General features: G+C 34.2%; 6 protein-coding genes across 7 annotated transcripts; 3 read left to right on the top strand and 3 right to left on the bottom strand.

The window, feature by feature from the left end:
* The first annotated feature begins 44,975 nt into the window (after window positions 1–44,975).
* Window positions 44,976–75,774, top strand: LOC123656426 (venom carboxylesterase-6-like). The gene is made up of 10 exons (XM_045592113.1): window positions 44,976–45,206; window positions 58,797–58,893; window positions 67,194–67,379; window positions 67,727–67,912; window positions 69,513–69,703; window positions 70,178–70,346; window positions 70,842–71,026; window positions 71,820–71,970; window positions 72,791–72,914; window positions 75,541–75,774. Exons 1-10 carry the CDS (start codon window positions 45,015–45,017, stop codon window positions 75,734–75,736), a joined length of 1,677 nt encoding a protein of 558 aa, XP_045448069.1. The 5' UTR covers window positions 44,976–45,014; the 3' UTR covers window positions 75,737–75,774.
* Window positions 75,775–76,428: 654 nt separating this feature from the next.
* LOC123656762 (B-cell receptor-associated protein 31) lies at window positions 76,429–78,067 on the bottom strand. Its single transcript, XM_045592422.1, has one exon. The coding sequence runs from the start codon at window positions 77,920–77,922 to the stop codon at window positions 77,254–77,256; it is 669 nt and encodes a 222-aa protein (XP_045448378.1). The 5' UTR covers window positions 77,923–78,067; the 3' UTR covers window positions 76,429–77,253.
* Window positions 78,068–78,304: 237 nt separating this feature from the next.
* Window positions 78,305–83,237, top strand: LOC123656432 (dynactin subunit 2). Its single transcript, XM_045592119.1, has 9 exons — window positions 78,305–78,446; window positions 78,520–78,722; window positions 78,914–79,049; window positions 79,479–79,585; window positions 80,148–80,264; window positions 81,249–81,324; window positions 81,943–82,101; window positions 82,370–82,466; window positions 82,776–83,237. Exons 1-9 carry the CDS (start codon window positions 78,411–78,413, stop codon window positions 82,955–82,957), a joined length of 1,113 nt encoding a protein of 370 aa, XP_045448075.1. The 5' UTR covers window positions 78,305–78,410; the 3' UTR covers window positions 82,958–83,237.
* A 6,136-nt stretch (window positions 83,238–89,373) lies between these two features.
* LOC123656230 (60S ribosomal protein L27) lies at window positions 89,374–91,639 on the bottom strand. 2 transcript variants are annotated; one of them, XM_045591931.1, is made up of 3 exons: window positions 91,533–91,639; window positions 90,961–91,187; window positions 89,374–89,594 (listed from the first exon to the last, which is right to left on the bottom strand). In XM_045591931.1, exons 2-3 carry the CDS (start codon window positions 91,177–91,179, stop codon window positions 89,409–89,411), a joined length of 405 nt encoding a protein of 134 aa, XP_045447887.1. In that variant the 5' UTR covers window positions 91,180–91,187; window positions 91,533–91,639; the 3' UTR covers window positions 89,374–89,408. The 2 variants fall into 2 exon arrangements, with proteins under 2 accessions (XP_045447887.1, XP_045447888.1); XM_045591932.1 differs by having other exon boundaries at window positions 91,490–91,586.
* Window positions 91,640–93,346: 1,707 nt separating this feature from the next.
* Window positions 93,347–125,171, bottom strand: LOC123656719 (palmitoyltransferase ZDHHC8). The gene is made up of 9 exons (XM_045592379.1): window positions 125,005–125,171; window positions 124,029–124,147; window positions 113,230–113,387; window positions 111,087–111,259; window positions 107,262–107,456; window positions 105,617–105,797; window positions 102,049–102,245; window positions 101,545–101,703; window positions 93,347–97,396 (listed from the first exon to the last, which is right to left on the bottom strand). Exons 1-9 carry the CDS (start codon window positions 125,094–125,096, stop codon window positions 97,051–97,053), a joined length of 1,620 nt encoding a protein of 539 aa, XP_045448335.1. The 5' UTR covers window positions 125,097–125,171; the 3' UTR covers window positions 93,347–97,050.
* Window positions 125,172–126,910: 1,739 nt separating this feature from the next.
* LOC123656509 (SWI/SNF-related matrix-associated actin-dependent regulator of chromatin subfamily A containing DEAD/H box 1 homolog) lies at window positions 126,911–143,643 on the top strand. The gene is made up of 15 exons (XM_045592178.1): window positions 126,911–127,028; window positions 133,075–133,271; window positions 134,316–134,620; window positions 135,228–135,396; window positions 135,933–136,117; window positions 137,097–137,290; window positions 138,227–138,362; window positions 138,708–138,843; window positions 139,134–139,271; window positions 139,658–139,900; window positions 140,521–140,748; window positions 140,917–141,128; window positions 141,537–141,692; window positions 142,470–142,600; window positions 143,179–143,643. The coding sequence occupies exons 1-15, from the start codon at window positions 126,911–126,913 to the stop codon at window positions 143,253–143,255; spliced, it is 2,625 nt and encodes an 874-aa protein (XP_045448134.1). The 3' UTR covers window positions 143,256–143,643.
* Window positions 143,644–144,179: the final 536 nt, after the last annotated feature.

Below are 144,179 nucleotides of genomic sequence, written 5' to 3'. Positions count from 1 at the left end.
TTTCATAACCAAAAATTCTTCTTTGATCTTAACTTCATAAATATCGTAGGCTGTTTTTTTATGTCTACCATTTTTGTTCAAATTACATATTATAAGCATGCTGACTGCGGATTATGTCCACTATTGATTATTCTGTTCTCAATAAACGCACTCGGCATACTAAACTCCTTCACGTACCAGGACTTAGTACTAATTACGCTGAGCGCTTTATTATATTAGGCCGGGAAAAGAGTTTCTTCGTACTTTATATACAAATTCCAAGTAAAATTTCACAAAATTCATTTACACTAACTATAATATATACCTTTGTACTATTTTATTCTATAACTTGCCGCTATCTCGTAGGTAGTGTAGAACACGACTGAAGACACTCAACGAAACACTTATTTCTCACTTCAAACCTATAGTTATTCATCCACAATACACACTTTTAACTACATTGGATACGTTATAACACTAATCACTTATATGCGATATATCGGGTAGCAACGTTAGCCCTACAATAATTAAGCAATAACTGCCTCTTTACCTACAAATTATCCTATTATTATAGGGCAGAAATTCCGCCAATAGATTACAAAAATAATTGTGTTTGCAGGCAAACGAAAAAAACCGACTTCAATTATATCGACAAGTAATACAACGTTATTCATATCGTTATCGTTACTCATAGTAGGGAATATATCCGCCAACCCGCATTGGAGCAGCGTGGTGGGTTAAGCTCTGATCCTTCTCCTACATGGGGAAAGAGGCCTAAGCCCAGTAGTGGGATATTACAGGCTAAAGCGTAAGCGTATTACAACGTAGGTAGACGAAAAATCTGTCATGTAAATACGCATTATCAAAGATTACTCCAAAATTTGTAATTAGATCTCGATGAAATTTAATCGTGACTCATGTAGTCAAATAATATGTGGCTTGGCCGTTTCGTTACTACCGGCTGCCGATGTTATAGATGACATATATTTTGATGATATATATTTTCTCTTTTTATTTTTATTTGTATTATATATCAATTATTCTTCTTCTTTTTATTTTTTCTTTAATAGAACTATTGTATAACAGAAAAGTAATAAACAGTGAATAAATTTTTCACCTTACTACGCCTTAATTACGCCCACGTGACGGTAGCGAAACGGCCAAGCCACATATTTTGACTAAGGTGTAGGGTTTGTGAAGTTAGGGCTTGTAGAGTTAGGGCGTGTAGAGTTAGAAGCTTGGCTCTACATGAGATCTGATAACTTTTTGACAGTGCGAGCCATATGATCTCGTCTTGGCAACATTTTACATGAAAATGTTTTTGTTGGGATAAATTTTTAATGAATCAGTTAATTGAATTAAATCATAATTTCTGAATGTAACGAAGGGAAAAAATAGAAATGCTTTATTTATTGGAAAATGTATATTATGAAATACATAGCTTTAAGCCTTAAACAATGAAGACTGTGTCAAACAATTTAATCTTCCAATTTGCTTGAGGAGCCGCTGTCATCTTCACTAACGTGTATAATCAAATTATTGTCAGTCATAGTATCTAATTATCGATACGGATATCGCGGTCAAAGTCATGAAATATAATCTTTTTAGTTTTTTCAACCACCTTCATCCAGTAATCTCTGTTGCCTTTTTCGCATGCTTCTTTTAAAAACATCTACATCTTTTTCAAGATCAAAGTTGTAAGTAATTTTATTTTTAATGTTTTTTTTTTAAATTCATCTGACTGATATGAGATGCTTGGGCGTGCTTTTATTATTAACTATCTCACGTCAGCCTTTCGCTGTCCACTACTGGACATAGGCCTCCACAAGTTCGCGCTAAAAATGGCGTGAACTCATGTGTTTTTCCCATAGTCACCACGCTGGACAGGCGGGTTGGTGAGCGCAGGGCTGGCTTTGTTGTACCGAAAACGCTGCTGCCCGTCTTCGGCCTGTGTATTTCAAAGCCAGCAGTTAGATGGTTATCCCGCCATCGGTCGACTTTATAAGTTCCAAGGTGGTAGTGGAACTATGTTTGTAGTAAGTCACCTCATACGGCACCCACGGTTTTTTGACATTTTTTGGTGCGAACTTGTGGAGGCTTATGTCCAACAGTGGACTGCGATAGGCTGACGTGTGTGTGTGTCATCAATATATTAGTTTGGTAATGAAGTTTCATGGTACTGAAAGTAAACCTAAACGTCTTGTGCATCTGAAAATGGAAACGAACCGCAAAAACCATCGAAATCGATACATGCACTAGAAAGTTATGAGACAACACATAAAAAAAGAAACGTACAGTTAAATTGATAAAAACTCACTCCTCCTTTTCTTAAGGCCGGCAAAAAATATTCTGTAATTTTAGACGGAAAAAACACATCCTTAAAAACGAGATTACGTATTCATCTTACTGCCTTTTTCATTTCCACGGCAAACTTCGAATTTCAATATAACGCCAATCAATCAATTTATGTACTGACATATGTGTACGAATGTATTTATTTATTTACAAATAAATTATTTGGAATGTAACAAAAATCCAAGTATCTTGTAACACTTATTCTATTCAGTCACATACATACATTCAAATCATTCAAGTCATCAGTCAATCGTTTTTCATTCCTATGTTACAGTATCGTAATTTATTTTCACACAATAAATTACAATGACAAACAGTAGTGACGTATTTTTTATTACCTTTGGGATCCATATTATTCCCACATGAACCTACCCGTTCTTATAATTCTAAGTTTGGCTGAGAGATAGGACTGCAGAGCTTTAATTCTGTCTTTGTGACACTGTATTTCATGCAAAATATTACTAATTTTGTACTCAACCACAGATTATATATTATTTTCAAGAGTAACTGCGGAGTTTCTTGCCGATTCTTCTCTGCAGAATCTACATCTCGCTGATAGCTTCATGTTAAAAAATAATAATCACTTTTAAAAAATATTTGGATAAAGTTATTTTGATTTTGATTTTAATTTTTTTTTAACTTTTCAATTAAGTCAATCATAACACTTTTTTGCAATTTTCTATCCGTTTTTATTTTCTATACTAATAACTATCTTAAAGTTGAAGAATTTATTTATTGATTTGTTTATATAAACGCGCTATTCATAGGAACTTTTTGTTCGGATTAAAAACTCATTTTATGTTGAATTGATGTTAAATGGACTACCATTATCATCATAACGGGAAAAAAATATTTTTGCGAGTTTCCGTAAACTGCGTGCGCTACGTAAATGGTTAAAGTTACCCAAAAATTGATCGCCATTAAAAGTTTTAAAAAAATCCGTGATTATAACTTCTTTTGTGGAAATCAAGTTTTTTTTTATATAATGCATTATTTGCGAAGGTAATTTCATGGAAATCCAACTAAATGCGTTCTTTATCACAAGTATTTCTTCTTGAGCAAAATTGCCCTTGACATCATTTGATTTCAATGAATACCTTGCTGTGTGGGTACGACAGTAAAGAATTTAGCCACCCCCTCTCTTCCCGTGGGTCTCTTAAGAGGCGACTAAGGGATAACACATTTCCACTACCACCTTGGAACTTAAAAAGCCGGCCGATGGCAAGATAACCATCCATCCATCTGCTGGCTTTGAAATACACAGGATGAAGACGGGCAGCAACGTTTTCGGTGCGACAAAGCCAGCCCTGCGGTAGCCAACCCGCCTGCCCAGCATGGTGACTATGGGCAAAACACATGAGTTCACGCCATTTTTGGCGCGTACTGAACTGCGAACTGCGATAGGCTGAAGTGGGTGAGTGATGAATACCTTAGAAGATACTTTTAAAATAACTCCGCGAGAAAATTAATGATCTCAAAAAATGAAACGATAATTTCCTACGAATGAAATGAATTCTTTATCAACAAGGAAAGTTTACGAAGATAAACTTTGTCTTGCACAGCATTAAATTTGGACGCATGATTTGAGATAATGTAAAATTAATCGAAACGACGCCGCTTTATGCAAAAAGATTCTCACGGTAATAGTTTAAAAATATTTTAATTTAATATATTTTTTATTACGGCTGACTAAGACTATCATACAGACAATTACTGCTCAATACCGCTAGTTCTAGTTCCGCTTTCACAAATGAAATAAACAGAAAAAAACATGTTTATTGATTAAAGATTGATTTATAACAAAGAAACTGTTAAACATAAATAAAAAAAGCTAAATATTCTTATTAATTAATTAATTAATTAATTAATAATTATTAATTAGTTAATTAATAATTATTCTTTATAATAATAATTCTTAAGTTAACAGAAAGTTCTGGTAGTAGTGCTCCGAGTTAAGAAATTGTTTGTTGGGTTAGAGAGTCACCCACAATCCCTAACACGCGACTACAAGAGAGAGAGTAAAAAAATCCTACCGAAACTTAGATTAATTATCACTACAGCTTATACAGTCCACTGCTGGACATAGGCCTCCACAAGTTTACGCCAAAAATAACGTGAACTCATGTGTTTTGCCCATAGTCACCACGCTGGGCAGGCGGGTTGGTGACCGGTTGGTTATTTATTTATTTATTTATTTACATAGGAAGCCAACGTAGTATACAGTGGTTTCTATCATAATTATATAGTTAAACAGAATATGTTACACTATACACCACACTTATAGGCTAACTCAGCATGCAATACACTTTAAACAGTTGCTTCGAAACTTATACTAACAATAAATATCTATCTTATGAAAAATTAACTCATCAATAAAAGAATAAAACCAACTATCAAAAAAAAAAAATTACAACAATTAAAACCCGTGCTAAAACAGTAAAAAATATTTAAAAGAAAAAAGTTAAAATATGTAGGTATATGTAAAAAAAAAACAACGAAATACAACAATTAATATGATAATACATCGGGAATTCTATGAATAAATATAAAAATTATAAATATAATATATCTATAGGTAAACGGTTTGAGGTACAAGAAATCAGCTAATTTAAAGTATAATGTGGAAAGAATGTTCATAACTTCATACAGTAGGTAACTAATTTGAGTTCAAATGTAAAAAAAGCATCTTAACTTTTCTCTTGAATGCTTTCCCAGAATATCTAAAAATATCAATATCTGCATCCTCTTTTAAAATTGAATTATACAAGTTTATGATTCTATTTAAGCATGTATTCATGCCCAAATTGGTTCTAGCAAATCTGCTCACGAATGTTTGTTTTGATCTGGTAGTCCTCATAGGTTTTCTAGGGATTGCCAGTTTTAATCTTCGGACCAAATCAGGACAGTCAATATCTCCTCTAATAATTTTATTTAAAAAGCAAAGATCCAAAACATCTCTTCGTGTAGACAATGACAATACTTTATAGTGTTTCAACATTTTATTGTAGTTATATTCTAAATTGTCTATTTAAGATAATGCACGTAATAATTTTTTTTGTATTCTTTCTAATCTATTTTTGTGAATTTGGTAGTATGGGTTCCAGACAATTGAACAATATTCGATTTTGCTCCTGATGTATGAATTAAAAAGTACTATTTTTGTATATGATTTTTTGAAATCCTTTGTATTTCTAAAGATAAATCCCAGCATTTTAAGGGACTTTTTAACAATATCTTCTATATGTGGGATAAAACTTAGCTTCGAATCCATTAAGATTCCCAGATCATATATTTCATTAACACATACCAAGTTATTACCCCCAATATTATAATCATAATAAAAATTTCGAATTTTTCGACTATATGTAATTTTATAACACTTTTGGTGATTTAATGTTAAGTGATTCCGTTCACACCACGATACAAGTCTTTCTAAATCTGCTTGCATTTTTATGGAATCATCTGCTGTTGATATTTGTTTAAACATTTTTAGATCATCCGCATATAAATATATTTTAGAATGCTCGAAACACGTTAGCACGTCGTTTATAAAAATTCCAAAGAGTATTGGACCAAGATGCGATCCCTGCGGTACACCGGATGCAGCAATAAAAGTATCAGATTGATTTCCACTAATTACAACGTTCATTTCTCGATTATGCAAATACGACGTAATCCAATCAATAAATTTTCCACAGATACCGTAATTCATTAACTTTTGTAGTAAAATATTGTGGTCAACCACGTCAAAAGCCTTGGCCAAATTTGTGTAGATACAGTCTATTTGCCCGTTACTGTCCAGTACTTCAGATATATTGGTCAGATATAGTGGTATCGATGGTTAGATTAATTATGGATAAAGAGAAATAAAAAAAATAACAAGTTTAATAATTTATTTTGAATTTAATCTACAGTTACCCCGGGGAGAATAAAATAAATAAAGAACATAATTTGCCTATTTCCTGGACAAGTGGCTGGAGAATGGGTTAACAAAAAAAAAAAACGTCTCGCCGTTGGTAGCCCAGCTTCCCGAAGCAGTTTAATGTATTCCGGGTTGAAGAGAATTCGGAATGTGGGTAATTCGAGTTAGAGGTGATTCGGGTTGCAAGAGAACTCGGAATGTGGGGTCCTCGGACCTTCAGAAGGACGCCACGAGGTCACTTTCCATCCACAAGCGCCGCCGCAAACGCCACACCAAGGACCCTGGAAGGACACACCAAAACGGTGAGCCTTTCCGAAGCCAACCCTCCACTATCTCCGGGTTGACAAAGAAAACGGCCCACCAGAGACAAAGCACACCCTACCATTACACAGCAATAAGCAAACAAGAAGTCAATACAAAAATTACACAGCCAAGACATTATAACAAATTTCAAAACTAACAAAATCAATTTACACTAATGCAAAGCCTAAACCATAAGGAACTACAATGACTCACCCACAATAAATTGCCCCAGATCTTAAGTCGGCGAGCGAATCCAACAAAGAGACCGCAAACCTTCGCCCTGAGGCTTATATACAGTATACCCAGCGCGTCGCGACACTACTACCCCCTAAGGTGAACCACGACGTAATCCAATACGAGGGTATTCCAAAAATTAAATCAGTCGCCTAGAAAAAGATTAAATAGCAACGCTAATGCAAAACTGTGCTATTATACATCAGCAGGAACGAAACTACGTGCTATTAAAAATATATGCTACAATAGGATATTGATTGATTATATTGATTCAGCCTGTAATATCCCATTGCTTGAGATAGGCCTCCGGGCCTCTTCTACTGGAAGAAGGCGGGCCATATTTTTTTTTTTTTTTTATTTATAAATTTTGATCCACGGGCTCAAAATGCCCGTGCCTTTGTTTATCATGCATGCATTATAATACTACAGGCGATTTTTCTACTTATTATACTACAGATCGACAGTCCTGTGACTGCCTAGTAAAACTAGGACGTGGTCCGACGGTGGTTTTTTTTTTTTTTTTTTTTTTTTTTTTTTCCTTACTAAATGCTGTTTATGCAGAAGTATACACATAATTGCTTTCTAATTTCTAACATTATTATCTTTCTTATCTATGTCTATATTTACACTTATTTGCCTAGTTATCATATATGTACACTTATTTCCTAGTTACCATATATGTACACTTATGTTCTACTTACAATGTACACTTAACCTATGTTACTGTTAGTAAGGTTTTTTTTTTTTTTTTTTTTTTTTTTTTTTTTTTTTTTTTTTTTTTTTTTTTTCTTATATATATATTATTTTTTTATATAGTTATTATTTGTTTATCTATGTATAAGTTATCTATTTCTGTTATTTACTTAAATTTCATAATTTAATAAAGTGTAAAGTTGAGATAATATTAATAATCAAACTTAGCTTAACTAAAATTAAAATAAATATATCAACATGCAAAATAACTGCTATTTGTAACTATTTGATAAACCAAAAGGATATAAGAATTTATATATTTATATATCTACTTTCTTATTACTATATCATGAGCCACGCCTGATCCCAGCATCTTGAGCAGAGCCCTTGCCAACGACATATCCCGCTTGTGGATGGTTCTTTTCAGGTTGTGCTCCAAGATTGTTTTTGTCGAGGCACCCAGCGCTCGGCTAACGAACCTGCCGATTGCGTCATCACCGTCGTCAGTGTAGTAGACACAGGTGTTAGTGTGTCTTGTTAACGCTACTACCGCATGAGGCACACTATCGTGGATTTGTAGCCTCTCGGTCTTTGTCTGGACGATGATGACCTCGCTGTAGGTTTGCCCTTGTGCTTCATGAATGGTCATGACGCGCGATCCCTCTCCAGCACCGTATCCCTGGTCCATCAGGAATTTTTTCTCTTCCTGCGTATAGACCAAGTATAGGGTGGCCTTTTGAAGTTTTGGTATTGGCGCGCCAGTGTATCCATTCATTCTGAGGGAGTGGATGGTGGGATTTGCCGAGTACATGTTTATATATACCTCGCAGATGGCATATACAAGGCGGGCCATATTAATAAGATTACAAATGGTTAATTCTTTCATAGATAAAGTGATAGTTTTATAGTTATATGTAGTTCCTAAAAGGGACATGTTGTTAGTTGAAATATTTAAAAACAAAAATCGGTCTAAAAAACTTGTTAACTAAGGACACTAGCTTAATAAAAGTTACTGCAGTAGTAACGTGGATATGGTAATTTGCCTATTTGATGAAACGTGTAGGCAAGATTTGAAGCATTATTAGTGCCACTATTGTACATACATTGCTGTATAAAATAGCATTCGATCAATAGCATTTACCAAATAAACCGTTTTAGTAAAAATTTAACAGAGCGTGCCAAGATTTATATCGATAGGTACAAATGTGTTTGCTCGAAAACAAAACAAAAACGACTTCAACATACGTCGGTAACTAACGCAACGTAAGTGTTCAAAAAGTTGTTAATTGAATAATCAGTATTAGAGATAACTCATAAAGTACTTGTCAGATCTCGATTAAAATGTAACCACACAATAAGAATCAGCTTTCGATTAAAAAAGAACCATCAAAATCGGTACACCCACTAAAAAGTTATTTTGTAAAACACAAAAATACAGTCGAAGACAACTTCCCCCTTTTTTTGAAGTCGTTTAAGAAATAAAAACGATATTTGTATGATTTAAAGTGTGATGGGGATAGTTACGCTTTAGCCTGTAATATCCCACTACTGGGCATAGACCTCTTTCCCCATGTAGGAGAAGCATTAGACCTTAATCCACCATGCTGCTCCAATGCGGGTTGGCGGATATATTCCCTACTATGAGTAACAATCGCTATCCGGTGTACATGATAACAACCGGGACCGACAGCTTAACGTGCTCTCCCAGGCACGGTGGGGAGACCTACAAGGACTGCACAAACACCCAGTGACCCAGACCACGGCAAACACCTGTATGGCCAATACAAATGTTTGTCATGTGCGGGGAACGAACCCGCAACCGCCAGCGCAACAGGTCAATCCATGGCTGTGACCGTTGCGCCAACGCGACGTCAGCCAACGGGGGTAGTTAACTATAGTATAATCATATATTTTCAGTCCACAGTCATAATAATAATTAAGTAGTTAATAACTATAAATAGAAATAAACTGTCTTACATGCCTTATTGGCGCCACAGTTTGTTGTAACTAGACTGACTTATATAAACTACACTTGTTAAAGTCATAAATATTTAAAATATGAATATACGTAATCTATATATATGAAGTGTATATGTATGTATTTATATAGATGCAGTGTATATATAGAATCTTTTGTTCACATGACAAAAATATATACGATTTTATGTAGGATAATATAACGATATCCTAAATAAAATCGTCAACCCTTTTAATACTTGGTTTTTACAGTGTATTTTTAATTGACATAAAACAGTAAACTTTTACAACCCATTTTTTTTTTCAAATTTCACTTCAATCGAAGAAATATTCCTTGCAATAAACTAAGTCAACGTCCTTAAATTAATATAGTATTTACTGACTATTATTATGAAATTATTTTTATAAAAAAGAGCTACTTCAATTTCTAAACTCAAAACCAAAAAATACACCGTATATATATTTACGTATGTATTATACTTTACCATAACTTTTAAAGTGAATCGAACAACTGACAGGTAAAAATGACAAGATAAATGATGTAAGTGACATAAAAAAAGACAGATCGCAAACCACTTTACAATTCATAATTCATGATTCTGCTAGCAGTAATAAAAGTTAGCTGTACTAACTTTTATAGGGTAGAAAACAATTTTCTAAAAGCAGCGATAAAATATATATCGTTTAACTATTGATCGTAAAATAATATTGCCCATTAGAAATCACTGTAGTGATATTACGAGTACTTAGGTATAAAGTAATAAATATGGATTTGACCACAGTTCGTACCTAACTCGCTGACTTCAGGAGACCAAAGGATGAACGACGTAAAACGAGTCGACACGATGCGTAGCGAACATCAAGCTATATATACTTAATAATGATCAACCGAAATTATCGCGTCATTTTTTGAGATCATTAATTCCTCGCGGGGTTATTTTAAAAGTATCTTCTAAGGTATTCATCACTCACCCACTTCAGCCTGTCGCAGTCCACAGCTAGACAGACATAGGGCTCCATTAGCTCGTGCCAAAAATGGCGTAAACTCATGTGTTTCGCCCATAGTCACCTCGCTGGGCAGGCGGGTAATGCAAATATTTATCGTTTTCTGGGCGTTTGTGTATTTATTGTATGTGCTTCCGGACCCATGACATGCTTATTACTAATTACAATATGTCTTAGGTAAATCCTTGTGACCTTAAATTAACGCACCTCGCGGCGCACTTCTTTATAAGCTTTTTGTAATTTATCAAAGAACGGCCAAGTTATAAGTGGAATGTCAATCCATAATTTAGCTATAATTTCATAGAAGACCTTTAACTTAGTAACTATTATAAACGAATTTTACATATTTTTTTATTTATATAACTAGGTCGGCAAACAAGCGTACGGCTCACTTGATTATAAGCGATTGCCGTAGCTTAAAGACGTCTGCAACACCAGAATCGCGTTGCCGACCCAATCCCCAATCCCCCCCCCCCCCTTTTTTTCTATTGATAACTTTTCTGAGTAAAATCATAACAAATTTTTAATATATAAACAAAAAGGCCAGGTCAAGAGTACCCTAAACCGAAGAGCATGTATGAAGGGAATAATGAAAGTGGACGAAGCGAAAGTAGTATGTAAGGATCGTAGCAAGTCGTAAGAAGTGGTCTCTGCCTACCCCTACGGGAAAGAAGCGTGATTATATGTATGTATGTAATCTGGATGTGCCAAAGATTTAATTATATAGCTTCAAACATTTGATTTTAAATTTAAACAAAATTTTCGTTACAATCAATCTTATAAAAATCCCAAATAATTTAAGCATGCCGAAAAATTATAAATAAAAATAAATTTGTGAAATTCTCTATTTCATGTTTGGTTACGCTGCAAGCATTATAATAACGATGTCTAGTATTACTGATCATTACATTTAAATAATACGGGTCGGTGCAGTAAGTAATGTGATCCACATAAATATAATACATAATGTTGTCCTAGTTTGATGCGATACGTGGATATAACATTTTAATAGGATATAGTGATCGATGTTTTGGAATTTCGCATTGTTTTGGACATCCTTAATAGAATCCTAAAAACTATAATTAATATAATTTATAATTAATAAAATTAAAATAATAATAATATCTTTTTTTTTATTTAATAACAAAATATATATCAATAATGTTTTGAATACTGACATAAATCGAAGTCAAGCGAACCGCCCGAGAGAAACAGAATATATCGGAAAACGGTTCGCTAATGAAATTCTTTACACTCCTCATATTAAATTTTAAGTTCAGATCTGTATTCATACGATATACTTGTAAAATTTAATAGTTTTTTTATGACTTTTAAAAAACCAACTTATTAAAGAGTGTTATAAATTTATAAAAAATCAAGCAAACTTTTAACACCACTAGAGTTAGGTAAACAAACGTATGGTACACCTGATGGTAACCGTAGATTATTGACACCAGAAACATCACAAGCGTGGTGCCGACCCTAGTCCTAACCCTCTTCAGGAACTCTGACCACCTCACTCAGCACAGAGCAAAACAACATAAAATATTGCCCTAGTTGGACTGTTCCATTATTTATCTCAGGACTTGAGCTGTAAATATTATCTAGTATGATCGAAATTAGTCGTGACTGGAAAGCAAATGGACTTTTTGTGACAAGTTAACCCTTTTATAGTTCCTAAATTATATATATATTATATTTTTATTTTTTGCTTCCAAAGTCCCTACTAAATGTTAGGCACTGTACGGTTTTACCATTACCTTCATAACCAAATTAAAAAATTGAGGAGTTTCTCAATACGGCTGTTTTTAAGTGTGCGACCTCATTACTTTTTTACTGGGTATACATATTTTGACGATTATTTATTCAAAAGTATGTCCTTATTATGTGGGTCCATTTACAATTGTACATTTGACATTCAACTCGGGAATTATAAGTTCGCGTGCGGTTAGTAACAAGTCTATCAATCTATAACTGTATGAATTAACTTTCTCAGATTATTATTTATAACTTGTTGGTATATAATATTAACTTGTTAGAATTTATTCATCGTTTTATTTCTCAACGAAGCCTTATGAGCCAACCTGATATTGCGTAAAAGGAGGAAAGCACGTTAAAATTTTGATATTTAATTGTATATTCACGTTTCTTTCAACTTCAGCTGACGTTCATTGTTCACGTGTTAATTTACTGGCTAGCGTTTTTACAGCAATCAACAAAGAAACCTTATGGTTTCGTCATTTGTTTCTGTCTTCCCTTTTTAACTAGAACGCTTTAATTTTGGCACATTAACTACGCCGGTTAAATAGAAGACTCAAACAGATAGAAAAAAAAAATTATGCACTGACTTATTAATAATGGTCATAAATTAGGGATGAAGTTTTTTTTTAATTTTTGCTCCATTTCGTAATCTTCATTTGTTTATTTGACAATGAATTGACAATTGAACTCTAGTTTATTTTTCATTTTTTTTTTAAATAAAATGTTTGTAATATTAAAATAACAGCTTTTTACTAAATGCATATGGATGATAGACACGGTACATATACCAAAATAACATTTTTTACAATTTTTGTCTGTCTGTCTGTTTGTTTCAGCTAATGTCTGAAACGGCTGGGCCGATTTTGACGGAACTTTCACTGGCAGATAGCTATTAAAATAAGGAGTGACTTAGGCTACTTTTATTTTACAAATTTATTTATTTTGTAACTCTGCTAATTGAACAATTACTTTTTTGTTAAATTTCACGCGAACGAAGTCGCGAGCGCAGCTAGTTAAATATAAATTTACAACCATATTTTATACAAATATTACCGAGATGAAGATGTTATTTATAGCGTGTTTCTTAGTTTATATCTACTCTTTAATCAAGGGTTTCCTAAAAACGTGAGAAACGCTATTAACAAAATCATATCTAAGTAGAGTACACGTGCCTTACATTTAAAGGCCAATTTCAGAAAATAATTAACCCTAAATTCAATTTGCCAATAACCGCTCACGATTTTGTAACAAATTTAGCTGAACTAAGCCACGTGCGTGTTAAAACATCTCGTCATAATAAGATATATTGAAAACAATTCAATCAAAACTAATCAATTACTTCTAAATATTTCCATTTTATCCGACCTATATAGATTTTTAAGTTATCTTGATTATATCTTCTATGCATACAATGGCAATTACAAACAGTTCAATAAAGTTCAGTGACAACGCGTCGGCGCAACGGCCACAGCACTGGTTTCTAGCTGTTGTGCTGGCGGTTGCGGGTTCCTGCACATGACAAACATTTGTGTTGGCCATACAGATGTTTGGCGTGGCCTGCGTGTTTGTGCAAAACTTATGGGTTTCACCACGGTGCCTCGAAGAGCACGTTAAACCGTCAGTCCCGGTTGTTATCATGTACACCTGATAGCGATCGTTACTCATAGTAGAGGGTTAAGCTTTGATCCCACCTACATGGGGATAAAAGCATATGCCCCGCTGTGGGATATCACAGGCTAAAACATACAAACAGTTCAGCCGTTCATGCCTAGAGATCTATTTAGTCAAGTACCATAAGATCAAACGATCATTTTTTTTTTTTAAAGTTGTAACAAATGTCTAACAATTTTTGCAAACAAATTCCATCCTTTTTAAAATACGTGTTGAGATCCACACGTATAAGTTTTCACAGAAGTAAATCTCTCTATGTCAAACAAATCTTACTTCTAAACTTTAAAATAGAATTCAGCTCACAAGGTGCAAACTTAGTTTATCAGGACTTCTAAAAACTCTTATAAGAGCTTGTTACCATCACTGAATTAACTTTCAGGCTATTTTCGACATATACTCAAAAAATATATATTTTCAACTACGGATCATCACCCGGTGAACTTCGTATCACGATATATGTGTGAAAAATATGGACCAAAAAATATAGACCAAAGACTTTCTGAACGCACCAATAAATATTTGACAACTATGAGACATTTTTTTGTTTGACAAGTACATCAAATATTTAACAGCTATGAACATTTTGTATTGGAAAATTACTGTTTTACTGTTTTCCGTTACTTATTATTTATGTTTCTCACCTTTTAAAACTTCCCTGAACTCGCACAAATATTTCAAGATCAATAAATGCCAAGTCGGTTCAGCCATTCTCGAGTTTTAGCGAGACAAACAAACAGCAATTGATATAGATAAATCAATAAAATTGCTGTTTGTTTATATATACGTATACGTATATATATATATATATATATATATATATATATATATATATATATATATATATATATATATATATATACATATATATATATATATAAATTAGTATCTAGCTAAAGGGCATAGTGCTTCATACTAGAAGGCACACAGTATGTAAAGGCACACACATACACTTATCTTGCATATACATCAAGGCTTATATTAAACAATAGACAGAAAAGCTAATAAATGCCAGCTGCAATAACATTCTATCCCGCGATACACATTCATTTCGAACAAACGTTGAAGAAATAAAGCAAATCGAATATCATTTCAATCTGTCTATTGATCCTCATTGATTTAATATAAACACCGGCTTGTTGAAAAAAGAATTTTTCAATTATCTTCTGGTACCTAAGATAAACCAATATTTTTTATTAAATATGAGATTATTCAACATTTAGGCTTATACACAAATAATATGATATATAAACCTAAATGTTGAATAATCGTTATATGTATAAGTCTTATAATCATCGTGTTTGCTCGCAAATGAAAAAATACTGACTTCAATTTAGATTGACAAGTAACAAAATGTGAACATTTGTGACGTAGGTACGTAGTCAGCCGTAAAAATAGTCGATTATATATAAATACGTTACTAGATATAACTCAAAAAAATCTCATCAGATCTCAATCAAATTTAAATGGGACAACGTGAATTGAGAATCTCCTACTTTGCTAATTGGTTAGTAAGGAGTGAACAAAAGAATTGAAAAGAACTTTCTTTGCATCTATCTTATACTATTAAACGAGCAATTCTTGTATATATATATATATATATATATATATATATAATTTCGGAAATGGCTCCAACCATTTTCCTGAAATTTTCCGTTTTATCCCTGTTTTTAGGGAGTGAAAAAATATCGTTAGAATACGAAGGTAAATTTCACACTTGTCAATAAAGTTGTGATAGCTCAGGTGGAAAATCGGCCTGTCGCGATCGACCGAAAAGACCACGGTTTAAATCCTCGAATTTCTAGATCGATTACTATTTTTTCTTTTTTTTTTCTAATTGCATTCGTTATTTTTTTTTTTTTTTTTTTTTGAAATAGCCAGTTTTTTTTTTATTATTATGTCAGTAAAATCGAAAAATATTATTCATATTTTATCATTATTATTTCTTAATTATGTTTTTATTTTAGATTTTTTATATTTATTTATATTTTTTATTATTGTCGGTAACGTATACATATTAACGAATTACATATTTAAAAAATATTATTCATCTATAATATAAAAATGAGTCGCTGAATGTGTTGCTAAGAGCAAAACTCGAGAACGGTTGGACCGATTTGGCTAATTCTTTTTTTTAAATATTCCTTGAAGTACGAAGATGGTTCTTACGAAGAGAAAAATTCTAAAAAAAAAATTAAATTTCCTGAAAAAGTCTAAAAACAACACTTTTCTATACTCCCATACAAAAGATTTTTGTGCTGTGTGGCTACGGCACTAAAGAATTTAGCCACTCCCTCTCTTCCCGTGGGTGTCGTAAGAGGCGACTAAGGGATAACAAGGTTCCACAACCACCTTGGAACTTAAGAAGCCGACCGATGGCGGGATAACCATCCAACTGCTGGCTTTGAAGTACACAGGCCGAAGACGGGCAGCAGCGTCTTCGGTGCGACAAAGCCAGTACTGCGGTCACCAACCCGCCTGCCCAGCGTGGTGACTATGGGCAAAACACATGAGTTCACGTTATTTTTGGCGTAAACTTGTGGAGGCCTATGTCCAGCAGTGGACTGTATAGGCTGTAATGATGATACAAAAGATTTGTGATAATACTTAAAAGTCAATTTGAACTTTAATACCATACGATAAAGTTTGTGTTAGGCGATACGAAGTTCGCCGGGTCAGCTAGTATTTTATAAATATGTAATTCGTATTTAAATGTGATTTCCAAAAAATACAATTTACATTCAGCTAAATTAATTAGTTCTATCATTGATGACCTCGCTCCGTACATAGCTTTAATTTTTAACAATACTAATAGTGGGGGAAATCCTTTCCAGATTTGCTAAAATGTAGTAAAGTTTTACCACTTTTTAAAAAGGGAAGTCGAAGAGATCCCAGTAATTATAGACCGATTTCAATCCTACCGTCCTTAAGTAAAACCTTTGAAAAAATTAGGCTAAATCAACTTCTTTTCCATTTAAAGTTAATGGAATTTTTCACAGTGAACAATATGGTTTCACTAGAGGTCGCTCTACGACAGATGCTGGTGTGGCACTTCTCAAACATATATATGACGCTTGGGAGAGATCACAAAATGCTATTGGTATATTTTGTGACCTATCAAAGGCATTCGATTGCGTGGACCACGGGATCTTATTAAGTAAACTTGAGTATTACGGCGTTAATGATAAAGCTCTTAATCTAATTGCTTCATATCTATCTAATAGAATCAACACGTATCAATAAACGGAATGAAGTCGTCTAGATCTGTGCTAAAAAATGGGCGTTCCACAAGGGTCGATTCTGGATCCATTTCTTTCTTTAATATATATAAATGATCTGCCTGCTATTTGCCGATGACACTTCTCTAATATTTAAAGTTGATAGGAAAAAAGTAAATTATGATGACGTGAACGCTTCTTTGTCGCGAATTCAAGATTGGTTTAAAATAAACAACTTGGTTTTGAACGCCAAAAATACCAAGTGCGTTGTGTTTTCGTTACCTAATGTTAAGCATCCAAATTATAATTTTATAATAAATAACGAGAGGCTTATTGTCAATGATACTACAGTTTTCTTACGGATACATTTGGCATCAAAACTTCAGTGGAATTCCCATTTGTCATCCTTGAATGGTAGACTCAGCTCCGCGGCATTCGCAGTTAGAAAAGTACGACAACCGACCGACGTTGCAACTACACGCTTAATATATTTTAACTATTTCCATAGTGTTATATCTTACGGCCTGCTACTGTGGGGTAATGCTGCAGATATTGAGACTATATTTATCTTGCAAAAAAGGGCTATTCGCGGCATTTACGATCTTGGAGCTCGAGTCTCCCTACGGGATGTTTTCCAAAAGGTGGACATATTAACGATCGCGTCGCAGTATATTTATAACAATATTATGTATATCCACCAAAATATTCATTGTTTTGAAATAAATAGTAATAATCGCATTGTAAACACGAGAAGGAATAACAAAATTGTAACTCCAAGTTTCCGACTGCGCAAAGTAAACATTTCCTTTCTGGGTTATGATATTCGTATGTATAATAAAATACCACAAACGATTTTGGAATTGTCTCAACATAAATTTAAAGTTTTTTTAAAAAAATAATAATAGATAAAGCTTATTACTCGGTGCAGGATTACATAGTTAATAAAGATGTGTGGACTTAGTGACGCTGTATTTCATGCAACGTGTTTCTAATTTTGTACTAAAACACGGTTTATATATTATTTTCAAAAGAGTAACTGCGGAGTTTATTGCCGATTCTTCTCTGCAGAATCTACATTCCGAAATGGTGGTAGCTTCACTTTTACAAAAATAATAATTTATTTTTAAAGTTTTAATTTGTAAAATGACGATTCGAAAATGCTCGTGGAGCCTATTTGAATAAAGCTATTTTTGATTTTGATTTTGACTAGAAATACCGAGCTAAGCTCGATCACCCAGGTACTATTATTTTATTTGTGTATAATCCCATAATAAACAAACAGACTTTAGCCTAGTATTTTCTTTTTAAGACATTTGGAGAACTTATTTCTCTTTGATAAAAGGATATGAACTACAATAGGTCTTTCCGAAGTTTTAAAAAGTTTACTAGAACGTACATAACCTAAACTCGGACTGGCACTCCGACACAAATCTAGATAAAATGAATTCCTTTATTTTTATAAAAGAATTCATTTTGTCTATTTTGACATAAGATACTAGGTTTTATCAAATAACCAAAGAGAGAGACCTGAGCTCAGCTCGGTATTTTTAGTAAATCGTGAAGGATTAGTAGAAGAGAGACTTAAAATGATTCGCTGCCGGTTTGGATGAAGTCTTTCTTAACCGACTTCAAAAAAGAAGGAGGTTGCTCAATTCGACCGTATATATAATGTATGTTCGGGGATAACTTCGTCGTTTATGAAAAGTTTTTGATAATCCTTTTTTTTTTTGTTGGAAATGAGATATCCCTGGTGTGATACCATGATAAGAGAACCAGGATCTGATGATGGGATCCCAGAGAAATCGAGGGAAACTCTCGAAAATCCGCATAACTTTTTACTGGGTGTACCGATTTTGATGATATTTAACTTAATCGAAAGCCGATGTTTATCATGTGCTCACATTTCATCGAGATCTGATTACAACTTTTGGAGTAAACTTTGATGATGCGTATTTCTTGACTATTTTTTCGTATACCTGCGTTGTATTACTAGTCGATATAATTGAAGTCGGTTTTTTTTTTCGTTTGCCTGCAAATACAATTATTAATAATGAATTAACGCACGATGTGTAACAAAGGCAATGTATAAAATAAAAATAAAAAATGACGATAAATTAAAAATTGATACAAAATAGACAATTACAAGATTGAGAGTAATTGCTTCTCAAAAACTGATAGGCGCTCCAACAAATCGAGTTTTTTTTTGAAAATCATATTTCAATACGAATTACATATTTATAAAGTATGAATAATATTTTTTTACCGACATCAAAAATAAAAAATAATTATAAAATAATAATGATAAAATATGAATAATATTTTTCGATTTTACCGACACAATAATAAAAAATGAGAACTGCCTATTTAAATAAAAAATAACGAGTGCAATTAGAAAAAAAAAGGAAAAAATAATTGATCAGGGACATGGGAATTTGAACCATGATCTTCTCGGTTGATCCCGATCGGCCGATTTCCCACCGAGCTATTGCAACTAAATTGACAGATGCAAAATTTACCTTCGTATTCTAACGATATTTTTTCACTCCCTAAAAACAGGGATAAAACGACATTTTCTAAAAATGAATCCTAGCTAGATTTATCTCCCTCGAAACCTCCTACATACTAAATTTTATGAAAATCGTTGGAGCCGTTTCCGAGATTCAGACATATATATACAAGAATTGCTCGTTTAATAGTATTAGATAGATAGATAATGTGTTAATAAATAACAAAAATGCTAATTACACCAAGTATATTTATAATGGAAATATATAAATGGAACATATATTTTGTGTATTTTCATATTTGTAACCAATTTTTAACACAAAATTTATTGCCTCCAAAAAACATCACAATGGTTTTTAATATAAATGGTTTTAATTAAATACAAGAAAATCTTCCATAATTATATAAACCTGGAATACATTTCTACGGCTAATTTTTATACCCTTTGGGCTTATATTAAAAAAAAATTCGCGCTTTGGACTTTTGCCAGTTGGGTACAGAACCCAAGTAAAACTATTCAAACTTGAATTTACGTTCGTAATTGGAAACCAATAACATTGTCTCTAAGTGTTATCTGGTTAACAACTTCGATTATTGTTACAAAACCGCTTTGTCTCAGGATAATAGGAATCCTATTGTTATTAGTAAAAGTCAGTTTTAGGTGAACAATGACAGTTCGACGGCTAAACATCGATACTTTTGATATAAAAATTACTATTGACATAAAAAGAATAGCATTATATTACCAGCAACACACTTTCAAAAGAAGCTTAAAAATAAACACGTAACATACTCTGTTACAGTACACGGACAAATTACTGACACGTAATTAATCTCGTCCTATTTCAAAATAACCACGGGGGACCAATCATTACTCTCTCAAAGGTTACAAGACTTTCCACACAACTTCACCCGAGTTAAATTACAATACTTTCCAATATTTTTTTTAACATTAGAGTGAAAACAAGCGAACGGTTAGCCTGATCAGAGTCAGTTCTAAGTGCTTAGGACGACGCAAGCAAGCAACAGACGCATTGCAAGCGAGTAATAATCTCTAATCACCCTGTCAACACCGCACATACCTAGGGATTCTTCTAGGCTATCTTCTGGAACCCAACACAAATTGAGCAGTATTAGCAGAATACTCCAGATTTTAATAGTATTATTTCGCTGTGATTTGTATATGTAATCCGTCAACCCGAATTACGTGGAACAGTGTGGTGGATTAAGCTCTGATCCTTCTCCTATATCGGGAAAGAGCCTATGCCCAGCAGTAGGATATTATAGGCTGAAGCATTGTATATGTAAGGTTCACGTTCTTCCCTATTTAAATTTTTTTCCTCTGCACCCTACTTCATAAGATTGTCTCGCATTTATGATAATATCTTTACTACTCTAGGTTAACAGGACATTTGGCTTTCCTCGAGGAGCAAGAGGCCTATAACCAGCAGTGGAATGTCACAGGCTAAATCAACCAAACAACAGGCTAATTATAATAATCGTATAACAGACAGACGTTAAAAAACAAAGCTAGTTTTTAAAATCGGATTATAGCTCGTACTTTCAAATCGAACTCCTGAAATTACCACGTTTGATCAAACAAACTAACTATCCAACTTTATACTATTAGATTTCATTATACCTTTCATTATCATAGATTAAACATCGTCCTACACAGTCGCTTGAAATAAAATGCCATTTAAATAAATCTGGAGCTCTCTTTTTAATCCTAGTTCTTTTATTGCGAGAACGTTCGAGAATAATATTTTAATAAGGTTATTTATTCTAAAGGCTTTAAAATTAAACTATTTTACTTATTTGTACAATGCTACTACATTTTGTCTTAAATCTGTGGCTTACTTTTTTCTGCAACAATATTGCGATTACCCGAATAACTAGTGACCAAACAGTGCCACTACACGGAAAGTAGATACCGTATAGAAGATTTCTTATAAAAACTCAGTTTTGGAATAAAATAAGAATTTATCTCAGCATTATTTTATATAGCCTTAGTCATAGTGTAATATCTCAAAAACCCGGATATGTCTCGGCTTAATCTTTATAAAACTATAGTACACATAATCGGGCCTGGGATATCATCTTTCAAGCAAAGCCAATTTTGATTTCCTTAACCAATGATTAACCAACCATGTTTAGGTTGTTCAGCCAAATTAACATTCGGCAAGACAACGAACTGTTTACTCATCATTTTTGCTGTACATTTCTTTCTTACAATATCTTAAACTTACGTTTTAATTGAATCTCATAAGGTTTTCGTAACTATTAAAAAAAATTATAGGTTTCAAAATTTTAGCATTTGAAGTAGTGATTCCACAGGTAACACGATCACGTCTTATTAAATATATTTGGACACATCCAACATGTTGGAGCGTCATTTGTAGCTTCAATACGCACTATTGAACGATCAGAAATGATCAGTAGACCAGAAATACAAAGTCAAATTAAAAATGGTGTTTAAGTAACCTTAAAAAAAATTAAAACCCAAATATCATCCCTAAATAATTCAATTATGTTTCTTATAAAATTACGATTCCAATGCTGCAGAAAAGAAATATGAATATTGTATTTATAGCGTCAATTCTTCATTTAAAAATTCTAGCAATTTATTTTCTCAAGGAAAACCAACTAGTGGTTTTAAGGAATAAATTTTCCTACAACGTTTTATAGCTCTTAGAAGGCTGTATTAACGACATAGAAACGTCGCTGTTAAAATAATTAATAGTTATGGCTACTGTTCTGCAGTAGTGGGACACAGTGCGATAATTTATAGCCTAAGCAAGTTATTAGAATTTTAGTAATGAAGGAGTTAATAAAAAGGGGTATAGTTTCAATGTTGATATTAATTATGGTTGCTCGCAAACAAAAATAACCGGCATTTTACATCGACAGGTAGACAGCGTAGGCAGTCGAAAAAATATTCAGTTAATATACAATGTGTATTATTATTTGGCATAACACAAATAGTACTTGTCAGATCTCGATCAAATTTAAATGGGACCACACGATAAGAACCAACATTCGATTCAAAAATTCATCAATATTGATTACCCTGTAAAATTTCTTAGGTAATACACGTACAAAAGTATTCGAATTGAGAACCTTTTTTGAAATCGGTTAAAAAAATTAAATTCATTCTTCCTTCTATGTGCGTAAATTAGTTGTATTTCAGTTAATAAATTTTATTTCGTAGTATCTTATTAGCATCACAAATAAAGCCGGTTTTTAACCGACTTCCAAAAAAGGAGGAGGTTCTCAATTCGACTGTATTTTTTTTATGTTACATGAGAACTTTTGACCGTGTCACCGATTTCGACAATTTTTTTTTAATCGAAAGGTGGTGTGTGTCAAATGGTCCCATTTAAATTTATTTGAGATCTAACAACTACTTTTCGAGCTATATCTAATAATGCGTTTTTACTTGACGTTTTTTTCGTCGACCTACGTTGTATTATACCGCATAACTTATTACTGGATGTACCGATTTTGATAATTCTTTGTTGTTGGAAAGGAGATATCCCTAGCTTAGTACCGTGATAAGGAAACCAGGATCTGATGATGGGATCCCAGAGAAATCGAGGGAAACTCTTGAAAATCCGCAATAACTTTTTACTGGGTGTACCGATTTTAATAATTTTTAATTTAATCGAAAGCTGATGTTTATCATGTGGTCACATATAAATTTTATCGAGATCTGATAACTACTTTTTAAGTAATCGATTAATAGATTTGACAACATTTGTATGTAGCTAACTCAGAGATAGACAGAATATTGAAACTGGCTGGAAATCGCTATCTCTCTAATATATTACTCTTGAGCTGCCGTAACTGAGATCCAGCAAGCTGTGAATAGCAATCGTTGTACCATTACAAAATGCAGTAAACAAAATACCGGTTTCAGTGGCGTAGCGATGGGTGGGCAAGGTAATCATGCCCCAGGCGCTACTCACAAAGGGGTGCCAAAAGGTCTGCAAAATAAAAAATTGCTGGACATATTATATGGTTTTCGAATGGAGGGGCGCTAAAAAGGTATATGCCCCGGGCGCAAGTAAAGCTCGCTACGTCACTGAGTGGTTCTAGTTGTTGCTTTGTTCTCTCTTACATGTGCGTGAAAAACATATGAAACCCTTGTTCCTTATACTTATGGATTTTAATAAGATTCCTCTTTTTATTTTATTTTATATTGTTTTTTTTTTTTTTGGCTGATTAAATGACTATAGCAATTGAACGCTTTCAAGTGTGTTTCACACTTAGTTATTATCAACCAAAACACTTTAGAAAGTTTTCTTAAAAAGAAATTTCAAAACCTCTGATTCAAATTATAATTAAGCATCTTATTCAGGAGTAACATTTTTTGTTCATAAAAAACTTTCTTATTACAAAACAGAAATCAACTCAAATAACACATTATTTTGCAAACAAAAACTAAATTCAATGGTTATTAAATTTCACGTGATTGATGTTACAGAAATAAGTACAGATACTTGTTAATCATTAAATAGAATTGAAACAATGAAACACACGTACGAGTATAATATACAGAAGACAGCATTGTCAAATAAATTCAAGATAATTTCGCTAGAAACAACACATGTTATCTTACTTCGTTTAGCTTTCACCCAGTTTTGTGACCTCTGCAGACCTAACCGTTTGTTCTGATTTGTTTTATCTATTATTACATATTTTACTTAATTATAATAACAAATATAAATTTACACCAGTAGGTAATAAGAATCAATTGTATATGTAAACGGTATTATCAATTGACAACTCTAGACAAATCTAGTTGGCGCAGTGAAATGAAAAAAAAAAAACACTCAGACCATAACATCTGTTTGGCCAATACAAATGATTATGATGTGCGGGGATCGAACCCGCAACCACCAGAGCAACAGCCACAAACCAGTGCTGTAACCGTTGCGCCAACGCGTAATACTATGAGTAATAATATTTAAAATTTGTTTATCAAAGTTAACTTAAATAAGGATAATTATTATATTAATATGACATTAGTTTAAAGTGTTGTTTGTCCGTTTTACAAACACACGATAAACTTCCTTTTATGTCAACAAATGACATGAACAAACACTCAGAAAAGGTGCGCAATACTCGACCTGTACTAGGTTGCTCTTTGCTCGCCCTGGAAAAATCAAGAGAGTCGAAGAGGCACTAGATCGCCTTAGTAGACTTTCAATCTTAACAAGGTATTAAAACACAGCAGTATTGAAGATGAGCAAACAAATGAACTGCGTTATTATTTGTCGTTATGAGTAATTTATTTTTCGAGTTTACTCCTAACGAATCGAAAAAAAAAAAAAATATAAAAAAATATGGGTAGTAAAATCTACTGAACGAATGGCCTCTTTACGTTTTTGCTAACGTACTCACGTTTTTGGGGCGTTATTTGATTCATTTATTTACCATTTCTTATAGTATTAATCTTTTTCTTAGATATACAAGAATGGATATCCTAAGTGTGGTACCATGATAAGGAAACCAGGATCTGATGATGGAATTTCAGAGAAATCGAGGAAAACCCTTACTACTAGGCTTACTAGTGTAAGCCTTTTTTATTATAACAGTCGATCTGAACGAAGTAAACTCCAGCGTCGGAGCTGACACACACAATTTTTTGTTACTTTTGGTTTGGTTTTGGTAGCCGAGTACTTCTTACGAACGAATTAATTGGATTGTTGGATGATAATTAAATCACTGAGTGTTTTTTTAGTTTTTTAAAGTGAATTTCATATTGATAAAGTGATGCTAGTATCCATTCTTAGCGCCGGCGGTTACAAATCCGATTCTAGCTCGGAGCAGATACACATATTTATTTGTAGGAAAATATCGTCTGGTCTGAATGTATGTGGCACTTTAAAGTAGCTTACAATAGTATATAAAAACAAAAATATTTCACTCAACGACTAAAACAGTTGTAACAGAAAATGGGTTTTGCGCTAGTTGTGAGTTTGTTTTCCGCTAATGATAAATATGGGCGTTAGTGTATTTAATATTTTGTCCCACTGCGTGTGTGAAGCGTTTTTTTATTTATATATTCTAAGACCATAGAAAATGTAATAGCACACATAAATATAGCTTTTACTATGGGTCCTAGTTTCGTCAATAACAAAGGCCTATTAAATTGCTAATGTTATTACATAGACTATTACACGTAATGTCTGTCTACCGTCCTATAATAATAAAAAATTATAAAGAAAGAAAGATATTTATTTGGGTCATGACACAAACTGCAGCCATATTAGCTCGCATGAAACTAAAAATAAAAAGTACAGTTCAATAAAAAATAATAATTAACGCATAAAATATAATAAAGCCATCACTAACATAATTGTTTTTGGTTGCAAACGAAAAAAACTGATTTCAATTACAAATCACTTATAGCAGCGAATATATCCACCAACCCGCATTGGAGCAGCGTGGTTGACTAACTTTAATTACAATATATACATTGACAATTAATACAGCGTAAGTAGACGAAAATAATTAACAAAGCCACTAGTGGTCACTACGATTTTTGAGGGTTTCCCTCGATTTCTCTGAAATTCCATCATCAGATCCTGGTTTCCTTATCATGGATTACACTTGGGATATCCATCCTTGTATATCTCCTTTCCAACAGAAAAAGAATCAGCAAAACAGTTCTTAAGCGACGAAGTTATACGCGAACATACATTAAATATAATTAATATAATAAATAACGTATATACTGTAATTAAGTTTAATATTAATAAATAAATTTTGTTATACACACGTATGTCAGTCGGCTGTTATCTAAAACACAGGCCACAACGATTTTTTTCAATTCGAATCAGCAGTTCCTGAAATTAGCGCTTCCAAACAAACAAACAAATCTTTACTTTATAATATTAGTAAATATTACCAAATTTCCTTGTCATCTCTAATTATCACAGCTCAGTTAAGACGTACGTCCGGTAATGAGAAGATAACCCAAAGCATAATCAAATTTGACAAACTTCATTATGTAAAAGCTGTTGTTTGTTGAAATTGCGATCTTTGGCCCTCAGAGTCATAAAACTTTAATCGTTAACAAGACTCACACACAAGTTTTTGTGGTAAGTATACAGAAGGCAGTTATGTATTGGGATTGTTTTAATTCCTTTTAAGCAAGTGATATTATAATTTTAATTCTTTAACATATTTATATCTTTGTTCCTATTTAAAATTATGCTTGTTACAACCACTTTTTTTTCAATGTAACTACAACACTAAGTGGAGTTGTGGAAAAATGGTGCCACCATTTTAAAAATTACTACTTTTAAAATACACTTACTGTAATTACCTCCTGACTATCTGAACACATTTGTTTTATTGTAAGTTTACCATAAAATAAATATGTTTTAAATATTTATTGGGTTGTCATCAATTATAAAAAATTTTCATTTCTTAATTGAAGCAAAGCAGTTGGCTATGCTGCCTCCTGCTGTTAAAATCTATTCGTAGCTTATGTGAATGATAAAATTTGTCTACGATCGATCAAACTGACCCCTACGCAACCATGCGTACTGGTCACGACGATAAGTAGGTAGGTAGGTGATAAGTAAGCGCTTAGTAGCCATGAATGTTCTTGACCAATGTATATATTGGTTATACAGATATCCGGATCCAAATTTCCTGTAGTAGTCAGTAGATGAGGAAGACTTCATGTTTTAAAACACATATAATCTTTAACTGATAATAAAGTGTGTGTTTGTAACCATCACACAAATTTCGGACTCCGACTAAAACACATGTCGAGACTTATCACACGACTTTCATTTTCCTTACCTTCTTATTACCACTTTGAAATATCCTGCTCAAAATTTGGAGCAGCCCAGCTGGGGAAGTACCTCGACCTTACAGAAGCTCACAGCTAAATACTGCTTTCAAGCAGTGTTGTGTTCTTGTGGTGATGGAGCTCCTGAAACGTACTGGAGGTAGGCTCGGCAACGCGTTTGTGATGCTTTTGTGTTACAGCGAGGTGTTGCAGGTGAGCAATACGCCTGTTTGCTATCCTAGTTGTATAGAAAAAAGAATAATAGCCAAAGTATTATCCTTATTAAGTTATGTGATAATTGTTCATTCCTGTTTATTTCATTATTTTAGTCGTTATTGCTATGAAATCTTTTCATTAGAACAAAAAATGACAGATGAAAATAGTTTAATTTGTATAACTTTTCTTCTAAGCTTTCATCGTCACTATTAATTCTTTCATTTAAACTAGACTTAATCCGATTATCACTTTGAGATTTCCGAAAAGTTTAAATTGACGCTTAATAATTTCAAGTCACTCCATAAATCTTCAGAACACTTCTGATCCTTGACAAGATGGATTTATTCATTTCTAAATTGGAAAACTTTTGTATTTGTAGTTAGTTTGTTACAAGTTTTTCTCTTAGGTAACATAAGTATCACCACATTATCCATAAATAATCAATGCTATTGCGTGCCTCGGAGAGCACGTTAAGCTGTCAATCCCAGTTGTTATCATGTACACCTAATAGCGATTGTTACTCATAGTAGCGAATATATCCGCAAACCCGCATTGGAGTAGCTTGGTGGGTTAAGCTCTGATCCTTCTCCTACATGGGGAAAGTGGCCTATGCCCAGCTGTGGGTTATTACAGGCTGAAGCATAGCGTAATCAATGCTACATATGCCTTCTTTATACTCACTAATTAACTAAATATTAGGATTAGCAGTAACCCTGCTTTCTGTTCCGAGTGCTGTAAGATAGCTGCTAAGATATGTATTTATTTATGTGTATGTTTAGCGAAAAAAATACAAGCATTAGTTACTATTCTTAGCAACAGACAACTGTGTGTGTATGTTAATTTTTTTTTTATTTATTGTTTATTTCTCAGTAATTATTTGTATGTAGTTCACCCATATTTATCTGTGATTCTGTGTCTATATTGCCTGTACTCGTATTTATAAGAACACAGCTAAATTCTGTGTCAATGATGCAGTAGCCTTCGTTCAAGCAACACGTGTCATAAAATTTTAATTTATTTGTTATAATTCAAACAAGCGTACGGCTTACCTGGTGGTAAGCGATTATCGTAGCTTATAGACGTCTGCAACAACAACCTCCCAATCCTCCCTGGGAGCCTCGCTCTGGTCACTTTACTCACTGCAACACAACACTGCTTGAAAACATTATTAATGTATTTGGCTGTAATTTCAAATTGTACGAATATTGGCAATATAACGATATTTGTTTCTCTTTCAGGCAAAAAGTACTTAACCGATTGTAATTAAACTTATTACATAGGTATCTAGAGATTCAGAATTAAGTATAGGGTATATTTTATTCCGAAATTTTCACAGAATCGGAAGCTACGCTAAATCGTAGTATATACATTCTAAGCAATACATTGTCAAAATAATGTTACGTGTTAGGGTTCGAAGGATTTGGAGAGAAAGACCTGCTGACTCTTTTCAAGACTTTATTCACAAGCACTAGGTCCAACACAAAGCACTAGGTTCAAACACTAAGCACTAACAATGTCCTAAGTCGTAGCCAATGTCGTAGGTTCCGCTGGTATTACTCTTGATCACTAATTTTCACTCTTGTAGTCGCCTCGAAGATCGCTCAAACTGAACTGCACTCGCTCGCCTCGCTGCGGCTATTTATATCGGCTGAGACGAGGCCCAGACCATTCTGGAAAGTTCGCGCATGTACCCGGTTTTCGAGACTATACTTCTATATAGTTCCACAGTTGCTCCTCTAACGCCATCTAGTATTGAGTAGAGAGTTTCATGCGGTCTCCTGTCTTTGCGTGGTTTCAATGGTTGCCGCTAGATGGCGCTAGTTTCTTTGTGTGTCCTTAACACTGCTCCCCTCTTAGAGATGCTCGTCCCGAGCATCGTTGTTACTGCCATGGTAACGCGCCAGACGGTCTATGTGTACCACTTTGAATGTCCCTCTTGGTTGCTTTTGAATCCTGTAAGTCACATCATTCAGTCGGGTAACCGCTTTGTATGGACCGTCCCACTTGGTCTGCAACTTTGGCGATTTGCCTTTCCGGCGGGTTGGGCTATGCAGCCACACCAGTGACCCTTCCTTGAAGCCGCTCGTGTTCGATTTCCGGTCGTATCTGGTTTTCATGTTCTCGCTTGAATGTAACCCATTTTCCCGAACCAAGGCGTGTATATAGCGCATTTTTTCCCTTAAATTGCTGACATAGTCTTGTACGGTATTTGGTCCCTCCGGTGCTCCTCCAGTCAATAGGTCTACTGGTATTCGTAATTCTCTACCGTAATTGACATACGCCGGGGTAGCTTTTATGCTCTCATGCTCGGCGGTTCGGTACGACAGAAGGAAGAGTGGTATATACTTGTCCCAATCTTATTTTTTGTCGTCTACCAATTTCGCCAAATGCCTCTCCAGGGTCTGGTTAAATCTCTCAACCATTCCATCAGACTGATGGTACGCGGTGGTCCTCGTCTTATGCATGCCCAAAATTCTGCACACTTCCTGGAATACTTGCGATTCGAAGTTCCTGCCCTGATCGGAATGGATTTCTAGAGGCACGCCAAAGCGACATATCACTTCTTCGACTAACTTAGAAGCGACTGTTGTAGCTTCTTGGTTTGGTATGGCGAACACTTCGGGCCATTTGGTGAAGTAGTCCATGACGACCATAAAATACTTGTTTCCCGATTCCGTTACAGGAAATGGCCCCGCTACGTCAACTGCAATTCGTTCCCATGGTGCACCGACGTTATACAACCGCAGATTCCCACGGCTCCTGGTCTGTGGTCCTTTTACAGCAGCGCAAGTAGTACATTTGCGGCACCAATCCTGTACATAATCTCGACAATGCAACCAGTAGAATCGTTCTCGCACTTTTGTTAACGTCCTCTTGACACCTAGATGACCTCCTGATACGCCATCATGTATTTCACGGAGAACATCTGGTACTCTCGTTCTTGGGACAATTATCTGAAGGTGGAACTCTCTGCCGTTAGTCTTCTCCCATTTCCGGTAGAGTATTCCGTTTTGAAGTATCAGACTGTCCCATTGAGCCCAGTACGCCTTAGTGACAGCGCCAGTGGGTGCAACCTCACTCCAGATTGGTTTTACGTCACCCCGTTTCTTCCATGTGATGATGTGCCGAAGGTCGTCATCTCTTTCTTGAGCTTCCCTCATAGCATCACTCTCCCAGATACCCAAAGGACATGTTCTTGTTAGCTTTAATGTTACTTCATTAGAATCCTGCTTAACACAATGTTTGCAGACTTCCGAACACTGCCTTCGTGAGAATGCGTCGGCATTCCCATGCATCTTTTCGCTGCGGTGTTTCGTCTTGAAGTCATACTCCTGATCCCGGGCAGGGGGCGAAGCCCCTTGCTTCTTCAGCTCCTCTATTTGTTCCTCTATCCTTTTCATCCGTGCTATCTGGGTCTTCTTCTGCGGACAGTTGAGCTGAAGATGGCCCCACTCGCCACACTTGTAACACATGACTCCAGAGCTTTTCTTCGTAGGAGCCTTAACTACCTTGACTTCCTCAGAAACCTCGCGGATCTTATGCCGTATGTCATGGCGAACAGTCTCGACCTCCAAGGCATGCGCCAATGCTTCCTTTAACGATGTATGGTGACGAAGCCTCACTGCAGCTCTGACCTCCAGGTCTTTGATTCCGTCGACAAATGCTTGAACAATATTCGTGTCTACCATCTTGGTGTCTGCTCCTGGGTGTGACTTCCTAACGAGTTTTTCGATTTCCAACGCCCATTGCTGTAGTCCTTCTCCTGGGCGTTGAACTCTGTCACGCAGTTGGGCACGGAACACGTGCTCCAGGTGTCAATCCCCGTATCGGGATTCAAGTGCCTCCATCAAGTCTTGGAACCCATTTTCCATATGTGGCAGTGCTTCCAGAACCGACAAAGCTTGCCCCCTGAGCGCAACAGTGAGAGCGGTCAGGCATTGTTCTTCCGTCCATCCGTTGGCAGTAGCAACAGTCTGGAATTGTTGACGATAAGCGTTCCACGAAGTAGTGCCGTCGTATGGAGGCACTTTCACTTTTGCTCCTTGCCCCACGGCAACGCACGGCACGGTAGTTCCACTAGACATCGCGATTCTCATGGTTTCAAGGCGTACTACTCTCTTCTGTAGTTCAATGAGGCCGGTTTTCACATTTTCAAGATCCAATCCTAACCCGGTAACTCGTTCTTCCACTACGTCGACATCTTTTCGAAGCTTGGTCACCGCGTCACTAACATCTTTTACAGCCCCAAGCGTTTTTTCTTGGAGCTCTTTTTGTTGCTCTTGTAATTCTTGCAAAGCACCACGAATTTCAGCCTTTTGTTGCTCTTGTGATTTTTGCAAAGCACCACGAATTTCAGCCTTTTGTTGCTCTTGTGATTCTTGCAAAGCACGAATTTCAGCCTTTTGTTGCTCTTGTGATTTTTGCAAAGCACAACGAATTTCAGCCTTTTGTTGCTCTTGTGATTCTTGCAAAGCACCACGAATTTCAGCCTTTTGCAGCTCCATTAATTTAATTAAACTTGCTAATTGAAGAGCTACTTGAGAGTCTGTAGAAGCTACGGTGTCGCTTGTGGGCGTGGTAAGGTGGGTGTGGCGGGTCCGGTGGGTGGAGCTTGAGACAAAGTGGGCGGGGCCTGAGCCTGAGTGGGCGGGGCCTGTGGGCGTGGTCAGTGGGCGGGGCATGATAGGTGGGGTCAGTGGGCGGAGCTTGGTCCATGGTGGGCGGGGCTTGGTCCACAGTGGGCGGAGCTTCGTCCCCAGTGGGTGTGGCCTCCGCAGCTCGTTGTGCCCTTGTCCTGACGCCCTTGAAGTCCTTGAAGTCTTCTCTCGGAGTCAATGGCATCTCCAAATCTCACTTCCGACACCAGTTGTTACGTGTTAGGGTTCGAAGGATTTGGAGAGAAAGACCTGCTGACTCTTTTCAAGACTTTATTCACAAGCACTAGGTCCAACACAAAGCATTAGGTTCAAACACTAAGCACTAACAATGTCCTAAGTCGTAGCCAATGTCGTAGGTTCCGCTGGTATTACTCTTGATCACTAATTTTCACTCTTGAAGTCGCCTCGAAGATCGCTCAAACTGAACTGCACTCGCTCGCCTCGCTGCGGCTATTTATATCGGCTGAGACGAGGCCCAGACCATTCTGGAAAGTTCGCGCATGTACCCGGTTTTCGAGACTATACTTCTATATAGTTCCACAGTTGCTCCTCTAACGCCATCTAGTATTGAGTAGAGAGTTTCATGCGGTCTCCTGTCTTTGCGTGGTTTCAATGGTTGCCGCTAGATGGCGCTAGTTTCTTTGTGTGTCCTTAACAATAATAATAGTATGTATCTATACTTCTACATTTATATCTTAACGAATTTCGTTTATCTGTAACTACTAATTGGAATGATTTTTACACAATTAAAAAATAAAATTATCTACAAGAATTTTCTATTGGTACACACGTGTATATCCTATAATATAAATGTGTTATACAGTTGACAGGAGTGCCTCTTTAAGGCCTGAACACTTGCTATAACGACTTATGGTCAAAAATGCATGTACGAAAATAATAAAATCGTTTGTTTAATTAAATGAAATTTTGTATTAGCTAAATACGTGCTGTGTGGCTACGGCACTAAAGAATTTAGCCACCCCCTCTCTTCCCGTGGGTGTCGTAAGAGGCGACTAAGGGATAACAAGGTTCCACAACCACCTTGGAACTCAAGAAGCCGACCGATGGCGGGATAACCATCTAACTGCTGGCTTTGAAATACTCAGGCCGAAGACGGGCAGCAGCGTCTTCGGTGCGACAAAGCCAGTACTGCGGTCACCAACCCGCCTGCCCAGCGTGGTGACTATGGGCAAAACACATGAGTTCACGTTTTATTTTGGCGTAAACTTGTGGAGGCCTATGTCCAGCAGTGGACTGTATAGGCTGTAATGATGAAATACAGCTACTTAACCATCTTCTAAAATAGAGCGTGTAAACTTAATTAGTATGTAAATTGTCCCATTATTCGCAAATGTCAAATTCACGCTATTATGAAACTAACATTAATTAAGCACTCCGTACATTTGTGTATTTGATGTACATCAAATGCAACTGTCTGTGTGATTTTATAGCCGAAACAAAGTCGTCAAACACACGAAATTAAATGCGCAAATTGTATTTCATTTATCATGAAAGTGCTTAGCTTGAAAGCTTTCGATTAAGTTTTCTTTAGTTGAAAGCTTTCGATTAAATTAAAAATTATCAAAATCGGTACACCCAGTAAAAAGTTATTACGGATTTTCGAGAGTGTCCTTCGATTTCTCTAGGATCCCATCATCATATCCTGGTTTCTTTATCATGGTACCAAACTAGTGATATGCCCTTTCCAACAAAAAAAGAATTATCAAAATCGGTACACCCTGTAAAAATTTATTACGGATTTTCGAGAGTTTCCCTCAATTTCTCTAGGATCCCATCATCAGATCCTGGTTTCCTTATCATGGTACCAAACTAGGGGTATCCCCTTTCCAACAAAAAAGGATTATCAAAATCAGTACATCCAGTAGAAAGTTATGCGGTATAAAACAACGGAGATCGACGAAAAAAGCGTCAAGTCAAAACGCATTATTAGATATAACTCGAAAAGTTATTGTTAGATCTCAAATAAATTTAAATGGGACCAAATGACACACACTACCTTTCGATTAAAAGAAAATTCGTCGAAATCGCTCCACCCAGTTAAAAGTTCTGAAGTAACATACATAAAAAAAATACAGTCGAATTGTGAACCTCCTCTTTTTTTGGAAGTCGGTTAAAAAAAACTACAATTTAACGGCAAAAACTACGCAGACATGCGTTGTGCAGTTATTAAATAAATAACTGATTATAGTTTTAAGTGATATGTATAAAAAAATTACTTAAATTTTTATAATAAAGAAAATAAAGTATATCGAAAGGTTTAATCGCTTCCAAGTTTGATAAAAAATGTTGAACTAAAAATAAATAGCACTTCGGACTCGATAACTTATCGAAATTGAGATAAATAGCAATGATTTATTTGTTTGTTTGTAACGTATGTACTGTTATTATTATTATTTTGATGTAATACTTTCACAATCACATATATCAGGGGTAAGCAACCCGCGGCCCGAATATCAATTATTCAATATTTTGCGGCCATCTAGAAAAAAGGTTGCTCACCCTTGACATAGATGCATTATCTAGCAGTAACATAAGTTGTCACATATCATACAACAGTTTATAAATTTGTACAATTTATTTTTGTGTTACCCACACATGAGGGAATTCTAAACAATTTTTAATATCATATCAACAATCGACCGTTCCAACGGGGTCGAACCTGCATCTCCGACTGACCGTGTCGGTGCTTTAGCCAGTTAAGCTATGGAACGATGTACCCACTAGATCGAAATTTTTTATATGATGATTTTATATTCGGCTCTAAGCGACCGCGGCGCCGTCTATAGTGAGTTCTTTATAGAACTCGTAATTATTCAAAGTTTCATATTACAGTGAAAAGCAGGTGAGTTTATAAATTAAATATAAATGTAAAAATTGTGAATCTATGTCTAATCTAAACTAATATTATAAAGAAGAAATGATTGTATTTTTGTATGATTAAACTCAAAAACTGATCGATTGATTATAAAATTCTTTCACCATTAGAATAATACGCTGTCACTGAGTGACATAGGCTATTTTTCATCAGGAGTAAATGGAAAAGCCAAAAGCCCACGCGGGCTAAGTCGCGACCGGAAAGTTATTGTTTAATAACTTAAGACCTTGTATCACATTTTATGATAAGTTATGACACTAATTTTTTTTTATAAATATTCAAACTGAATTAAGCCTTTTTAAATCTATCTATAAAAATAAATAAAATTGGAGTGTCGTTTGTAATATTAAAATAACTGCTTTTTAGTAAATGCATTTGAATGTATACTCGGTACATATAGCAAAATATTCTTTTTTACAATTTTTGTCTATCTGTCTGATTGTTCTGGATAATCTCTGAAACGGGTGGACTGATTTTGACAGGGCTTTCACTGGCAGATAGCTGATGCAATAAGGAGTAACTTAGGCTACTTTTATTTTAGAAATTTATTTTATGAGTCTGCGACCTAAACAATAACTTTTTTGTTAGATTCCACGTGGACGAAGTCGCGGGCAAAGCTAGTCTATAAATATATAAATATACTCAATGTTTGTCTGCTGATAATCTCGACTCACAGAAATAAATTAGAAAGTTAAGGCAATTTCACAAACTAACTTTAAATTCGGTAACATTTTGCGACAAACAGACGCATAAAATCGTCAAATTTATTGTTTGCCGTCGTTTTGCAATTTTCAAAGTTGCGAGTATCTCAAACAATCATTTATAAAGGTATACGAAAAACGAAGTTGTAAAAGTATAATACTAGCTTTTACTGTGGCTTCACTCGAATTAATAATTAAAATTTTATATGAAATCAGGTCACTCTAACTTATAAATAATTTATTCGTTTAGCTACGAGTTGGCGCATCGGTCACAGCTTTGATAGTTACGCTGGTGGTCGCGGGTACAATCTGCGCACACGACCAATTACTGTATCTATACAAATGCTGTACAAATATTTGTCATGGTTTTATGTTACCAAAGCTTTAATATAGGATATCTTTCTGTCCCAAATCCCCGAGAGTGTGGCTTTGTGATTAAAGACAAAACATGAAATTGGAACTATTCATTTGGAAATGATAACACGGATAACAGGGAGGAAAGTCTTGTTAAGATTAAAGCAAATCCTACACAAGCACTAGCACAGAAGAACGAAACTGTAAATGTAATGCGTATACTTTGTGACGTCTCTCAAGACCGTTGATTTAGCTTTTGTTTCAATTTAAGCTAAGTGCTTCTGCTTTTGTTGTTACACTTTGCGTCACAAAAGCGCTATTTTTAGTATCTATTTCCGTAACGTTTTGTTATGATCATAAAAAGCTTTGGTAATAAATATAATTTGGAAATATATATTTTAGCGACAAGAGAATTCGTTCAGCTACTTTAGTGTGTTTTAGTAAAGAACGAGCAGCGAAGTAAATTGAGCTCCAATCTCTCTCCTTAAAAGTACTCTGAATATTTTAGTATACGCTTTTAAAGATGTATTTTTTAAACATTTTTTTTTATAGTGATCACGTGAACTGATTAATACGCAGGCGTTCTTTTTTTAATTTGCTGCATTTGAAAGTTAAACATCTATGCTTACAACATTTTTGAATTCATATTATCGGTAGGAAAATTAATACAACTATTTACGTTTAAAAAATAAATCCTATTAATTTGAAATAATAATATTTACATGATGCATCATAACATAATATTAGAAAAGTACCTTCTACGAAGAAAGTATGCAGCTGAAATGAACTGAAGCTGTAACACCAACTACAAAACTGTCACGTGATATATTCAACGAATATAAATCATTCATTCGATACCGTTCAGTCCAGTTATTCCTTCACATCACTCACTGGAACGACATGACCAACGGCAGTTGGCTCACAGCGTTCAAATTCCATTTAATTTTCTGTTGTGTTTTCTGAAGTAAAATTTCTTTACGAACGCTTGACTTTTTTTTTGTTTACGATAAATATGTGTATTACATAAGAAAAAAAATACAAAGCCAGCCCTGCGGTCACTAAGCCCGTCTAGCGTGGTGAAATAGAGCAACACGGAAGAGAGTAGCCATACACAGCGTTCCTTTCTGTCAAGTTATAAGTCCAAATGGTCCTACGTGTACAATAAAACTACTTACAGCAGCACTGATCACTAGACTAAATCTAGTTGAGCGATTGAATCAAATTCATTCAAAAAAATCCGAATTGTTCTGGTTTTTGCTGCAAAAAGAGAGCTGCCACGTCAAATTTACTAAAAAATGGCGTTAATATATAAGTATTTTTTAATCAAATTATTACTGTATACTTCTTTTAAACCTTTTTTAAACTTAAAAATTACAAATGTCATCGGTTGTGTTGTTTCGGATTTGTTTACCAACAAAAGCCGCTCGCACTCATACAATATGCGGATCGGTCGAGCGATTGATCTGAGTCTATTTCCGAGAAGTTGCTGTCGCCGAGCGATAGTGTTGTTACCGGTTTGTTTGTAGATCATCATTATCATCATTACAGCCTATACAGTCCACTGCTGGACATAGGCCTCCACAAGTTGACGCCAAAAATAACGTGAACTCATGTGTTTTGCCCATAGTCACCACGCTGGGCAGGCGGGTTGGTGACCGCAGTACTGGCTTTATCGCACCGAAGACGCTGCTGCCCGTCTTCGGCCTGTGTATTTCAAAGCCAGCAGTTGGATGGTTATCCCGCCATCGGTCGGCTTCTTAAGTTCCAAGGTGGTTGTGGAACCTTGTTATCCCTTAGTCGCCTCTTACGACACCCACGGGAAGAGAGGGGGTGGCTAAATTCTTTAGTGCCGTAGCCACACAGCATTGTTTGTAGATAGTTATCGGTAAAAACGGCAAAGGCAAAGGAGGAGACAGACATTTGAGATTCTGATTTATTTATAATATAATATTGCGAACTTAATTTTAATATACATAGTCTACACATATAATAAAATGGTAGGAAAGTCAAAACTGTACATTGAATATTTTTTTAAAAGAATACTTGGGATGTGATCTCCAATCGATACCGAAGCCAAAAATATAATTTTTAGAGTTTTTGTCTGTCTGTCTTTTTGTCTGTATATATGTCCGGGATAAACTCAAAAAGTACTGCATGGATTTACTTCAAATTTGGCACGAATATTATTAAGAAGTCGGGTCAACATTATAGGCTACATATTATCACGCTATCGCCTACGGGGAACAAGCAGTAAACCTTTATTTCTTCAACGCATTCTATAAAAACGTCTAATCTAACAACGCATATTTGAATGTTGTTGTTATTATGTTAATAACCATGCTATAAACTAGCTTCACACTATAAAAATGACGCAGTACACTTACTTATAAACATAATTAAATGAATATAAGTAGTATCAAGACAATTTTAAGCCATCTATGAGATTTCCATACCATCAAGAAGGTCGGTGTCCCGATTATGCTTCTTCGGAACCTATCTCCTCCGCAGTTTCGTAACGAGATCCGCCTTAATGTCATCTAGATTCACAGACACACCATTGAGGCGGAAATTCTTACGGGTTGTGACGTCGGTGAGGCAGTATTTATAAACGCATTCCCCTCGTACCTCATAACTTCCCGTTCCAGTTCAAGCGCGCACAGTTCCCCGTGAGTGTTTGCTTCGCGATGACCGTCAATAAGTGACAGGTGCAGTCACTGAGGGCAGCGGGTGTCGACCTCAGGACGAGCTGCTACTCACACGGACAGCTGTACGTCGCTTGCTCCCGCGTCACCAGTCCTAACTCTCTTTGCATTTTGGCTGCGGAGAGCCAAACCACTAATGTTGTTTATCGAGAAGTCCTATAAGTATGTATTTTTACCCTATTCTGTATTCCTTATTCATTATTTTCTCCATCTGCTTCAGTCACAACTTATGACTTAATTAAGCAGAAACTTTTTAAAGGACCATTTTAGAAAAGACAGTCTCTCCGTGTTACTGCACTTTCTGTAGAAAAGAAACGAGTAAATGAATGTTAATGACGATGCAATTGGTCGCTTTGTGGCGAACGCAGGTGAAACTTCTAAAAAAGACATCCTCAAGCACAGCCTCAGGATAGCGATTCACCACAGGGATGCCGCCGTCATTGAGGGTGTGCTCGAAATTTTAAAACGTGTTGGGGTGTGAAGACAACACTACATAATTAATATATTGCACATGTATTGGTATGAGTAAATTGTAATTTAATGTACTTAAAGAAAAAAATAGGACTAAAGAAAAAAACAACTTACTAATAATAACATAGGTTAAGTGTATATTGTAAGTAGGCCAAGTAGGTCATAAGTATACATATACGTTAACTAGAAAATAAGTGTACATATATTATAGATAGCAAGTAAGTGTATACGAGTATATAAACATAGATAATAATGACAATAATAATTAAATAATAAAAATAAAAAATAAAAAAAAAGAAGCCAATGTCTTTTTGCATGTAAGTTAACAATTAAGTTAGCATAATTTTGGTCGGTGGACTCACGTCTGCATTAGGGATACTAAGATAGAATAATTAGTTTTCTTAATGTAAGCTGCAGTATGTAACAAGCTAGTTTTATAATAAAATTGCATTAAATTAAATATAATACAATACTTACGAGTATTAACACATTTTACTAGAATTACTTAGTGTGAACATCGACCATAATGTTTTATATAAATTTTTGCAGGTTTCCTAAAGATCCAAATTTAACGCATACATGGATTTTTTTTGTAAAAACAGAATAACCTGGACGCCCACAAGAAATAGTGTCATTTGCTCAAATCATTACAATACCTCTGAATTTCAAGTGTGGAACTGGCAAAATTAATAATGGAAAAATTTACTGGCACAGCATTTCTTTCTTAATGAAAAAAGAAAACCCACAAAAATGTATCCGTCACATTTATAGAAAACTAATCCATTTTAAAAATCAGTAATAGATACAACTGTCACTGGTTTTTAAAATGATATAAACATTTAGTATATTTTTGACATGATAATTATTTATTTATTTATTTGTACAAAAATCAACAGCTACATTTTATCTTTCTTAAACCAATACAGAACATCCAAACAAAAGTCAATTTCGGATTGTACATTATTTAAATTACACAGTTAAGATAGACAAAGTTGAGTTGAGGTAGTAAAATACAGTTACAATAAAATGAGAAATATATAAAATGTAAAATATCTATGATCAATAATGTCTGGATGTGTATGTGTAATTTTCTGAGTGTGTATGCCTGTGTATTTGTATGTAAGTGGGTGTGTGTATAGATAAGTGACTGGTAGATTATTCATACGTGCTAGTAAGTTTCTCTATTAGAGTAGTGTGCATAATAAATAAAGTCCATCTTTATAATAACACCTTACCTTTGTATCACTTTAAAAACCTAATTTCCCTAACCGACTACTTGAATTTATCGATAATGCGTATCGACAGTTGTTACAACCAGTTGTAAGCAACTTGTCAGAGTAGTTGCAGCATTCGATTATACTGTAATGACACAGAATCTATCTATGTGTGTGTGTAAACTGTAAGTGTGTTTTTAATTTAGTATGTGTTTCGTAGTGACAGACGATTATTTTTGTGTGGGAATTAAATAAAGTGTGTGTGTATGTGGATTTCCCCTCGCAAAAAATGACAGACAGTTTTGTATCGGTAAAAAACGCTATAGCTACTCCCCTCCGTGTTGCTCTTTGCGTGGTAACTATGGGCAAAAGAATTGAAGTAGCAGTGGGCTGGTAATCTGTGTCGTAGGATCGATGGCCGTTGAAACAGATGGGTCCTAGAGTGGAGACCGCGTCTTGACAAACGCAGTGTGGGACGTCCTTCGGTTCGTTGGACCGATGATCTACATAAGATTGCCGGTGTAGGCTGGATGAGGATTGCAGAAAACCGGGATGTCTGACACAAACTTGGAGAGGCCTATGTCCAGCAGTGGACTGCGATACTGTTTGTTTGTTTTTATCTTAAAAGCCGTCGCAAATTAATAATAGTACCTGGGTGACCGAGCCCAGCTCGGTATTTTTAGTAAATCGCGAAGGATTAGTAGTAGAAGAGAGAGTTAAAATGATTCGCTGCCGGTTTGGATGAAGTCTTTTTTAACTGACTTCAAAAAAGGAGGAGGTTACTCAATTCGGCTGAAGGAAACTCGATATATATATATCCCACCTTCGGTGCAACAAAGTCACAATTCAGGACACTTTTTTGTTGCCTTTTATTATGACTTTTTGATAATTTAATATAAGATTTTTAAACTATAGCAAACAAAGTAAACTATTAATTTTATAAAGATTTCAAACCTACTATAAATAGTAATCCAGAAATGAGGACGTAACAGCGAAAAAAATTATTAAAAATCCTCTCCTGTATAATTAAGAAACGAGCTGTTTTGACTTTGTTGCACCGAAGGTGCAATATATATATATCACTACATAGTATAAAACAAAGTCGCTTTCTCTGTCCCTATGTCCCTATGTATGGTAAATCTTTAAAACTACGCAACGGATTTTGATGCGTTTTTTTTAATAGATAGAGTGATTAAAGAGAAAAGTTTATATGTACAAAATAATGGAGAAATACTGTTATTTTTGAGGTTTCTAATGTGATGTCGTAAATAATTACATTTTTTCCGCTTACGTTGCAAACGCAGCCTGAACCCTACGAGATTTAACAAAATAATGTACTAAGTATTATACACATTGAAAAGTTCTACAGAAAACTCCGCTATGGTATATGCCTATCTCTTATGGATATCCCACAATAACATTTTTTTGTCATTTACTTTTTACGACAAATGATGGCTAATTTCCAAAGCAATTTTAACCAATACAGCATTAATCCTTATCTAATTAAATACCTTAAATACATTATTGATTTAATATAGATCTATATGGCCCTTTACAGATTGAAAAATTGCGATACGTAGCGTTTGCGGCACTTCCGGCCGGCTTTTACTCTAAAGTTAACGCGTGCGGGCCACGGGCAGTAATGAATAAATCAAAACTACTGGATCGATTTTAATCATTTTTCAGTGAATGACATAGGCTATAATTATATTTTATACCCGTGCGAAGTCGGAGCGGGTCGCTAGTATACATATATTTTAATGTACGTTTGGGGATAACTTCGTCGTTTATGAAAAGATTTTGATAATTCATTTTTTGGTGGAAAGGAGATATCCTTGGTGTGGTAGCATGCTAGCTAGAGAAATCGAGGGAAACTCTCGAAAATCCGCAATAACTTTTTACTGCGTGTACCGATTTTGATAATTTTTAATTTAATCGAAAGCTGATGTTTGTCATGTGGTCACATATAAATTTTATTGAGATCTGATCACTGCTTTTTGAGTAATCTTTGATAACGCGTAGTTACTTGACTATTTTTTCGTCGATCTACGTTGTATTACTTGTCGATGTAATTGAAGTCGGTTTTTTTTTCGTTTGCGAGCAAACACAATTATAACTTAATCGAAAGTCGATGTTTATCATGTGGTCATATTTCATCGAGATCTGATTACAACTTTTGGAGTGATCTTTGATAATGCGTATTTCTTGACTATTTTTTCGTGTACCTACATTGTATTACTTGTCGATGTAATTGAAGTCGATTTTTTTTTTTTTCGTTTGCCTGCAAACACAATTATTAATAATGAATTAATTAACGCAAAATAAAAATAAAAAATAACGATAAATTAAAAATTGATACAAAATACACAATTACAACGCTTCAGTCTGTAATATTCTACTACTGGGCATAGGCCTCTTTCTACATGTAGGAGAAGGACCAGAGCTTAATCCACCACGATGCTCCAATGCGGGTTGGCGGATATTAAGCGAGTAACGATCGCTATCAGGTGTACATGATAACAACCGGGACCGACGGCTTAACGTGCTCTCCGAGGCACGGTGGGGAGACCCACAAGGACTGCACAAACACTCAGACCACAGCAAACACCTGTATGGCCAATACAAATGTTTGTCACGTGCGGGGATCGAACCCGCAACCGCCAACGCAACAGGTACAATCCATGGCGTAACCGTTGCCCTAACGCGTGTCACACACAATTACAAGATTGAGAGTAATTGCGTCTCAAAAACTGACAGGCGCTCCAACAAATCGTGTTTTTTTTTTGAAAATCACATTTAAATACGAATTACATATTTATAAAATATGAATAATATTTTTTTACCGACAATAATAAAAAATACAAATAAATAAAAAGTCAAAAATAAAAAATAATAATGATAAAATATGAATAATATTTATATATATCGATTTTACGGACATAATAAATAAAAAAATAGGAACAGCCTATTTAAATAAAAAATAACCAGTGCAATTAGAAAAAGAAAAAGAAAAAATAATTGATCAGGGACATGGGGATTTGAACCATGATCTTCTCGGTTGATTCCGACCGACTGATTTCCCACCGAGCTATTGTAACAGAATTGACAAATGCGAAATTTACCTTCGCATTCTAACGATATTTTTTTCACTCCCTAAAAACAGGGATAAAACGACATTTTCTGAAAATGAATCCTAGCTAGATAGATTTATCTCCCCCGAAACCCCCTATATACTAAATTTTATGAAAATCGTTGGAGCCGTTTCCGAGATCCAGATTCTATATATATATATATATATATATATATATATATATATATATATATATATATATATATATAAGAATTGCTCGTTTAATAGTATAAGATCTTGCATGACATACAGCGTCACAAAGTGCATAAAATTTACACATCGTGTGCAGATTGATCCACCTTGAAAGGTTTTGGATTGATCCAACTTGAAAGGGTTGATAGGCTATATTTTATTTTGATGTATGTAAATATTATATTTAAGGAAAAAATAAGGCAATACGAACTTCGCCAGGTCAGCTAGTAAAGTATAAATAAAATGCACTGAACTAGATGAACCAGTGTATTACACGCCTATAGTTCACGAATGTTACGTTTTTGTCAGGAGAAGATTATTTTGTATAAAACAAAATTTATAAAATCAATAAATAGACCAAAAATGAATTTAGCGACACGAAGTGCCCTGGTTCATCTAATTACAATTTGGTGATGTTTTTATTTATACAGACTAAAACACAGAGCGTATTTAAACAAAATATATAAAAAAAAAATTGGCAAGTATGGGGACTGTCGGAAAAAAAACTTCGAACTTTTAGTATTAAAATTTGAAATTTCATGTCTGAATTAAAATTATATGTATAATGTTGCACTATACGTCAGCTGTATAGCTAAAGATATACTGCTATAAGCATGTCGGTGACGAGAACGAACGAGCATCCAAAAAGTGTCTAACGCGCTCAGCACATGTCCGCTGCGCAGGAATCATACGCACATCGGTGACGCAAATCGCCATAAGATTTTCCCTTTCCAAGTAGTGCCCAAGGCGGCTAGAGAAGTTCTCACTTCAACAACAGTCTCAAATTTAACTCAGAACATTATTATCTAAATAAACGAATTCATATTTAATAATCATTTCTCAATTAAAATTAAATTAAACAACAAATATTCCAATCTCTGTTTACATAAATATCCGGTTTTCTAAAATACTGGTTAAGCGACAAACAAGAGTTTAAGGTCGGTTAATGTTCAAATATTTTTCTTTAAATTATATACAGATTACAGTTACACCGTTCGATACCTCAGTAGGATACAAGGGCTCGTCGCGTGCGCACGGTCCTCTGACAATATGGCGTGCGTGAAATTATTATTGTTTATTTCATTGGCAGTTTTGGTCACGAGCCAGAAACCAAGCCCCGTAGTCAGAGTTGCCAATGGTATCTTACAAGGGACTTGGAGTCAGTCCACAAATGGAAGGGAGTACGCCAGCTTCCTCGGCATACCGTACGCTCGGCCGCCGGTTGGTAAATATAGGTTTAGGGTGAGTATTGTACCTTGATTTATATCTTTACTGATGATACTGATATTAATAATAAATATTCAAGGTTTATTCGTAAATAAAAAAACTCTGAAAGTAGTTAATCAATTTAGTAATAATTTTACTATTAGATAACTAACTAAGACAGCCAAGCAAGCTATTACAGATAACAGTAGTAAAACAGATGTAACAACAGCAGAAAATAAAGATGCAATTAAAAACTCTATTATTATTATCTCAATTAGTTGCGCCATTAATATCAATTGGGCATAAAGTAGTAGAAAATCTTAAAAGTTTAAACAGATACTTATCAAGTTAAAAATGATTAATTTTTATTTAATTAGTTTTGCCATTAAAGGGAATTCATTTGAGCACAAATATAGATTGTATGATAATGCTTTTGTATTGTCTTAATTGTTCTTATCGCTTGTTAGGTAATCAGTAAAAATATATAAAACACACATTGAACAATTGAAAAACACAAACATAGCCACATTGAAAACATTCTGACCTGCATTAAAGTTTCATATTTCAATTTCAAATATAACGGAATTTCATTGAATCCATAACACCTTACTTCAACGACACTTTTTTAAAAAAATCCGAGAATTATTACTCTTTATCTTTAAAAGTTTCTTCGTAGCCAAATTTAATGTATGTTAACTTTTCAGAACTTTTTTTCTCAGCGATGATGAATCAGTTCAATCAGTGGTCGGTCACTATTTAACATCTTATTTATGTCTGACTAGCTTATACCCGTGACTTCTATCGTATGCCAATGTTTACGTTATCCCATATTATATTAAGATATCAAATAGCGAATAGGAACCATACTTTTTTTTATCATAACATTAATAATAAAAACACCAAATTTTCTTCTTTATTAATTGTTTGATTCAGCCTTAACATCCTACTACTGGGCATAGGCCTCTTTCTCCATGTGGAAGAAGGCTCAGAACTTAATCCACCACGCTACTCCACTGTTGACGGTTCCTTCTTGTACCCATTTCGAAATGTTAACTCTTTTACAACTCTAAAAGTTTTAAATTTACAAACCCTTAAATACGTATGCTGTGTGGTTACGGCATCAAAGAATATAGCCACCTCCTCTATTCCCGTAGGTGTCGTTAGAGGCGACTAAGGAATAACACAGTTCCGCTACCACCTTGGAACTTAAAAAGCCGACCGATGGCGTGATAACCATCTAACTGCCGGCTTTGAAATACACAGGCCGAAGACGGGCAGCTGCGTCTTCGGTGTGACAAAGCCAGCCCTTCGGTCATCAACCCGCCTGCCCAGCGTGGTTACTATGGGCAAAACACCACCGTTGACGCCATTTTTGGCGTGAACTTGTGGAGGCCTATGTCCAGTAGTGGACTGCGTAAGGCTGCTGTGATGATGTGAGTGTGATGAAATACGTATATCATGAATGGTATTGAAATGCATAAGACCTAAATTTCAGAGAATTTTGGTAACAAGGATGTCATATTTCATAGAAAATTAAATTCCTTGTTAACGCATGAGAAAAATACAAAGAAAAAAAGCAGCTTTATCATATTGATAATACTGGTTGCAATTTGCGGTTTCCACAGCGTGACATTCCATTTTTTTTTTTGAACCTCTTATCTACAAACTTTTTTTTAGCAATTCGTTCAGTATTTTTTCTGTGAATTTGAAATGAAACTTAATTCTATTTTTACAAAGTTACGCTTTTTAACATTAGAAGCAGAAGATAAAGAAAAGATAATTTATGATATAATATAATATATATATGATATAATAATATTTAATAATACATTTAGACAACGCATTGACGCATCGATCACAGCCTCTAGCCATTGCGTTGGTGGTCGCGTGCTCCATCCCCGCTCATAGCAAACATTTTATACTCGCCTTACAGAAGTTGCCATAGTCTGGGCGATTGTGTTTATGTATTGTGTGTATTTTAACACCCCTGACACAGAAGTAAATCCTAAATTGAGGTGCTCAGTCCAAGGTTTATTTATGAATAGAATAATTTTCCTATGGCAATCTTTTAATAATATAATTATATGTTTCATACACGTATATAGACATTCATATATAATTATCGTAAATTAGTAAATAATCATATTTAAATGATTATAGCTATTAATATTTATATCGTTTGTTGCTTTTTTTTCAATCGATATACATTTACTGATAGCTAACCTGACAGACGTTGGTCCAAAAAATAGAAAATTTCGAAAAACGTAACTATTATTCAAACAGCACGCATTTGAGTGTTCAGAACGCAAATAGGACAACTTTACGATTAACAAAACAGACTAACGTCTTTCGGAAATCTGGAAACATAAAGAATCAACCCACTACCAGTAACTCGCTACAGCTTATAATATCCCACCGCTGGGCAAAGGCATCTTTCTCCATATAGGAGAAGGATCAGAGATTAATCTACCACGCTACATTCCGTATATGTGTACATGATAACAACTAGGACCGACAGCTTAACGTGCTCTCCGAGGCACGGTGGGGAAACCCACATGGATTAAAAACCATAACGGAAATAATTATTTGTATAAATATAAATATCCTCTCCGAGCGGGAATGGAAAACGCGAACGTCGGCGTTGGTCGGTGGGGAGACCCACAAGGACTGCACAAACACCCAGACCACGGCAAACATCTGTATGGCCGTTTTTTTTGTGTATCTACTCAGAAACTTTTGTGGGGCTCATGTACAACACTTTGCTGAACATGATCAAATGTATAGTTTACGATTCTACAAAGAACATACAGATAAATATTAATTTTTATATATATAGAATAGATATATGTATTTATTGCATTGTGTAATATTTGTATTTCAAATATTTACTAACATAACAAGTTGGCATTATATAGGAAAATATTTATTTTTTCATCAAGTTGCTTTTTAACAATAGTACACAAACAATTTTAATCACCACTCATCATCATCATTTTAGTCTATTGCAGTCCACTGCTGGACATAGGCCTCTACAAGTTCGCGCCAAAAATGGCGTGAATTCATGTCTGAAAGTCACCACGCTTGCTAGGTTGGTGAACGATTTAATAATAGTATAGTATAACAACAATGTAGTAATACCAGGATTCATAATCTACTTTATCAAGATCGATTTAATTATCTTTTAAAATATTATCGAAACGATATTATAAAAATCGAACCTATTATTTTTAAAATAATTTTAAAAATCTTGAACTTAACGTGACTACACCCAGTTCAGTGGCCTCTGTTTACTTGGTCGATCTCATTAATTTTTTTAACCACCCCTTTACTTCTGATTTCTCAGACGTAACATACAATTACAATTAAACTCGTGAAAAGAACCTTATAATTAAAAAATAGAAACATAGTTTCAGCCGGTTTTATGAAGTAAGTTCCAGTTTCTTTATACAGTATCAAATTAGTCTATTTTAGGATTCGACTTGTAAATAATAACGTAAAACAAAATCACGTTCAATTAAACGTACAAACAATTTCATGATAATGATTTCACTGTGAAATACATTTCTGTTGCAATTAAAATGATACATCCAAGCGAAATGGCGATACAAAGTGGCACTCCAATTGCTTACGGCTAGTTTGCTTCGGACACCAAACAATTTCACCTCAAAAGCAAATTTACACACAGTTTAGTTCAATTTACGCATCACTGTACTCAATTAAGAGGAGTGTTGTGCCTCAATTGCTAAAATATCATTTTCAACTGAATAAAATTAACAATGATTACCTGCAAATACATTTCTGTAACTGTAAACAATTTCTGCAGATATTTTCTATCTTCATAAAAAAATATCGCTAAATTTGATGGTAAGCACAAAGCTCGAGAACGGCTTGAGTGATTTTATTTAGTTTCCTAATACCTAACGGTGGTTATTCGGAATGAAAAAGGGAGAACGTCAAAATTCGAATAATATCAGTTAGAGTTCAATGATAGTTTTCGTGCAAAAATAAACAATTAGGTGTTGCAAGAAAAGATCTACGAGATTAAATAAGGTTAAAGATACGCAGACTAGAAATAGGTACTATCTGCCCTTAGAGAACTCACTACAATGGACGTTAATATGTCTTCTCTTGATACTACAACAAAACACAATTATAGGTACACCATACTATTATATATAAATGTCAAAAAATAAATAAATATTGTTAACAAATAACGTAACCTAAGATAATCTACTGCCTGTGTTATGAGAAAGAAAGAAAATTAATTGAGATGAAGTATTTTTCATTCGCAAAGATTCATATTAATGCAATAAAATCACCTTTTTATTATGTGTGATCATTATTTTGTTGCGAGGCTATTTTAAAACTATGATATATCGAAGACATTCGTTGAAATCAAATGATGTCGAGGACCATTGTTGACCAATGCTGTAAGCAATAATGTGATGTCTATGAAAGAGCCTTTTCAAATATATTTTTGAATATACTTGATTAACATTAAAAGAGTGTTTAATGAGTTAATCTTAAGAGATAGACATGTGCTGTTGCTGACTTTTTTTAAGATCTTTTTAGAATACCTTCATACATAATTTTTGGATAGCTGACCGTTGGGTAGCTTGACCGATTGTTTAAGCAACGCACGTAATGGTAGTCCTCAAAAAGAATATTTTTCCCATTTTTGTAACATTTCTTAGTTATGCTCAGTTCTTCAGTTTCCTCAGTTTCCTCGATATATGGAACATCTAAGAGAAAAAGATTTTTTCACTTCCAACGAGTAGTTCTAGAGATTAGCGAGTCAAAACAAACTCTTCAGTTTTATAATATCAATATGGATACGTGTATAAAGCAGGGTCAATACACTGCACTAAGGAGCTAGTCATTGTTTATTCAAATTATATTTATATAGGCGTTATTTATGCAAAGCGTAGAAATATAACATTCAACATTTGACACTTTGACACTTTGACTTGAGTTACCACGCCGTAACACAAGAATCCAGCTTACTAAGGAAGAATGGATGGAACATGGGAACAATAGAATAAGCGATTCAGCATTTTGATTGTTTTACAATTTAATTATTAAAATATATTTTAAATCAGTCTTGTATCAACTATCTCAAAGAACAGTTACTTTTATTTTTAATATAATTGTAATTTCATTTTATATTTTTGAATTAATAAATATTGTGAATTTAAATAAAATTGTTTTTAAAAAGACTTTCATCGGTCGCCATATCATAACTGGCGCAGTCGGTAGTTGTTGCGGCAATTGAGTGAATAAAATCTTCGGTCAATTGAACGATTTTGATCGTTAAAACCGCGACCTTCTCTACAACGAATCTACAACGGCGGCATCGGTGAAGTCTTCAAGAGAAGATACAAGACCCGGAGAGGAGATGCAGAAGGCGCTTTGGTGAGTACTCTCTCAATTCCAAGTTCCTTTGCTATATTTCCTTCCGTATATATTTTAATTATACTTTTAAGGGTGTTTTTGTCTAAAGGCTAAAATCGCTGTAGGCATTTACTTCCTATTAAAATAAAATAAGTATTAATATTAGTTGAAATAAATAAACACTATATTTTTAGGGTGTATATCTTAAATGCTAAAATCGCTATAGAGATTTACGTCCTAGTATATGTAATAACGATTAATTAAAATAATTATATAATTAATAATTTCTTTTTATTTAATTTGAAATAATTAAATAAATACTTTAACTTAAAACTATTGTCTTTTTAAATTTTATAAAGTTAAGTATAAAGAATAACAATGTCGTTTGAAACGTGTGATGCCTCAAGTTTCAAGCTTATCTCGGAATTCATGCCGCGATACGATGGTAATCCGAAACTGTTGAATTATTATATTAGAGAAGTAGAAAACATTTTAAATCTTTTAGATGGTTCAGTTAGAGCTCATCCAGCTATATTATGTTTAATTAAAAGCCGATTAAGTGGATTAGCCACAGAAGCTATCGCGTATGAGGAAACTCTTACCTCTTGGGAAGTCATTAAGGCTGCCCTCATACAACGATTGCGGGAACCGCGTAATGAAATACAATTAATGCAGGAATTAAGTCGTATGAGACGTCATAAAAATGAAGACGCAGAATCGTTTGGCAAACGCTTACGAGATATATTGGATGCACTTTTCTCAGTAGGCGCGCATTCTGATAAATCATATTATGAAAAGATGGTAATAGAACAATATACCAATAATTTAGATTTCCAAGTTTCAATAGGAGTGAGAATAGCTCAGCCGCTTAATTTAGAATCAGCTATAGTTATAGCCAGACAGGAGGAGGCTAGACTTGCATATAGCAAGACATTTAATAATATTCAGGTTAATACACCAACATCATCTCCAGCCAAGGTTAGAGAACCAATTAAAAACGCCATTCAGTTTCCCAATTATACACCATTCGTAAATAACCCAGTCCAAAGACAAAATAACAATTTTGTACCACAAAAAAATAATTTGTCACCTGAGCAACGCCAGCAATGGGTTCAGTCCATGTTACCATGGAAGAATCGCCCTACATCAAGCAACTATAGACCACCAGCGGGAGGTTTTCAAAGAAACTTTCCCCAACAGCAGGTAAGTCAGCCTAAGCAACAAAAAGTTTCAGACGTGACCATGAGATCGGTCAATAGACCTCAAAAGCCACAGTTTGCAGTGGAAGAGTTATACTACACAGGTTCACCCGAAGAACAGCCATACGAAAACGAACAAGGTATGTACCATGAAAATTATCCGTACGATAGCGTATTGAATGAACAATCATATTTAAATGAAGAGGTAAGTGACCAGCAGGTTTTTACGATAAGCCCAGACCCAGGAGAAGAGAAGTAATAAAATTAAACAATCAAGATAAAGACCATCTGCCTTATATAGAATTACCAGAATTTAAAGGTAAGTTCCTAATAGATACTGGTGCTTCTAGATCATTGATATCCCCCGAGGTAATTATTAATTCTATCTTTCAATATTGTGTAGAATTTGAACCGTTCGAAATAAAGACAGCACATGCAACCACACAGCATAATTATGTAGCCTATTTACCATTACCTCCAGCTTTTAACACAGATATAGTTCATAAATTTCTAATATTTGACTTTGACCCGAAGTACAAAGGACTGATAGGTTTAGACCTACTTAAAACATTATGTAGTAATATCGACTTAAAAAATAAGATTTTACATACATCGACAGCAGACTTACCTATTCATTTTGACCATCCCAGTAAAAAATTAACCATCGAACCCAGATGTGAAAAACTTATAGCTTTAAAAACTAATTATTCTGACGGTGAATATATTCATGACGAGTACATTTGGTCTAATGGTTTAAAATCACCCGCGGCAATAGTGCAGGTTAGTAGAGGAAAATTCAAAACTTCCATTATTAATTTTAATACAATTAAGAAAGTAATACGTAATACGGAGAATATTCCTTTAGAATTCTATAACAGTAACTCGAATATAACTCAATGTAGCTTAAATTCTCATACAGTGAACCCGGACTTAGACAAAGAGTTGTGTAATAATTTACGAAAAATACGTACAGACCACATGAATGACGAAGAGCGTCGCGAAATCACAAAGATTTGCTATCGGTACAGAGACATCTTCTACTCTGAAAATATTCCACTTTCTTTCACGCACGATGTTAAGCATAAACTTAGACTGACTGACCAAACCCCAATATTTGTTAGAAATTACCGACAGGCCCCACAACAGTGTAAGGAAATACAACAACAAGTAGATAACTTACTAAAACAGGGTATTATACGTGAAAGTATATCTCCATGGTCTTGTCCCGTCCATATTGTCCCGAAAAAAGCAGACTCATCCGGAAAGGTGAAGTGGAGGCTAGTTATCGACTATAGAAGACTTAATGACCGACTCATAGAGGACAAATACCCCTTACCTAACATTAATGACATCTTAGACAGACTAGGACGAGCACAATACTTCACGACGTTAGATCTTGCTAGTGGGTATCATCAAGTAGAAATGCATCCAGACGATATCGAAAAGACAGCTTTCTCTACCGAGAGAGGACATTACGAGTTTCTTAGAATGCCGTTTGGTCTGAAAAATGCACCTAGCACTTTTCAAAGACTAATGGATCACATCCTTAGAGGTATAGAAAACGTTTTCACTTATTTAGACGATGTCATAATAATATCCACATCATTACAAGAGCACATTGAAAAAATTAAACAAGTTTTTGATAAGTTTAAGATTCATAACTTAAAAATCCAATTAGACAAATCCGAATTTTTGAAAAAGCACGTCAAATTCTTAGGTCATGAACTAACAGAACAAGGAGTCGTTCCAAACCAGGACAAAATTAAAGCCGTTTTGAACTTTCCTTTACCTAAAACCCCTAAAGACATTAAAAGTTTTCTAGGACTAGTAGGGTATTATAGAAAATTCATTAAAGATTTTGCAAAACTGACCAAGCCCATGACTCTATGTCTAAAGAAACATAGTAAGGTAATACATTCACCAGAATTCGTAGAATCTTTTAATAAATGCAAACAAATCTTGACTAATGCACCTATCTTACAATATCCAAATTTTGACCAGACTTTTATACTGACAACAGACGCATCAGACGTAGCCCTTGGTGCAATATTATCACAAGGACCCGTAGGCGCGGATAAGCCCGTAGCTTATGCATCTAGGACTCTTTCTGACACCGAGACTCGCTACTCAACAATAGAAAAAGAATTATTGGCTATAGTATGGGCAGTTAAATACTTCAGACCATACCTTTACGGTCGAAAATTTATAATATATACCGATCATAGGCCCCTAACATGGTTAATGTCGTTAAAAGACCCCAACTCTAAATTAACGCGATGGAGGTTAAAACTAGCCGAGTATGACTACGAGGTTATTTATAAAAAAGGACGACAAAATACAAACGCAGACGCTCTCTCCCGAGTAAAAATTTTCCATAAAAGCATCGATTCTCTTGCAGTAAATCTAGATGACAATGACGATGACGAAATAATAAATAGGATATTTGAGAATGTACGCCGAGAAGAAGAGACCGAAACAGAAACACAACAAGAAATCCCTTCTGTAGGCAATAATACTAATATTGACGAGGACACAACACTTAGACATGACGAACGACCTCTTAGCATAGAACCTGAATCTGACAGTATGAGTGCAATTGACCCTGACAATCTCGTTTCGACCAATCATACCCAACCCGATAATGAAAACCAAGGAATACCAATTTTAGAAGATGCCATAGACAGACAACTTAAGCAATTTCATATTAGATCAACCCCTGGTTCAACTTATAGGGTAGACAATAGATCAACAAGTTCTCGTAAAATTATTAAGGATGTATTCATCCCAGTAAATAATACTGAAAAAGAAATTATACAATTTTTAAAAGAACATACCATAGCCGATCGAGTATTCCATTGTTATTTCTATAATGAAGATCTTTATCACGCATTCTCTAGAGTGTATACAACGATATTCAATGATAGAGGCCCTAAGCTATTGAGATGTACTACACGCGTTACTTTGGTAGAAAATAAGACAGAACAACAAGAAATAATTAAAAAATATCACGAAGGAAAGACGATTCATCGTGGTATCCAAGAAACGTACAAGAAAATCCATAGAAGTTACCATTGGCCCAACATGTTACTCACTATTCAAGCATTTGTCAATCAATGTAATATATGCTTACAAGCTAAGTATGAAAGAAATCCCTTAAGACCCCCATTAGCCCTAACAGAAACACCAACTAAACCTATGCAGCATCTATTCATGGACTTATATTCCACGGAAGGAGCTACTTTTCTTACTATCATCGATAATTTCTCAAAATATGCTCAGGCAATCCCTTTAAGTGCAACTTCTAGCGTACATATAGCAGAAGCCTTATTTGATGTTTTCTCAGTATTAGGAACCCCTTTTAAAATTACAACTGACTCTGACAGTAAGTTTGATAACGATGTCATAAAGGAGATGTGTGCCTTACATGATATCAATATTCATTTCACAACTCCATATAATCCAAATTCAAATTCACCCATAGAGCGTTTTCATTCGACAGTAGGAGAAATAATTAGGATCCAAAGAATGACTAATAAGGACGACCCCATACAATTAATCATGAAATTCTCTGTTATTGCATACAATAATACTATTCATTCAGCAACAGAATACACCCCACATGAGTTACTTTTTGGACATACTGCATCTCGAAACCCCTTAGAGCTTCATTATACTAAACAATTTTACCAAGATTACGTACTTAAGCATCAAAAAAACGCTGAAGCCGTACAGGAGTGTGTTGCAGCAAACATGTCAAAGCACAAGGAACAAATCATAGCAAAACGCAACCAGACAGCAGAGGAAATAACATTTAAGGTAGGTGAAACAGTTTTCAAACAGGTCGCCAAAACCGCGAGAAACAACAAAACGAAGCCGGTATTTAAAGGCCCGTATAAAATCATCCATCTTCATCCCAATAATGTAGCAGAAATTATAGGTAACCATCCTAACTCTAAGTCTATAAGAGTTCACTTCAAACTCCTACGTAGACCTCATCTTGTTCCAGGGTCATCATCTTCATCACCGGATCCTTCGTGTTCCAATCAAAATCCGACGTAGCAATACAACCCATCGATAACACTAACGGAATTCTACTACTTAAACAAGGTCATATCATTAAAGAAATTGATTCCTTTAACCTTGCCTGTACTTACAATATAACTCATCTACATGAAGTTTCCACTAAACTGATGTCCCTATATGCAAGTACAAAAGCAGCCGAAAACAAGACTCCATTAGTAGACCTACATAAAACCTATAGGGATCGGATCGAACACAATCTGAACCTTATTGACAAAAAGTTAAGTTTCATGGCACCTAGAAATAGAGTCAAGCGCGGTCTTATTAACGGTTTAGGTTCATTAGTAAAAGTTATCACTGGTAATTTAGATAACGAAGACGCGATTCGTATAGAAAATGAAATTAATAATATCCGTTTTTCAGTCAATAAAATTAGCAACTCCCAGAAACGAACAGTGTCATTAGCGCAGGATACTATTAATGAATTTTCTATTCAGGTAAATAAGATAAATGAAAATGAAAACCGAATAGCTTCTATGTTAAAAAATATTACCGTAAATGCAAACACTGTTATAAATCAGTTGCACTTTTTAGAGATATACGTACAAATAAGTTTTAGTTTGCAGTTAATTTTAGATAAGCTAATGTTGTTAGAAGATGCTATGTCATTCTCGCAATTAGGCATAATGCATCCTAGTATTATAAACCCACGAAATTTAATTTTAGAATTAAATAATTTGCAGAAAATTTCATCTTTCAAACCAGTTGTAGAGATTTCTATGGAAAATATCCATAAAATAGAAAAGTCTATAGTCGTAAAAGCCTATAGTACAAGACATTCTTTAACTTTCATATTGGAAATCCCATCCACTGATGATAATATATATGATTATATCCACATCTATTCCATCCCTAATAAACAAAACCTTACTATAATTCCTAAGTCCAAATTCCTTGCACTTGGAAGAGATGAGTACGCATACTTAGAGGAAGATTGCAAGAAGATCTCCGATGACACCATGCTTTGCAAATCGTTGGACACAAGAATAATAGAAAAATCAGAAGATTGCATCATCTCTCTTATCAGACAACAAGCTGGAAACTGCACGCATGCTCGTCTAAACTTGAAACGGGGAAAGCTTCAGAAGATATCAGAAACTACGTGGCTAACAATATTAACTGCACCTGAAATCTCAAGAATTCAATGTGGACCCAAAACAAAATATTTGAAAACGTCAAATGTCTTTCTCGTCACCGTCACAGAAGATTGCCAAATTAATTTATTGAACAGAACATTGAGAACACATAGAAATATTATCAATATCAATGAAGTTATCCCGTTACCGAATCAAAACATCATACATGAAGAAGAGGTCAAGTACGAATTACATTTAGACGACCTTTCATTAGACAGCATCCATGAACTCATGAATAAAGCAGAAGACATTCAAGAAGTAGAAGAATCCAACTGGCTCAATACTATGCTAATCCCGAGTTGGTCTACACTACTCCTCTATGTCTTGATAGGAGGCGTAGTCGCGTGGAAAGTATATAGCAGAAGCAAACAGTCAGATGTCAGAACAGAAAGATGTCGCGAGGACGCTCCTGGAAGCTGCGTTACTAGCTTCCATCTTAAGGAGGGAGGAGTTACCACGCCGTAACACAAGAATCCAGCTTACTAAGGAAGAATGGATGGAACATGGGAACAATAGAATAAGCGATTCAGCATTTTGATTGTTTTACAATTTAATTATTAAAATATATTTTAAATCAGTCTTGTATCAACTATCTCAAAGAACAGTTACTTTTATTTTTAATATAATTGTAATTTCATTTTATATTTTTGAATTAATAAATATTGTGAATTTAAATAAAATTGTTTTTAAAAAGACTTTCATCGGTCGCCATATCATAACTCTTGTCACGTTTTTATTTTATTTTTTTTAATTTACATATTCATAGATTAGCCTATATATATTAACTTTTCTCCCCCTCTTCTTTTTAAATGATACCTAATATTATTTATTATATGCGATGACCAGCCTAGAGCCAAAAAAAATGGTGTTGGTAATTCCAGACAAAATCTTCCGCTTTATAGTCTAATATATAAAATTCTCGTGTCATGGTGTTAAACATTGAACTCCTCCGAAACGGCTCGACCGATTTTAATAAAATTTTGTGGGCATATCGGGTAGGTCTGAGAATCGGCCAACATCTATTTTTCATACCCCTAAGTTATAAGGGGGGGGGGGGGGATTAAGCGGGTTAATAACATTTGTGGCAAAACAACGTTTGCGGGGTCAGCTAGTTTTAGTATATTTGTTAAGCGTAGTTTTTAAATAAAAAAATAAACTAAATAATACTCATATATATCACTTCATAAATTAAAAACGTAAAAAATATATCCGCAAGTTAAACACCGAAATAATTTCAAATAAACACTGAAAGAGAACCACGGTTAAAGTTTCTAGATTTGAATTAAATTAAACGGTCGAACTTCTTAGAAAAGCGCGAAAGCACTTCTAAGACAAAGTTCATACATAAACTTTGCTAACAGTAAGACGGAGTTTCTGTAAATGACCTGAGTTCAACTTTCTAGACCACTATCTAGCAATGACGCAACAGTACCTGTTACGCGCTCAACTGGTTCTAAACTATGTAATTATAAGATTATATATATAATTATACTAGCTGAGCCCGCAAACGTTGTTTTGCCATATATGTTATTAACCCTCTACACCTCCCCCTATAACTTAGGGGGATGAAAAATAGATATTGTTCGATTCTCAGACCTACCCAATATGCACACAAAATTTCATGAGAATCGGTTGGAGCCGTTTCGGAGGAGTTTAACTACAAACACCGCGACACGAGAATTTTATATATTAGATAGATAACCTCATAATTATAATTAATTTATCTCCTTAGACTTAAGATCCTTCAAACTGACTTTTTTCGCTTCTAAACAAATACAATTATTTTCTATAATACTAATTTAATATTTTTTGTTTATCAGGAGCCGCAACAGATGAAGCCTTGGGCGGGAGTTTGGGACGCATCCAGACCTCTGGCGAACTGCATGCAATATGAGCCGTTTAAAAAAATGATTGTCGGTAAGATTATACATGTACCTACATATATAACAGTTATTATAATATAAAATATTACTTGATATATGATTTTGAAATCAACATAAAAAATCATCACAACATGATGTTAAACAAAATTAAAAACTATAAAGTTAAGCGAAAGATAAGAGTTATTAGTTTCCGTCGTTGCTATTTCAAATTAATAATTCTACATCAATGAAACACGTCAAGTCACGAGAATTTTCGTCATAGACACATTCCGTCGCAAACCAATAAATAAAGTTGTTTCGTATTGAATATCCAAAATTCGTCGATTTCATTCAGACTTCGGTAATAAAACACGCTTCGACGGAAATGTCTACGTTTGTCAAAAACCGTCGAAATCTGCCAAAGGCTTTAACGTTAAATGACGGAAGTTGGCGAGGTCAAACCCCGCCTGTTATAACGATTTGTGAATTCATCAATATTTGAATTTATACATAGCTCTTCATACATAATTGTTTAAAGTGTTTATAGTGTTTAAAAGTTTGTATGCACCGTCAAACCCTTTGATTTGACAAGCCGCAGAGCAACGATATTATCTATTTCGAAATGTCGAGCTGTATTTAGGACCAAATCCTATTTATTGCACGTGTCTTGAAATGTACGTTTTGTATGCCACACTGCGCCACATTCTCTGACGATCCATTCTTTTCAGTTTCGTACTTACTATTATTATTATAATAATCATTTCACGTACCGTACCGTGGTCTCTATTTTTTGTCTATTGTATTATATTGTATTGTATTGGGCTCGATTTTCCGCATTTAGACACAAAGGTGGTCCATTATGCGTGAAAAGTGGGCTGACTAGTTCAGCCAGCCCAGCTCCTTCCAAAAGCTCAGAAGCCTCCTGGGGCGTTCACAGGCTTCTCGGAGCGTCTTTATTTCCTTAAGGACGGTAGCCCGGTATGCGGCCACTTCCTCGCATTCCATTAATTTTTGTCTATCTGTCTGTCTTTCTTCGGAGGCTTATCTTCGGAGTGGCTGAACCGATTTTTATGCGGTAGTCATTAGAAAACAAAAAAGGTTGGGGAGCAAAACATAGGCTCCTTTTTATCCCGAAATTTCCGCTAAATCGGGGGTTTACGCGGGAAAAACCATGTTTACCGTGTCCAAATACCTAACGCCCAGATAGATAGATATGAAATACCTAAACATTTTTTATTAAATACGACAATTAATTGGGATCAAATTCTTTTTGTTTAGATAATTGTGTTGAATTTTTATGGGACAATCATTAGAAGATATACAGACATAGTGATGAAGGTTATAGACTACTTTCCTCAAATTAACGCGGGTGAAACCGCGCTGCACAGCTAGTATATATATACATACTAGCTGTGCAGCCTAAACATACATAACAGGAAGGAAACCAGGATCTGATGATGGGATCCCAGAGAAATCGAGGGAAACTCTCGAAAATCCGCATAAATTTTTACTGGGTGTACGGATTTCAATGATTTTTAATTTAATCGAAAGCCGATGTTTATCATGTGGTCACATTTAACTTTCATCGAGATCTGATTACAACTTTTGGAGTAATCTTTGATAATGCGTATTTATTTGACTATTTTTTTGTGTACCTACGTTGTATTACTTGTCGATATAATTGAAGTCGGTTTTTCTTCGTTTGCCTGCAGACACGATTATTATTACAATACTCTAGCGCGATTCAGCAATGACTCGCAGTATGTTACTCTCACACTCGTTTTTTATTTATAAATTATATTTATTATTTTAACTACTTTTATTATATTGATTATAATAATTATCAAAATATATCATATTTCATTAGAGTATTAAATAGGGTACCGATTTTTTTATACATGAGAATTCCATGACCTAGAAAGGAATTTATTTATATATTATAGGTATTTATTTATATATAAGTATTATTTCTATGTATTTATCGAAAAAAAGTATATGTAGCTATATTAGTCGGCTGTTATTTATAACACAAGCACTACCTTACCTACCGTTGAAATAGACGACCATGTGTGTGTGTGTGTGTGTGTGTTATAGATATTTATTTATTCACGTACATACTTCAAAAATACCTTGTTTATGAAACTTCGTATAAATACCATATAACGTATAACGATCAATCAATATCTTGAAAATACAATATCTCCGTTTTAATACAAACATATAATATAATAGTAATTATTTTACGCTAATAAAAGAAAAAAAAGTTAAATAGTAACAATTAATTAAATATCTACATAGACCGTCTTATCGCTAGAAAAGCGATCTCTTCCAGACAACCTTTGGGTATAGGATACGACATAGAAAAATATTTAATATTTGAAGTTCATTAATTTTAATTTCATTAAATTTTATAAATCCTGCAACACTCAACAGCCTCCAATAGTATTATGTCCCAATTTGGGGGTCCAGAAACACACAATATACCACCAAAAACGCCCCGACGACGTCAAACGTCTGTACGGCTCCATACGCTTCAGCCTGTAATATCCCACTACTGGACATAGGCCTCTTTCCCCATGTAGGATAAGGATCAGAGCTTAGTCCACCACGCTGCTCCAATGCGGGTTGGCGGATATAGTTCCTACTATGAGTAACGATCGCTATCAGGTGTACATGATAACAACCGGGACCGACGGCTTAACGTGCTCTCCGAGGCACGGTGGGGAGACCCACAAGGACTGCACAAACACCCAGACCACGGCAAACACCTGTATGGCTAATACAAATGTTTGTCATGTGCGGGGATCGAACCCGCAACCACCAGCGCAACAGGTTTGTAATGTACGTCGTCACTATCGATATCGTTGTAAAAGTTATTATCATAATTATATAACAGTTAAAATATTGTTTTGTTTACTGTCCTACTACCGTTGGTGTCAGCAGTATTAATTATATCTTCTGAAGCCCGGAGCTACATATTCTATTTCCACTTAAAACGTTTCATATCATATATCTAACGTGATACTCCAATGTATGTGGTCTTCGATATTTACAAACACGTCCACCAATTGTTTTATCTCATTTATGATACATTTAATTAATATATATTTTTTTTGTTATTGCTTTTTAATTATCGTATTGCATAATTAATTTTCGTAAAATTAATTTAACATTTACAAATTTAAAAAAAAAAGTGTGTGTGTAAGTTTCGACTCACAACTGGAGTTTACTCCTTCAAATCGACTGTCTAAATAAGCACAAAATAGGCTTACTAGTCTAAGAAAAAGATTAAAACTATATAGAAATGATAATTAATCGAATCAAATAACGCCATCTATCCATATTATTAGTTTTTTTTATTTATTATGTTGTATTAAGAAAAGCATACATTACATTATATTTAATTGCAAAAAAGCCTTTAAGTTTGTCCGCAAGTAACAGTGTCACACATTTTACATAAGACTTATAATATATTGCTATAACATTTACAGTTCCGTTCGCAAAAAACGTAACGAGGTCATTCGTTCAGTAGATTTATATGCCTTGTATTTAAAAATTGTAAACGTGTTTATAAAATATATGTTTTGAGCCTATTGACAGAATATCTCAGATAAAACAAAAATAAAACAACACAGCAACACAACTGTTCCGCGCCTATAATATCAATATAAATACAAACATACAAAATAATGTTATATTTATGTACGTTACGACCTGTTTACCTCTTTCCACTAGCTCGCGCTAGCGGAAAGTAGCTCAAAAGCTCTAAAAGTAGCTCTGTGATATTCTACTGGTATTATAGAAATCAACGATGGCAAGCGTAGCTAGGAAAGTAAGATAAAGGTGGGCAATGATTATTTTGTATCTTTATTCAAGTAAATCGACAGTATTACAAAATGATCAAAAGGCCTTCTTGGCCACTTGAAAAATACAAGATGATGGTAATATGAATAATAAATTACATTGTTCGTTGCTAGGCGACAGTTTGTATTTTATCTCTCATTTGATTGAAATTAATTCATCTTAAAATGAAATAAAAAATATAATAACGCTAATGACTATTTCACAAGATTATAAAATATGTCCTTTAGATGAGGCTCTAATTGTTGGTAATATCAATGCAATAGCTTTTACAAAAGAGATCTAAAAACAGAAGTTCCCAACTAGGGGTAGAGGAATATGAAGTGAGGCTGAAACTGTTGGAAACGCTGTCGAATGAATAAAGAGGGGTTCAAAACATGTACTTTTTCAAAGGAAAAACTAATTTAACGCGTCAATTAAATATTCCAATATCTCATTAATTCTATCGTTCATTGTTTTGAAACTTGCTGATAGCTTGCAAAACTGATATTAAAATCGACTAACTACTACAGAACAGCCAACAAAATGACAATGTCAAAAACATTTTTTTTTTCTTTTATTTTAAGTGTTTTTGTGTAACTTAAAATTGATGAGACGCTAAAACAGAAAAGAAAAATTGTTTTAATCGTTAAAATATTACTTATGATTGAGGAGGGCTTAACAATTGAAAGGCTGAAAACCCTGTTTAAGGTGTATTCTTAATCATAACAATGATACGCCAATGCGTACGCCTGTACTAACACTTACAATATCAAATTTTACCATGACGTTACCATGACATTTCCCTTTGATTATGACACTCTTCGAACACTCCGTGACCTATTTTTTAGTTCGTGCAAAATTAATAAGGGCTGAAAAAGCGACGAGAATAAGAACGATTGAGTTTCCTGAAGCCTTAAACAGTATTTTACGAATGAAGACAAATAACATTTTTAATTAAAGCTGATAAATTTATTGGTATAAACGAAGTATTAAAAGTTTTCTGAACAATCATGAGAATTTCTCTTCATAAATAGTTTGAAAAGCCACAAAAATCATCAAGTACTATCTTATATATAAAATTCTCGTGGCACAATGTTAGTTACAATACTTCTCCGAAACGGCTGGACCGATTTTTATGAAATTTTGTGTGCATATCGGGTGTGTCAGAGAAGCATTCATACCTTAAGTTGTAAGGTAGGGGGATTTAGGGGGTTAATAACATATATGACAAAACAACGTTTGCGGAGTCAGCTAGTATACCTAATATAAATACGTATACAAATAAAACCTTATCTACATATATTATACCAAATATCCAACGTCATCCTCGTTTAAAAAATAGGCAATATTCATATGTGTGCATTTAGATCTTTATCTATACCACTAACTATGAAAACTTCAGTAAAGCGTCGTTCAAATAGGCTTCATTTTAATGATAGTTCAACAGTGTTATAATTGACAAATAGCTTAACGCGCTTTATTCGTAATTAATTTGTGTTTCGAACATAAATAACGATTGTTTTGTTTTCATTTCACAGTTAATTAATCAGTTCTCAAATTATCATATGTTTATCACATTATTCCTGTGAGACAAAACTATTTTCGTAATAAAATGTTATTCTTTTATTAACATTGATTTCCTTTAAAATAATATTGTGTTTAATTTTTTGTTACAAAAAAAAATTGTAAACAAATTTAATCTAAAAAAAAACTTTAACTTCTGTATCTGTTCGTAGTTAATCCGTAAGTGTACAACAATAGGTATATAGTACACATGTCGGAAGTGAAACTTCTTTGGCAAACTAATTTTTAAGTCTCTTTTATATTTATACAAATCTAAAGCTTTAGATTTCCGTTCCAGCGTCATCGACAAAAACGTTGCCGTTTCATCAATACGCAACGTACACGTTTCATCCGTAAAAATTTTACCCCCATGCGTCTAATGAAGTTTCACTTCAATAAAGCCCCTATAGTTCTCAGCATAATTTTTAAAATATTGTTAACTTACGCACAAATGCACATGAGTAAAACAAATTACTTAAAAAAAGAAGTTTATAAATAAACGTTAATTTAGTGTCTATTCCAAATTTACGTCACGTGCGATCGATACAACGCACCGCTGCGTAACACTGCATTTGTGACCGAATTATTTACGCTGCATTGCGTCACAAAAGATAAATGAAATGACAGTCTAAATAAAATATTTTCACAACATCATATAATTAAATAAAAATTAAAATATCCCTTACCTATTGTGAGTCATGATATATGTATATAGATATACGTGAAGCAATAACTAAGTCCCCTTTTTTACGAAAATTGCGCGGACGGAGGAGTATGAAATTTGAGTGCAGAATGCCATTTTTTTTTAAATTATGCATAAAAATATATGAAATCAATAAAAAAACGTTACACATACTACCATGTATTTGACACACACACACACACGCATAAATTATACTCTTTTGTTGATCGTTAAAGCCTGTGGTCGAATTGAAAAATTAAAAAAAAGTTTCTTTATTTTCATAATTTTTTGATTTTCTTTAATTTAAATTTTTATTTATGGTTGAATTTCGACCTTTGGGCGACCACTAATAAGCATAAATATAAAGTTTTTTAAATGCTTTTTATTATTATTATATTTGAAACTAGTGACCCGCCCCGGCTTCGCACGGTTCCAACAACTATCATTGTTCCTCTACTATATTATGCATGTATTATACATATAAACCTTTCTCTGAAATCACTCAGTTTACTAAAGAAAACCGCCTCAAAATCCGTTTCGTAGTTTTAAAGATCTAAGCATATAGACAGCGGGAAGTGACTGTGTTTTATACTATGTAATGATAATTATTCAACAAGTAGATACAGCGTGGTCAAGATACCTACATACAGAAAGACAAACAAAAGTTATTAAAAATACAATTTAGGCTTCAATACCAATTATAAGAACCTATTCTAATTTTTTTTACAGAAACATTAATTATACCAAATGCTTAAAAACATTTTTCGTATATTTTTTTATTTTTAATACTGGCAGCAATTAGTAACATAATACGTTTGCAGTAACACAGTACAAATATAGGCCGTAGATGACCCGCGTAGTTTTGCTTGTTTTGTTTTTACTTTTGCTATAAGAAAATTTCTTATTATTCGATTATTTATAATCCTCATTAATAAACAGCTTTTTATAGATAAAAAATCGCTTAAAACCAACAAAACTAGTTTTTAAAGCATAAAAAATTAATTAAATAGGTACCATATACGCGTATATGTATGTACATCAGTTCTGTTCGCGTATTTGTGCATTTGCATAGTATACGGGTTTGGGCGTGGGTGCGTGCGTGTGTTCGTGGGTACTTACGCGCCTGCGTGCGTGTGTGTGTGCGTATATGCGTGCGTGCGTACCTGCGTGCGTGCGTTCGGGCGTGGGTATTTGTGTCCTCAAGCGATCCGCCTCTAACTAAGACCTAAAACGTTATTTCAACTAAAGGTAATAAGATCGAAAGGTAATAAGATCGTGGCTTTAAAATATAATAATACACAAATGTAGTTAATCTATTCTCCGGCTTTTAAGCCGTTTTTGAAACCTTTTTCCCACCTTTGTTCTTGCAAATCTATCATATCTTCATCTTGTATTTCAATAAGAGTTTTATATACCCAAATTAAGTTAATAAGCTATACATTTCATGCATAAAAATAATATCTTATTTACTATCAATATGTTTAATAATTTAACTTCTTTCACAAAAGGTCGATATCTGTTAGAGATTGCTAGTAGCAATAAGACCACTTTTGCTCCTTAAACTTGTATCTGGTGTTCTTTTTATTACTCACTGTAATTGCAGTAACTGCAATAAAATTTCTCTTTTTTATCAAAATATATTTAAATCGCATCGCTTTTTGGAGTTAACTTAACTTTACGTAAAATTTACCTGTAGAAAAATGAATATACGTATTATATTAATACTCAGTCAGTTAGTCAGTCAGTTAGTCAGTTAGTCAGTCAAGTATATTAAAAACTAGCTGATCTGGCGAAAGTCGTAGTACCATTTTTATTTTCGTAGATACATTTTTTTTTTTAATTTTCTTTTATACAAACCTTCTTCTAACTATAACGACCGCAATAAAAGAATTATCCCAATTTGTGCAATCTCTCGGAAGTACATACATTTCGGAGGTACTTTATTCACTCGACGGAGCAAAACACTACTTGGAAACAGTATTATTTGGCCGAGATCTTCTGAAACTTTTTGTTGCCTTCTAAAACCAGGTTCAGTTACTCGACAAAACTAATACACACTTTATTCATTTACGAATAACAAAAAAGGGTAATATAGAAATAGAAAAACCAAAATATGAATCTGGCTTCAGAGTAACGAACCATGAAATGTCTACTATCTATGGTCATGACTTACTAAAGAAATTAAGAAAAAAAATTAATAGGTTTTTGAAATGTCGATGACCAGTTCGAAAATAAAGGAGGTTAATATTTTTTCGTGTTTTTTTTAGGTAATGAAGACTGCCTTTATGTTAACGTTCACTCTACAAATGTGGACGCAAGAGCATCGTTACCAGTACTGGTGTTCATCCACGGTGGAGCCTTCATGTACGGAGCAGGATCTCTGTATGACGCGTCGCATTTCATGGACACTGACATGGTTGTAGTCACCTTCAACTACCGCCTTGGACCTCTAGGTGAGGCATACTTGGGAGGAAAAATATAAAATTACGTTTTTATTACATAATCATTAATATGATTTAACTATTTCACCCTTTCGCACTGTTTACAATGCTTCGAATGACGGTATATTTATTTTTTACAATACTGTATTTAAAAAATTATATAGAAATTATATGTTATAATAAAATTTAATTTTTTATTATTCTAATCTACCACATTTTTTTGCATACAGCCTATTATTTTAAATGTTATATTGTACCTTTCATAATGTAAAATTACCTTGTTAAAGTATAAATAGTAATTTATTTTGTAAGCAATAACCCCTTACTGTAATAAAAGTAAATAAAATATTTATTCCTAGGTTTCCTCAGCACTGGCGATGAAGTTATACCAGGTAACGCAGGGTTGAAAGACCAAGCTTTCGCCCTGAAGTGGGTTAGAGACAACATTATGATGTTCGGTGGCAACCCTGACAGCGTCACACTCTGTGGTTGCTCTGCTGGTGGCGCGAGCGTACACTACCAGTATCTCTCACCTCATTCCAAAGGTAACTGATAAAATTGTGTATTTTTGATCACACGAAGCTAGTCGTATTTATAGTCCGTTGGCGCAGTTTGCAATTACTCTGATTTCTACTCCAGGGATTGCGTATTCGATTCCCACCCGAGTACGGAAGTAATATGAGGTAATATATGTATAAATACATAATAATGCATATATATAAGTACGATTATCGCAGAAATATATCTATATTAGCCAGTTGTTATTTTATTGTGTGATTACGGCAGTAAAGAATATAGCCACCGCCTCTCTTCCCGTGGGTGTCGTGTGAGGCGACTAAGAGATAACACAGTTCCACTACCACCTTGGAACTTAAAAAGTCGGCTGATGGCGGGATAATCATCCAACTGCTGGCTTTAAAATACACAGGCCGAAAACGGGCAGCAGCGTATTCGGTGTGACAAATGGCCTTGCGGTCACTAACCCGTCTGGCCAGTGTGGTGACTATGGGCAAAACACATGAGTTCACGCCGTTTTTGGCTGGGATTTTGGAGAACTATGTGCAGCAGTGGACTGCGATAGGCTGAACTGATGATTTAAAAAGTAGGTATTAGCTTACATCATAGGACAGACAACAATGTGTATTTAAACATATATTATTATAATTAAAGGTTGCATGTAGTAGATAAGTAATTAACACAACCCTAATTCCTCATTTACTGCATCTCATTATAGCGTCTCCTTTAAAAACATGTATATTAAAATGTATTCGATCCGAGAGTAAGAGTGCAATGTCTTGCAATCCTTGAAAGAAAGTTTACATTTACATAAGGTACTTAGAATATTTACATAGTGTTAAGTCTTTTATCCATTTACTTAAGAGGTATTTTATTAGTATGTTGCAACAGCGCTATCTTTAACATTAACTAACTATATTTAACTTTGAAATGAGTAACTAAATAAACCATGTTATTTTAGTTTACTACAGCTAGGACTAATTCTACGATTATATTTGTGTAAAAATGGGCATCATCTAATATTAACGTTATAAAGAGGTTAATTTTTTTAGGTTATCTGTTAATATTTTAAGGCTAATTTCTGGAACTTCTTAATCGGCAACATTTGTGTGCCAATAGACTGTTTAAGAGACTATTTTAGCAAGCCATACCTCTTGCTTACCACTGACATTAGAACTAAATTAAATAAACTCGTCACATTATTTATAAGTAAATAATTTAACAAATATTATTTCACAGTTTTCTTGAAATTTCTAACGAGCCTTTTCTTTACGGCAAAACACGTGATATTTTTCTTCAGCGAAACCTGAGTGGTCACGTTGATAAAAATTGGCAATTTTTATTTATTTTTCTATTATAAAACAAGTATAATACAATACTATCTAATATTACGGTTGACTGTAAATCGTTTATTTATTTATATGTATATTACGATGAACCAGATTTTCTACAAAGTGTGTTGATTACACGAAGATATGTTATTACATCTACGTCATATCTTTTTATACCTTTACCTAAATAAAACATTTTACAACCCTTTCACTTATAATCAAAATAAACATTTACAACCCTTTCTTTTATAAAGATTAAATATTATAGATAACATATTGTTTTCTTTATTTTCAATAGACACATTCCACCGTGGCATTGCCTTCAGTGGTTCAGCGTTATCATCGTGGACTCACGCTGTGAAACCAGCAGAGAAGGCAAAGACCTTAGCCGGTATTGTAGGATGCCCCACAGGATCTAGCAAGGAGATGGCAGACTGTCTTAAGTACAGACCTGCAGAAGTTATCGTCAATGCCCAAATTGAAATGTTGGTGAGTATTTTTCATTAAACAGACCTTAAATATATTTAATTTTTTCCAATTAGCAGAAAACCTGAATTAAAACACCAAATACCGTAGTTTAGTGTAAAACCTTATGGTAAAGGTAACAAGGCCTAGTTTGTTAAATTCCAATTTCCCTCTATCCCGAAATTATTGCATTAGCTTCCTTAAGGACCTCTTTTTTAATTTTGCTATAGATTACACATATTCAGACACACATTATTTCTATATACTTATAAAATTACAAAACTTAGTAAAATTAGAATTCATTTGAAGATATACCTCGTTGTTTTGATTACATTATTTGTTTTGTACTGCTGCTTTTCAATCAAATAAATAACTTATTATAAAAATAACTTCTTATCGTATTTCATATTATTTGCTTAGTGCTGAGTTTATAAGCGGGACTTATTACAAATGTCGATTTATTAATAATATTAATAATCTTTTTTTTTCTTTGTATAGGACTGGAAAGTCCACATGTTCACACCATTCACACCAACCGCTGAAGCTCCAGGCACGCGAAATCCATTCTTAAACCAATACCCATACATCGCAAGTCAGGCGGGTGCTATGAAGCCAATTCCCCTTATCGCTGGTGTAACATCTGAGGAAGGATTGTACCCAGCTTCAGGTAAATTAAATATTACTATTTATATGAAAAAATATCAAAAGGTAATTCTGTACTGCATAACACTATTTAATTTATTAAAAAAAATTGGTGGTCTGTAAAGTTGGTTTACGGACGATAGTTTAACGTGACGACATCATAACAAAACAAGGCCAATTGAATGGAAAAAGGACAATGAGTCATCATTTTTCGTGCATGCAGCCGCCGTTAACGATTTAGTAGACGTTGTCACGATCGATTATATTTTACAATTCGTCAACCCGCATTGGAGCACCGTGGTGGATAAATCTCTGATCCTTCTCGTACATGGGGAATGAGGCCTATGCCCAGCAGTGGGATATTACAGGCTGAAGGATATTTTACAAGACATCCACACATGAAATTATACAATTATATTATTGTACAATAAAAATTTTTTTTACGAACAACAATCAGTTTATCAACCCGTTTAATATTTCAAAACATTATTCATTCATTATGTGCTATAATTGTTCACAGTCTACCAGACGCATCCAAGCTTACTAGCAGAATTAGAATCAAGATGGGAGCACCTTGCTGCAAATATCTTCGAATATAATGACACATTACCATTGGAAATGAAGGCTACAGTTGCGAACAAGATCAAGCAGCACTACTTGGGAGGAAAGCCCGTCAGCCAAGAGACTTTCCCAAAATTGGTTGAAGTATGTATTTTTTTAATATAGACGTTCAGTTTTAGCCACTTCAATTTCCACTTTTCCAAAAATAACTGACCTGATTGTGGTCCGATTTTTTGGCATTTGTATATATATATATATATATATATATATATATATATATATATATATATATATATATATATATATATATATATATATATATATATAACTAGCTATGCGCGCGACTTCGTCTGCGTAGAATTTCACAAAAAAGTTATTCTACAATTCGCAGAGTTATAAAATAAATAAATTTTCTAAATAAAAGTCTAAGTTACTCCTTACTACATCAGCTATCTGTCAGTGAAAGTTAGTCGTCAAAACAGAGATTAGTCAGAGATTAGCCGGAACAAACAGACAGACAGACAGACAAAAATTATAAAAAGTGTTATTTTAGTATATGTACCATCTATACATCTATATGTATTTATTAAAAAGCGGTTAATTTAATATTACGAATATACACTCCAATAATATTTTATTCATATTTATATGTATATAGATATACCTACCACGTGTAAAAATTTCAAAGACGTATTTTTGACTCATATCTTCTCTTCTTAGTTTATGATCTGAACTAAATATTTTGTAATCGTATTTCATTAAATACCTTGGACGTATTAGTACGCTATTCTCCTACCAGTTTGACGAAAATTTAATCCAAAAACTAGTTAAGTTTAAGCCTTTTTGGGAGTCTTGGATGGGAGTACCCATTAACCCATGAAAATATAGCGCAACACGCTTACACCCATGGTGAGAATAACAAACTATTATTTTTCAGGCTCTTGGAGACCGCCTCTTCACTGCGCACGTTGGCAAATTGGTCCAAATCCATGCCCTACGATCCAAGCAACCAACTTACTTGTACCGTTACGCTTATCGCGGCCTATACAGCTTGTCTAACTTAATGGCTGAAAGGGATGATGACTATGGTAATTAAATATACAATATTGCAGTTTAGAGGTCACATAAACATGGCTTATTTCACCGTCGAATTAGAGAAAATAAGCTTTAGTTCGTAATTTGAAGCATGCAATGTTGAAATTAATACGCCCTCAACGCTTTGGAAATTAAAATGTAAATAAAAAAGGCATGGGCACTTAAGAGCCTATGGATGTTAAAAAGTATATTTAAAAAAAAAAACATGACTTATTCACCTTGACTTTTGATTTACATTGTTTATACGATTTTCTAAATAATAATAATAATGTAACCTTTATTCGATGTTATTTATATAATTATGTATACTTGGATCACGATTCAGCCTGTAACATCCCACTGAAATATAGACTTCTTTCTCCATGTTGGAGCAGGATTGGATTAATCCAACACGCTATTGGCGAGGGTTGGCGGATATGTTCCTTGCTATGAGTAATGATCGCTATCAAATATTTATGATAACAACTAGGACCGACGGCTTAACGTGCTCTCCGAGGCACGGTAGGGAGACCCACAAGGACAGACATCCAAACCTGGAAAGAAATATTTGTACATATACAAATATCCATCCCGAATGGGAATCGAACCAAACCCGCAAACCGCCGGTTTTTTGCCAATTACACGCACCACCACACCAGAGCAGTTGTTGGAGTTGTATAAGTTAAAAGAAATATTTATAAGGCTATAATATATTGACAATGAATACTAAGCTTATTGAATTTTTATCATTTTCTGATTTTATTTTACAAATTACCTACGTATATAGACTATTTACCTGGTAGATAAACCTATAAATACTTTTTATTGTTACAGGTGTAAGCCACGCCGATGATGTAATGTCAGTATTTAAGTTCTTACCAAATTTCAGCATGAGAGAGGAGGATATTAAAATGAGGAATGCTCTCATTAAAATGATCTACACCTACATGACAACAGGGTAAAATGCATAATAATTTTAATCATAATTATGAAAATAAGTTAGCCAATTATTCTTAGTTGTGTCATAATGCGAAAGTAATCTTACCTGTGTCGGTTGCGCTTTCAGGCCTAAATCACTTAACTGATTTTTATGAAATTTATTACAAAAAAAAACGTTTCAGAAAACGGCGTGAAGTTATTAAAATAATGGGTGAAAGTTTTGTTATGTTTCGTCACTATCAAAAATAAAACGAAGTACGTGCGGTTTTCGCAAAATAAATATTAAAAAAATTAAAAATACTGCCTAAATTATTTCAACGCGAACGAATTCGGGTAGCTAAACTAGTTTTTAAAAAAATATTCCAATATTATATATTGTAAAGCGAGAAAGGTAAACAAATATAATATCAAAATATATTTACATTTTGATTAATTACCTAGTAGCCAATAGATAGCGGAAAGAGCAAATAGTGGAAATTTCAAAATCGAAAGTCTACAGAGATAACCGCCCTTACACAAACAAACGATAACAATTATATGTGTAGATTAATATATAATATATACATAGTAATATACACGTTAAATTACTGTTAAAAAGAAATCTGAACTAGTAAAAAAATTCAGTCGTATAAAATAAGTCTGCATTCGATCATTTTCAAATGATAATTAAAGTGTACTGGACACTAATTATCATTTGAAAATGATCGAATGAGATACGAGTACAAACGCCGATATCAAAGCGTACTGTATATAGGTACTTATATAGCTTGCAAATATTTATAATGTATGTGGATCGAACCCAAGCTATATATAGCTTTCTCAAAAGAAACAGTAATAACCACGCCGAGCCAACTTTAGGTACGCCTAGTAGTAAAATGGTGATAATTTTAGATAAATACTTATTCAATCTTGTTGTTTCCTAAGTTATACCTAGTTTCAAATTTAGTTTTATTGATACGCAATATTTGTAAAGAAACTTGTTGTAAAGGAGAATCGTAAATATTCTTCAATCCCTCTATAAAGGTTCCCTTTACCCTAGATTTAGAATATCGCAAAAAAATTGTTTGAGCCTATTTTTCTTAAATAATACCTATAAATAGTAATATGATACACCAATTACTATCTCTTAAATCGTATTAAATATATTTTGAACATTAGACATCTCACGGTACGGTTAGTATTTCTTGTAAGTAATTATCTTTATTGTTTTTCCTCTGTTATATTTTTTTCTTAGCTTTTGTCTGCTAATTGGTCCGTGAACAACATGTTAGACAAGTCGGTAATATAATATATATTACGATCATGTTACTGTCTACTGCTTAATAAAAAACAAAATAAACACACTAAGAAATTGAAAATCATTTTTTTTTAATGTAACTAGATCGGCAAACAAGCGTACGGCTCACCTGATGGTAAGCGATTACCGTAGCGTAGCTTATAGACGTCTGCAACACCACAAGCATCGCAAGCGCGTTGCCGATCCCATCCCCAGTTCCCGCCAGGAGCTCTTATCACCTTACTCACCAACAGGAACACAACACTGCTTGAAAACCGTATTATTTAACTATGATCTTCTGTAAGGTTGAGGTACTACGCCAGTCGGGCTGCTCCATATTTTGAACAGGAAATTTCCTGCTGTGTCTACCTAACATTAATTACCATTAATTAAAATTAATTAACATTAATTAATATTATAAAACTTTCATTATCGTTAAAAACATGTCGTTGTATGATACCTATAATATACAGTTAGTAATTATACCTATAAGCAGTTAATATTTGCAACTCGGTGTAACCGACCCACTTGCTATTTCTATTGTGTTCGTTAACCCGTGAGATATGCATGCTATTTACATTTCAAATATTTACACGGCGTCCAGACTCCGTTCTAGCGTCTAGACTAGTCATATTTGTGTGGAGCTTATTTGTTTATCGGTAGATTCCTTAACGCTGCTTTGATATTTCAATACAAGTAACTAAAATAAACGTAGATAACATTTTCGTAGCTATGTTGTTTTAAAATAAATTATTACAATTTCCTGGAATATTAAAATATCTGTATAATTTCGGCAATAGCTTTAATTGTATTCAATCATTATTCATTATGTTATTAATTTAGAATTTAATTATGTTATTAATATTTTACTGATTGTAGGTACCTACATAAATGGCTAACGTGGTTTATTTTGTTAATATTGCGTATTTTATTATTAGTTTGCTATTACTTATTTTGTGTCATTGTTTCGTTTCTATGTGCTTGCATGAAAAAAATATATAATTATATGTTACTTTTAAACTAAGATTACGGTGTAGACTAGATGAGGATTGCGGAAAACCGGAATGTCTGACGCGAACTTGGGGAGGCCTATGTCCAGCTGTGGACTGCAATAGACTGAACTGACTGACTGACTTTTAAACTAATGTTCTTCTTAATAAAATCAAAAAGTAGAATTAGTAAATCGTAGATATTCATTTTAGTAGAATCTGTTTAAATTCGTTAAGCAGATTTCTAATTTTATCTTGGTGTTTAGAATTATATAAATTCTACTTGGTACTCGACCCTTTTAATGTTAAAAATTATACCACTGATTTTTTTCAACCAATAAGTATATTTTCCATATCAATGACTACTGTATTTTCAACAGAACTCCAAAACTGCCAAATGGACCGGAATGGAAAAAGGTGACACCTGGCGCGACTGAATTGGACTATCTAGAAATAGCCGGACCGAACAAAATAGAAATGAAGGCTAGCTCCGATTTCGGACAAACTCGGTTTTGGGACAGCCTTGGATTTATCGAAAATGAGAATTTCCATGTATCTATTAAAGATGAACTGTAATTAATAAATATAGGAGTATGTTACACAATACAATAAAATGTTCTGTACTTTCTTTATTTCTAAAATTTTATAATTTAAGGGCCAGTTGCACTGGATGTGGTCAAACTTTATCCTGCACATAAGTTACGAATATACTTTAACAGCAGGAGGTAGAATAGGCCATTAGGACCTGTTTCACCACAATTACTACTTTTAAATTTCAAAAGTACTACTTTTAGATTTACATTTGTGAATAGATAGGTATATCTCACTAATATAATGGAATTTCATGGTTAAAACTTTACATATTAAACTTCTATCTGTTAGATACATTCGTCCGTCAAATAAAGTTGTCCAGGACTGGTGGAACAGGCCTTAAATTAAATTTACGCTAATTTACGTGTAATGTAGTACAACACATTCGTACTTTATCTGTAAATCAGTAGACTTCTGAAGCATATATATGCATGGTTTATAATTTTATATAAACAAATTGCTATTATATTTTATCAAAAACCTATGTCTCTAAATCTTATTAGTATATCTTATAATTAGAGACTTTAAAATATATACTACAATAAGTAATTATAAATATAAAAATGTAGGTAGAATGTACCTTATCAAAATAAAGATTTTTTAACTATGCATATATATATGATGATGGTACTATATGTATTGTTTCATGTATTTTTTTTTTACAAATAAAACTAGAATTGGAATAAAAAATATGTATTTTAATTTCATCAACCACACACCCTACTCTTTCCGTGCTTTACAAAATTTATTTTACACTTTGAAACAGCTAAAACAGCAAAAATTATTTGTTCAAAAATTAACTTAAATTAGTCACTTATATAATTATATGACTTATAAAAATGTTATTTTTTTTAAAGTAATTGTCTTTTTATAACATCTAACAAGACATGAATAGATGCTATCATCTATATATTTATAGATATAAATAAAAGTAAGCTTTGGATTAAATTTGAATAACTTGTTTTAAAAAAGGATATAGAAAAATCACCTTAAACCAGATATCCTAAAAAATAACAAACCAAAACACGTTTTACTACTAAATATTAATTCCAAATTATATTGATTTTTTTTTTTATTATTTACAACAAGCAAAGAATTTCATGATATATGAAACATTCAATTTTAAAAGCTAGCATTCAAGTTTCAACCATAGCTTACAAAAAAGTTTCAAACACTTAAATATTAAAAAATGCCACAACATTAAATTAAACACAAAACAAATCAGACCTCTTATTACAACAAGTTTTTTTTTTTTTTGTTTTACTGCAGTTAGAATTTCAAGAGATAAGTAATATGCCAGTATAATAAGCAGTTACACGAAAATATTAAAACCTCATTTATTCTACAAATAAAAGATATCTTCAAGGCTTTATGTTAAATCACAGTGGATTACATCAGCAGATACATTTAGAAGTTTTAATTAATGTTGATAATAATAGGAATATATAGTTAAAATTACCATGTAAATACAAATTCCTACTGCATTTTTCCACCAACAATACTTACTCATCTTTTTTGTCACCACCTGCAATTGTGATCTTCTTCTGCAACTTGCTGTGTTCCTCTGTAAGTCTGTCATATTCACGGTTCAGACTCTCAGCTTGAGACTTGACTGCTTCTTTGTCTTTCTTTTCCTTTGCCAGTTCTTTCTTGAGGAGTTCAACCTGACCTTGTAAATCCTCAAGCTCCTTCTTTGTTACTTCGTCGCCGGCGCCCTGTTTTTCGAGCAGCGTCTTAGCCGCACTTGTTGCACTTTGAGCCTGACGGAAGTTTGCCTCGGACTGAGCATACAAACTAGCTAGTTCGCAGATCATCTGGATGACGCGCCGAATGACAACAAGAAGGAATAAGGCAATACCTGAGATGTAGAAGTTCCTTTGGGCGCGGAATAAGCGCATGTTACCTTGCATTTCCGCATCCAAGTGCTGATGGTCTGAAGGCTCTAAGTTTGAGTACTTTTGCATCTCCCGGATGGCGTCTAGAAGACATAATACCAGTACACCAATCAACACAATGAAATATATAGACGCTTGGCTACTTACATAAGCCAAAAATTTCGATTTGAAAAACTTATTCCATCTTGCAGGACTTGCGATCGGCAAAGTCAATAATAGCACAAATGCTATTTCGGCGTATAGAAACGTAGCGATGATGGTCCACTGGAGACTCATGTTGATGTTTTACAACGCTTACAACTTGAATAACCTTTTAAAGTACCACTTCTGACGATATACGAAAATTTAATGTTGTAATACAACTTCGAGAATATCGGTGACTCAACAGAGAGCAAAGTCAAATTTGTCTAGCTGTTGACATGACGTGTACTTACCCCCACATTGCAACGCCTGAAAACAAATAGTTTGGTAACAGTAAAAAAAATATAAATTGTGAAATTGTAGAATCGAATTGTTAAGTTTCTTAAATGCTTAATGATTTGATGCTATGCATGAAAATAATATATTAAATTAAAAATATATTAAATTAAATGTAATGAGTTGTAACGTAAAATGAAACTCATTTGTAACTTTGACATTAATATGACGTTTTAACCAGTCACTGCCGTTTCTGACGTCATCTTTACTAAATAAAGGATACATTGTAAAAATATAAAATAAACTAATAAAGTAGAGTATAAACTATATTATTCATCTATTGTAAAATGGCAGATCCAAAATACGAAAACCTTCCAGGCATAGTAAGTAGAAATAAGTGTTACATTATCAGATTATTGATTTTGTAACCAGTCAAATAAAATCATTATTTTATAGGCTTACGACCAACCTGATGTCTATGAAACCGGTGATTTGCCGGAGGCAGACCAGCCCGAACCGTATGAAGAAGAAGAGAATGATAGCATTGAACAATTACATCTTTCAGTGAAAGATTCATTCAACAAGTTCAAAGGGAAATTTCTCACAGGAAATGTGGACTTTTCGGACAGATTAAGTAGAAAAAATCGTATTGGATACAGGTAATAAAAATATAAATATTTATTTTTTATAACAATTATCATATCAATTATAAATAACTAAATAAAATTTAATTGTTAAAGTATTCATATCGTATTATCAGAACATATTAAAACATTTATAAAATACAATAGATAAAACATATATCGCCTGTAAACATAAAACTACTTGATTTTATCTTGATTAAATCTAGGGCCGGTGAGTGGGAGTTAGCTGCTGAGGGTGAGCCAGAAACAGCTCTACAACGCTATAACCGACTTCGCTGTGAGTTCTCAGAGCTACTTGAACAGGTCACTGAACAACAGAATAAAGCTACTGAAAGTGAAAAGGTATAACATTAAACTCTTAACATGCTCACATATAATATTCGGCCAGCTTTTACCCGCAAAGTTCAAGTTAATCATATCTAGCATAGGTTCAGTGGTTTAGGTAAATAATATAAGATAGACAGAGAGACAGAGTCACTCTCACATTTACAATATTAGTAGGGATTTCTTTGTAAAGCTTACACTGAAAAATTATAGAAATAATTATGTAAAAGCTAAGAATTAATTTTCATCTATTTTTTTTTTCATTCTGTTGTTTCAAAAATGTAATTTTGCTTTCAACAAAGAAAGATTTGATTCTTATAACATGCTTGTAAACATGGAAGAGCTTAATGACAATCATAAAAAATAAAATACTTATTTCAAAGTAATTGACAGCGTTTATAAATGTATAATATACTGTTGATTTATTATTATTTTTCATGTTTTTAGGAGGAGCATACAAAACTAGCATCACAAATCAACACAACAAAGAAACTTCTTGAAGAACTGAAGCTGGAAGAGGGTGAACAAGTTGATCCAAAGGCTGAGAAATTAAAGTAAGTCATAGATTATTCCAAAAATCTCTAAACATACATATAATTTAATTAGTCTATAATAATAGTTAAATTGTTAAATTTTATGCTTATATTATTTTATAGTATCTGTATAAGCTAAGCTGTTAATATTTGTAATTTTATCTTTTAATATTGTCCACAAATTATTGTACAATTTTATACAGATTAAATCACAGCCAAAATTCTTTAAGGTTTGTGTTGTGTGTTGTTTGTTTTGTGGATTAATACTTTTTTAAAATTGTAGTGCATGGCTAGTATTCTGATAGGTAAAGAGTTCCTCCCATAATGAACGTAACTTAGATAATTATTTCAGTTTATAGTACTTAATTCTCTGTTGTGTTTTTAAGTTGTTATAGTTCTTGGTATCATAACAATTGTTATTAAGGCCTAAAATAATGGTCTCTGTATTGATTTTGTTAATTTTGACATTTAAGTAATATATCATGTAATAGGTTCTTTGAAGTTCTATTTTTAATTATTATATCCATGATATAATAATATTTATATGCTTTCAATTCAATAATAAACTATTTATATTTCATAGAGAGTACCTGAGCACAAATAGTAAGAAAAAACATGGGGAAGTTGTAACAGCACATCTAAAACTCAAGCCTGAGGTAACTCTGGCACAGACCACTAGGATAGCTCAACTAGAACACAGGTGATTTGTCCATTTAACTATAATTAATATTAAACATAGAAATAAGGGAAACGTCTCTTTGTACGTGCAGTGCCCGACTGGGGTAGTACCTCGACCTTACAGAAGATCACAGCAAAATAATACTGTTTTCAAGCAGTATTGTGTTCCTGTTGGTGAGTAAGGTGACCAGAGCTCCTGGGGGGATTGAGGATTGGGTCGGCAACGCGCTTGCGATGCATCTGGTGTTGCAGGTGTCTATAAGCTACGCTAATCGCTTACCATCAGGTGAGCCATACGCTTGTTTGCCGACCTAGTCACATAAAAAAAAAGTGTGCGTCGAAACTTGTTTATAAAGGCAGCGAAGGTATTGCAAAAAAAATAATTTAAATTTAAGAAAACTATTCCAAACCACTATATGAAAATAGCTGTTGGTCAAAAAAAAAATTAGAACGCCTTACACGCTTAATTATTATTACTAGTGATCGCCCAGAGGTCGAAATTCGACTATAATTAAAAATTTTAATTATAAAAAACTAAAAAATAAGAAAATAAAGAACCTTTTTTTTCAATTTGACTACAGACTGACAATCAACAAAAGAGTATAATATGCATGTGTGTGTCAAATACAGGGTAGTATGTGTAATGTTTTATTTTATCGATTTAATATATTTTTATGCATAATAAAAAAAATATTAGCATTCTGCACTCCTTCTCTATATAAACTATAAGTGTACGAAATTCTTCACATATTAATATTATAGATTACGTTGTTTTATGTAATGTAGTTTTACGACTAAACTTGAAACTATCAGTACTACTTGACTGGTTTTTTGACGTGTCTCATTGTAGCGTTACACTCATCGTCTCGTTACGCTCATCGTACGCTTGATAACCATTTTTTTTTCATATATCTAAAAGTAATGGTATGTGAATTCATTCTGTATGTTAATATATTATAAATTAAAGTTGTATGTTATATATTAAAGTTACATCTCTTTTGGTCAGATTACATAAGTTGGAACAAGCGGCCGGTGTGAGAGATGAGGAAGCATTCCGTAGGTTACAGACAGCTACGGGAGAGGTAAACGTACCTTAGAAATAATCATTGTATTTAAGTTGGTGGCTTTGATGGGAAGAAGTTAGGGGCCTATCATTATAATAATAGTATATTATTATCCCACATAATTAAGCTTCAAAAAAATATTTTAAATTATTCAACAAATTATTGTTTTTTGGACGTGATAACGTCATAAATCGATGAACACCGGCTACACGCGTGAAAAAGTGTCACGTTCAGGCGGAGCGTGAAAGCGAGAGCGCAGAACAAGCGATAGAGAGACATGTACAGCCCAAGCGTCGGCTTGTGACACATTTATCTCTCTACTCGGGTGACGTCAGAGCAAGCAGTTCCAAATAATTCAGGTCAATTCATAAAAGTATGCAATTTTTCATCAATGTTTCTTTGTGACGTTATCACGTAAAACTATTGTCCGTAAACCAACTTTACAGACAACCATTTTTTTAAATAAATTATAACCAGGTGTTGTATCACTAATTGAGAATGTTGAATCTGTAAAGAAGAATTGACAAGAAACTCCACAAAAACTCAATCATTACAAATTTAGTCATGTTTTGCATGAAAAATACGGTGCTTATAAACTCACATATTCTTTTCAAAATATGTTATGTTGAATATTAGGTGACATTGTGTGGAGCAGCAGCAACGCTCGCAAATCAGGCCACATTACTTCGTCCTGCGGATTTAGCAGCGGCTGAAGCAAGAGTCACGTCGCTACTCTCAAATGTAGAGGCTTTAAAGACAGCAGTTAAACCAGCAGAACCAGAGGTTGAAGCAAAGGTATTAGCATCCCCATTAAGATTTTTACTTTCGAAAACGTTATATTTTTTTCTTTTAGATAAAATTAGCTTAAAATTTTCCTAAAATCAGTTATCATGGGTAAATCCCATCAAAATGGGTCCTGCAGTTTGAATGACTAGTCAAAGTACATACATATACTGAATTATTTATTTAGTTATTACTTCATGCAGTAAGTAAAACTAATACGAATTTCCACAAACCCTTTTTAATTTATGTATATGCTAATATTTGTTCTTATGTATCTCAGGTGAAAGAACTACATAAACTGTTAAAACAAATAGATGGTGTGTCACATTCCGAAATCTTAGAACGAATGGAGGCGCTTGAAGCTCTTCATAATCAAGGTAATTGAATTGAATTATTGCTTTTTTTTATATTTTCCTTCATGATTGATATTACGGTTTTCGTAACGTCAAATCGAAAAGTTTTGCATGATAAACATAATTTGTAAAATGACTTATAAAAAAGCTACTCAGATTGTTTGATTTTTTTATTAGTGATTTTTTATTAGATTTTTTTCATACAATGAATGTCTTTGAAAAATGTTGCCGCCAATTAAATTTTGTGAAAAATTCCACCCTTAATGCCAACATTTAGCAAATTTTCCTTAATAACACCCAAAATAAATTTTCTTTTTTAACTTTTTTTTTCAGCAAGTAACTTTGGAAAGTCATTGACAGAGTTAGAAACGCTTCAAAGCACTATAGCAAGCGGTGTTCAGAATAACAAAGAGCTACTCCAGGGAGTCCAAGAAGTATTTGCTCATAATATTGACAGTCTACAGAAAGAAATTAAAAAATTAGACGAGAGAATCAGCAAGTTAGCGACTGCATGATGATACAAAAATGTTTAGATGGGCTTAAAATTATTTTTTTTAATCCGTAGTCAGAGTTGCAATGTAAAAAAGTTTATTGGCATAATAACGTTTTGAAATTATTTGATTTCTAAGATATAATTTAGAGGAAACTTTTAAGGGTCTGAGAAACTTGTGCATTCACTAACACAATACCTAGTTTTGAATTAGTAACAGGATTTCAGTGTCAAATTAAAAGATTAATTTTCCATCCGACTCATATTTGTTTTCTGTATAAAATATAAATGACTTACTTTACAACTGTCAAATCTTTTATTTATCTAATTTTTAGATTCTAGAGATAAATTTTTTTATACAAAATTTATTGTTTTCCAATTGAAAACAAATTGTAATATTTACCAATACCAACATTATTTTGTTATTAGTGAATCTGCAAGGTCTAAAATGAATAAAATCGATTTCCATTTAAACCACTTGCATTGTGTCATATCTTAATAGCACTGATAGGTTACGAAAACTTATTATATTCATAATTCGTATCGATTCTATAAAAAATTTGCTTATTTTATATTATTTTATACTGTTACTATGTAAAGGCATTCAAATTGAATTGAACTACTTATATAAATTAACTGTTAAAAATTAAAATATAACGTAGAAATATCAAGGTACTTATGTACCAATTAAAAAACAAATATGCATAAATTAATTTTCAATAATTATTGTATTTTGGTGATTCACATAAATGACCAATTTTTACCACAAATAAAAATATATTTATATTTGTGTATATCGAACTCCACAAATTATAAATAAAATACTTGATGTTTCTACTTTTCTCATTCCATAAATAAAGTTCAAATTATCATGACCTGTAATCTCAATATCACATTATTTAAAACTTGTAAAAGAACCACATTTTATCATAAATACTATACTATCAAAGCCGTCATGTTGAATACAATCAGTATTTGATATATGGGAATTATTGTTAAGTAGACAGCTTAAATAATTAATTTATTTAAAAATAAAAGCAATTATTTAAAATGAATGTGTTTAATTGTATACCCGTGCTAAAATAAATAACAATAAAATAACCGTGTTTTTTTTCATTATTTCATTTTTAAACTGCTATTATTTCGTGCTTGCATGGTGATCGATTTTATTTGCAAGGCTTAGCTGTTGATTTTGACGTCGAGTTGCGGAGAATGGCCCGTTAATCATCATCATCAACATAAATAAATTTCCAAAATACAAGTAGCCTAAGTTACTCCTCCATTAACATAAAGGGAAAATTTCTAAGCCATCTCAAGTTTGCCGACGCCGATAATTTTGTTCTCAGAATCTTCTCAACAACTGTATAAAATGATAAATTAACTCCACCAGGCCAGTATTAGGGTCGGTTTGGAAATGACACCCATTTCAATTAACAATATCCCTGTTGAATTTCTTGATAAATACATCTATTTAGGTAAACAGATCTTCAGAAAAGAAAGAAACACAGAGGCAGTGGACCGCAGAATAACGATTACCTGGAAAAAGTACTGGTCTCATAAAGAAATATCCAAATCACGCCTCTCGCGCACCCATCAAGAAGATGGTTATGGATTCAGCAATTCTACCATGTCTTACCTATGGATGTCAAACTTGGATATTTAATCACAAAATTATGAACAAAATCCAAACCACTCAGAAACACAGAGAAGCCACTCAGAGAAGAATGGAGATAGTTACCTTGGCTTACAATTGAAGGCCAAAGTAAGAAATAGAGAAATTCGCAGAAAAACTAAGATAACAGACGCACTCACGTTTGCCCTACAATGAAAGTGAAAATGGGTAGGTCACGTGGCCAGATATACAGACGATAGATGAACACAAAACGCTATCAAGTGGAAAGGCCCACAGGGCACGAGAGCAAGAGGCAGGCCTTACGCTAGATGGGTGGATGAAATAGCGGAGGTGGCGGGTCGTGATTGGCTTGATTTATTAAAAACAGAAACTTTTTAGCTAAAAACAGAAAGGCTTTTACCCAAAAGGGGTCCATACAATGTTTAAACGACAATGCTGTCTTGTTTTATTAAATTTAGCTTAGTTTACTTAATTTTAGCTTTTTTGTTTAATTTAATTCTGTTTAATTTAATTTTGTTCAGTTTGTTTAATTTAATTCACATAATTTGTTTCATTTATTAAATTCGTTCAAACTTATTTAATTTATTGATGAATTTTGTATAGAATTAAATAAAGCTTTATTATTATTATTATTATAAGTTACTCCTTATTACATCAGCTATCTGCCAGCGAGTCCCATGAAAATCGGTCCAGCCGTTTCAGAGATTAGCCAGAACAAACAGACATACACACTGACAGACAGACAAAAAATGTAATAGAATGTTATTTTGGTAATGTACCGTGTATACACCATCCATGTGTATTTAATAAAAAGCGGTTATTTTATTATTACAAACAGACACCCCAATTTTATTTATTTGTATAGATGATCTAACACATTTGGGGCATGTGCGAAATCATTTTTGCATTTTGTGCACTATTGAACCCCTTTAGTCTTAATAAAGGGTATCCAAACTTTGAAAGCCATAATGATTTTTTCGGTGTTCCAAGGACCAAAACAATTTTAATTTTTCGGATAAATTTCTAGCTAGACTAGTCGCAAATAGACGGTTGTGTAGGTGGAATTCATATCAATTACTTATAAGTTATTAAAATGCTTTAATATTAGATAGGGTAGACTAACCTAATTTTGGCACCACACTAATTATTGGCACTTCTGCGTTTAAATTATTTTAATAAGAATCCACCTAATCTCACGATGTTGCAACTTATTTAAATAGAGTAGTAGAATTCTGAGCTACCATACTGGCAACACATGAAAAAAAAGAAATGACAATAGCGGCGGAACTATAATAACGGTTAATCGTGCCTCGAGTTGATCCGTAAAAATTATTTTTTTGCTAAGGTAAGAGCTTTTTTAATATCCTTGAATCTTAGTTATCAAGTATTTATTACGCATTTTATGATTTAAAGCAAATTCAGTACGTATTATTGTACCTATTTGACCATTTTATTTCCAAGAATTGCATTGTTTCTGTTATTTTATCTCAGTGCCAACATTACGTATCCAAAAATATCCATATTCTAATTTATTGGCACTGATGACAGTAATTGGTTTTCTTGAGTTGTTGTTTTTAGGTGTATATTTTGTGTATTTATGTATTAATAAACCACAATTTTTTGTATGATTGCGATATAAAAGTAAAAAATACAATGATTCCAAATCTTGTCCCCCGTGCCAACCGCGAAATTACTAACTATCGACACTAGGGCCAATAAATAGGCATAACTATGGTAATAATTGGTGTCATCTACCCTACGATTTTATTTTCAGGTTACCCGATTTAAACCTCGATTTTAAACATGAAAACAAAAATAAAAAGCTCTAGAAAAAAAACCAAAGAAGTACGCCGACGTAAGATATACAATTCTGAAAGCATAAATAAGGCCCTACAAGCTGTCAAAGAAGGTATGAGTAAAAAATTGGCTGCAAAGACCTACCAAGTGCCGAGGGCTACATTACAATAGGATTAAGAACCCTGAGCACCAGCCACGTCCAGGCCCTCCTACTGTTCTGACGGAAAAGGAAGAAAAAGATCTCGAAGATTGGATTTTGCTTAGTTGTAGAAAAGGTTTTCCAAAACGCAAAGATGATTTAATCAGCAGTGTATCGAACTTTTTGAAAAATAGTAACAGGGCCAGCGCTTTTAGGAATGGCGAAAAGTGGTATAAATTATTTCTTCAACGACACCCAAACATTTCTGTACGCACACCTGAGGCAGTCACAGCAGCGAGTGCTGCTGTTTCAGAAAATGATGTCAGAGGCTGGTTCAGTCAAATTGAGGTTTACCTAAAAGAAAATGATTTATTTCATATACTCGCAGATTCGTCGCGAGTATTTAATGGCGATGAGACTAACTTTCTTCTTTGCCCCAAAACTGGAGTTGTATTGGCTCCGAAAGGCGAAAAAAATGTCTATGAGGTAGACAATGCGCCCGCCAAAACTTCCTTAACCGTAATGTTCACATTTTGTGCTGACGGAGATCTCACACCTCCAATGGTTATTTTTCCGAATAAGCGCATATCAGCTGACATTACGTCCAAGGTTCCGTCAAATTGGGGTATAGGGCTTAGCGACAACGGTTGGATGAAAGCCGAAGTCTTTCACGATTACATCGAGAGTGTATTACACCCTCACTTGATCAAAAAAGGCACAACATTCCCCATAATATTGTTTGTCGATGGTCACAAGACCCATCTAACATTTGCTGTTAGTGAGCTATGCAAGAAATTGGAAATTGTCCTGATTGCGTTATACCCCAACTGTACCAGATTACTGCAGCCAGCTGACGTTTCAGCATTCAAGCCATTGAAATCTGGTTGGAAGAAAACTGTTTTGGAGTGGAGGCAAAATAACCCATCTATTGCTCTCACTAAGAACAATTTCGTACCGCTTTTAGTCAAAACTATCAAAAACACGATCACGGCATCAACAGTAATTAATGGATTTAGAGCTACAGGTCTCTACCCATGGAATATGAACGCCGTGGACTATACAAAATGTCTTGGAAAGGCAAATATTCTGCAAACAAAAACTTATAATAAAACGAATACTGAAGAACCAAAAGTGATGACCAAAGAAGACTTTATGAATATTATAGGAGCAAGTAAAATGAGTCAAATTGAACTAGGTGTACTAAAACCAGAAGAAAACTATTTGAAAAAAATTTGGAACTTTTTCACGGAAGTGATAAAGGATAGTACAAATTTAAACAAGGACAATATTTCCAGTCCACAAGATGCGCATATGACATTAGATGCAATGAATATTGAAAACATGCCAGTTATTTTAAGTGGAGAATTGAGAGAAGAGCTTTCTGATTGCATACCTACACCTGCCTCGGCAGTTATTGTAACAACAGAAGACTTCAATGATGGCAATGACGATCGTTTATCGGACAATTCACTAGAAGTTTTACATGTAACTCATAAAGCAGAAGTATATGATGCTAAGATTGACAATACGAAATTTTCAGTTCAGTCCCAACAAATTAAACATCCCATGAAAACATTCGCACAACAACAAAGTTCCGAGTTTGAAAAAATAGAAATATTGATCCACCACCTGTGAAGATTCAAAAACATTCTACTGCCCTATTGAACCTTACTCCCATTAAATTAACCGATGTCCTTGTGTTGCCAAAATCACCTCAACGAAAAGGCGTTAGAAACATAAAGAGAGCTCCTTTTGTATTGACTTCTGATAAATGGAGATCAATAGAAAGCGAAAAACACCGCGTAAAACAGGAAAAAGAAGAAGGTATAAAAAGAAGAAAAGAAGAAAGAGAAAAAAAGAAATTAGAAGCAAAAACTAAACAGACAAATCGAAAGGTACAAGCAGCTAAATTGAAAATTAAGAAAGAACACGGAAAAGTAAATGTAGATGTGAAGAAACTTGCGCCACGTGAAAAGTTGGATAACGTAGATATCTCGTTGATACCACCTACAAATGTAGATTGTACACCGGTTGAAAAACAAGAGGATAAGGAAAATTACATCGACTATGCTAGTTTAATTCCTGAAAATAAGGTTAATAAACAAAACAAGATAATATACACCGATGCTGAAATAGAAAAGTTTTTGACTAATTTTGATTCCTCTGACATTTAAGTTATTGTATAGTTCTAAGTGATCATTTTATATTGCTTTTTCTTTTTCTAAAAGTTTACTGTATATTGATTTGATAATGCATGAACCAAATTATTGATAAGGATTTGTTGCATTGATTGTTTTGTTTTCATTTTTTGTGTCTAACTAGCTAAATAAATCAAAGTGATTATAAGCTAGGCCTTTTTTACTTTAACCTTGTCCTTTATAGACAATCTTCTTTTATTTACTGATTAATCCAAAATGCCAATAAATGGACTAGGCCCATGCAGATAACTGGCCCAAGTATGCCAGTAAATGGGAAAATCGTGTTATTTGGCATAAATATAAAAATAAAAAATAAAAGCGATGAAATAGTTGACGTTTCGTTTATTTAAAAGGAAAAAGAATTCTTATTCTGTAATTTTGATAAGTTTATTTTAATGGCAACTCTCCATACAGATAATTTTCACGATTTAAGTGAAAGGTTATGCTTAAAGTGCCAATAATTGGGTACCTTACCCTACTTAAGTTTACTGCGTTATAATTTCTGTTAAGTTTTGGTCGTCGCGGTCTGCAGTATGGAGAAGACCCCTGGTTTAAATGAATGAATAGTACTTTATAGTTAAATGTACCTACTTGAAAGAAATTATTAATGTACGAATTTCCATGTAAATACTTTATAAAGATTAAATATCAAGGAAAAACAATAATAAAACATATTTGGAAAGTTTTTTGTTGTTTATTTTAAGTGTACTTAGAACCTAAGCTTCTGGAAGAACCACTTGTTCTTGCCACTCTTGTATCTCTCCTCAAAACGGACTCGTGTGTTGAAACGGAGCTTCTTACGTTTCGCGGGGTCCTTTAAGTCCTTAGCACTGAACTTCTCGAAGCTGAAGTCAACCGAATAACGGGTTGGCATAAGGTGATTATAGTTGACAACCTGAAAATAAACAATAGAACATGAAATTACTTTGAACAAACTATTTGAAAAACTACTTTTTACTTTTATAATTTTTTTAAAGGACTATCTTGATGTTAAAATAGTTAAAAAATTTATAATTTAGTAGTATTAATATAGACATATACACACACACAAACACAATATATTACATTGTTGATAAAGATGTGTGGACTAAGTGATGTTTTTTTTCCTGCAACATGTTACTAATTTTGTACTAAAACACAATTAATATATTATTTTTCAAAAGAGTAACTGTGGTGTTTCTTATCGATTCTTCTCTGCAGAATTTACATTCATAATCGGTGGTAGCTTTACTTTTACAAAAATAATAATTTATTTTTAGTTTTAATTTGTAAAATGACGATTCGAAAGTGCTCTTGGGGCCTAGTTGAATAAAGCTGTTTTTGATTTGATAGAAAAAGTTTATGTGTCCATCATCTTTGGAAAGATGGCATTTTATTTAGCGTCTGGTTAATGACATTAAACATTTGTAATAAAATAAACAAAAATACTATGAAATAATATTTTTCAATATTGTTTTTTTTTTTTGGACTCTAATATAATTATAATGTATTTACTACATGTCAATGTGTTTTGAAAATAAAAGCAATTTATACAGTAGGTATTGATTGATATAATATTTCCAAACATTTTAACTAATTTGTTTATTCTATCTTTTTATAAGTGATTTAATCAATTTTTAAAAGCCATTAGAATGAATATAGATGATGTGTTGGCGCAACGGTCACAGAACTGGTCTGTGGCTATTGCGCTAGAGGTTGTGGGTTCGATCCTCGCATGTGACAAACATTTTTATTGGCCATACAGATGTCTTTTGTGGTCTGGGTATTTGTGCAATCCTAGTGGGTCTCCCCCACTGTGCCTCAGAGAGCGAGTTAAGCCGCTGGCCCCGAATGTTATCATGTAAACCTGATAGCGATTGTTACTCATAGCAGGGAATATATCCGCCAACCTGCATTGGAGCAGCGTGGTTGATTAAACTCTGATCCTTTTCCTACATGGCGAAAGAGGCATATGGTAAGCAGTGCGATATTAGGCTGAAGCGAATGAATATCACTTCCAAATTTAGAATATAGTTTTAAACAAACTTCAATAAACTGGCAAAATTAAAATGTTTATGAAGTAAACTAAAAAACATCTCTACAGTTAATAATAATAGTAGACTACATCAACAAACCTTAATTTTTTTTTTTATTAGAGGTTATAAATTTGTTTATTTCAAGTTTTTGTGATAGAAATTCATTAAACAAAAAACTCACTAGATGAAATTGTTAAGGAACCGATAGATAGACATTAGGAATCATAACATAACCTCAAAGCTTACCTTAACGAAGGGCTTGACTTTGGAACGTTTATGGATTTTGTTTTTGCCCATCCTCTTGTGCACTTTGCGAGGATATCTGTCGATGCCAGCGACGAAGGCGTGACCGTAAGGTTTGTCCGACGTTCCCTCATCGTAGTTTTTGACTACGATGGCCTTGCGTCCCGCGTACCGGCCACTGAGGACCAGCACCACTTTACCCGGCTTCATAATCTTACCCATGTTGGGGTCTGGAAACGAAAACTAACCTTCAACACAATGTTGTCAATAAACAGTTTTAAATACTTTCCAAACGATTTATTGTCTGAAGAAATGGATTGATAAGAGCTTTTTTAAAGCTCTATTTTAAAGGCTGTTATTATAATAATATTATTACTTTGTTACTATAAATTATTGGTTAAGAGGTACAATTTGATGTACGTTTTCTTGAATTATTTTTAACGAACGTTACAAAATATCTACACCATATCACAGAATTAATCACAAATATGTTAGTGACAAAATATCAATATTGAATTTCACTTTTTCTCACAGATTTATTTGGATTTATTTTTGAGTAAATACATAAAACTCACACTCTTTATACCGTCGACAAGAAAAGACCACAGAAAAAGAAAATATTATAGATTATAACTTGACAATGACATTTGAAGTGGAATCAATGTTACCATAACTGAAATATATACTAGCAAATAGCAATAATATTCTTAACTAGCTGTGCCCGCGACTTCGTCCGCGTGGAATTTAACAAAATAGCTATTGTTTAGTTCGCAGAGTTATAAAATAAATAAAAAAATCTAAAATAAAAGTAGCTCAATTACTCGTTATTACATCAGCTATTTGCCAGTGAAAATTCCTGATTGAATTTAGTTTATATTTTTTCCCTTGTATTTGAGAGTAGAAAACATAAATAAATAAATAAACGTATTATTGGTTTTCCGCCGGAATTGTAATTTTTCGTTTTAATTGCAGTGGTGCGGTCATATTTTTTTTTTACACAAATGAGTTCAATTGTGTCGAACAAAAGTAAAGTTCATTACTAAAGAACCAATGTAACAAACAAAATTATTTATACAAAATTATATTTATTGTTTGTTATTATATCACGAATCATCATAATACTTTTAACCTAATTTTTTTACCGTTTACCATTAAAGCTATCTTACTTACACACGAAAATATCCAACAAATAAAACTGTAAAAGTTTGATGAAAATTTGGTTCGAATTACATTTTATTTAATTGACGACTCGTTGACGCAGCGGTCACAGCACTAGCTGTTGCGCTGGCGGTGGCGGGTTCGATTCCCGATCACGACAGACATTTGAATTGGATATATAAATGTTTGTCGTGGTCTGGGCGTTTGCGCTTGTGTATTGTTTCCTGACCCCCCGACACAGGAGAAAATGCTACTGAGGGCCGTTGTGTGTAAAGCGTTTATTTATTTAATTGTAGGATAATTCTGTTAGGAATTGTGAAACTAAAAGGTGTACTTTAACTGTGGTGAAGTACTATTTGTCTATAATAGTGACTTATGTGCAGGATAAACTTTATCAACCACGGATAGAACAGGTCGATATTATTTGTTTGTAATACTTACCTACATTTTTTTTTATTTGTTCTTCTTCCGCAATCTCCGCATCACACTTACATTATACGCAACATTTATGCTATCATTTTATTACCACTAGGGTGGCAAACAAGAGCATGAGCCGCCTGATGAAATACGGTTACACATGTATCATAGGCACTTTGCCAAGTCTACTCCCAAATCTTCTCATGTGCTATAACTATCTTACCGACCACAGGGAACGCAGCATTGCCAGTGAGCTTTAAATATTATTTAGCTATGTTATTGTGATTTGTAAGATTGTGGTATAAGTCATTCTGCGCCAATTTTTGCATTTACTGCAATGGCCAACCATTTAGATTTTAGATGCAATAATTTACCAAGAGATAATACACCATTATTTTGAATTTCTTGTGTTTTTCGAGTGCTATCGTTTTCATGCATCTGCTTAGCGGTCAAATTAAGTATGAATAGTTTGCACAACTAATGGACGAAGCTTCAATATAATAATAAATAAATTGTTTTAAATAGTTAGTAATAAAATAATTGTCATGACGACCAAATACTATTTTATTTAGAGCCTGCTGCGCCGGTTTCTGACAAGGTTTCTCTCGCACAGAAGTTACTGATAGACTTTATCAGCAGAATGTATGACTTTTCTCAGCGACCGGAGACACAGTCTCTAAGCTAGAGGTTGCTATTCGGAAACTAGTCTGGATTATCGTAAAAAAACAGGAAATTAAAAGATTCTTATTCAATTTCTTTATTTTAATCAAACACTGCTTGATTAATTGAGTTTAATATCAATAAAATAAGAAAATTATTTACACAAATTTTATCAAAATACAAAAATAAAACACTGTCACATACACGTAGGTAATAACGATTTCTGAGGAGGTACTATAAATATACATGTTAGTCTATACAACGCCGGTAGACTACTAACAGGACTCGACCTCCAGACACATTTTGAGCTATAATAATGTCAAATCACTAAAATCTACCTTTGTAACTCTTATAAATCTTATTTTTACAGTGAATAGACAAAACTGTGTACACAAAAAAAAACTAATCAAAATAATACTTATGACGTCCAATTATCGTTCAACGGAAGCTTTTAATACAGCCGTGTTAGCCATATTTATTTTAAAATTTATGTTACTTTAAAAAAAGTAATAAAACTATAATTATAACAATGAACCCAATGAGAAAACGAAGAATCAACAACAAACAGTCCATTGTCATTATTTTAAAAGAAGGTAAATTAAAAACAATTAAATGTCTTTGGTTAGTGTAAAAATGTGTCGGAGCTGCAAAACGAACAAATGCACTAAAATGTTGTCAATTCTTAATGTTCTAAGACTAATAAATAAAAATATGAAAAACGACAAAAAAATGCGTAAATTAAGTACGCAACATGGCAGATAAAATAAAGCTTGAAGTCTTGAAACGGAATGTGAGAATATGAAGAAAGAACTCTTCACGTAATGGAAGGATAAAGAAGTAATCGGTTTCTTAAATTTGCTGTATATTTTAATAATAATCATCACTAAGTGCCTGTTTAACCGGTTGTAGGTAGTTTATCCTACACATAAGTCACGAATAAACTTTAACAGCAGGGGGTAAATTAGGTCATTAAGACCTATTTTTCCACAATCAACTACAATTTTTTGTTTCACATTTGCGAGTAGTAATATCTTAAAAATATTGTCGAATTAGACGGTAAAAAAGAATAATATACCTTAAGCTTTTATCTGCTAGTTACCGTCATTTGTCTAAAAACATTATCTACAACCAGTTAAAAAGGCTTTAATACTTCAGTAAGTGTAAAATTAAATGTTTTTAAAAATAACTAATTACCCAACTGTGCCAAACTTGTCAGTAAAGTAATGATTGCTAGGCCTTTGCATTTTTTAACAATTTAAGGCTTTAAGGGTACCACACTACAGAGTACATTAAAATTAAATACATAATTTATTGCAAAAATATAATATAAATATAGATAGCTTCAATATATAACTTTGGCATTATAACTAACATTGCACTCTTACTAATATAAAAATAATAACTGACTTTATTATTGAATTTCTCTTATTAACTATTTTATTTAAAAAAAAGATAGAGTTTTTATGTATCCAAGAAAATAATGTTCGCATAATTAAGTGAATATCTGAAACGAGCTAAAGATTATTTAACAGCTGTGAAACATTGGCTTTAATAAGCTGTAGTCAGTACCCTGAACATAAAAAAACGAGTGTGCTGTAGACCACACGACCGAAGTAAAACTTCTTTAGCTCCATCTTTATGTATAACAATAATTCAAATTATGAGAATGAGAGAAAGAAAATGTGTACTCGCACCTCTCACTCTTGCACCTACAGTAATATACGAAACATAACTCTCTCTCTTTCCATCTTCACTGACATATCTCCCACTCAACTTCTGTTCGCATCGCCCGATCACACTTTTCGTAACGTTATCGTCACGCATTCACCAGCTACCCAAGTCGAGCGAGAGTAAAGAAGTTTTACTTCAAAAAAGAATTCTACTGATATGTCGTTACAGGAGAAACGATACTAGTTACTGGCACCGTGAACAAATACACGAATAAAAGACACAACATATACAACATTAACATTACACATTATATACTTTGATATCTTATATAATTAATACGAACTATTTACATAATCTTATAACATAGAAGTGTCAATCAACCTGTACATTCAAACATGAATTTTAATATTATAGGTATATATAATAAGAAGTTACATTTGTGTTTCGTTCTAAATCTAAAAAAAAACATTAACGTAACTATCTATATATTGTACAAATCCTAGTCGATCAATATATTATATTTACAAAGGACTTCTTATTGAAATTAACAACGAACGGTTGTACCATATCATGTTGAAACAACACATTGAAGATTTTATTGTAAACTAGCTGCGTTATTCATATTTTGTGTCTTAGTGAGTCCTGTACATATTTTGAATGGTTATTACTTCTTGCATTTACCATTGCAAAGATAACATTTATTTTTGCACGCAATATCATTATGTTTCTTTTTTAAATAGTTACCCCGTTAACTGTCGAGTGGGGTAATTTTTACTTTCGCATTAAAATCATAAATATCTTAATCGATTTACATGAGCAAAAGTAAATATTAATTAAAAGTATGTCTTCTCAAAAATCTCCAATGCGTTGATGACTTTATGACTGAACAAATCAATAAAAGTTTTTATTTACCTAATGACTTGGTACATTTTTATGATAAAGTACAATAAATATCTTAATTTATTTACAAAAAAAAATACATATAATAAAAAAATCTAACATTTATAAAATCGATACTGAATCTTTCACACGCGGGTATAATTTTTTTATTATTAATTATCATTTTATCAATAACCGAGGCATTCAAGTGTTGCCAGTCTCAATTTGGTTTCATAAGTAAATATTACACGAGGCAAATTATATTAAAAGATTGCAGAAATACACATAAATAGATTACAATCAGAACTTTTCAAACGCTTGACATTTTACCAAAATTCAGACAGATTTATATATTTTTTTGCACTTTCAGGACAATTCTTTCCCAAACCTACCATTTGTATATAAAAGTCAATCTTCTAAGTACGAATCGTGAATTTATAAAAAATGAGATCTTGGGTCAGTTTCAGAAATGTTCCCAAAATATACAAGAAATGAAATATGTATCGTTATATTGATATTATTTTTTATATCCAAACAAGACAAGTCCAGAAACATTCTTTTTTAAATGAAGTCGAAAGTTTATAAATCAGAGAATCAATAATCAGTAAGTCAATAAGTTGGAGATTCAAATATTTTAAAAAGCTTGATTAATAATTTATTTTTCTTTCTTTTCCTTTAATTTTAAACATTTTTATTTTCATCTTAAAATAAGAAAGACCACACTAAATGCGTTGTCTTCGACGCGTCATCGCAAGCAAGAAATAAAAGAAAAACTATTTTTAGGAACTGAAATAAGATTACTGCCTTATCTACTCCTGGCTACAAAATATTTGGCACAAATTCCTTTTACAACTTTCAGTGTTTATCGCCAATTTCATCTTCAATAAGTTACATAAATTCTTTTAAAAACAACAGTCAGCGTCAATCGAATACAATAAGTTTTTGCGCGCAATTGAATCTCAGCTATCTAAAATAAATTGAGGCAGATTAACGACTCAGTCGATTCCCGTCTCGAATCGCGAGGAACACATCCGTAACGACACCGGGCTCCACTCGCATCGGTCTCTAAAATATTACGACATTACGACATCACGAAATCACAACACTGGGGACTATTTACACATCGAATTCGGACTTAAAAAAAACATAAGCGTCTCGACGTCACAAATCGCTCACAAATATACATAAATATAAAATTAACGTCCAACTTTCCCCGGCTGGACGCCTGCGATCTTCGGAATCACCGGAGTCGGTGGCGGGCGAATCAGTTTTAAACTGGCCTATTCCTAGAATAGGGAGTCAAAAGGCTCACACGGAGATCTCGTAGTTGCAGTCGTAGACGGAGGCGCGGTCGGGCGGGTCGGGGGGCGGGGCGCGTTCAAGCTGGTCCTGTACTTCGAGAGCGCGGATGAAGGAAAGGGGGCGCGCGGGGCGAGGGACGGGGGGATTTGTGGGTGGGGCCTGTGTGGGGGCTGGGCGTCGCGGCGGTCGCTCCGCCCACTGGTAGTTGCCGCGCTGCGGTGACGCGGCCAGTTCGCGCACGTCTCTCGCGTCGCGCAGTAGCTCGCCCTCGGAGAGGAAGCGGCGTTGCGGAGAACCTCGCACGCCAATGAAGTCGGGCCGGCGCGGCTGGGTCGGCGTGCCGGGGTTGGACCTGTGCGCGGCGCTCACGTCAGGGGTTTAAACGCGCGAGCTCGTCCGAGTTACCGTACGGCCTACGGACAGAAGGAGACGGGAGCTGCGGGGGGAAGCGACGGGGCCGCCGCCCGGCACTCGCGTTCAGAACTCCTCAAAGAAAAAAAATAAAGCTTTTTTTTCTTTTTCTCGAGATCGCGCGGTCGGTGCGCTTCTTTTTTTTTTGACTCGTGCGCTTTTTCTTTTTTAATGCGTGTGCTTGGGTCACGGTTGAACAATGTCCTGAACGTTCAAGTCTTTGACCAATGTTAAGAGCAAGACGCGGCTAAAGCTAAACCTTTGCTAATTTATTTATTAATTTACTGGGAAAACTCGCAAAATATGCACATATAAATTTACAAAAAAAATATTTACAGTTGTTTGCTAAGTGTTGCTTTATTTAAAAGTTGTCACAGCATGGTAAATGACAGTTTCATCTAAAAACTAATCTTAACTACGTCCTACATAATCTCCGTCAATTCAAACGGTCCCGACATTGTTAAACCCGTAAGCGATCGATAGCAACTAGTTCTGAACGCGGTGAGACCAGGCGGCTAGCGGTTGCGGAGAGCATGCCAACGCCATGCCAACTGTACACTACTATGCTACGCACAAACTACTGTAACTTTCTCGTCATATCGCTTTGTATTCGTGCGGACTTATTCTTCACTATACTACGTTTTATAAGAATGTTGAGTGTCCAAGACTCGTTCTATGTAATACAAAATAATTTTCTCCAGAATACAAAAACGATACAGCGCAGACGTTAGAGTGACGTAAATAAAATGGCTGGTGATATTGAATTAAAAAATAAAAGTACCGATGTTTGTATTTTTCGGTAGCTTATGGATAATTAAAAAAAAACTACACAGCGTTAAAGTATTGTTTTTTATCCGCTGAGCCTTGTATTTGGAAAAAAAAATCTAATCTAAATAGATAAAAAATATTATAAACATTAAAAAAGTTCAAGTAAAAACAAAATATTATCAAAAAAGAGAGAGAATCGTCATCACCTCTCATTTGAAAAAAATATATAAAAACAAGCATATTAAAGAAATCTATCAAAAAATCCATCTACGGAACCGTGATATAATAAAAGAAGGCAAATTCATGCCCAACAAGGTGAAGAATAGAAAATAAATATCCAAAGAGGATTTATAGAGAGAAGGGAAATAAGTTGTCTATGCCTATTACCCCAAATCTCTTGTCTATGGTCACATATAGACGGCGGATATACGACGGTATCCGGTACCAGCCATAGTATAGTGCGTCGCGCTACGCCCCCGCTCCGCTTTGGAACAACAGCTTGCAAATAAAATAAAAAATGCACATGTTTAATACGTGTAAATTCTGTTCAAAATATTAAAAAAAAAATATTCCATAATTCCTAATTAACACACGATTTATAAATAATGAAACCGTCTCGAACTTTATCAAAACTTTCATAAAAATTTTGTAAGAAGAAAAATGGAAAGAATCGCAACATAATTCAAATAAATACAGACAGAATTTACACTTAAGCAACCATCTGTTAATAAAATTAAATTACAGTATTATTATATGTCTAGCATATGAAAAATTGTCAATCAATATTGATAATACGACAAATCATTTACAAAGTAACATCATTTTACTAAAAGATGGTATAAAATCAAGGTGCACAAAACATGCTTTAATAAATAAACCCAAATACTGCATTCTGCTCTGAAATGAACAATAAACTTAAAATTACATCATATATTTTAAGCCTATAAGAAAACATAATTTCAGTAAAAATTATAATTATGTGATTTTTACAAACACAAAAAGCAAGGGAATGTGGGTTGATAGATTAATTTATTTCTAAGTTCATACCAAAAGTAATTTTTCCAAGTCTGACTCTTGAGTACCGGAGAGTAATAAAAGTATTTCAGTAGGTAGGAACTAGGTATAGTAGTTCAGGCCCAAGATAGGACAGGTACAGAGTAAACTATCTTTCTATTTTACTAAATTTTCGTATATTAATTTAAAAATAGTATGTAATATACATGGTTATATTCAATGCCTCTCAATTATATCCACAATGTATATACGTAAAACTCCTTTGTTAAGGGTCCTGTTGTATTTACATATTTACATTAAGATATACTTCTCTCTCGTGTCAAATTTTAGTGTTTAATTTCTTACTTATTATATTTGTAGAATTGACTTTGGTTACTCCTTTACTTGAAAGTTTAGTATACACAATAAAAATAGCGAATCATCACTATTAGTTAACTTGACCAATGAAATAATAGTAAATTAGAACGTCGTGTTCAAATTGACCACGAAAGAAAGAAGAAAGCCATTTAAGCAGACGTTCTAATTTACTACTATTTTATTGGTCAAGGGGCGTGGCTAACATAAGTAATAGAGAGGAATCACTATTTCATTTGTATTAACGCAAATAGGACTATTATTATTAGAGTCACAGGAAAGTCTTTATTTAATATTTACACGGATTATATACACATTTGAGAAGTTATAACACAGAAGAACAAGAGATAAAATCCATCAACCCACACCAATGAAAGTAAATATAAATTTAAAAAAAAACAGCCTACGCACACACAAACAGAAGCAAACACAAACGATTTACCGTCGACACGTCGGCTTTATGCGTTAGGTCCATCTGCCGCGGTAAGCGGTAAATTATCTTATATCATTACACTCATATATTATATTATTATTATTATTTATATTAAATTAATTATACATTCCTAATTATAGTGTTTCCTCTTTTCTTATGTTACGTTGACGTTTGTGTAAGTTACAATGATTTTTAGGGATTTTTTACGTCTGTATACATTTGGAAATGAAGCTTTTTAGCTTAGTTGATTGGGAACTTTCTCTGGATACAAAAATGTTATTGTTTAATGAATGAAAAGTGAGTTTGAAAAACTATCGCATATGACTTTGCTTCAAATTGATGAACATATTTATTTTAAATTAAGAAATCATTGAAGATAAATTTAAAAATTAATCTAAATTGGTTATTGAAAGAATCTTTTTTGTAAGAAATTACTTCTTTGTAGTAAATTTGCGTGTAAATAAAAATATAACCAATATTATATATAATTTGACCAATATTATAGGCATAAATTATTACTCGCGTCATAACACTTTTTAGAAATTCTTTTTAAAACTCATATTATTTAAGAGTTAAGAATGAGATTCAGAAATTTTCTTATACGTTTACTTATAGATTAAGGTTAAGAAAACAATAATCAAGGACATCACCCACAGTACTAAACGAAATTCGAAGAATAAAAATTGGCAAGTAAGACAATCATAATTTTTATGTTTGCTTACAGTTGATCCTTCAAGCCGGATATAACAATTTAAACAATTTTTTAAACGATATCGCATGAAATGTAAGCAAACCTGTTTATAATATATTCCGTTATAAAACATTATTTTGCAGTATAAAAGATTCAAAATAAGTTTCAAGTAGAAACAATATTACATAATATTTTTACAACAGATTATATTATGTACCGGTGAAGCAATGAACACAAACAGTGATATACAAATATATGTATAAAATAAAACATCGTGTACCCAAAATTAATATACATGTCCGTGTGAGGCAAAACATTTTACATGCAAATAAAGTTATCTAACACATCGAAATTAAACATATAAGCGATGCATGGGTAAGGTAGTTTCAGAAACTTTTGATGCAATGGGAAAAAGGCGATGAGGGATAAATAAATACCTACTAAATGAGTAGTCTTCGTTTTTTTTTTTCACCGATTATTCCAATAGAAATTTTGAGCTAGCAACATTAAGCACATTTTCAAAGTTGAGATACGGACACCCAACATTTACCAGAGATAAAATACCATGTTATTACGATTATTAATTTCATATTATTGAGCGGGAATTTAAAGTATTATAGTCATGTAGGAAAAATACTCAAAACAAAGTTTCACGTTCCTAACCATGATCTAAAAATTTACAATATAGTTCTTTTCTCCAAAAAGTAAATATCACGAAAACAAAATGTAGGTATATAAAACTGCAATCGGATATACTATATAAAACCCTGTTGTTTTTTTTTTTTTTTTAAATCTTTAAATTCCCGCTCCCTAATCCCCAGATACATACCTCCGCACAGGGCTGGTGACAGCGAGGGGGGTTGGCACCCCTAGCTGTTTTATTCTCTGTTGCATGGTTGGGGAGGGTCTCGCTCCCCCATTAGACCCCGTTTCGTATCGAATGGGTTCCATAACCACCCGGTACCCTGACGTCGTTGTGCCGCCGTGACTATTGAAAGTAATTTGGAGTGTAAAAATTGTTTAAAACTGTCTCATCGTTGAAATATACAACATACACAAGCTTTAATTAATTTTAACTATTTTTTTTAGATGATTGCTGTTATATCAACACTACTTTGAACAACTATTACGTTTTATTATTTTTTACTGTTACTTCAAATTAGTAGTAAGTATTTTAAAACTTCTTTTATTGAGTTCACTCTAAAACATGTCCTCATAAGATGTATAATGTACATACATTGTAGAAGCACATATTACAATTTCTTTACAAATACCCTCCTACAAGCTTGTCGTCAACGTACACTCATACACATAAAATATCAATACAACATACCTAGTATTCCTAGAAAGCGGACTAAGCCTCGGATAGTGATGCGGCCGGGGCGGTAGGTGGTGGTGCTCCGCGGGGGGAAACAGGTTCGCAGCGGAGCCCCGGCGCTGCAGGGGCGGAGGCGTGGGCTCGCAGTCGGCCGACTGAGAGGCCCCCGGCCCTTCGAGTTCACCTTCGTGCTCCTCGCGTCCCGGGGACAGCTGGGGAGCGGTCGTGGATAAAGGGGTGCGCCGTGACACGGAGTGGTTTAAAGTGGCACGTTATATGTAATATATTTGGAAAATATTAAAAATCAATCGCTATGATTTATATTCGATTTGAAATTCAAAATATACTCTATTTCGGTAGATTGTTTAAGCTTTGAAATTTGTTTTTTTTTTTTTTGGTTTCAAATTGAGTGAAGGTACGGTGAAAACACTTTATACTGAGGAGAATCTGCAAGAAACTCCTACTGAGTTTATTCTATGATTGAAAGTGGTTATCTGCCAAATCTCATACCCAAAATCCATTAGAACCATATATATTTTTATTTAAGAACAAATTAAGAAGAAAATACTTTTAATCTTAACAAGAATGATTTTGAGTAAATCTTTATTAAATTAATTGTGACTTTCATAAAATTGTAAGTCAGTCAGTCAGTCATATTTTGCGATATTCCACGTAAAATCAGATTTCAAAATTTTTTCTAATAAAAACGTGTACAAGAAAAGAAAAATAATGTAACAAAGAATTTTTCCTGATATTACAAAAAAGGCTTTATAAAATATAGTCATACATATGTCTTAAAATCTGTGCGTATTTAGTCAATTAATACGTACTGAAAAAAAAATTAGAATATGTGAAGTATTACTAATTATAATAATTTAAAACCAGTTTGAACTAGTTTAAATTTAAATATTTTTTTTTTTAATTAATAAAGTAGAGAGCCAGACATACCATGTCTTCAATTCACAAACAGAAAAGCTTCATGGTGAATTGAAGGTATGTGATTTGCTCTACAAGCGTGATAACTACATGATTGTCTAGATGGGGTTTTGGCGGAAAAATCTCTAAGTAAGCGTGATTTTAGTGATGTGATATCTATATAACTAGCTACATCTATTTTTTTTAATCTTTATTAGACAATACATTAGAATGGATTTTGACTGAGAGTACACACTGTAAATCAGTTTTAAGTACGTTTTTTTTTTAACTTTTTTTAAATAAAACTTTTAAAAAATAAATATATATATATATATATATATATATATATATATATATATATATATATATATATAAAACTTAAACGAATTAATAAAAATAATATTAATATTCGACTCAATTCTATTATAAATTATATTTGACAAATCTGTATCAATTTTCAGTCAATAAGTGCGATTATTTTTCAATATTTCCTAATTCTAAATCTACTGTGTTAATAATACACTCAGTACACCAAACGAAATCACTTGTATAAATGTATTATAAATATCTTCCCAAGGAAATTATATGTCACATTTACCAAAAATATTGTCAAAAATCCCAGGTGTACTAGTTACATATATATAAAAAGAAAATCATAATAAAAAAAATAGAATTGCTTAGCAATTCTATTCATATAATATATATATAAATAGTCATATAAGTTTCATTTATACATTTGGCTCTTATCAGAATTTAGATTACGTTTTTGAAGTAGGCTTTAAACTTACATAATTATTGGTTTCATAATATCTTTAATATGATTTTCTTCAATCATTTATACAGGAGCTAAGCGTAAAAGTGATTCAACCATTAAAATATTAAAAATAGGATAAAATTACAAAACTAGTTTTTTTTATTGATGTTTTAAATATCAAAAAATAAGTTCAACTGAAAGATGATGTTTCCGTGCTTACAAAATATAAGAAAAAAGATTCTGATATATTGAAAAAATCCAATCACCTCCTCATTTTGTAGGTTGGGCCACTTTTTCGTTTAGCTCGAAAGATTTTAAGCACTATTTCATCAAATACACAACAGTTTCAGACTAATACTGCAAAATGTAATAATGTAATTTAATAAATTTTATTTTAAAATGTTTAAATCGAGAGTAGTTTTGAGAAAATAGCTCTTAAAATGTTAATCACACAGATTGCTAGGAAACGAGTGTTGCCGAAATATATCTTAAAAAATTTCAGTGTCATAATAAGCGGTTATGTTAAAAAAATCGTTCATCGAACTTTCATATGCTTTATTATAACGTTTCCAAAAGTTTTGGATTAATTTTGAAATAACAATTGTGAAACAGCTCCATTTACACCAAACAATTACACTCCAAACTTATTCTAATCAACAAAGATTAAGTCGTATTAATATTTCAGTAAAGGGACTTATTCTATCCGCTCTTTTAAAACTTTCATACACATTGTGTACCTAATAATTGTATAAGTAATAGTAGAATTCACGTAATTAATCATTACTGAATTATCTACTAAACTGTTTACGGCCCCTGCTTTCTGCTCCGTGAGCAGTAAATTCAATTGACACCCTAAGTCTACATGTGTATATATATAATATTTTTTTATATGTATATAATATAACAAGCATCAAGAAGCTTATCTTAGGAGCAGACAACTGTGTATTAAAATAGGTTACAGATATTTATATAAATTAGTATGGCAACACTCGCCTCACTAAAGTCCGATTTCTATATTCAGAAAACGGTCCATTTTACTTGAGAACCGATAAATTATCAAATAACGATACGATAGGATTCAACCCATAATATCCCAATGCTGAGCATGGGCCTCTTTCTCCATGTAGAAGAATGATGAAAGGATGTTTCAAACAAGACATGGTCCAAATTTAACGGTTCGTAAGTAAAACTTAACGAGTGAACGACCGCCCCGGTGTAATGGTGCGTGTAGTCGTCTATAACACTTGCGGCTTGCGGGTTCGGTTGGATTGCCACTCGATATTGTATATGTACAAATATCTCTTCCGGTTTGGGTGTCTGTCCTTGTGGGTATAGCCACCGTGCCTCGGAGAGCACGTTAAGCCGTTGTGCCGGTTGTTATCATAAACATCTGACAGCGATCGCTACTCATAGTAGGGAAGATATCCGCCAACCCGCAGTGGAGCAGCGTGTTGGGTTAAGCTCCAATCCTTCTTCTACACGGAAAAAGAGGTAGGTCAACTGAGGTAGGGCACAGCAGGAATTTCCTGTTCAAAATCTGGAGCAGCCCGACTGGGGTAGTACCTAGACCTTACTGAAGATAAGCCACAGCCAAATAATACCGTTTTCAAGCAGTATTGTGTTCCTGTTGGTGAGTAAGGTGACCGGAGCTCCTGGGGGGATTGGGTATTAGGTCGGCAACGCGCTTGCGATGCTTCTGGTGTTGCAGGCGTCTATAAGCTACGGTAATCTCTTACCATCAGATGAGCCGTAGGCTTGTTTACCGACCTAGTGATATAATAAAAAAAAGACACCTATCAGTGGGATGTTACAGATTGAATGCTCGTGAATGCAAGTAAAACTAAACGTTTTCTGAATACGGCCTAAGCCTCTAGGTAGTAGTAAGTAGCCGCGCGGCGCGAGTCTGGCCCTCACCTTGTTGTAGTGCGCGTGCGCGCCCAGCGGCCGCAGCGCGGCGCCGTTGTCCGCGGTGTACGTCTTTACCTGCGCGTGCGCGTGCGCGTGCGGCGCGTCCGCGATCGTGGCGATGGCCGCGCCGGCCGCGCCGCGCCGCTTCTTGCCGCTCTTGTAGATGTACCTCGACGGACGGACCAGGCTGGAATTTCGGTTTATTTTTATTTATTAGTATTTTAGGTACGAACAGTACAATATAACACAAAAAATAAGAGACATTAACGAGACATCGCATAAACCAGTCAAGTTTTACTTATAGTTATAAGGAACACATTTGAAGGAACGCAGTTAGAAGTCGAACGATAATAATGCGGGTGGGGGGAGTCAAACAAAAAACGAATAGACGAGAAAATTAAATCGCGTAACTCCGAATTCGTGTAAGTCGGGGTATTACTGTATTCTAATTTCTATAACAATTATTTGTACACTTCCTAACCGCTTTTCTATACGCTGTCCTATACCCAAAGGTTGTCTGGAAGAAATCGCTCTTTTAGCGATAAGACCGCCTTTGTACATCTTCCTCTAATTATACTACTTTTGTTTGTATCCTTTAATGGTGTGCAATAAAGAATATTATTATTATTATTATTATTATTATTATTATTATTATTATTATTATTATTATTATTATTATTTATAGATATTTATACAGACCATTGTTATTAAAAATGTACAACCATTTTTTTTAATACCAATCAGCACTAATATAGCAAGCTATTCTATACTTCAAACAATATTGGACACTACATGAACTATATTTTGTCGTCATCATATAATTACGTATTATAAACTCACACGAGTTTTCCGTATCTTCGTCTCATCAAGCATCATTAACAATACAACGGTTATTTAACCTACAGTTTAAAACAAATAAGTATGACTTAAGTTGACGAATACGAACATTTACATATTTACGAACTTTATTGTTTTAATCTATATTAATAAATGGAGCCGGTTTTTTGTTCGGTTATATAGCGAAAACTACTGAACCGATTGGAATAATACTTATAATCGCTGAACTTATAATACTAGAATTTGCTGACTACACACAGAATTTTGAAGTACGCTAGTAGTAATATTTATTGCACTACTCGACTATCATTAAATGGCTTGATTTCACCTGCATACTATAGGTAGATTGATCAATGTTCATTTACGGACAGTTGAAATATTTTATCCGTTTCAGAATTTGGTGACTAGAGATAGAATTTTATTTTATTATTTATTTAATTTACTACAACACAGTAACATCTTCACACTCGTCTGTTCCTAAAGTAAACAACTTAACGCTTGTGTTATGTTGGTAGCAGCTTACAGGTATAGCTACATTTATTTATTTTTTGATAAATATAAATAATACACATGTAAATATAATATATATATATATTACACCCAGACTCGGGGTGGGAATCGAACCCACAACCCCCGGAACAGAAAGCACCTTAACAAACTGCCCCAACGGGCTAATTTTGACGTAAGCTTCTTACAAATTGTATCAAAAATCTATCGCCAGTAGGCAAAACCAGATATAAATTATTGTTAACGACCGTTAGTGGATACTATTATATATAAACTTTTTTTTTAATTTAAAATCTATGGTTCTTACCTAGGGTACTGTGGTCCGAATTGCGTATAACAACAATTGTTCCAGCATCCCTTAGAGAAGGGGTTGTAACCGCCCGTGAACTTGCCCGTCACTTGTTCGTTAGTGGTACGACCCCGCGATACAAGTACCATATGGAAACCCGTCAAACCGAATATTGGTATCGCTAAGAGTGCGATTATACCCATTATTACCATTCTGGTACATTGTTAAGGATATTAGTTCTATTGACGTACGTTTTCACTGCTGTTTTTAACCAATCTTAATCATAAGATTTCCTCATAAAATGTATAATACTTTTCCTCACAATTAACAAACAAAATAAATTCATAAGCTCAGTGTGAATAAAAAAACCAAACAAATCTTTTATCGGGCATAATTATTACCAAAAAGTCAATATTATCAGCTATACCTATCTAGTATTAACTCAGCTTGATACTAAAAATTATCTAAATTCAATACATTATTAAAATTAAATGCTATTATTTAAATACAGATGAAGAATTATCACTAGTAATGTCAACTTACGACTTGGTAAGGCGACTCCTAAACAGAGCAATGAATACATGCGCCGATCTGGACTGGGACAAGTACAAGAAGGCCAAGTCCAGATACAAGAAACGTTTAAGGTATAGAAGTACCGACTCGTGGCGCAAATTCTGCAGCAGCGTGGAAACCTGCGAACAGGCCAACAGGGTAAGGAAGGTTCTCATTAACCAATCTAGCCAGTTGAGGGGCTCCCTGAGAAAGCCAGACAACACCTTCACGAGCACGCTGGAAGAAGCTGAGACCATTTTGGTGCAAACGCATTTTCCAGGCTGCCGCATTATGCGGTCGGTCGATTGGCTCGAAGAGGATGTGACCCCAACAGAGGAGCAATGGGAGTATGCACTCAAGGTAGTAAGTCCACCAAAAGTTAGATGGGCTATCAACAGCTTTGACTCCTTCAAATCCCCAGGGTTGGACGGGGTCTTCCCAGCACTTCTGCAGTGGGGAGGCAACCAACTGACCCATAGGCTTACCGCTGTCTTGGTAGCGTGCTTAGCTCACAGGTACGTGCCAAAGCAGTGGAGGGAGGTAAAGGTAATCTTCATCCCCAAACCGGGAAAAAGTGACTACTCCGAACCCAAATCCCACAGACCTATCAGCCTAACATCGTTTCTGCTGAAGACCCTCGAAAGGCTGTGTGAACGGGATCTGAGAGAAAACGCCCTGGCTACAGTACGCCTACACTCACACCAACATGCGTACAGCCAAGGTAAATCAACAGAGTCAGCTCTACATGCAGTGGTCAGCAAAATAGAAGAGGCCATTGAAAACAAGGCAATGTGTCTCGGCACCTTCATCGACATAGAAGGTGCGTTTGACATGACCAACTTCACCAGCATCTCGTCGGCCCTGGTTAAGCACGGTGTACACCCGGTAATGGTTGACTGGATAGGTAACATGCTCAGTAAAAGAGTCATCAGACTTACATCATCTGGGACACAACATGCACTGGTGGTTAAAGGATGTCCACAGGGAGGGGTGCTCTCCCCACTACTGTGGAACGTAGTGGTGAATGACCTTATAACCAGACTGAACCAGCACAACTACTTCACGATCGGGTATGCTGACGATATTGCCATTCTAATTAGCGGCAGAGTCAGCAGTACCGTGTGTAATGTTACACAACAGGCGCTACGGATTGTGGAGAGATGGTGCATAGACAACGAACTTACCGTCAATCCCAGAAAGACGGAACAGGTAATGTTCACTAACAAACGACTACTGGGGAACTACAATCCCCCTAGACTGTTCGGAACGGAGCTGCAGTTCAGCTCGGAGGTGAAGTATCTAGGAATCATTCTAGATAGCAAACTGAACTGGAGCAGCCATCTCAACAGCAAGATTGACAAGGCCACAATAGCCTTCTGGCAGTGCCGCAGAATGATAGGTAAAAGATGGGGTTTATCCCCGAAAATCACTCTGTGGCTGTACCAGTCCGTCATCAGGCCAATTATCAGCTACGGCGCAGTGGTTTGGTGGCCGAGAACCAAACTAATCACCGGCGAAGCAAAGCTACAACGACTTCAAAGGCTAGCTTGCATGGCGACTACGGGCTGCATGAGGACCACCCCGACTGCGGCCCTGGAAGCCCTACTGAACTTGCCGCCGCTGCATCTGTTTATCCAACAGGAGGCGGGAGCGGCCGCGGTAAGACTCAGGAAGCTAAACCTATGGAGAAACGTAAAAGTAACACATACAGGTATACTTGGAGTACTGGCGAACAGGGAACCGCTCATCGAAGCGGTCACCGACAGAATACCCAAACAGTACGTATTCGACAAAAAATATAGAATACAATTACATGAAGACCCAGGGGAAGGTATCAACCCCAGGGAGTTGAGAATCTTCACAGACGGGTCGAAAACATCAACAGGTACAGGTTCTGGGGTTTACTCAGAAGACCTGAATATCAACATGTCATCGCCATTGGGAATCCACAACACCGTCTTTCAGGCGGAATGTATGGGAATCATAATGGCTGTAACAGCGATCACGGCTAGAGAGGTACAGGGTTTTCCAATCCGTATTCTTTCCGATAGCAGATCGGTCCTGCAAGCCCTACAGAGCGACACCATGACATCGGGGCTAATATACGAGTGCCATCGAGCTCTGACGAAGGTAAGTGAAACAAACACCATTATCCTCCAATGGATAAAGGGCCACAGTGGATCGCGAGGCAACGACCCGGCTGACCGACTGGCGAGGAATGGATCGGAGATGAGGGTCTACGGACCCGAACCCATTCTACCCCTGCCTTTCGGATGGCTGCGCAGCCAGCTGCGACACAACACCAAGGTAATGCACCAAGAATATTGGACAAACCTAACCACCTGCAGGCAGACCAAGGAAGCTCTTCCGACGATCAACCCAGGATTGTCCCGCAAACTTCGCGGCTTTGGGAGAGCCCAGCTCCGACTACTGGTCGGGGCTGTTACCGGACATGCCTTGCTCAACAAACACTTACACAATTTAGGTGTTACAGACAGCCCCCTATGCAGAGCGTGCATGGAGGCAGAAGAAACGGCCACACACATCCTGCTGGAATGCGGTAGTGTGGCGAACTACAGGGCGACACACCTCGGGACACCGAGGTCGCTCCGGGAAGTCGTCGGCAACGCAAGGGGTCTGCTAGGCTTCCTCAAGGAGCTAGGCTGGCATGAATGAAGCCCCCAGCCTACCACGCAAAATAGGCGCACTAAGTCGTCGAGTTGCGGAGAATAGCCCGTTGAAAATCAATCAATCAATCAAGTCAACTTACGAGTACTTTCTAAAATTGTCTAAAAAGTATTAAAATTCAGTGAGCGCACTTAATGTTGCCATTTAAAAAACTACATAATTAGACAGATTCTACTTTCACTTACATGATTATACACAATAATACAAGTGAAAGGCAATAAATTAAACCACAGAAGATGTATACAAAACATAGATACATAGAATTTATAAGCTATATTCAAAATATAAGTCGAATAAACTACAGCGTCTAATTTAGGATCAAGATTAGTTTACAACTGAACTAATACTTATTTTTGTCCGATTTCTTGTATGTAGCTGAGAAATTATTGGTACTCTATGTACATATTTTCTGCCCAGTTACTTTAATCAGAAAAGGGTTCGTTTTTCTTACGGACTTTTAAATTTAGAACATACAAGATATGTTTTCGAGATTTAGTAGTTCGCATGTGATACGGATAGTTAATATAGCAACTAAATATAGCAACAGGGCTTTAACATGAGTAATTGTATATAATACTAAATTTCCAATATTGAAAAGGATACGATACAATGGGCTCAACTTGCGTGAGCGTCTTGTTATTGTTCATGATGTAGTACAAACTGAGGCCGAATATACTCAGCATGTGTATGGATAATGATATGAGAAAGAAAAAGAAGAATCTGTAATTCCGCCGTCCGATGCAGTTGTTCACCCACGGACAGTGGTGGTCAAAAGTCTGAAATGAGAAATTTCATAATCATATTTCGTATACTAGGCGTACCTTGGAACTTTGGTTGTATTAGTCTTTGTTGTTGCCATTAAATTCGATTACATTTATTATAGACACTGTAACACGGTTTCTCTTCTGTTCGTATGACTATGTTTCATAGCCTGTATATAACTTCTGCTTTGTGCTGTGTGGCTACGGCACTAAAGAATTTAGCCACCCCTCTCTTCCCGTGGGTGTCGTAAGAGGCGACTAAGGGATAACAAGGTTCCACAACCACCTTGGAACTTAAGAAGCCGACCGATGGCGGGATAACCATCCAACTGCTGGCTTTGAAATACACAGGCCGAAGACGGGCAGCAGCGTCTTCGGTGCGATAAAGCCAGTACTGCGGTCACCAACCCGCCTGCCCAGCGTGGTGACTATGGGCAAAACACATGAGTTCACGTTATTTTTGGCGTAAACTTGTGGAGGCCTATGTCCAGCAGTAGACTGTATAGGCTGTAATGATGATGATAATGATGATATAACTTCTCGATAGTTGAGATTTCTAAAGATAAAAAGGTAATGATATTGGTTCTACTTTATATAAATAAACAACTCAGCATATGCTACCTCATTTTAATAATAGAATATATTTGGTTTTGGCAACGAATAACTCAATTTCTCAAAATTTCTCATGGAAATTTATTTACGATGTTTTTCTTTTTACAGTAAACTTCGAATTCACGATCTTTTAAGTATAATTTAAGTGTTTCGTATACTGCTATATTAACTTATAAGATATTTTGTAAAACCTATTTTTCTTTGGTAATATACCGTTTAACTTTTTAAGCGCTGGGGAATTTCAGGCAGCTCACATAATCGATCATACAAGAAAGTTTTGACCACGTCGCAACTATACACAAACTATATTAACTTTATCTGATACCGGACCTGGAATTTATAGCCTAACGATTTCTGAGAATAGTATCACTTTGCTTACAATTTTTCAAAGCTTTTTCTCAATATCTTTACACCACAAAAAGTACAAAAATTTAGGTAACCAAGCTTATCAGTCTTTCCCAAGTCTATATTTACTGCAATAATAACCTAGAGTTAGAAGGATTTTAATGATCTACACTTCATGTCTGAAAAATATACATATTGTCCATCTCCCTCTCACATTTCTCTACCCTCTAAATAAGAAACTAGGTTTAGGGCTTGTTTCGCCGGTCGTAGATAACGCCAATTGACAGATGACGGTATCCAACAGATTAAAGTTTTTGATTTATTTCCTTTCTACCGTAGAATTCCAACATATTTTTGAGGTATTTCTATACGGAAATATAAATCTAAAATTTTAGTTTATTGAGTAGAAACAGCTCCAAATGGCCTATTCAACCCCCTACTATTAGTCTATTCGTAACGCATTTGCAGGACGATCTTTACCCACAACTGGTGACACCGGTCCTTCACATCATCATAAAAATCATCATCACGTTTCAACCTATAACATCCCACTGCTGGGCATTGGCCTCTTTCCCCATGTAGCGGAAGGATTTGAGCTTAATCCAACATACTGCTCCATTGCGGGTTATATTGCCTACCATGGTTTACGATCGCTATCGGGTATTTATGATAACAACTTGGACCGACTGCGTGCTCTCCGAGACACTATGGGAAGACCTACAACGACATACAACCTAACCGAAAGAAATATTTGTACAAATACAAGTATCCACCCCGAGCGGGATCGAACCCGCAATCGCGGATGGTTTTTTTTTTATACATAGATAGGCTGGCGTTTGACCGCTATTTCACCTGATGATAAGTGAAAATGCGGTCTAAGATGGGGCGAAGGGGGAGGGGGGAATCAGGTCATGGAGTTCTTGCGCACACTCTCCGAAGTGTATCCGATAAAAAACCGAAAAAAATGTATGAGATATTCGATATCTTGGTTTAACATCATCGAAAGTATAGTCTTAATTATGCCTTACTTCTATACAGTGGTTGCACACGGAGCAATGGGAGCACCGCGGCGGTCGATAGAACTTGCAGGTGACGCACCATTTCATGCGCACCGTTATGCCGTTTATCTCCACGCTACGATACAGCGGTGCTCGGAAGTCATCCTCGCGATCCTCGTCAGGTGGAGCTGGGGAAATAGTATAATTTGTAAATTAATTTAACTCAACATCTATGAAATGTAACACACATTTTGGCAAATATTGTTTTATCTGTTAGAACGAAAAAAGCAAAGATTATTCCTGTAATTGGTGTCGACAAATCACCTTCAATTTTTTCTTTCTTCTGGCACATGGATTACATGGATTTTTTTTTTTTTTTTTTGACAAACTGCTCATAATACGAGTAGTGTATCAAATAATGACTAGTTTTTCTCACAAATTTTTCCATTTCGAACATGTTGGATTTTAAAATTTAACGATTCGTAAACAAAACTAATCGTTTTGTTTAATCATATTAATCAAATATATAATCTGAGTTGCCACAAAATACAATAATGGCAAAATTATTTTGATTTATCACCAAGAGTTTCTTCTTTGTCAGCATTGATCTTAGACAATGGCATTGTAAGAGACTAGATATTATGTATCGGGGCTATATTTTATTTTTAACTTTCTTAGTCAGCCTTGCGACCTAATGTGACCTAATTGCATTGACTCACAAATCCTGCAGAACGTAATATAACGAGGCATTGTTGTTCTGAGGTGGAATAATTCGTGAAACGCAATTGTAAAGTATAAATTAGAATTTTTAAGTACTTTTGAATCCTCAAATTTCGTTGGAACTCCTGTGATTCATAAAAGATCTTATCGATTATAAATACGCTTGGGATAATCCAATAATTAATAATATGGTGGCATTAAAAGCCTACATTTAAATAATTAGATTAAAAATGTATTTTTATAGAAATTTTGAAATATACTAAACTTTACTGAATATAAATAACTAACCTAATCGCCTAACAGTCGATTCTTTAATTTTATTATTTTTTTTTTTTTTAGAATTTTTCTGTCCGTAAGAACCATCCTCGTACTTCAAGGAATATTTTAAAAAAAGAATTAGCGAAATCGGTCCAACCGTTCTCGAGTTTTGCGCTTAGCAACACATTCAGGGACTCATTTTTATATTATAGAAGATATGAATGATAATAATAAAATTAATAATAATATATAAAATAATATGAACACGTAAAATTTTCGCGTCAAATGAAATTAACTAGACGAAAATAGTTTTCTAATTTAAATTACGAATATATCGAGAATAAACAGTTAAGAACTTATTATCTATGTAGGTCAGTTTCACGAAGAGTTGATAGATGGATGACTATTATTTCTATACATTTATGTACACCGTAATAAAACAAAATAAGCGCGAATTGTATGATGTAAAACTGAAGTACTTTGAAGGAAATTTTTCGTTTTATTATTTTACAGTAATGAAAAGGCTATTAAGCAACGTGAACTTTGTAAATATATTTAATTCCTTCATATAGATCTGGGATTCTTGTAGTGGATTAGACGAAATCAGTTTTTCAAGGTTGGTCATACTAGTACTCGTAAACGAAGACCCCAAAGTTTTTTTTTTTTTTTTTTTTTTTTAATTAGTAATTATTTTATAACAATAAAGATAAACATTGTGAAAGGAATTTTAAAACTAGCTACATAATTATGACTATGAGGGTTTAAGGTATGGTTTTGGAAAAAGGATCTCTTGTCCAAAATAGTTTGATAATCCCTGATTTAGACAAACACGTTAAAATAACTTTTTGATTATTTCATTAAACCATAAAATGTATCAAATAATTTAATAAAAATCAAATCGGCTAATTTTTTCATTATTTTTTTCTAATAAAAAGAATGACAAAGATGAAAAACTCATTAAGAGAATAGCTTATATGTAGAGAACTAGCTGTGCTGCAACTTCGTCCGCATGGAATTTAAAAAAAATGTTGGTCAGTTAGAAAATAAACAAAAATCTAAAATAATAGTAGCCTAAGTTACTCCTTACTACATCAGCTATCTGCCAGTGAAAGTCCCGTCAAAATCGGTCCAGCCTTTTCAGAGATTAATCGGAACAAACAGGCAGACAGACAGACAGACAGACAGACAGACAAAAATTGCAAAAAATGCTATTTTTGTATATGTACCGTGTATACATCCATATGCATGTAGTAAAAAGCGGTTATTTTAATATTACAAAACAGACACTCCAATTTTATTTATTTGTATACATTATTAAGTGTCGGTTAGCTTGGCTGTCGGTTCTCTTAACTTTAATTAGTAACTAGATACTTTTTTCTTTGGCGTTTACAGCTCCTTTATCAAGGCGCGACGTCTTCAAAAACAACTAAATCATTCAAACTTTTATTTCGAACTAGTTGACCCGACAGTCGCTATACTGTCTATATTTCGTTACATTTTTCACTCATTTCATAAGAACTTTCTACAAAGAAATGGAAAACTTAAAAAATATCATCATCATCATCATTGAAGCCTATCGCAGTCCACTGCTGGACATAGGCCTCCACAAGTTCGCGCCAAAAATTTCGTGAAATCATGTGTATTGCCCATAGTCACCGCGCTGGGAAGGCGGGTTGGTGCCCACCGGGCTGGCTTTGTCACACCGAAGACGCTGCCGCCCGTCTTCGGCATGTGTATTTCAAAGCCAGCAGATGGATGGTTATCCCGCCACCGGTCGGCTTTTTAAGTTCCAAGGTGGTAGCGGAACTGTGTTATCCCTTAGTCGCTTCTTACGACACTGTCTGCGTGTCGTAAGGTGGCTATATTCTTTACTGCCGTAACCACACAGCTTTTAAAAAATATGGCTAGGATTAATCCAGACGTTCTAATTTTTTTTTTTTTTTTCGCTTAAAAAAACACCATTAGCGATTAATTTGTATCAGATTGTCACGGTGTATATTTAATCTCCAAATGACGTAAAAAAAAAGTTTATATCGCTATTAAGTGATAATACGCACTAAACTAACGTAAAAATACACTTTTAAGTAACTAACAATAAGTCGAAGTAATGAAAACAATACATAGTAATATACAATTTAAAAATTGCTACATTTTAACATTTGCTACATTACATACTTAGGTACACCCAGTGTTATATAAGAAGAGGTCTTGCAGTAAAAAAAAACTATAACAAACTTAACTTCAACACAACTATGTGTTTAAGTCACTTGGGGAGGCCTATGTCCAGCAGTGGACTGCCATAGGCTGAAGTGATGAAACACAACTAATTTAAACTTTACTAACTATATTTTGAAAGCTTACATTTTTTTTTTTTTTTTTTTATAGAGAGAGGAGGTAAATCTTCAAAAGACACCTTTTGGCTATTGTTGGTAGGTAGTGTAGGATTTTTACCCACTAAAACCCTCCTCTCTTGCTTTAGTAACCAACACCCCGGAACCGCGTTAGCATTACTTCGAGGTGTTTTGGTACTCCACCCTGCCGGTTTTATAACGGCATGTCCCCCGATTCCTATTTCTCCTCTTTTTTCTTCTCCTGCAGGACCACTCTCACATACTCCGACATTCTTTGCCAATTGTCACTCGTCGCCATCATCCATGGAATGACTACTTCTGCCCTATCAGGCATATCCTTCTCATTCTGATAACGTAGCCGCATTTCAGACCAGCGGCGACAGTCAAAGAAGGTGTGCTCGGCGGAATCTATGTGTCCCGGACAGTACTGACAGTATGGATCGCTTCGGATCCCCATACGATGCAAGTACTCGTTAAACTGTCCATGTCCTGATAAGAACTGGGTTAAGTAGTAATCCAGTTCCCCCTGCCTACGCAGCATCCAGTCACGGACCCGTTTAATAATACGGTACGTCCACCTTCCCTTTTCACTGGCGTCCCAACGCTCCTGCCAAAAATTCAGCGTTTCGTCGCGTTCCCGGGTCCTAACATCTAATAAAGGTCCGCGGTCATCCCTCCGAGCATCCCAAATGCGTCTCCTCTCGAACACCAAAAGGTCAATTGGAATCACACCCGCAATGACCAGGGCTGCATCCTCAGAAACCGTTCGATAGGCACAGGCTATCCTTAACGCTCCTCTACGTTGTACAGATGAAAGTTGTCTGCGGTTTTTCTCAACTTTGAGTGCCTCAGACCAGACTTCTACTCCGTAGAGCATTATTGAGCTTGAAACACTCATAAGCAATATTCTACGGCTACTTCTTGGTCCCCCGATATTTGGCATTAGTCGGGAGAGGCTTGCCACCGCCTTTGCCGCTTTGGTGGCAGCACAAACAACCTGATCTCTAAATGTAAGTTTCGAGTCGATCGCAACTCCGAGGTATTTCAGGGACCCTCTGCTAACATTAAACTTCAATGTTTTAACTATACTAAAGAAGTAAATAAATCGTCCTTGAAAGAAAAAAAATAAAACACATACATAACATACAAGCACATACATAATTTAAAAAATCAATAGAAAAAATATACTAATTAATGTTTATGTATAAAATATTGACAATACAAAAACAAACTGAAATTAAAAATTAACCTTATGTTTCCTTAATAGGGTTTAAAATAGCTTGCATACTTGTAGCGTTTGTTTGCAATTTTATTTCGTGCAATTTACATAATCAATAACTATGTCATGTATAACAAGAGTTTTAATTGCTCCGACTGTGCCTACTCGACCGCGTCTCCTACTAGAGCGTTACGTTCAAGATCAAAGGACAACGTATTGACAATTAATAAAATAATTTTTAACAAAAAAAAAACTGACTTCAAAAAGGAAACTAAAAAGTGAAAAATAAATTTACTTAGTACAAAGTAATTCGTATTTTGATTTAGTTAATCAGAAATGATTAAATAAATATTTTATAATTTTGAAGTCGGTGCCAAGTACAACACAAAATTAGTTAATTAGAACTTGTACAGTCATATTTTTTTAGTAATATCGACTATTTTTTAAAGAGGTAAGGCACAGCAGGATAGTTCTGCTCAAAATCTGGAGCAGCGCGACTGGGGAAGTACCTCGACCTTACAGAAGATCACAGCTAAATAACACTGTTCTCAAGCAGTATTGTGTTCCTGTGGTGTTACTCACCAGAGCGCCTACGCCTGGGAAGGCAACGCGCTTACGATGCTTCTGTTTTTGCAGCCTATGGTAACGGTAACCGCTTACATCATACGTCGTATGCTTGTTTTCCGAACTAATCGTATAAAAAAATAAACTAAGCGATTCATATATCGAAGATATTTTACAAAACCAAGTACCTATATTTTAAGCTCATGTAAAATAAACTTCTTTTAGGTGAGATTTGTACATGCGAACGATAGTCGATAGTGGCGTGCTTTCAATGTGTTTTCTTTTACTTTTAGGCTTTATTCGGTGTGATCTGTTTGATATAAATCTGTTCAACCGTTCAATGACCCTCGACTTGTTTCATAGATATTGAATAAACAGTCTACAATGTCCCATTGTTGTATAAAGGCTTTGACTCCACAGAAGAACAGGAGTTGAAACCGATAAGTTACGTTGCTTAAGAGTCAGCTTTTTCGAAAAAATCGATTTGTCGTTTTCACAGATTCCAGCAATAATTTTCTGACAAAAGAAGTGCAAAAACATACTCGTTGCTATTTCATGCACGGTAAAGAGACCTAACCCGCGCCGCGTTGGCGCAACGGTTACAGCCATGGATTGTAACTGTTGCGCTGGCGGTTGCGGGTTGGATTCCCGCACATGACAAACATTTGTATTGGCCATACAGGTGTTTGCCGGGGTCTGGGTGTTCGTGCAGATCTTGTGGGTCTCCCCACCGTGCCTCGGAGAGCACGTTAAACCGTCGGTCCCGGTTGTTATCATGTACACCTGACCCAACCGGCATTAAAGCAGCGTGGTGGATTAAGCTCTGATCCTTCTCCTACATGGGGAGAGGCCTATGCCCAGTGGTGGGATATTACAGGCTGAAGCGAAAGAGACCTACAAGAAATTAAAACGAGATTACAAACGAATAAGTATTTGTATGAACACAAACATCGGTTATGAACGAAAATCGAACCCACGACTAGTGGCCTTAATATAACTTTCACAGTCCTACACCAGAACGATTATATTACGGCATATAATAATTTTTAAGTACTGTTAGATTCGTTTTCACCTGGGATAAATATTATAGATCAACATGGGCGAAACCGTAATTAAATTCTAGTGTACAACACATAGTGCAATACCTTTGGCTTCTGGAATATTTCCAGACAGACAATCATCGATACAATACGTTATGATAGTCCGATAGTGATTAAACCGAGCAATCGACGTCCGACCTCCACGATCACTAATTAAATAAATAGACTATTTTTTTACTAGCAATATTGACTTATTGCCGATTTCTCTTTATATTAAATACCAGGCAATATCTATAGTAAGAATAATAATTTGATCGCAATCCTCCCATCAATACAATATCGACTGCACTACGGATTGACGATACATCACGAAAGTTTCTGAGGATGGATGGATGTTTGTCATTTTTACGCCTCAAATACTTAAATTATTGTACAAACTTGGTAACTACTGAGGTAGGGCACAGCAGGAATTTCCTGCTCAAAATATGGAGCAGCCCGACTGGGGTAGTACCTCGACCTTACAGAAGATCACAGCAAAATAATACTGTTTTCAAGCAGTATTGTGTTCCTGTTGGTGAGTAAGGCGACCAGAGCTCCTGGGGGGATGGGGGATTGTGTCGGTAACGCGCTTGCGATGCTTCTGGTGTTGCAGGCGTCTATAAGGTACGGTAATCGCTTACAATCAGGTGAGCCGTACGCTTGTTCCCGTCCCAGTTATATCATATTTAAAAAAAGTTATATTAATCGAGTACCCTTTTTGTGATGTGATCATGGCCCTAATCAGAAAAATTAACGATTTTTTGGTTAAACTTACGCTCTTCTATCTGCTATAGTTACGGATTTTTTTTTTGCAAAGTAATATAACTTATAAAGTGTTCAAAAAATCGTAAATATCGATATTTTTTAAGTTTGTTTGTAACCATTACTTCTTAAAGATTCAATACTATTTTACGTGCTTTGTGATTTAAATGCGATTGTATTTTATTTCACATTTATTTTTCAAATACATTCTTCGTGAATACTGATGTATCTAGAGCAGTGGCGTAGCATACCTTGGGGTACTACCCTGTATCAAAATTAGTTGGGGGGACCAAATGAAGGGTAAAGATTTCTCACTAAAGAACAAAAATGCTTACATTAAATTAAAATAAATATTTATTGATTATAAGTTATCACTTCCTCCTAGAATAGACAATAGTGACAAGTCTTCCTAAGTATAATAGTGACAACTTCCTGTTCCATCGAAAGTCCTTAGGTAATTTTTTATCAGTTTTATTTATTTATTACTTCTTGCATACATATAATAAAACACTTTTACGTAGTAAAAAAAAGGAAAAAAAAAACATCAGTACAGAAATAAAATTAAACAAAAAGTAGTTACAATGATAGCATGCAAAGGCAATGCTTTAAGCAATCTCTTCCAGACAACCTCAGATAAAAGGAATCATCAATTTTAGTTTTGAAAAACTTCTTTCAGCTGTTGTGGTTGTTACCGAAGGGTCAAGAATAAAACTGTTATTACCTCCGGAAAACCTTTCTATCGTTGTTATTTTTTATTTAAATAGGCAGTTCTTATTTTTTATTATTATGTCGGTAAAATAAAAAAAATATTATTCATATTTTATCATTATTATTTTTTATTTTTGATTTTTTATATTTATTTATATTTATTATTATTTTCAGTAAAAAAAATATTATTCATATTTTATAAATATGTAATTCGTATTTAAATATGATTTCAAAAAAAAACACGATTCGTTGGATCGCCTATCAGTTTTTGAGAAGCAACTACTCTCAATCTTGTAATTGTGTATTTTGTATCAATTTTTAATTTTTCGTCATTTTTTATTTTTATTTTGCGTTAATTCATTATTAATAATTGTTTTGAAGGCAAACGAAAAAAATCGACTTCAATTACATCGACAAGTAATACAATGTGTGAATACCTTATGTCTATGAATTGTAAATAAAATCTTTCATTGTTTTGTTGTTAATAAATTTATTAGGATTTTATGTTAATATAATTGTGTTCGCAGGCAAACGAAAAAAAAAACCGACTTCAATTATATCGACAAGTAATACAACGTAGGTACACGAAAAAACAGTCAAGAAATAAGCATTATCAAAGATTACTCCAAAAGTTGTAATCAGGTCTCGATGAAATATGACCACACGATAAACATCGGCTTTCGGTTAAGTTAAAAATCATCAAAATCGGTACCTATGGCGGTTGCGTGTTCGATCCCCGCACATGACAAACATATGTTTGAAATCGGTTAAAAAAGACTTCATCCAAACCGGCTAATCCTTCACGATTTACTAAAAAATACCGAGCTGAGCTCCGTCACCCAGGTGCTATATATTAATTGTTCATAATGATTAACTGAATTCCGCAATAAACGATGCAGAATGTTATCAACATTTGGGCGCACGCTTAACTCGGAAAAAAGGGGATTGTTTCTGAACTTCTGTCATTTCTGAAGTGAAAACCCTAATAGGCACATGTGACAGTTTTGTTTTTAATGTTTTTTCTCAGGAAGCACGAGATTAAGTGTCATCGTGGATAATATTTTAGAATTTTTTTGCTTACACACGTTAGAGACCCCTGTAGGTAGGGGAGTCCTGTATCGATACGGCTGATACGGCGATAGCTACGCCCCTGATCTAGAGTTATATCCCTTTGAACCTAAAACTTTTATAAACTGGTAAAATTCTCTAAATTATGTGAAAAGGCGATAGAATTTCGACAAAGCTGGGCAAAGTTAATTAACTAAAATATAATTTATCACATAATTGCTGCACTTGATAAATGTGAAATAAGGTACAATTCAATTTTTTTTTAACAACCTAAAATGTATACTAATTGTGAATATTTTACTCTACAAAGATAAAGGAATAAAAAATAATATAAGAATATAGAAATCAAAATATTTTTTCAATATTGAATTAAATACAGCCTGGCAAGAATTTTTGAGATAACCCTTTCGCGATTATTTTTCTAATATGCTAAAATAATCATTAAATAATTAACATCCATTAAGCAGATGGGTGAAGTTCGCCTCTAGTCTGTATCTCCTACTATTATATCTATATATATTTGATACACTGTTAAAGTACGAAAGCAATAAATTTCAAAACAATGATACAAAACACGATAATAACATTATTAATGATACTATTTTACGTAACTGTGGTAATTACTCATCAATAGAGACATTCGTGTGTTTACACATTTGTTTATCACTCAACACTTTTTCTTATCTGAGTCTATCAGCTAAGATATTAATTCATATAATTTAATTCATGTAATATAATATAAAAGGAGTTTTTAAGTAAGGAGTTGTTAAGTCTAACTTCTTCACAAAGTTTAATTCAGAACCTGGTTTTTACTTCAGTTGTTCGATTCCTATTCTGTATCTGGGTGATATATATTTTTCTTGATAGATTTTTTATTTCTGTGTACATTTATTTCAAAAAAGAATATTTGTAAGTGTGTAGTGGTCGTTACCTAATACAGTGGCATAAATTTCCTAGATTAGTAACAGACGTATGTATGTGTATGCTAAAAGATATTTATTTATTTGTTTGTTAATCAAACCCACACAACCTCTAGAACATTAAGCAGACACTGCAAACTGCACCAATGAGATAGTCAATGTCGACAATATCAACGCAAGTAAAACCACATCGATAAGTAAATGTTACACAATTATATATCATTTTGATTTGACAGATGTTTGATTTAAGTTTATTTATATTATTGTACTGGCTGACCAGACAGACATTGTCCTGTCGACTACCTTGTAAACTTTCATACACGTGAATTTAAAAAAAAAGTTGCATTTTTCTGTGCATTTTTCTCATTTTTTTCCGTCCGTAAGGACCTATTACAAAGTAATAGAATACTTAAAAAAAAAAGAATTGGCAGAATTGAAACTAAACAAGCACATCAGACAAATTCTGTGAAAGTAGATCTATGAAAATACTCCATCTACATTATCTTTCATACCTCATATATTAAACAAAAATTCACACACAATAATTACAATAAAACAACTATTGATTAATAATACACAAATTATATCAATGAAAATTAAATTACTTAATAATGGATATAGTCATTTCATCAAATTGATAAATTTGCCTAGTTTAATTTTTGGAATGTCATTTTGAATAACTAATTTGAAAAAAAATGGGGGAAAATTCCATTAAGTAATGCTTTGATAAATTAGTATTACTAACCGCTACTACTTCCTAACCGCTTTTCTATGCGCTGTCCTATACCCAAAGGTTGTCTGGAAGAAATCGCTCTTTTAGCGATAAGACTGCCTTTGTACATCTTCCTCTAATTATACTACTTTTGTTTGTATTTTAATGGTGTACAATAAAGAATATTATTATTATTATTATTACTTAGTTTACAACACTTAATCCCAGTATTTTAAGTAACAGCGGGCTGATTTAGATACATTTTTATTGAAATAAATATATGTATAAATAAATAAATATTACACCTAGACTCAGGGAGAGAATAAATAAGAAACAAGGTCACTGCCAAGTATGCCGAAGTCGTAGATAATTGTATATGAATCTCAATCTTAAGAATAGTTCATAATGATGGCTTATATTATCAACACTTTTGGTTCGTTTATGGAAGTAAATAGAAAAATATTTTACCTTTGGGTATAACTCCCGGGTCCATGAAAGTGGCCAGTGTAAAATTGGCCAAAACAAAAAATGTTATAACACCTTGGTATGCAGGAATCCATGGGTGCTTGTAGAGATAATACTGGCAGCTAAAATAGAAATAAAATTGTTGTATACAAACTTTTTGGTATCAATTTAAGAATAATAAAAAAAATCATATTCACTGATATGTTAAATAACCTTTATACAAATTTCCAGTTAATAATAAATTTTCACAGAGCTTTAACTTTACAATTTTTTTTTTAAATTTATAGAATTTTTTTACTTAATTTGCAAACGAACTTCATAAAATAATAATTTGTTCTTAAAGATGCACCACAAGAAAACAATACACTACACTCAACTCCTAAATAAAAGAAATATCAGTTAAATATCACTTTAACATAATTTATAAAAAAATATTAAACATTAAATACTATATAAATTGTGGGTTCAATGTCACTGAGTGCACAAAAAATATAATAATCACTTATATAAAAAATAAAAAATTGACCACGTCTCTTTTATACTAAAATTATTGAATTTGCTGTATTGATAAAGGTTATTTAAATAGCGTTTTATTTATACATATGCCTACTTCTTAATTTAATTCTAAGAAATTTAATGTTTATATAAATGATTCACACTCTTTCGAGTAAAGCCTTTTGTTTACACCAACTTGGTAGTACTGTACATTAAAGGGCAAACATAAATTATGAATCGAAATACAAAATCGGATAAGAATCTTAAGTACAATGTCGTGTAAATAATGAAGACATCAACACAACCAATGACCACCACCAAATAAAGAATTTAAATTATTTATCCGATGAAAAATTTGTACACACGAAATGTCATACAGGCCACAAGCAGTCCCGGGATAAAAATAGAAGATATTCTTAAATCTTGTGTGAAAGTTGTCAAATCAAAGCGAATTCGCACTCGATCGACATTTATGTATACTTACGGAAAATAAAAAAACAGTGATGTCGTGCCCAAAAGCAAGGTCCAGGCGAATGTCGCGGGGATGTATCTCGTTTTGAGATCGCATTTGGGCATATTGTGTCAATTTTATTTCCCTAAAAACGAATTCTCTTGATTTTATTCACTACAGACCAACATGGCCGCGCCTATTAATGTGACAACCAGAAACTGTGTGGCTTAAATGACTTTGACAGCCAACAGTTAACCTATTTTTGTTAATTAAAATTAAACTAAAACTAAAATAAAATTTAAAACCAAAATTATTCATTATTATAGTTAGTTAGTGTTTTACTAGCATTTTTATTTAATATTTTTTATATTATAGTATCAAAAAACTTAAAGTACTAAGCTATGTGATATTAATGACGATAGGTATTAAAATCAGAACGATCTTGATACTTGAATTTGTAAATTAATTTATTTTGGAAGGTCGTATTTAACTCATTTACCTCGTCGAAAGTGAATGTTGGTAATAATTATTGTTTCGTCTTGTCTTATTTATTGAATAGCAATTTAATATTTATTGCTAATCTTAACGACGAGTCGTTGGCGCAACGGTGACAACATACATGAAAAACATTTGTACTGGTCATACAGAGATGTTTGCCGTGGCCTCGGTGTTTGTTGGGTCTCCCCACCGTGCCTCGGAGAGCACGTTAAGCCGTCGGTCCTTGTTGTTATCATGTACGCCTGATAGTGATCGTTACTCATAGTAGGGAATATATCCGCCAACCCACATTGGAGCAGCGTGGTGGATTTAGCTCTGATCCTTCTCTTACATGGGGAAAGAGGCCTATGCCCAGCCATGGGATATTACCATGATATTACAAGCTGAAGCTCAACTACGAAGCTCAGCTAATCTCAACATTAATAAAATCTACAATCATATTCAGATAGCTTTTCTAAAAATTAACTTTAAAAAATAAAACTTTCAGGTAAGAGTTTATTTACATATCTTAATAATAGAGACTGGATGAGAATTGCGGAACACCAGGATGTCTACGTGAACTTGGGGAAACCTATGTCCAGCAATGGACTATAATAGACCGAAGTACTAAACTGATTGACTGACTTAATAATTTTTATTACAAAACACCGTAATATAATATGGGTAATATAAATATATATGTATAAATATAACATAATAAAAGATAAATATAATAAAATATGTATGTATAATAAAAGGTAAATTCGCTGAAATAATTACAGATTAATAATGCTTTATTTACGATGAAAAAAGGTTAGTATATTGGTAGATTGATTGTAGAAAACTTTTTTTAATGAATTCACAAAAACTTCTTTCCACTTTCCTTATTTCCATTACATAGAAACTGTACTAGATCATAGAGCAACACTACTAGATACAAGTTAATAAACCTACAAAACTTTAATATTTTAAAGGTGAAAAAGAGTGTTGTAAACTTGTGAATGAACAAAAATAATAATAATAAGATAACTATTTATTATGAACAGAAACGATGTTTTACTATTTTTAATATACTGTTGTCATAATTGAAAATTTAAAAAAAACTCATTTTATAACTTTCTTATAGGTAGGTAATCTATAAAATTTTCACATTACTATCAATAATCAAACAATAAGTTTTTCAATTTTTATTGGTTCAAAAGCAAAAAAAATATATTTCCTTGAAAGAAATTGGACATATTTTGACGCTATTGGTAGAAATAAACAGCTGTCACATGTAGTACATTACCATTGGCTAAGACATTTTTTTTAGACTCGCGGATAAAAATGGCCGCAGTGTTGATTTCAAGCTGAAAGAGTGTGTGAGGTTTAAAGTTTATTAAACTTTTGTTAAAATTTTAGCGTTTTTTGTAAAATTCGTGATTAGCGTTCGGTGTATATAACGACGCTATTATTTATTACGATGTCTGAAAGTACTAGCCCTAGTGTGTTAAGTTATCTAAGACAGTATCGGTTTCAAAGGAAACCTACTCCTGGATCAAGTGGAACCTTAACAGTAACATCGGCTCCATCCAGTAATCGTAAGTACTAAATGATAAAATTGAAATTCAAGGTTCAGGAGTTACACGTGTGTTTGACACACAGTAACGAGCATTTATGACCACGTTTACCGAATCCTATGTGGTTACGTTTCAAGTTTTCAAGGTTCTGGTTTTTTGCCTTGCCGGTCTTAATTGTAGTTTTCTTAGCTATGACCTGAGAATTATTCGATATTTCAACAAATATAAATACTGTTTACACATGCTTTATTTTAAAAATTGCTTAATATTAAAAAGACGTGAAATTTTGATTCACGAAACAGATCTTAATTTTATTGGAATTTAACGACAGTTTGAATCTTGAACGAAATTTAAAATTATGTTTAATATTTTTGCAATTACACACAATTGTTAAAATTATTTCCTAATAAATATCAGTAACAAATTATTCTTTAATTTAATTGTAAATAATTTTAAAATTGTTACAAATTTTCAAACTTTTATCGAATGAGGATTTAGAACAAATTTTCGGAAACATTTGTGCAACGGGAAAACTGTTTGTTCTAGTTTTTAATTGAAAGAAAAACCAACCAATGTATATTTACTTCTTTATTTATCATTTATATATTCAAAGCACCCATTTGTTATAAGCATACTTTTCAGATTAAGCATATTATGAGCTAAGTACTGTGTTAAATATTTTTTTTTTTGTCTAAATTCTGTTGATAATATTTCCATTAATACATTTTTTATCATAGTCATGTCATAAGTTTGTCAAAATTTAGCTCACGTACTAATCTTTGTAAGATTGTGTTAGTATACTTTTCTTAATAATGAAAAGAACTTTTCTTCAACATGATGGTATAACACTCATGAGTACTATTAAACACTCATGAGTATTATTAAATTTCTCTGACTTGTAGCACTACTCAACAGATAAAACATTTTGATATTGTTCTCTTTCACATCATCAAACTCAACTTTATCCATCAGATATTTTTATTTATGACCTGTAAATCCAAAGATTGTAGTTTATTAGTTGATATGAAACTCTTGGTCTTGTTTCACATCCTACTGTTAAAATCTATCAGTAAGTTATGTGTGAAATAAACTTTATCAGCTACCAGTGAATGGAAGACCCTTTATGTAATAGCTACTTTCATTAATACTTGAAACAAGTTTACTGAGGTTTATTAAAAGCTGCTAAATATCTGTATATCCGTTTTTCCAGCAAGAGCATTATGACAAGTAACAAATTTTCATAATAAGAGAGGTACAAATTAAAGTACCAAATAGTCATACTATATAGGAGATAGACTTTAAAATCGATAAAACATGGCATTTTAATAACATTTTTTTTTTTTTTTTTTTTTTTGTTATGTTTTCATCTGCAATCAGTCCTTGGACTATAAGCGGATAGCTGGTGCGATATTTGGCGTGATGAGTGAGCCCTCCATCGAGAGCACTTCTCGGATTATGAGGGTGCTAAACCCTCTCGTGCAGCTGTAGTACATCATGCCGCTTTAGGCGCCTAAGATGTTTTTGGCTTTGCAGCTGGGTTGCCAATTGATTAGGGTGTAGGGCAAGCCGTTGTTGGTATATTTTTGAGGCAGTTCTAATTTCCTCCTTCACTGTGTTCATTTGCAATGTGGCATGGATTTCACGGTTTGTGATGAACCAAGGAACATTGGAAATGGTGCGCAAGATGATATTTTGTGATCTTTGTATCATAGCAATATTTGAGTTACTGGCACTTTCCCAGAGCTGTATCCCATACGTCCACACTGGTTTCAGGAGCATTTTGTATATTAAGAGTTTATTGTCCGTTGACAATTTGCTGTTTCGTCCTAGCAGCCAGAGCATTGTTTTATATTTTATATTCAGCTCATCTCTTTTGGATTTAACATGATATTTCCAGGTTAGTCTGCGGTCCAAATGGAGGCCAAGGTATTTAACTCTGTCTGAGTGGGGAAGTATGTTATCTCCGAGGTGTACTGGAGGACAATCTCCTTTTTTCAGAGTGAACGTTATGTGAGTTGATTTGGATGCACTTGCTTTAATTTTCCATTTATTCAACCACTTATTTATTTCGTCTAGCCCTTTCTGAAGCGTGTGAGATGCAATAGCCGGATCTTTACTGCTAGCCAATAGTGCAGTATCATCAGCGAAGGTAGCTGTGGTGACTCCCATTACTACTGGCAGATCTGCCGTAAAGATTGTGTACAACACTAAGCCCAACACTGATCCCTGCGGGACACCCGCTTTGATATCACGGAAATCTGACGTTTCTCCTGATTCCTGAACTTGGAAAATCCTGTCCGATATATATGATTGCATCAACATGCAGTAGCTATGCGGAAGATATTTCTTGATCTTATAAAGAAGTCCTTCATGCCATACTTTGTCGAATGCCTGCTGTATATCAAGAAATGCCGAAGAACAATACTCTTTATTTTCTAGGGATTCTCTAATTTTATAAGTCACCCTATGGACTTGTTCGACTGTTGAGTGGGATTGTCGAAACCCAAATTGATGGTCAGGTAGTATTTTATCTTCGGTAAGTAGAGGCAGTAGTCTTTGCAATACCATTTTTTCGAAGACCTTGGACAGAATTGGTAGGAGACTGATCGGACGATAGGATTCGACTTCATTTGGTGGTTTACTAACTTTGTGGATCATTATTATTTTTGAGACTTTCCACAGGGCAGGGAAGTATTGCACTCTCAAAATTCCGTTATATAGGATGGTCAAATAAACTACTACCTTTTTCGGTAGCTGTTGTAGTATTTCTTTTGTTATCAGGTCGTATCCTGGAGCCTTTCGGTCTTTGAGGCCATTTATCGTTCGCCACACTTCAATTACCTTTACTGGATGCGGTGGTAATGCCATCTGATACGGCTGATTCAAAAAGCGTTTCACATCTCTTTGTGAGTCCAGATCGTCTGTTTCGTTGGGTGAGAAAACAGCAGCTAGATGATTGGCAAACACGTTAGCCTTTTCCTGAGTGGTTTTAGCCCAGCTATCATTGCTCTTCCTTATGGGTGGTTTGGCTACCTGAGGTTTGTTGTAGAACTTGGTGAATCTCCATAAGGAATAGTTACTGGATGCTGTAGGCGTAAGAGACGCTAGTTTAGCTTCGAGTGTAGTATCACGCCATTCATTGAGGAATATTCTTAGCTCTCGTATAGCTTTATTAAGTGCTCGTTTATCTTCCGCATTTCTACTAACTTGCCAAACACGTCGAAGTCGCCGTTTTTCGAGAATTCGGTTTTTAATATCTAGTGGCAAATTTGTAATAGTACCGTGTTTATGTTTTAGTGATGGCGTAGTTTTCCAGCAAGCGTCTTGTATGAGCGTAGTTATATTTTTTGTTGCCTCTTCAATATCTTCGGGACACTTAAGAGCTATTTTCAGATTTATATTATCCTCTAGGTATTCACGGAATGACTTCCAATCGGTGTGATTATTACATAGTGTAGGTGGTCTTTCAGCTTCAATTACCATAGCGCTAACACTAAGCAATACGGGTGTGTGGTCTGAGGAGCCATCCAGGCAGGACTCGGCTCGGAGATACGAACTAGATAAACCCTTAGAGATGAAAAAGTCCAAGAGATCGGGAATCTTGTTTGTATCTGCAGGCCAATATGTGGGTTCGCCCGCCGATATCGTGCGCAGGTTCATTGCTGTCACACTAGCCTGCAACTGCCTGCCCCTAGTTGTGGTTAACCTGGAGCCCCAAGATGTGTGTTTTGCATTCCAGTCGCCGCCAGATATAAATCTGCCCCCCAAAGTTTTAAAGTAATTACTAAACATATTTTCCGATATAATGTGTTTGGGCGGACAGTACACAGCCGAAATGTTGAAGTACCCACAACTATCCCTAACCGCAATTGTAGTTGCTTGAATATACTCGGTCTTAAACTCCGGTAAGATATCGTGTTTGATAGTATCGCGTACTATGATTGCTGTGCCGGCATGTCCTTTTCCGTCCGGATGGTTTGTCATATATGTCCTGTATCCTCGAAACTTTACACTGGATGAAGTGGTGCAGTGAGCTTCTGAGATGAGCATAACATCGAGTTTATGTTCCTTTAATAAGAGACCTACGTCATCTTTGTTCGGAGCCAGACCATTCGGGTTCCAAGTGGCCATACGAAATACTGCCATTATTTAATTTTATCAAGCAGTGATGTTATGAGTTGCATAAGCGTACTCATGTGTTGTAGGATTAGCTCGAACTTTTCGTTTTGTTTTATGAGCAGTTTTTCTAGTGGACTATTCTCTTGGAGCTCTGCTAGAGGAACTTCTTTTGTAGAGGTTTCTTTTGTAGTTGGCCATCTTGATCTGCTGAATTTTACGGTGTCTGATTTATTATTTCCCTCTTTGTCAGTGTTGAAATTTGATGACGACGTTGGTTTGTCAGTTCCAAGAGTAGGAAAATCGGAATCTGTTGGTATTTGAGCGGCATTTCTCTTTGTAGGGCGTGATTTTGCTGTTCTTCTTGCGAGGATTTCCCTGTATACCTCACACCCTTTATAGTTTGCGGGATGGGGTCCATGGCATAATGCACATGTAGCCGGGGTGTTTCGGTCACGCTTGGTGCACTCCGAGGTTTTATGAGAGTCACCACATTTCACGCATCGGAAGGGTCTCATACAGTAATTCTTCGAGTGGCCATACTGTTGACAACGTTGACACTGGACTATTGATTTTTTCTTTTTTGGGTCTTCTATAATGACTGATTGGTGGTATATATATTGAAGCTCCTTCACTGCTCTGTTGTTGGGACTAGGTAGAAGGTTCACAAAGAAAGTTGACGTCGGCCTCCTATCAGGTCCATATTTTGCATTAATTATTTCTCCTGTTATAGAGTTCCCTGTTCTTTCAATATCTTCCTTTATAGCACTAATAGGAGTAGAATGGTGGAGATTTCTAATAACTATCCTGTAATTTCTTTGATCTTTTCTATTAAATGTATGTCCTATGAGTCCCTTTTCACGAACTAGTGAAATTAGTTTTTTGTACACTTCTACATCTGTACAGTTAATTCGCATCTGATTACGGTTAACTATTTTGAAAGTGAACAGATTCCTATTCACCACCGATTCCAGCAGGTCAGTTAATTTGCTGACATCCTCCACGCCGTAAAGGATTATTGGCGGGGGCTTGCTGGGTTTTATTAATGTAGTCCCTACATCCTGTTCAGGGCGGTCGACAGGCAAGTCACTGAATCTATTGGCAGTTTTGATTCCTTCAGGTGATGGAGTTGTCGAGATTTTCTTCCTTTTACGTTTGTTTCCTGATGGTACCCTTTGCCATTCAGGAGGATGAGGGCTGGTTTCTTTAGGGTATACTTGTGTTGATATGTTCTTCGCTCCAGTAGGTGTTTGATTTATGGGAGAAGGAGGAATAGGTATTGTTTCAACGGAGGAACTTCTCGGCCTACTTATGAACAGGCTAGGGTGTAGTGCCTGTTGAATCATCTTCTTGTTTCCAGTAGCATTTGCTGATATAGGAGCCTGGTCACCCGCTTCTACGCAGCCTTCGGTAGCCAATTTCACACCATCTGGCCCGGATACCAGGTGGCGCCGGGGGTTAGCCGGATCGCATGACAAATCACTCTCGTTATTTAGACTTTCCATAATTAAAAAAAGAAGGTTGGGATAAGAAACTGAGACTTTCCCAAGGTCCCATTCTACACTTTTAGAGGGTATTTAGATCCTCTAGGCCCGTAGTGACCTTAACAGGTTAGTTACCGCCGCCTGTTGCTCGGCGTTGTTGTTCTTTTGGCGCCACCCAGGGGGGACGTGTAGGGCAGCAAAGGGCGATCTTCCTACGGACGCAAACAACCTACCCCCCCACATTTTAATAACATGGCAAATTTTCTATCATCTAAATACTTAGATATTTGTTAATCAGTTTTGCAGCTAATATTAGGACAAAATAACACTATTATAAGTAGCTGTATTATAAAAGAGATACAACATAACATACATCAACATCATGACAGTCTTTAGTGTTTTCTATCATTTAAATATGACAAATCCAAATTATATTTAGGAAATAACCTTCTTCTTTTTCTCACCAGAACAACAAATAAGAATGCCAGCTCCGACTACAGCTATAAGGAACGCACCGATTGTTTACAAAAGGATCAGGATCCAAGACTCGGATTCTGATGATAACGCATCTCCAGCTAAGAAACCGGTGATGGAGTTGACGACAGCTGTTAAGGAGAGAAGGTTCCGGAACATGCTAGAAATGTTCCCGGACATATCTCCTTTGGTGAGTATTGTAGCCAATGAAATATAAGTAAAAGTATGGTTACTTAAATTTAATCTATGAGTTAGTTAAACAGGTTATAATAGATTTAAAAAAAAATTGTGAGGTTTGGATTTGCACTAAAAATGGTTGTTTTCTTACTTTTGACTTTGTTTTTACTTTTTATAAAAAACATATAAACAATAAAATAGAACACGTAAATAATTTCATATAGTTATATAATCATATAACTGTCTTTAAATAAAAGAACATTATGAAGATTTAAAAGTTTTTTTGTTAATACAACTAGATTGGCAAACAAGCGTACGGCTCACCTGATGTTAACCGATTACTGTAGCTTATAGACGCCTGTAACACCAGAAGCATCGCAAGTGTGTATATAGTATTAGTAATATAAATAAATGCTTCACACTCAACGGTCGCCAGTAGGATTTTCTCCTGTGTTGGGGTCCAGAAACACACACAATACACATGCACAAACACCCAGACCACGACAAACATCTATATGGCCAATACAAATATCTGTCTTGAGCGGGGATTGAACCTGCGACCGCCAGCGCAACAGTCAGTACTGCGACCACTGCGCCAATGCGTTATCAATCCCTTCCAATGTATCCACCCCAGGAGCTCTGGCCTCCTTACTCACCACAGGAACACAGCACTGCTCAAGCTAGTGCTATTTAGCTGTGATCTAAGGTGTTTCTTCAGTCAGGCTGTTCCAGATTTTGAGCAGGATATTTCCTGCTGTTCTTTACCATGCAAGAAGGTTATTGAAAATGCTCCTTTAAATAATAATGTTTTAATAAAATTTAATAGTTTCAATTCATAAAAACCACATTATAGGAAATCTGCCCTGAGTAATTCTTGATTTCCAAGACAGTATTTTTATTATTTATTGACAAATAATTACTTACAATTTAAACATAAATAGGTATGTTATGTAATTGTGCAAATGCACCATGTAGTTCACAAAAAATGGGTTTTGATTTAAATGTAATAAAATGTTTTAATTTTATGGGAATTATAAACCTCAAACCTGTATTTCAGTTTGTTAAAAATACCCTAGTTAAACATGGCTGGAATGAAGAGAGATCCAGGGATGAACTACTTAAGCATGACCCTGAGAGTGATGACAAGGCATCCCCTTCCACATTCTTTGCATCTCGGCCTGGGTTCTCTGGTCAAATACACAGGCCTAACGGGATGGGTGTCGTTAGGGTCACCAGTGGACCTAGTGTGGTGGTCCGCAAAACCCTAGCAGGCAAGGGAGGAAGAGCCAGAAGGGGCAGCAGTGGGAGTGAAGATGAGGACTACGGGGTTCGGAAAGGAAAAGATGATAGAGTTTATGATAGGTATAGTTTTTTTTTTTTTTTTTTATGAGGGTAATATTGCCCTAAATATAACTTTATTATAATGAAACAACTTTTTCGGATTTTGTCGCGGCTTATTAGGTTTTTTAAATGCCCGATGGATACTTTACAGCCACCATGGTCACGGGATATAGAGAAAAAGTTGCCATGGGAGGACATGGACATAGAGAAAAAGTTGTATCATTATAATTAGTGAAATTCGCGTAAACATTAGAAAACAATATATTATGACTTTTTAATTAAGAAAGTGTTAGCGAAAATTTAGAATAGATAGGTTTGTCAAAGTGATTTGATTCAATTGTTTCATTGTTTATGAATTATAAAACAAAAAATTGAGTCTGTTATATTAGTAGACATAAAGCCACACCAAATAATTTATGAATGGCATTTATTTTACAATTTTGAATTGCGATTTCTTGATAATCAGCTAAATGTTGACAAACTACAATTAATTATCATAGTTTTTCCACAAAAAAAAAACCTTAAATTAAATTCCCGTTTATTAAATTCCTATGAAATGTGACCGAGTATTCCTGTCCCATTGATTCGTTAACTAATAAATTCTCATATTTTATCTTATTAATTCTAGTGATGATTCAGACAACGAAGTGACAGACGATCTCATCGGAGACAAGCGGAAAGTATTTGAGTTTCTGAACACAAGCAGCATGAACGAGCTTTCTCTGCTCAGTGGATGTTCTCAAAAGAAAGCCGAGGCTATCATAGCTCAGAGACCCTTCAAGGGATGGGTTGATATGGTATGCTGTTTAAAATAAAATCTATATCTGTATGAAAATTATACTTGTTAAAGCTGAAGAGTTTGTTTTTCGAATTGAAAAATTCTTTTTGTATTGGATAGCCCATTTGTGGAGGAAGACTAAAGATTTGATAATATTTTAGTACATCAAATGAATAATATAGATATTGTATTTAGGGGTGTGAAGAAAAGGTAGGATCCTCCAGCCAGACGGGTGTTGTGTCTGGCGGGCTAACGCCCCACGGTTGTTGTCGGGATCTTGTATATATACTTATTCAAGATTTTATTTTTGTGTTACCCACATTAGGAATTCTAAACATTTTTGAATATCATATCAAAAATTCATCAATTATCAAAAAAAAAAAAAATATATACTTATTCACTTTGAAAACTCTGATAGCGCGATGTAGCATGTAGTCGTTCGTATTTCGTGCGACAGATGTCGCCACATGTATGATGAATTTATATAGATAATAGATTAATTAATTATGGTCGAATTTCGACTACTAGTAATTTTAAATATATATATCATTTCAGGTGGAAAAGTTCAACAACAACAAAATGCTAAGCACAGATCTATTGAACTCGACTCAAGAACTGCTGTGTACGCGGAACAACATACAACGTCTGATGAAAAAGTGTGTTGGGCTGGCTCAACAGTTGGAGGCTGCGGTGGCTGCCGGGGCCGGACGGCTTAAACAACCTACTTCCCTGGACGCGAGGTGAGAGTTCACTTCATTAAACCTGGTTGCCGTATTAAATACAACCATTTGATTTATAAAACGTATTGGAACTGTTCCAATCAATTTATTCTGATATATTTTTTTAAGTTTACTCGATAAGATTACTATTGAGGTATAGGGCACTTCAGGCAATATCCTGCTATAAATCTGGAGCAGCCTGACTTCGGAAGTACCCAAAGCTTACAGAATAAAAAGCCTGTTGGCGTAGTTTGTATGGCCCTGCTTTCTGTTCTGCGGGTTGCCACGATTCCCACCTGAGTCTGGGTGTAATATTTGTATATCTATAGCACCTGGATGGCTTTTTTTGGTAAATCGTGTTTTTCGGAAATTTTATTTAATTACGAATTACATACTGATGAAATATAAATAATATTTTTCGATCTTACCGACATTATAATAAAAAAATATAAACTGGTTATATAAAAAAAAACATGAATGCAATTAGAAAAAAATGGGTAAAAAATCGATTTAGAGACATGTAGATTCGAACTGGAGTCTTCTCGTTTCGGAACCGCCCAATTTTCCACCTGAGCTATTGTAATCTTATACATGGTGGCGAAATTTACCTCCATATTCTAATGATATTGTAGCAGTTTTTCATTGCCTGAAAACGCGGATAAAATGACATTTACTAAAAATGAATGATAGCTAGATCGATTTATCGCCCCCTAAACCGCCCCTGCATACTAAATTTCATTAAAATCGTTGGAGCGGTTTCCGAGATATACAAGAATCGCTTGTTTAAAGGTATCAGATATGTATTATTTCTGGTTGGCTGGTTGGATCGTGTGTGTATGTTATAAGATATTTATTTATTACAGGCGTCTATAGGCTACGGTAGCGGCTTACCATCACTTGGCCCGTATGCTAGTTAATCACTAGTAGATAGTAAATATAAAAAAAAATCTTTTAAGACTGCTAATATTACACATCTCATACTAACCTTTTCTTCTTACAGCTTAAAACTAGCACCGTACCAATTAGTCGGTCTAAACTGGCTAGCGGTACTCCACAAGCAAGGCGTCTCTGGCATACTCGCAGATGAGATGGGTCTCGGCAAGACAGTTCAAGTGATTGCCTTTCTAGCTCATTTGAAAGAGACTGGGCAAGCTAGAGGGACACACTTAGTTGTAGTACCGGCTTCTACGCTGGGTAAGTGATAGGAATGTTATTGGCTTAAACTGTGCCATCTGTAATACTATTATTTGTTTTTGAGATTCTTATAAAGTAAATGTCATGCACCTTTATGGAACTTGTTATTTTGTCCATTTTGAGAGTCATAAGCTAAATCTGCTTCATGATTTAATAAATATTACGTTTTCATATTCAATTATTTTTGATTCATTGTATGAAAGTTATATTTCTCATAATGTTACTAGCTGACTCGGCAAACGTTGTCTTGCCGCTAAACGCTATTTAAAAATAGGGGTTGATCGTAGAGGGTTGAAAATTTAAGGTTGTATGTATTTTTTAATGTTCTATCATAAAAAAATAAAAAATAAATAATTTATCTAAAAATTAAAAAAAAATGAGGGATGGACTACCCTTAACATTTAGGGGGATGAAAAATAGATGTTGTTCGATTCTCAGACCTACCCAATATGCACGAAAAATTTCATGAGAATCGGTCAAGCCGTTTCGGAGGAGTTTAACTACAAACACCGCGACACGAGAATTTTATATACTAGATTTAATACTATATTCAATATCTACAACAAAAAATGCATGTATAATATATTATAACAGCATTCAAACAGCATAACGAATGCTTTAAATGGGAATAAATTCTATACGCAACTAAGATTAGTGTGGAAGCAGAAAGAAAAGTGTGATTTATCAAAAACAATTGAATATTTATATAGCGCTCAAATCAAGAAATAGTTTTACTCCAAATCATCGAAACTAGCTAATCATTGAAGTAAAACTAAGTAAGTAAGCACGCTTGACTTGGAGAGTAAGCTGGTGAATGCGTAACGAGTTTTACTTCAGTCGTATTGTCACAATTACAATTGTAAATGTATAAATGTTATTGTGCCCTATTTTTACTGTGTAAACAATTAATTAATAATTAATTTTGATTATGAACAGATAACTGGAGTAGCGAACTAGCTCGTTGGTGTCCATCGCTTCATGTCAGCAAGTACTATGGTAACCCGGAAGAGAGGAGACAGCTCCGTATTGAATATTCAAGAGGATTGGATCAGATTGACATTGTTCTTACCACGTAAGTTATTTTTTATATTTTTAACACTTTATTGTACACTCTGGGACACCAACCTACACCTCATCATTGCTTTCTATCAATATCGCTAACTGTTATGACAGTCGTATTGTAAGAGTGGGTTATTTTTAGATTAATGTCTTTATAATGGCTTTAACTTAACTACCACCATAATTTTAGGAACAATACTTAAAAAATATTAATAACATTATTATATATCTGTATCTAGATTTAAATTCGCAAAGTATGGTAACATAGCCTAAATTTTAAACCAATAAGACAGTATTTTAAGATTATTTCCGGGCTTTTGATAAGCAGTATTTTAAAATATCTTTCATTTATTCCCAGATATACAATGGTGAGCAGTTGTCCCGAAGAACGTAAAATGTTCCGTATCACTCCAATGCATTACGTTATATATGACGAAGCTCATATGTTGAAGAATATGTCGACTCAGAGATACGACAACTTGTTAAAAATAAAAGTAAGTGTAAAAAACACACACACATAATACCTATATATTTTTGTGTATGTGGCATAAAAGTTAAACACACATACATGTCAGAAACTAATTTTAGTGTTAGTTAAACTAATCCCAACCAAAACTTGTATACATGCTGTATGAAAGGTGAAATTATTTTTTAAGAGTTTTGTCACTTATTTATATAAAATTCGGATCATCGGCTTCAATAATCTCATTGTATGCTACAATTTAATCTAAATCTAAAATTAATGTAATAATAATTTAATTGTATATCTTGTAAATAATTTCAGTCCAAACACCGCCTGCTGCTGACTGGAACACCGTTACAAAACAATTTAGTTGAACTGATGTCATTACTCTGCTTCGTGATGCCACACATGTTCTCCGGCAAAACTGATGACTTGAAGAACTTGTTCCAGAAAAATGCTGTAAGTTGATATAATTATGTATATGGTATATAAATAAAGTTAGTCATTATCTATCTTGTGCCTAAAATATGTTTCTTGGTGGTAATATAATATGGTATGGTACAATAATGGCAATGTCTCTTTCTAATCTATTCACATTTAAAAAATTATTTTCCATTACAAATTCTGTTCATATAGTCGGGCTCTAGACTACATTCTTCTCTATATTATTACCAATTCGCACATAAAGATGTCAATTTTTGAACACACTGTTCATTTAAAACTTCATATATGACTTTCAATTTAAAACTTTTGCTTGGTTATTTTTTTTTTTTTAATTTACTACAGTAACTATATCCTATTTCAACATTTAGTTTTTACTACATTTCTTAAATTAAATATTCCAGAAAGCAAAAACCACAAAGAAAACAAACGGTAACACAAATGACGAGGAGATACCAGCCTTTGAACAGAGTCAGATAACTCAAGCCAAGCGGATCATGAAGCCATTTGTACTGAGGAGATTGAAGAGAGAAGTGCTTCAAGACTTGCCTAAGAAAACTAACCATACGGAACTATGTCCCATGTCGGAGAAACAGCAGAGACAGTACAAGGAGCTCATTGCTGGATTCTCAGCAAAGGATGGCACGGTTAGTTGTATATCATCAATATTTCCATAGTAGTAGAAAGTTAAATAAATATACATATAATGGCTCACGTTTGTTTTTATTGATACGAAAAAGCGTGAGATTTATTTAGACTACGTTTACGTTTTTTTAGACCCTCCCCCTGAACGGGTCACGTAGTATGGGTAGTACATTTTCTTATGAGCTTTAATTAAACAAAAAACTTATCTAGATATTTCTGTTTGTTTAATTATACTATACTAGCTGTCCCCTGGGCGTGTTGCTACGCTTTTTTATTTTTGATCGTACCAACTCAGAAACATTTGTGGGCTCATGCCCAACACTTTGCTGAAGATGGACATACAGACAAACATTAATTTAATTAAATGAATAGTGCACGACATTTATCTATGAGCTGTAGAACGTAAAAAAAAATGTTATAATTTTGAACTAATTTTTAAGAAAATATGGAGCAGCCTAACTAGTAGCAGTTAAGTTAACTATCTCAAAATAAAAAAAAAAATAAAAAAACTATTGTACAATTTTAAATGTACTTAAGAAACTTTGGAACAACCTGGGTTGTAAAATTAATTACGTTATCTAATTTAAAATTTGTCATATCAACATTATATGTATCTTTGCAGATCCACGCCACAACAGAACAAAGCGGTATATCAATGATGATGGATATGCGCAAATTAGCCAATCATCCGCTGCTCTTACGTTTCCACTATGATGCCAACGTAACTCGTAAGATAGCGGCAAAACTAGCAAGAGATCCTAATTATAAGGAGAAAAACGAGCAATATGTGTTCGAAGACCTTATGTGCCTGTCTGACTTCCAGACACATCAGCTCACTCAGCAGTATTCTGTAAGTTGTCTGATACTTTATAAACGTGTTTGTACGGTAGAGCACCAAGCCCCAATCAAAGTAATAATAGTTCGATGTGGTAGGTAGCCACAAGTCTTAAATTTTCAAGCTGGTATTTCAACCTGATACAAATACGATTTACCCTGAAATAATATATAATTATTGCAGTGTATAAGATCATTCGCAGTACCGGATCAACTAATAGAAGATTCCGGCAAGTTCCTAAAACTAGACGAGATGTTGCCCAAACTTAAAGATGAGGGTCACCGAGTACTGATCTTCAGTCAGTTCACCATGATGCTGGACATCATCGAGCCTTACCTCCGGCTTAGGAACCATCGCTACCTGAGACTGGATGGTAGCACCGCTGTTAACGACAGGTTGGTAGATTACTACTTGCTATACAGTTAGTGTTAAAACATCTATTTGTTTATATTTTGCTACCCGAAAATGCGTACAGGTTATATATAATCTTTTGTATGTATCAAAAATTGGAGCTTAATTTGCTACGTTTTTCTGTCGCGATTCTGCAGATGTTTTGTTTCTACCACCAGTGATGATGTTAGTAAGTGTTAGTTGTTAAGTGTTTACTGTATTTACTTTTACGGGACCGACCGCGAATCTCATTTTTACACTCCCCATTCGATATTTCGGAGTTGTAGACGCCTATGGGCGTATGGGCTCACGGATGACTACTGAATTATACCTGATGATCAAGTCTCCCGTGACTAGGACTTCGTAAATCCCATTATTTTGTATAAATTGAACGTATTCTTCTCCTATTCCAGACAAGAATTAATAGATCAGTACAACTCTGAAGATATTTTCGTGTTCCTATTGTCTACGAAGGCTGGCGGTCTGGGAATAAATCTAACTGCAGCGGATACAGTAATCATTCATGATATTGATTTCAACCCTTACAATGACAAGCAAGCTGAGGACAGGTAAGACATTTTATTATATTAGTAATATATACATTTTGTATCTACGAGTATATTCAGCATATTGCTATTAAAACAAAAACCAAGCATAATAAAACCAATTAAAATATTTATGTATATAAGGTAGTTTCTAATAACTTTGTATCGTTAGGACGTCTGACACCTCAGTCCTCCCGTGACCATAGTTGCTATAAAGTATCCGAAACGTCAGGAATGTAAGAAACCTAATAAACCGCGATATAATCCGAAAAAGTTGTTTTATTAGATGAGTGAAAATCGCGTAAACATAAGAAATCAATATCAGTATATTGCTATTAATTATTTGTTTAAATGCACCAACTTAGGATTTATGATAAGATTCATAGAAAGAACTCTACCTCTATATATATATATATATATATATATATAATTAATGCGCTTTAGACCACACGACTGAAGTGAAACTTACGAAACGTAACTCGCTCTCTTCCTATCGTCACTAATTTGTATCTCCCTCTCAACTTCCGTTCGCTTCACCCGATCACACTTTTCTTAACTTTCTCATCACGCATTCACCAGCCTTCTCCCCAAGTCAACGGACGTAGAGAAGTTGTACTTCAAAAGTTTCTGTTAGAAATTGTATCCTTAGAAGTACATGTTCCATAATAAGAAACACATCTTAATTTATTATTTAAAAAAAAAAACCTTTTTATATAGTATACCCAAGCTATGATTTATTTAGTACCTTTAAATTATTTAAAAAATAGAAACTTGTTATTTATTCTTATCAAATTTTTTCAGATGTCACAGAATGGGTCAGACTCGTCCGGTCACAATCTACCGCTTACTGAGTGCTGGAACTATTGAGGAGGGAATATATCAAGTAGCTCAAGAGAAGCTAAACTTAGAAAAACATGTTACCGGAGCTGACGGTATGTATCACAATGTAATAATAGTAGTATAGCTTTTTATTCAGGTCTGACAACAAGTTTAATACATTTCATTGTTTCAAGATGTAACACACGTTAAATAAAACTGGAATATAATACTTATTCTAGAATATGCTTTTTTTGTGACTATTACAGTATATAACATATTAATAACTATCTGTGTCCACTTTGAAATATATGGAGAGAAAGATAATTTAAGCTGTAGCTATAGAAGTGTTTGGAATCATAAAGTTATTTTATTGCTTTTGCATGTATCTATCATATGCTAATACTGGTTTTTATTTAATCTTGTTACACTACTGCTATGCTTTGTACCAATTATTTATGTAATTACTAGCTGAATCGACAAATGTTGTCTTGCCGCTAAACGCTATTTAAAAATAGGGGTTGGTGGCAAATGGTGAAAATTTAGGGTTGTATGTATTTTTCAACACCAAGTCATAATAAAATAAAAAATTAATAATTTTTCTAAAAATAAAAAAACATGTTGGGGTGGACTACCCTTAACATTTAGAGGGATGAAAAATATATTCTTTAACTTACATAATTTTTTTATGCAGAAAATGATGGAACAGAACAGAAGAACGTAGTCCGTCTCCTGTCAGCGGCCTTGGGTTTGACAACACCAAACAAATGATTGCTGGCCAACGACGGAGTTATCGTCATTGACTAGTAAAGTGACATTAATAGCCGAACGATGACTTAACAGAGCTATGAAACTTGAAGTATAGTGAATTGTGCTTAAATTATATAAGTGATAGTGTACAAAGTGGATTATATTTGTATTCGGTCGTTAGAACTTCAAGATACATGCGTTTGTGTGATTAAACAACTGTATTATTCAAACTATTTATGTACAATGATTTACATGTTAATTTATGTGGGTCGTTTATTTTTGTCTTTTATATGAATAGATTTGCATTTATTGTGGGCTCGATATAGTCTGTATGTATAAATGTAGTTTAATAATTTCCTTTTATATATTAGTTGATTTAGCTGAATAAAGAATCGGATTTAAGTTAGTACATTCTTTTGTTATTTTTTATGTACACGTTTTCTTATTCTTAACATTGATTGGTATACGAAAAGTCTCGAAATTCATTAAAGCGCTTTAGTATTGCGCTTTAAAAACTGCATAAGTAATCAAAATAAATTTAATATTAATTTATTAAGACACTAGGAATATATAACAGGTTATTATACTCAGTGAACGTGGTTGTATGTGTGTGTTCACTTGTTAATATACAACTTTGATTTGTGTGACATTGACGCGTTATAGTCCAAGAGCTCGTGAGGGCCAGACCTTTATCATTTTATAAAAGCTGAAAGTTTCTCGGCGCATGCGCTCAATATACCCCTTTGATACCTGGTATCTGCCAAAGTAACCATGAGTTAAACTTCATATTTGGCCACTGATTCTATCGGTGTTGGGGGCATGCACTGAGAAATTTTCAGCTTTTATAAAATGACGAAAGTCTGGCTCTCCTAGGCTCTCGGTCTATTAGTCTTCGTCAGAGCAAAACACAATTGTATCACTGTTACATGAGTACAGAAAATAAAA

The sequence above is a fragment of the Melitaea cinxia genome, chromosome 9 (genome assembly GCF_905220565.1).
Source record: "Melitaea cinxia chromosome 9, ilMelCinx1.1, whole genome shotgun sequence".
Classification (NCBI taxonomy): Eukaryota; Metazoa; Arthropoda; class Insecta; order Lepidoptera; family Nymphalidae; genus Melitaea; species Melitaea cinxia.
This window is presented reverse-complemented; position numbering and strand designations above follow the sequence as displayed.

Excerpts from the sequence above, each read along its gene's own strand:
- LOC123656762 (XM_045592422.1), bottom strand. The coding sequence starts at position 77,922 with ATGAGTCTCCAGTGGACCATCATCGCTACGTTTCTATACGCCGAAATA.
- LOC123656432 (XM_045592119.1), top strand. The coding sequence starts at position 78,411 with ATGGCAGATCCAAAATACGAAAACCTTCCAGGCATA. Across the intron at positions 80,265-81,248 it reads ATAGCTCAACTAGAACACAG|ATTACATAAGTTGGAACAAG; the intron begins GTGATTTGTCCA and ends TCTTTTGGTCAG. Across the intron at positions 81,325-81,942 it reads TACAGACAGCTACGGGAGAG|GTGACATTGTGTGGAGCAGC; the intron begins GTAAACGTACCT and ends GTTGAATATTAG.
- LOC123656719 (XM_045592379.1), bottom strand. The coding sequence starts at position 125,096 with ATGCCCAAATGCGATCTCAAAACGAGATACATCCCCGCGACATTCGCC. Across the intron at positions 124,148-125,004 it reads TCACTGTTTTTTTATTTTCC|CTGCCAGTATTATCTCTACA; the intron begins GTAAGTATACAT and ends TTTCTATTTTAG. Across the intron at positions 107,457-111,086 it reads CAAGTTGAGCCCATTGTATC|AATGGTAATAATGGGTATAA; the intron begins GTATCCTTTTCA and ends ACAATGTACCAG.
- LOC123656426 (XM_045592113.1), top strand. The coding sequence starts at position 45,015 with ATGGCGTGCGTGAAATTATTATTGTTTATTTCATTGGCAGTTTTGGTC. Across the intron at positions 67,913-69,512 it reads TCTCTCACCTCATTCCAAAG|ACACATTCCACCGTGGCATT; the intron begins GTAACTGATAAA and ends TATTTTCAATAG. Across the intron at positions 71,027-71,819 it reads CTTTCCCAAAATTGGTTGAA|GCTCTTGGAGACCGCCTCTT; the intron begins GTATGTATTTTT and ends ATTATTTTTCAG.
- LOC123656509 (XM_045592178.1), top strand. The coding sequence starts at position 126,911 with ATGTCTGAAAGTACTAGCCCTAGTGTGTTAAGTTATCTAAGACAGTAT. Across the intron at positions 133,272-134,315 it reads TCCCGGACATATCTCCTTTG|TTTGTTAAAAATACCCTAGT; the intron begins GTGAGTATTGTA and ends CCTGTATTTCAG. Across the intron at positions 139,901-140,520 it reads TCTCAGCAAAGGATGGCACG|ATCCACGCCACAACAGAACA; the intron begins GTTAGTTGTATA and ends GTATCTTTGCAG.
- LOC123656230 (XM_045591931.1), bottom strand. The coding sequence starts at position 91,179 with ATGGGTAAGATTATGAAGCCGGGTAAAGTGGTGCTGGTCCTCAGTGGC. Across the intron at positions 89,595-90,960 it reads AAGTCAAGCCCTTCGTTAAG|GTTGTCAACTATAATCACCT; the intron begins GTAAGCTTTGAG and ends GTTTATTTTCAG.